This window comes from Oreochromis niloticus, linkage group LG7 (assembly GCF_001858045.2).
Source record: "Oreochromis niloticus isolate F11D_XX linkage group LG7, O_niloticus_UMD_NMBU, whole genome shotgun sequence".
In the NCBI taxonomy this organism is placed as follows: Eukaryota; Metazoa; Chordata; class Actinopteri; order Cichliformes; family Cichlidae; genus Oreochromis; species Oreochromis niloticus.
Window position 1 is genome coordinate 15,700,098 of NC_031972.2, and position 129,046 is coordinate 15,829,143.

The 129,046-nt window shown below is 40.4% G+C and overlaps 4 protein-coding genes and 1 long non-coding RNA gene across 9 annotated transcripts; 4 read left to right on the forward strand and 1 right to left on the reverse strand.

The window, feature by feature from the left end:
* Window positions 1-5,751: 5,751 nt before the first annotated feature.
* map1b (microtubule-associated protein 1B) lies at window positions 5,752-24,990 on the forward strand. Its single transcript, XM_005454540.3, has 7 exons — window positions 5,752-6,192; window positions 7,927-8,028; window positions 14,848-14,930; window positions 15,642-15,782; window positions 15,998-21,146; window positions 21,278-21,516; window positions 22,678-24,990. The coding sequence occupies exons 1-7, from the start codon at window positions 6,009-6,011 to the stop codon at window positions 22,831-22,833; spliced, it is 6,054 nt and encodes a 2,017-aa protein (XP_005454597.1). The 5' UTR covers window positions 5,752-6,008; the 3' UTR covers window positions 22,834-24,990.
* On the reverse strand, window positions 12,158-29,808 carry LOC112847319 (uncharacterized). The gene is made up of 4 exons (XR_003220799.1): window positions 29,757-29,808; window positions 29,519-29,575; window positions 28,922-29,010; window positions 12,158-13,140 (listed from the first exon to the last, which is right to left on the reverse strand). It is a non-coding gene; the product is annotated as an uncharacterized LOC112847319 (long non-coding RNA).
* Window positions 29,809-31,149: 1,341 nt separating this feature from the next.
* Window positions 31,150-34,255, forward strand: ptcd2 (pentatricopeptide repeat domain 2). Of its 2 annotated transcripts, none has more exons than XM_019360639.2 (10): window positions 31,150-31,308; window positions 31,683-31,775; window positions 31,883-31,990; window positions 32,087-32,204; window positions 32,308-32,386; window positions 32,494-32,585; window positions 32,683-32,796; window positions 32,892-32,966; window positions 33,053-33,166; window positions 33,466-34,255. In XM_019360639.2, exons 3-10 carry the CDS (start codon window positions 31,962-31,964, stop codon window positions 33,685-33,687), a joined length of 843 nt encoding a protein of 280 aa, XP_019216184.1. In that variant the 5' UTR covers window positions 31,150-31,308; window positions 31,683-31,775; window positions 31,883-31,961; the 3' UTR covers window positions 33,688-34,255. The 2 variants fall into 2 exon arrangements, with proteins under 2 accessions (XP_019216184.1, XP_005454598.1); XM_005454541.3 differs by having other exon boundaries at window positions 31,861-31,990; window positions 33,466-34,253.
* A 681-nt stretch (window positions 34,256-34,936) lies between these two features.
* On the forward strand, window positions 34,937-42,512 carry cacfd1 (calcium channel flower domain containing 1). Its single transcript, XM_003449644.5, has 5 exons — window positions 34,937-35,558; window positions 37,845-37,917; window positions 38,475-38,600; window positions 38,757-38,864; window positions 39,264-42,512. Exons 1-5 carry the CDS (start codon window positions 35,450-35,452, stop codon window positions 39,352-39,354), a joined length of 507 nt encoding a protein of 168 aa, XP_003449692.1. The 5' UTR covers window positions 34,937-35,449; the 3' UTR covers window positions 39,355-42,512.
* A 6,326-nt stretch (window positions 42,513-48,838) lies between these two features.
* On the forward strand, window positions 48,839-99,140 carry si:dkey-34e4.1 (carboxyl-terminal PDZ ligand of neuronal nitric oxide synthase protein). 4 transcript variants are annotated; one of them, XR_001224821.3, is made up of 12 exons: window positions 48,839-49,878; window positions 51,591-51,662; window positions 75,269-75,361; window positions 75,468-75,526; window positions 76,904-77,012; window positions 77,650-77,791; window positions 79,136-79,308; window positions 83,586-83,747; window positions 84,714-84,918; window positions 85,696-86,026; window positions 93,093-93,344; window positions 97,152-97,290. XR_001224821.3 is itself a non-coding variant. In XM_013274075.3 (12 exons), the coding sequence occupies exons 2-12, from the start codon at window positions 49,774-49,776 to the stop codon at window positions 97,714-97,716; spliced, it is 2,016 nt and encodes a 671-aa protein (XP_013129529.1). In that variant the 5' UTR covers window positions 48,843-49,463; window positions 49,560-49,773; the 3' UTR covers window positions 97,717-99,140. The 4 variants fall into 4 exon arrangements, 3 of the variants coding, with proteins under 3 accessions (XP_013129529.1, XP_025764998.1, XP_005454599.1); XM_013274075.3 differs by lacking the exon at window positions 93,093-93,344 and having other exon boundaries at window positions 48,843-49,463; window positions 49,560-49,878; window positions 97,152-99,140; XM_025909213.1 differs by lacking the exon at window positions 93,093-93,344 and having other exon boundaries at window positions 48,843-49,878; window positions 97,152-99,140.
* The last annotated feature ends 29,906 nt before the right edge of the window (window positions 99,141-129,046 follow it).

The window sequence follows — 129,046 nt, forward strand, 5'->3', positions numbered from 1 at the left end:
TGTACACACACACACACACACACACAGGTCTCTGTGATACACTGGTGTTGTCAGCTCAGCAGGGTGTAGACTAGCCCAGAGAAATGCCACAGACACACCAGGCATGGCGTGAGGGACTCCTCAGTGATGGAGTGTGGTCTGTGCACCTGTTTACTGGAAGACCTATTTTCATTATTAATGCCGTGTGGGCTGCAGAAAATGCATTTCATGTGCTTTTTCCCTTTATAGATATATACTAACTGCTTCCCTTACACATAGGGGTATATAACTGAACACATACAGTAACTGAGGCTCTAGTTACTTTACAGCAAGTCCTGCATTCATTTATCATATAAGATATATTTGATTTTTGCATGAATTTGCAATGGGATTTAACCTTTGTAGTTCCAACACTTCTCCATAAACAAGCATTGCATTCTGACCTTTCTCAAGGTGAACAGTTTTGTTCTTGACAAACACACAGCGCCTGCTGGCTACATCACCACAGGGGCCTTGGCAAGATGACTTAGGGGGACGCACAAATGATGTGTGCTCATTTGCAACTGTTCACTGTGCAAATGTTGTGCCGTGATTTCAGAGGACTTGTAAATAACTTAAACTAGTAACGAGAATCTATATTAATATTAATGTTGTAATAAAACCTCCCATCCACATATGTGCCATTGTGGGCATTTGGTGCCAACTCTGCACAGGAGGAGCCAGCGAGTGCAGCCACTGAAAAGATGTTTTACCCACACACACACTCTCTATTAATGTCTTAATTGTGGCCCCAGATGGCGGAGGACAGATGGCAGTCCCAATGCCAAGAAATCTTGAAAATGAAAAACCTCATGAAGAGATGTTATAACAATGTTTTAAAAGTCTTTTCAATATATATGTAATTTAATTAGTTTCTTACTTAAACTAAGTCTACATATTTAACTGGAGTTAAAGCAAGTGCTAGAAAAATATTAATGAAGGTTCTGTTTTATTCAGGTAAAGTATAATGAAGCCGATGTTACCTTCTTTTTTTTAATCAAAAAGGGTGCTGTGACATAAATTAACTAAAAGTACTGGATTATGGATTTTTCTGTGCCGCTCTCAATAAAAAATTCCCTTCCTAAATCTCACACTGTCATCAGAACGACATCGTGCTCAGAAGGGTTTAACAGCTTTGTAAGCTAACAAAGTAGAGAACATAGTAAACACTTTAATGAAAACAAAACAACATAATAATTATGATCGTACCGGCCTGGCTGTATTGCTGTCAACCTGTAATACTGATACCCAACAGACTCTATATGTCACTTCAGAGACAGACAAACTGACAAAAGGCGGCGTGCCAAATAAAGGACATTTAGCCATATTTTCTGTGTTTCAAGCTTTACATTTATAATTAAGGTACCACTGATAGAGGGAAATCTTCTGTGTTTCATCACCAAATATAGGGCTTTTACAGTGTTTTAACAGCAGCTTTGAAAGATTTAATGGTGACTTTTTTCAGTCTATTTTATTTATTTTGTATTTGAATATGAACAATCTGAACTTTGAATTTAATTCAGTCCGAACAGATTTTGCTTCCTGTTCATTTCTTTGTGGAACAGAGCTAGAAATATTTCCTTCTGGCACACATTTTTTTTTCAATGTGTATTTTTAAGTTGTTGCTTTTTTAAACATATACCCAATTTAGTCTGTTAGTGTGTCTTATTAGACTACTGTTCTTGCCATTTACTAGGACCAAAAGAAAACAGGAAAATGGCATGACCGCAGCTGATAACCTTTCATTTACTGTGTTTCATGAAGGTCAGCTAAGTCATTTAGTGCCTCAGAATGAAATTAATACAGTACGTCTCGATTGCTGGTAGAAGAGTGAGATATAAGAACTTCTCTGGCAGAAACCACTGGCCATATAATAGAAGTATAAATGCAGCTTGATTTTGAGTTTCAGTGCTACCTGGTTTCATAGTAAAGAGATATTGTGCATCATCAGCATAGAAAATAGTTACTAAATATGTGCCCCAGTAATATATTTAAAGTGGAAAATAAAGAGAAACAAAAATGGACTTTTGGTTGACACAAAAGCTGGCAGAGTGAGATGGAAAAAATTTCCTTAATAGAATTAAGTGATCAAACTGTATCAAATGCAAAGTAGAAGAAAAAATATATGAAGCACTCCTACAGCGCAAACCTCCACCAAGATAGCTCATTCACTGGGCAGTATTTACTTTCAAGGGAAAGGTACTGTATTTTGTATATATTCATGTTGTTTTCTGTGTTCTTTTTAAACAAATTTTAGAAGAGTGTTCTCCTCTTTGTTGTGATCACTATTGTGGTTGATTTGTGCTGTTTGATATGTTTGATTGTGTTGTTTTATGTTTATCTGTTTTATATTATTGTGAAGCACTTTGTGGTTTTTATCCTGTGAAGAGTGCTATATAAAGTTAAATTATATGTGTTACTCAAAAAGTAATTATTATAAATATCACACAGAAGATTTTTCTTTAAAGTAATTTAGTGTGTTACTTTATTACTTGAAAGATAAGGTAATTTATAATACTGCTCATTACATTACTTTCATGTTACTCTATAAAATAGCTGAAACACACTGTCTACTAATTGCCATTTAACAATGTAAACCCGGGGCTACAGTCCCACAGACCAACACAAATCCCTATCCGAATGAAAACACACATATGATCTTTTTCATAGTATTTATGTATGACCAGAAAGCTGAAAGTGCAAAGAAAGAATGAAAATCAGCACAAAGAGAGTTTAAAGCGATGGCCACAGTGATTCTGCTTTAGAAACATGAAAAGGTAGAAACAGAGGCTGCAGCCTGGCTGTGCCTCAATTTGTCACCCGTTGAAGTTCAGGGTCTGGCTGCTGGGCTGGGGTCAGCATTCTCTCAGCTTGCACTAGGTTCTTAGCTAGCTTAGCATTAGTATGCTGTCTGACTAGCTAAGCAGGTGCTCCATAAATACCTCGGAGTAAACAGAGATAATAAACTGGACTGGATAAAAAAAAAACATAGTCTATAGGAAGGTGCAGAGTCGTCTGCATTTCTGAGGTAACTGAGGTCTTTTTACATCTATCGGACAATGTTCAGGATTTTCTGAGTCTGTTGTGGCCAGTGGTATCGTCTATGTTGTTGCATGCTGGGGCAGCAGGCTGAGGGTCGCAGATGCCAATAGACTCAATAAACTGATCCACAAGGCCAGTAATGTTGTAGGGATGGAGCTGGACTCCCTCAAGGTGGTGTCAGAGAGGCGGATGTTGTCCAAGATAAGGACAATGCTGGACAACACCTCCCACCCACTCCGTGACATGCTGGCCGGTCACAGGAGCACGTTCAGTGAGACACTGAGATTACACAACTGCACCACTGAACAACAGGGAAATCTTTCCTGCCTGTGGCTCTCTCCCTGTAGAACTCCTCCATCTAATGCACAGCACACAGTGAAATAGTTACACCCTTTTGCACATGCTCTACAATGAAAATAACAAAGTTTTACAGTTTAGAGTAAAATGTCAGTCATACATATCTATTTTGCAATATTATGGATATTTATAATTAAGCTATTTTTATATGTTAGAGTAAATTAAATTTAGTAACTTTGCAATGTACTTGATTAATCCCAAAGGAAATTATGTGGTTAGAGTGGCTCCAAGACAATAAGAACAGTAACAGACTGAAATCAATTAAATAATACAACAGTTCAAATTTTATTTGTATATGTGATGAATAAAATTGTGTTATTTAATTGATTTCAGTCTGTTACTGTTCTTATTGTCTTGGAGCCACTGTAACCACATAATTTCCTTTGGGATTAATAAAGTATTCTGATTAAGCAGGTGACTTGTTTTAAAAAGCTATAAAATTATGTAACATTTAACAGACCAAATTTCAAAACCAGATAAGTAACAATATGAAAGAAACATGCAGTATAAATGGCTGGAAGCTGGTAAGTTTGATAAAACCTACACCACCCTCTGTTGTCTGATAGCCACTGTATGCATCTTTTGTTCCTTTCCAGAATACATTTCTTTGGTTTCCAGTGAATTCAACAGCTTATTTCACTTATTTTTTTTAAGTAACATCCAACAAAATGGGGCTTTTGTAAGACTCATGTGAGTACTTGGGTTTTAAATCATTCAAATCTTTCAATGTTCATTTTTACATTTTTTAATGGCTTGTACATACACACACACACACACACACACACACACACACACACACACACACACACACACACACACACACACACCAATCATACATTCCTGTCTATCAAATTGCCATTGGCTCTCTATTCATCACCATCCCCCTCAATCCACACACACACACACACACACACACACACACACACACATCCATTTCGTCCTTGTCTGTATCTGGGAGACTTCTGGGGGCACCGTGTTGTATTTTTAATGGCATCCTTCTTTCCCAGCTGTGTATGATGAATGTTTGATATGACCTCCAATGGCATTTGGAGAATAGAACCAAACCCAACCCACCACGCCACAAAGCCTCTGAAATATTCACATCCAGGAGCTGCTGAGTGGATTCCTGCCCCTGGTAGCATTTTTAAGTCAATAACACACCTGCAGTGGCCCCATTAGGCTTGCCAGAGGGAAATCCAGAATGAAAGTCAGGATATGTGCGCACATGTATATGTGTATCTGTCTGACTCGTTTTTTGGTCTACAGCTCCTTTTCTGTCTCATTTTTTCCTTGCAATGCTCAAATGTAGTTTTAAAGTTGTTTGCGTTCACAGAGGCCAAAGTTTAGCAAGCAGGATTATTCTCCTGGGGAAACAGAGCATCTTTTATGTTCATATTAAAAGACAGAACTGTTTATTATTCACTGTCAACTGCATTTAATGTCTAGACACACCACACACACACACACACACACACACACTTGCAAAGAAAATATGACAGACTGGAATCCTGTGATCTCAACTCTTTTCATTTGCTTTCTGTTAGTAGTTTTCTGACTTAACCCACCCTAATATCTGATACTGCTTTCACATGAAGACTTGTGTTTTGTGAGATGTAAGATTCCAAGAATCAAAGAATTTTCCTCGAGTGACTCCCTTGAAACTTTTCATTAGACTCTATGGGAGATCAAAGAGGGACCGTGAACAGATGTATAAAGGATATTTGTAGGATTAGATGCCAAACACTTTTTTTTTTTGTTTGAAGTGATTTGATGTGTCTGGACATATAATACTTAGCCCTGCAACAGACTGCCGACCTGTTGGTGTGTACTACACCTCTCACCCAGTGACAGTCTCCCCAGCAATCATAAAGTGAAGTGGTTATCAAAATGCATGGATGGATGGATGGGAGGATAGAAGGATAGCTACCATGGCTTCAGTCAATCTCTCAGGGGTTTTCTGCCCTGATCTTTGAGTACAGCCCTTGCAATTTGCATTCATTCTCTTTGAATATCATAGTTTTTGCATGTAAAATATATAATAATTAAATAAAAAATAATTAAATGACTAAAAAAATGAAATCTCGGTTTAAAGTAAATAAAAAGTCTGTTTAAAAACTGAATCTCAAAAAGCACATCAGAATGGTCTATAAAGATTTTCACTGCGCTAACAGAACTACAACTCGTTTACTACAACCTAACATCAGAAACTGAACTCAGAGGGGTGAAACATCAGTGCTCTAAGTATTTTTTAACAGGAATAACAAGTAGTGAGGAGTCCAGCACCGATGGAAACAATGAAAAGCATAAAATCTCAGTGACTTCCGGATGCGTTTGATTCGTTGCGGATGACATCAGCTGTGGAGTGAGTATGCGAAAAAAAACTCCGGCGCCCTCGTCTCTCCCCGGTTACCGAATGTGACACTGTGTCTGCTGGTATAAAAAGCAAGGGCCACTCCTATCAAGGTTGCACTTGCATGTCTGGAGACCACTCCAAAGCTCTGCAGCGAATAAAGGGAGGAGGCTGGGATCCGCGAACGAGAGACAGCGACAGAGCGGGGGCGTAAAAAAGAGAAGATAGACAGCAGGAGAGGATGGCAACCCTGGTAGAATCTGCAGACATGGAGACTTTAGGCGGCCAGAGCAACACCGGGGCGTCGCTGACATCCTCGAGCCCCTCGCAGCACTTTAATGACAGCAAATTCTACCTGCTGGTTGTTATCGGAGAGATCGTAACGGAGGAGCATCTGAAGTGTGCCATTGCGGACATAGAGAAAGGTAAGATGGGGCTTTGTGAAAGGGGGTGTAGGCCAGAGAGCTCCGCTTGACGTGTTCAAAACAACTGGAACGGAGACGGACAGACTGGAAGTTTGGCAGCATAAAGTCCCATAATCTGTGCGGGTTTTTTTTTAAAAAAATTTAATTTTTTATTTTTTTTGGAGCTGTAGTTATTTGCAGTGCTTTGCTTTGTGCACGGTGGTGAGGAATTACGCGTGTCAACGAGTAATGAACACAATCTGAGTGTTATTTGTTGGGCAGCTGTTTGAAGTAGACTGCGGTGGGGCTGTCTGTCAGCCCCTCCCAGTAACATCACTGTGAGCTAGAGGAAAATAATCACTACATCTTCGCCCTCGGGTATTTTACCCACCATCAACCGCGTTCAGGGGCAGTTCTGTATCATTTCTTTTCTGTCACATAATATCAGTGGGTTCAGTTGTTGCCAGCCACAACACACGTGGACCTGGTCCTGTTATGAAGCTGACGAGCAATGATTCAGCATCCAGCTCGGATTGTGCGTCAGTGCAGTGAAGCGAATCGCGTCTCTGAGGGTCTCTCGCAGCACCTTGCTTTTGTGTCACAGTTCACGGCCTGAAGGAGGAAACGAGTTTTCTCTCGGTTTGTGTCGTGAAGTTGACAGTTTGCGTTTCGAGACTGCTACAGTACGCGTCCTTGAATTGCAATCAACGAATTTCCCCCTTCATCCCCGTGGCAATATTTCTCCATCACTACCCTCCTGCATCCAGCTTTCTCTCTCATCCCACACACCGGCTTGTGGGCGTGGCTCGGTCCGCACTGCGGTCCCTACGGAAAGCCAGGAGGACCCATCTTCAAAGTGAAGCGGGGCGTTTTTAGAAAGGCTACAGCTGCGGTAGAGGCCTGCCTCACTGGCCATAGTGCACTGTTTGTAAGGAGGGGTACAATGGCGCAGTATCTGCGTGGGCGTAAAATTAAGATGGGTTCATATTATCTATACCCTGCTCACTTCTAGATTTTCCATGCACTATCAGAGTAAAAGCACAGAGTAGGTGTGGCTCTTTGTTAAACGTTAAATCTGCTGATGCTGTATAGAGATGTACCAAACAAAAAATGATTAAATAATTTTGTTTTAATTAAAAAAAATAAGAGTTTACTTTTGACATGATTCTGTTGGGGCCGCAATCATCTCTCTCTCTCTCTCTCTCTCTGTCTCTGTGTGTGTGTGTGTGTGTGTGTGTGTGTGTGTATTGTCAAGTTTACACTTGACCTTGGGTGGGAAAAAAATTCAATACATACATTTATGCTGTCCCCTTCATAGTGTCTTTGAATTTAAAAAAAATCTTATTTAATGGTGTTTCTCATTTTAACTTATGCTCTCATTTATTTTTTAAAGTTTAGGCCCTGTTGCTAAAATAAGTGTTTTCAGCCCATCGTCTGTTGTTCACCTCAGAGTAACACTGATTCACTGCTGCTATCAAATAACTTCACGGAAGCCTTCATTAGGCCTTGGCTTTGCAAAATTATAGAGAGGATGACACCGCAATGAGTCAGCACAACAGAGGTCGTCCCTGTGTCTGGCACCGTGGCCAAACAGAAACAGGGATATAGATATTTCCTATTATAGATTTCATTCCTCTTGCCAAATTAAAAGTCAATCCTTGTTCGTGCCAAGATTTTCCTGTAAATTTTAGGAAGAGAATTCACGAGGGAAGGTGACTTTTCAGTTTTGTTTGTGCTTGTGTGCTTGTGTTGCAGGGATCCGCTCGTGGGACGCCAACTTAATTGACTGCAACCTGGACCAGGAACTCAAGCTGTTTGTGTCCAGACACTCGGCTCGCTTCTCTGCAGATGTCAGAGGTAAACTGGAAATTTAAGCCACAACATTTCACACCGATTAATGTCTTGAGATTTTTCTAACAGCTTCCATTGTGTCGTAAACAGAAACCAAAGACATACGCTTTTGCAGTCGTGTGAGAAATAATACGCTTAATGTATTAAAAGTAAAAACAATCACTATATAGAAGACCCCCTTTTTATTTTAATTTATTTCAATCACGATCTACCCCTGTCATAAAATATGTTGTGAAGCACAGTACATGAGTATTTACAGTTTCATAGCTGCATTTCTCAGCAGTGTCCATCATTACATCTAAGTCAGCTATATCTTCCTCGTGGTATACTAAACACGTAAGCTTTATTACCTACCACAGGATAGAACCTGTCAGCATTTTCTTACAAGGCACTTTTACCTTTGTGTCATTTGCAAAGTGAATGAGTCTGTATGAAGATGAAACACATTCAGTGTGGCAGGACATGTGGTCTATCAGTAGGCAACATGGCCTTGACAGTCCCCAGCAGTTAAAGCTTCTGCTCCACATTGAACACGACCAGCTTCATATGTGGTTAGATGTTTAATAGATTGATCGAGCTGATAAATGTGGCTGCAAACTAAATCAGCAGGTCGATTCTAATGCATTAATATCCCTGTATCAAATCTCAGAAATGAAATGCAGTCAGTTGAGAGGCAGGATTCATCTGAAATGACATTTAACAGCACTCCAGCTTCGCACTCCCTTTCATCCCGTGTTCCCATCCTCCACTCTTGCCATTTCCTCCAGTGTGCTGTTGCCTTGCAACTAGATGCACAGTTGATTTGGGAGTAATTAGCAATGTAGAATCCCTAGTGGCGGTGTCTGTCCATGAAAATAAAGAAGGGAGGGGAACGGGGAGGACTTGGGGAGCAAGAGGGTGAGGAGAAGGGCTTTTAAAGAAAGACAATGACACAGGCGGGTGGGGTGGTGAGAGGAGAGGAAATAATGGAGTAAGAACAGGCTGAAGAGAGATTGGGGTGATAAATAAGCAAGGTCACACAGAGAGAAATGCAGGAGGATGAAGAGAGAGCTTTGAGAGTCAATGTCTTGGCAGGCAAAAAATCAATAATGTTATTTTCTCATATTCTCTTTCTTTCCTTTTGGCAACTCTTTTTTTTATCTTTTTAAATTTTTGATTTCAGCTTGATATGAACTGCACAATTTGACGGGCTTGTAGGGTTTTATGTAAAATGTCATGATTCTTTTTAATTCATAGATATATATTTTAAACTTTTGAATCATCATATTGTTAAAAACATTTTTTAAAAAGATTTACAAAATAAAACTATTTAAAAATAATAATGACATCTCTTCTATCACCTGGTGCACTGTGCTTAGTACTGGTGCTTCTAGAGCAAGAGGGTTCCTGGTTCGAACCCGCTGGCTGATTGGGTTCCTTCTACTGTGTGTGAGGTTTGTGTGTTCTCCTGGAGCCTGCATGAGTTCACTCCAGGTACTCTGGCTTCCTCTCAGAGTCCAAAGACATGCACGCTAGGTTAATCGGTGATTTTAAATTGTCCGTAGGTGTCTGTCTCTGTGTTAGCCCATGCTAAGTGATCTAAGACTAGTGGTCTCTGGAGGGTGTTACCTGTGAACTCTTCTATAGGCTCCTGGTTTTCTTCCTGTTAAAGGGAGTTTTTACTTCCTATTGTCACCAAGTGCTTGCTCATAGCGGCTCATCTGACTGGTGGGGTTTTCTCTGGTATTATTGTAGTGCTTTGTATTGCCTTGGGGCAACTGTTGTTGTGATTTGTTGTTATATAAATTAAACTGAATTGAATTGGAGGGATGTGGTACTTTCCCATATCAGGAGCAGCAGCTAGAAGCTGCATTGGTAATGGGCTGCAAAGCAGCTTGCAGTTGCACATTATGGGCATGCTATAGCAGCTTAAATACACTTCTTACATGAGATTTGTCCATTGGAGTCATAGAAGTTGAGCCATCAGTAGAGGTGGGCTGGCACTGAGATGAATTCATCTGCTCCAATTGCAGCTGACCGTGACCTTCTGGTCTCCCTGTGCCTGAATTAAAACTATGCTTGATATAACTTTATTAATTATAAATTAGGATTTAACAGGAAATAACACAGAAGCTGAATGAAACATAAAAGGTTAAAAAAAATAGTTAATCCTTGCTAACAGAGACAGAAGTTGTATCAGGCATCTTGTCAGAAATGAATCAGCATCAGTTCTCAGGAGGGCTGTCTAGTGAGTTGAGCTTGTGAGTTGATTTTCAGTGGGACTTACCTTTAGCTCTAATAAAGAAAAATCAATTAAACATCTTTATATGCTGCATTCTTGAGTTTTCTCTTTAGCTGGTAAGGTGGTTTCATTCATCTCATTGCTTAGAGATTATTCTTTAGAGGAAAACCAGCGGGTGAAATCCGGCTCAGGAGGGCAAATGCAATTACCTGTCTGCTTGATGAACGACGAACCATCAATCACGTGGCGCACAGAATGCCTGGACCTCACATTAACAAGGAAAAGAGAGGAAGAAGAGCAGGCTAAATGGGAGACCACCTGCCTTTCCTTTATAGACATATGACATTTCTGTTTACTTATAGATTTCCCATCACTCTGCTATCAGTGCAGACAGCAGTGAAGCCTCAAAAGACATGTCTAAACCGCAAATCCATGAAGAATCCTCGCTAATGAGATTCTTGAAGAGAAGACTGCAATTTATGATTGATGTTATTTAAAAACTGTGTTGACTTTTATTCATTTGTCAGAGAAAAAAATATTCCTAATGGTCTGTTTTCTCTTCATTCCTGACTCCAGCTGCAGATCAGCAGTTTTATTCACCTGCATCATAAAAAGCCACACATCCCCTAATATTATAAGAACTACAATAGAAAAAAAAATAATAATTGTAATAATAACTGCCTTTTATCTGTCAGCTTGTCATTCAATTGCATGGGCTATTTCCTAAAGTAATGACTATGAAGATGTTAAAAGCTGAATGCTGGCAGTGAGAATCAATATGGTGACACAGGTGATCGACTGCTTTTTGAGTTAATAGCTGGGTCATTGCCATTAGCTCCATTACCAGACATGTTATATATGCTTGGTTGGAGACAAATCCAAAAGTCACAGTAAAAATTTTGCCCCAGTCTTTTACTGGACGTTACTGTTTTGGTATGAAATACACTTGCTGACACACACAATACTGGGGATCTAGAGGAGCAGATTCAGTCCTTGTCTTTATATGTGCGGTTTGCTTTAAGGCAAAAGGAAGGAGGCGCTGAATTTAGTTGTTCCACTGATCTATTTTTGGTGGGGTGCCATCCTCATTGATGTTCCCGTCTGGCTCGGTCAGTTGCAGACAGGGCAAAACCAACCGGTCGTCCTCTTCCTATTCAGCCAGAAGGAGAATGTTTAGCGATGCATGTCACATTACCTCGCCTCCCGCTGAGACAGAGCCGCACTGGGTTTTAAGGATTTTCATATCGATCAAAGTAATTGTCAGGGTCAAACAAGCTCCTGTGCACAATCTGTCACTTTTTGATGAGTTAAATCAGACACATGGCGGCGGTGATGGATAGCTGTTTTTTGCTGTGAGGACTGCTGTGCTGTACTTTCTATTTCATCACATAAAAGGCCAGTAAGCAGGGCGTAACCCATGAAGAGAGACAAAGACAAAAGAGATGCGTCTCTTTTGCATTAGCGGTTACAGATATGGCTTTGTGTACAGCAGCACGAGCAGAATTAAAAATAGACTTTAGGGATTGATTGTTCTCTCATTTCACAGATCGCTGAAAGTGTTTCCACAGTTGATCTTAGAGGAGCACCGGTCATCGGTTTTAGACCACTGCCTCCTCAGAATGGGTTTTAGTGAAGGTTTTTCCACCCCCTGAGTAGCGGGGGTTTTATGATGGTTGTAGTCGACAGACACAAATCTTCAACATGCCGGTAAAATGCGGGTGCAAAGGAAAACTGTTTTTCACGAGGCCCATCGGTTTGACAGAAATCACCAACAGCTTGTTCGCATCTCAAGGGTGAATGTACCAACACTAGAAATAAAAGAAACAAATAAAGCTGATGCATTCATTGCCTGCTCACTGGGAAAAAATGACACACATTTAAGGCGTTTAATACATTCTGTTGGAAAATATCCAATATGCACCTTTTGTCGTTTAAGGTTCTGTCATGAAATTGAATTTACACAAAATCTCTAAATTACAATCATGCTCGGAGCATTCATTATTTTATTTTATTTTTTTCCATCCACACTCCAAAAACAGAACTGACAAATGCCTGGGAGGGAACAAAACCTCGAACCATTATTTCAGTTTTTACTGAACTCCCGAGATTATTAGACCCCAGCAGTCATTTACTGTGTAGGAAACACAGCAGAGAATGAGAGTGTTTTCTATAAGGCACGATAACTCTCTGGGGTGAAGCAGTAGAGTTAATGGCTGTGCATTCCTTCATGAGAATCTGCTGCTGTATGAAATATGTATGGAGGAATCAGCCGAGCAGTCAGCTGCTGGAGTATTGCATCGCCAGGGACAAGCCACACTCAGTCTTCAACACCGTGCTTCTGAATTTACAGTCTGGATCCAAGCACTTCACACAAAGCAGATTCTCATCCTTTGTCTTTCCATTATAGCAGCAACATTTTTTGTTTGTTTGTTTTGACTGAAATAAATGAATAAAAATAAGATCTGTGTCTTAGTTTGATATCTGTTGGTGACAGTGAGGGGAAACAAAGAGTCTGTGGGGTTGACTGAGTGAAGCCTGACATGTAGGGATGGATAATGAAGCTAAAGATACCATGTTCATGTCTCATCCGCTGGAGCAGAGGACAGCCAAACCCCCCTCACACACACACAGTGGGGTCACAGTCATAATCAATCAACCAAAACCTAGAAGATTGATCATGGGCCTGTCACAACACTGTTCGTTTTCTGTCTAATCACTCCGTCTCATGAGAGAGGAAATATTACCTTTCTCAAACTGCTGCAGATTCAAATAGTTTTAGTGGCCATTGTCAGAGTTCAAATTGTTACTGGGTGTTAGAGTGAGGCAGATGATAACCCAGCCATGTCGGTGCTGTCTGTCATCTCACAGAGGCCGAGTCTGACTGGAGTTGTGTAGCACTGTAAAAGATAAAAAATGGCTAGTCACTAATTGTCAAATAATTGGGACACATTTCAATTTTTTGTAACAAAACTAATGAAACATGTGCTTTAACCTTGCAGTATGTAAATATTTGTTGGTTGAATAAAAGTAGCCAGTTTAAAGCATCATCTTTATATTTGGGAAAATTTCATAGATGTTTTTTTAAATAGATATTTGATCAGTTATTACAGGCAGAAACTAATTGGCAGAATAATCAGTAATGTTAATAATAATTTTTTTGTGTGTCTTTAGTGTATAACACTGTTACAAATAACTCAGGGCTGTTATAGGAACTGGGAGTTCAAACGCACTGTAACTTCCAAAAGAAGTCGAATAAAGCACAACGTAAAAAGAAAAAAAAAGCTGCAAGAGCTTACAAAACATAAATAAATAGATAAATAAAATAATAAAACACAATATAAGTATTTGTGGGGAGACAAAAAATGTGACGGAACAGCTGCAGAACTGACAAGCTAAAAGTAAACAGCTAATAGGAAACATGTATCTACAGTGTAAAATGAGTCATGTGATTAAAACAAACAACAAATTTATGTAAATGTCTGGCCACTTAAATTTCCTGCATGAACAGTGAAGAACAAGGCGATAAAACGTGTAATAGAAATATGTATATTTCATGAAAAATCAGTCATTGCTGTTAATATATGAATATTAACAGGATAGTGTTATGATTAATTCACACAGATCAAAGGGAAATTAATGAACAGATGAACAGATTCATGTGTCACTTACATAAGCTGACTGGTAAACTCGTCTCTTACAACACAGGTTAACGAAGGAGGATTTCAGCTTTAAAACAAGTTTTAATGTCGAGGAGCAGGATTCAAAATGAAGCGCTTTCCTCTGCAGACACCATTAACGTTCACACAGCCACACTGCAGCTGCCACCGTCTGATAAATTTGCAGAGTGCTGATGTGTCCTTATAAGAACCAGAGGAGTGGAGATTCATTACTGCTTTGTAATCGGTTTTATCTTATTATTATGACAATAATCATGCTAATGATAAAATATTAAGGCAAAAAGGTGAATAGTGTATGCTCCCCATCTTTTTATGAAGGTTACACAGACTGAAATTCGATTTAGCAGAGTAGACATGAAACACTTCAGATCTATGTTGCACTGCTGGTTGTTTGGCTTACTTAACACTGTATTTTTGCAAAAAATGGTCAAATAAATGATAAAGTACAGCAGCACTGACTGTATGAAAATAATCAAAGTCAATTTTTAATTGAAATAAGTGAGGTGCAGCGATTGTGTTTTCAGAGTGGAAATTGTTGCGGTTTAAATTATTCAAATAATTAATTTGCTATAAATTAATAAGAAACATGGGCAAAAAATATTTGATTTTTACAATTATTAAATGATAAATCCAGTTATTTCCTTGAATAATCAGCTAATTGGTTTGGTTGGCAAATTAGTAAATGCTTTCCTTCTTTTATTGTGTCTTTTATACAGTAAAGCAGGATATCATCATTACTGAGAGGCTGTATCTGATACACTTTGAAAAATAATAAAAACAGTTTTCTGTTGGTCAGCTACTCTGTAGATTGATTATGCCTCTTGGTTCTATCTAATTATATTCACAGCAGGGTTTATATATAACTCATAGCATGAGTTTATATTTAATTATTTATTTTACTATATCTATTTTCTGTTTTCTTTTCAGGCCAGAGAATTCTTCACCATAAAAGTAATATCCTGGAGACCGTTGTGCTCATCAACCCTTCAGATGAAGCAGTCAGTACCGAGGTAAAACATTTTTCCTACTAGAAATTATAGCTTCTTCCCATTATTCTCCTATCAGCATTTACAAAACATTTAAATCTTAAAACAGGTAATTATTCAGCCTGGTGTGTATGCTGATGTTGACTAAGAACCAAAAACAGGGGGGGTGTAATAAGAAATCTAAGAACCTGGACTGATGCGTCCTTTATTGCCGGAACAGCAAGCACAGATTTTGGATTTTGCTAAACTTTAAGGAGAATAAAAATATAAGAGGGTCAGGAATTGCGCCTTCTCGTTGTTTCCTTCACTCCCTCCCTGTTTGCAGTCATACTCTGCACTTATAATATCACAGAGCACAGCAGGAGTGATTTGGCCAGCCGCCCAGAGCAACTGATAGTGCTGAAGTAGAAAAAAAGAACATCAGAAATAGTGAAGGACAGCGAGATAGAGTGATGACAGTACAATAGATAGTAAGAGAACAATTAAGCTAATTAGCTAATGGAAATAAGTGACTTGAAGCTGGTGATATTTCTAGTGCATTTATCATTGAGCTAAATGCGTAAGTATTGAGCTTCTTTATTTCCTTTTGCTTGAATATAATTATTTTGAGGAGAGGGACTGCAGCTGCAGTAAATAGTCACCACATAAGTGCTTTTCTCCAAGTTTATATACCTTACTATCTACTGTTTAACAAATCAATGCACAGACAACGTATATTTTTTTTCTCCTTTCTAGGTGCGTTTGATGATCTCTGACACTGCCAGACACAAACTTTTGGTCTTGTCAGGACAATGCTCTGAAAACACCGGGGAGCTGATCCTTCAGTCTGGATTGTTCTCATTTTTCAATTTCATAGACATATTCACTGACCAAGAGGTGAGCAAACATGGGGAGGGTTCTTCTTATGACATACAACATATGCTACATTGTACCAACACATTTGCATATTGGTTATTGAAAGGTAAAAAAAGAATGAGAAGAAAATGTGTAGTGGTCTATCCATATATACTTACAGACACATAGTGAACCGGAAATCATTGTACGGGCATTACTGATTCCATTAAAAGTCACTCATTTTTTCTCATGGCCAGATTGGTGAATTGCTCAGCACCATTCACCCAGCAAACAAAGCCAACCTCACTCTCTCCTGCCCCGAACAAGGCGAATGGAAAAATTCCAACTTGGACAAACACAATCTGCAGGACTTCATTAACATTAAACTAAACTCCACTCTCATCCTTCCTGAAATGGAGGGCCTCTCAGAGTTCACAGAGTACCTATCTGAATCTGTAGAGATCCCAACTCCTTTTGACATGTTAGAACCACCAACCTCAGGTGGATTCCTCAAGCTCTCCAAACCATGCTGCTACATTTTCCCCGGAGGTCGCGGTGACTCCGCTCTCTTTGCTGTCAACGGCTTCAACATGCTAATCAATGGAGGTTCAGACAGAAAGTCGTGTTTTTGGAAGCTGGTGAGACATCTAGACCGGGTGGACTCCATTCTCCTGACCCACATCGGTGACGACAATCTTCCGGGCATCAATAGCATGCTGCTGAGGAAGATTGCAGAGCTCGAGGAGGAACAGTCGCAGGGTTCAACAGCAAACAGCGACTGGGTGAAGAACATGATTTCTCCAGACATTGGCATTGTGTTTGTGAATCTTCCCGAAAACCTGGACAATCCTGAACCCAATTACAGAGTGCGCAGAAATGTTGAGGAGGCAGCTTTCACTCAGCAGTTTCTTAACAAGCTAAATTTAAGGACCGAGCCTTTGCAAAGGCCTGTAGGAAACGCTATAGAACCGATCATACTTTTTCAGAAAATGGGCGTAGGCAAGCTTGAGATGTATGTGCTTAATCCATCAAAGAACAGCAAGGAGATGCAGCACTTCATAAAACAGTGGACAGGAAGTGAAAAGGACACCACTTCCATCCTGCTCCCGAATGGAAAAGAATCAGAGTTCCCTCTCTCTCACATGATTTCCATTGCCTCACTCATTGTGTGGCACCCTGCAAATCCCTCAGATAAGGTTGTGCGTGTTCTCTTTCCCGGAAATGCCACCCAGCAACATATTTTTGAAGGTTTAGAAAAGCTTAAGCACCTGGACTTCTTGAAGCAGCCCGTTTATACTCAAAAAGCAGTGTCTGTTAACATGCCGTCGACACCAACACTGAAGCAAGCCAAGATGAAACACCGAACAGACAGCAAAGAGAGCCTCAAGTCTACCCCAAAGCCTTCACCAATCAAAAACATCAGGAAGGATTCAACTGAGGAAACACCAGAAAAGGCAAAGGCTGATGCAGAATCAGCTCGTGAAAAAACACAAAAGATGGAGAAAAAAGAAAAGGTCCCACTGAAAAAGGGAAAGGCACCTGAGAAAGAATCAAAGGCAAAGGCAGAGCAAGCTGCCCAAAATGAAACGCCAGAAAAAAAGAAACCAAAAGCTGAAAAAGAGAAAATTGTTAAAAAGGAGGCCAAAGCTTCTGTGGAAAAGAAAAAGGAGGTTAAAAAAGAAGTGGCAAAAAAAGATGAAACCCCCAAACAAGAAAGCAAAAAAGATGAAAAAGTGAAGAAAGAGGATGCAAAGAAAGGTCTAAAAAAGGATATCAGAAGAGACTCGCCTATGAAAGAGAAGAAAGAAGAAAAGAAAGAGCAAAAGAAAGATGCCAAAAGGCCATTAAAAGATATAAAAAAGGCATCTGCTGCAGGTGAAGAAAAGAATCTCAAACCAAAGCCTCTAAAAAAAGATGACGCTTCAAAGAAAGACTCAGGAGGTCCATCAAAGTTAAAAGACAAAGGAAAGGCAAAGGTAGCAAAGAAGGAGACAAAAGAGGATACCACCAAAGTGGAAGCTAGTGCTCCTCCAGTGACAGTGGATCCAGAAGAAGAAAGATCTCTGATGTCCTCACCAGAGGACCTCACTAAGGACTTTGAAGAGCTCAGAGCTGAAGAGTTGATGGAGGACGATGCAACAGTTGAACAAAATGTGGAAAAGGAGACTGTGATGATACACCATGAAGAAGTGATTCAAACCAAAGAGTCGCCTGAGACATTAGAGTCCGTTGATGAAGGTATAACCACAACTGAGGTGGAAGGAGAAAGTGGAGAGACTCCAGATGAACAAGTACTCAAGGGAAAAATCAATGGAAGTGTATCAGAGAAGTTTGATGATGAGGGCACTGTCATGGAGGAGACGTCTGAGGGAGGGGATTATGAAGAGAAAGGAGAGACTGAAGAAATATATGAACCACAGAAAGCAGAATTGGTTAAAAATAATCTTCCTCCCTCTGTGGAAGAACACCAAGAGAAACATGCTGAAATGAAACAAGTTAGTGCTGAAAACAATGTAGAAAATGAGTTCATTAGTCAAAAGGAAACAGAGAATCAAAATCTGTTTGTATCTGCTTCACCTAAAGTGTCCTCACCAGTGTCTCCAGCTGCATCTATCCATGATGAAATGGTTCCAGTTGGCTTTGAGAGTTCAACAGCCTCTGATGAAGAGAACAGAGACGAACCTCCTGAAGATTACACTGTCACATCTGGCCACACCCAGTCCACCATTGAAATCTCTAGTGTGCCTACTCCGATGGATGAGATGATGACTCCCAGGGACATTATGAGCGATGAAGCCACCAATGACGAGAATGAGTCTCCATCACGGGATGTTGGCAGGTTTGGGACATCAGCATCTGCAGAGTGTGACAGAAAGAAGCTCTCTCAACTTCAGGATATTCCATGTTTAGATCGGTCTCGGAGTGATGCCACTGAAGGTCGGGACTACAACCATTCTGCTTCTACAATATCTCCGCCTTCATCTCTAGAAGAAGATAAATTCTCTAAGGATTTTCTCTCTGCAGGAAAAGCCGAATCCTTTGCCGCGGCTCAATATGATGCTGATTCATCTAAACTCAGTTCAGTATCCACAACAGTACCTTTTGTGCGATCTCCCTCAGTTGACAATAAGGATATATCTGATTCACCATCAGTGTTTGCTCCTCCAATAGAATTATCCACCACACTGGCAGGATACACCAGAGCAACAGCAGATTCCTCCATTAGCCCAGATGATAAGACATTAGAAGGTGCTAATTCGCCTCAGTCATCTGGTCACACCCCTTACTATCAGTCACCTGTAGACGAAAAAGCAGGAGCTCTGCCAACTGCATCAGAAGAAAGAAAAGAACAGGGTCCAGTAATTGTGGAGGTTACAAGTGATAAAGAAGATTCCTCCAACAGAGTTACCCCAGAGCCTCATGAACAGGAACTAGAAAGTTCCTCCCCGGTAGAGAGGGTAGCATCCTCACCAAAGAGCTCGCCAACACCTGAACTTGATTCTCCAACAAAGAAGGAAAAGTCCCCCTTTGATATAGATCCTAAGAAAACAGGAGAAAACAATCATTCAGTCTTTTTTTCAGCACCACTGACCAAACATGAATCAGACATCAACCCTTTCACAGCATTCAAAGAAGAGAGTAAAATGTCAATTTCAGAGGGCACTACATCAGATAAATCTGGAACTCCTCTGGAGGAAGTAGTAGCAGAGGACACTTTCTCACATTTAGCTTCAGCATCCACAGCTTCCCTGGCCACCAGCTCCTTGCCAGAACCAACCACGGACTCTCCTTCCCTACATGCCGAAGTGGGCTCTCCTCACTCAACTGAAGTAGACGACTCTTTGTCCGTCTCTGTGGTTCAGACCCCAACCACTTTCCATGAGGCAGAGGGATCTCCATCCAAGGATGATAGCCCAAGGCCAATGTCAATCTCCCCAGACATCTCTCCCAAAACAAAAAGCAGGACACAGATGCAGGATACAAAATCCCCAGAGCACTCTACCATGTCAATAGAGTTTGGTCAGGAATCCCCTGACCACTCCTTAGCCCTGGACTTTAGCAAGCAGTCCCCAGAGCACCCATCAGTGGGCAGCAGCTCACGTGCTACAGAAAATGGCCCAACTGAGGTTGACTACAGTCCTTCAGATGTAACTGACATAAGAGCATCTGGAGACCCAACCCCTGCAGTGGAAAATCCGTCACTTTTTGAAGAGAATGATTCAGTTCGTGCCACTTCTGCAACCCCATCAGATGCATCTCAGTCTACTCCCTCTGCAACAACACCATGCCAAATGACAGAGATGACACGTGCTGTGGTTGAGCAAACAGATAAGTCTCCAGTCACCCCCAAAGCAACCTCACTCATCCACTCCCCCCATTCCAGTGAGCCATCCCCTGTGCTTGGCGGTTCAGCAGGTAAAGAAAGCAGCAGCCCCATTTCACCATCTGTGGAGGATATAGCTGATAAATCTGACACATACCAAGAATATGACAAGTCACCCTCACCCCCAAAAGCTACTTCACCATCCTCTTCTTTCACTCTTTCAAAAGAGGAGACACTTTTCCAGGCACAGGAAACTAATCCCTTTAAATGTGAGGATTATACACTTGAGAAAAAATCCCCTGTGAGCCCTAAACTTCCTTCCCCATCACATCTGCCACTCTCTTGTGATCAGTATAATTCTGCCTGTGGCTCCAAAGACCCAGACTCCACTAAGAGGAGCCCCTGTGCTCCATCTAAGACAGATGTGGACCTCTGCCTAGTTACTTCATGTGAATACCGTCACCCCAAAACAGAACTCTCCCCATCTTTCATCAACCCTAACCCTCTGGAGTATTTCATCAATGAAGAGAATGCCTTGGACGATGAGAAACCTCTGGCCAAGTCAGGAGGAGGACCTCCACCACCAGGAGGTAAGCTCTACACCAGGCAATGTGAGGAGACACCGCCAACATCCATCAGTGAATCTGCTCCCTCCCAGACAGATTCAGATGTTCCACCAGGGACAGAAGAGTGCCCCTCAATTACAGCGGATGCAAACATTGACTCTGAAGATGACTCTGAGACTCTGCCTACTGACAGAACCCTCACCTACAGGCATGCTGATCCTCCTCCCGTTGCACTCAGGGACCCTGCTCCATCTTCAGGTCACCATGACGTCTGCATGGTGGATCCAGAGGCCCTCAAGGCTGAAGAAAACCTCCACAATGCTAACACAGAAGGAGGCGAAAAGCCCAACAAGAAAAAACTTTCCAAAAAATCTTCATCACCATCTAGAAAGGTCGGTCTATCAAAAGTGAAGGACTCAAAGACGGCCTCTCCAAAGAAGGGTGTCGGAGAAGGGAAAGATGCCAAAAATGCAACCAATACCTCTGCCTCCAGAGGGGTAAAGAGCACCACATCAGGTGAGTACTTATATACATGTATATACAGTGTATCACATATCAGTTTTTGATATCTATTTGCTGCACAGTATCTTTTGTTTTTATTTATTATTTTCTAAATGTCATCTGAGGGAAATTTACATTTTTTTCAGGTACAGGAAGTGGAAAGGTATCAGGTGGGACATCTCTACCAAACTGTCCTCCTATGTACATGGATTTGGTTTACATCCCTAATCACTGCAGTGCCAAAAATGTGGATGCTGAGTTCTTTAAGCGTGTGCGGTCCTCTTACTATGTAGTAAGTGGCAATGACCAGGCAGCTCAGGAACCCAGTCGGGCTGTCCTTGATGCTTTGCTAGAAGGAAAAGCCCAGTGGGGAAACAATATGCAAGTAAGTATCAAGTATTAACATAATGTAATAATGCAATACAGTGGTCCAAGAGGTCAAATGGACTGCAACTTAAGAAAACACCAGGAAAGAGAAAAATGCTGCAAAAGCGCAGCAAACAACAGACACTGAATAAAATGCAATGGAAATGAAAAAAAAAAACACAACAGAAGTTGAATAAATCGTAACAGAAGTAGAAAAAAAATAAAATCTCACAAAACACAATGGAGGTGTGTCTGGGGATAGTAATGTCACAGACCAGCACATGTGACAGAAACCAAAACATGCAAAGGACTGCACTGAGACATGATTAACAGAAGCACAGGGTTCCTCAGTGTTGCAAAAGACAGGTGTATTTTCTGTGATTCATATAATACTGTTAATACATTGTTTGCTATTAGCCATTTACTGTTATCCTGTCACTTCACTTCCCCAGCTGTTCCATGCATGCTGATATCCCAGTGGTGGTGTTTTTTTTCTATATTGATAATAAATTTGGTCCAGGAGCAACGTTGTAACTGACCAATGACGATGTCTGAGCATTCAGCTAGTATTATCCAAGAAATTAGTTCATGTTTTTAAAAGTATCACTAGCAGAGCAGCATGACTAACCTAAATTTGGATAACAGCAAACTTAACTTGATAATTTAATTAATATATCATATAAATTAAAAAAAAAGAAAACACTTAAAATGCTTACCATTTGTCCCAGAAGAGAGTTTTGTGTAAACAAATGCATTTTTCCTCATATTGCAAAGCTATGACATTACAACAATGTGATTCATCAGTTGCAATGCAGATCCTGGACCAACATCAACACAGTGCTATCAGATACACCTTGTTGAACCACATTATTGTTTCCCCGTCAACACTTCTGTTTTGTATCATGATTTTTAAATTTTTTTCAGCTTTTGCAGCATTTTTTTTTTCTATTTCTATTGTGTTTTATTCAACGTCCATTGTGTTTTATGTGCTTTTGCAGCGTCTTTCTATTTGCTGGTGTTTTCTTAAGTTGTACTTCATCTGACCTCTCAGGGCAACCATACAATAAAGCAAAAATTCAAAATATCTCTGCTTCCAATAAAGTTAATTGATATGATTATTTAGATTCAAGATGCCATTTCTGTTTCTTGAGTTTAAAAGTCTCTTTGTCGCCCGTGTTAGGTCACCCTCATTCCAACCCATGACACTGATGTGATGAGAGAGTGGTACCAGGAGACTCATGACAAGCAACAGGAGTTGAACATCATGGTACTGGCCAGCAGCAGCACTGTCGTCATGCAGGACGAATCCTTCCCAGCTTGTAAGATAGAAATGTAGGCCTGTTCCTCAACAGATCGGGGAGGGTCCCAATTTTAAGTAAGAAAACCAATCCATGTAGCATAAAACCTAAGCAGACACCTAAACACAGAATGAAATAAATATCGGCAACAAGGACTGATTACCAAACTGTCCTCCTATGTACTAACAGTAATACAGATCAGCTCTGAAGGAGTCCATGTAAAGGGTGATGTTTCATGCAGGTAGAGTACCGGGGGAGATAAGAAACCAAATAAACCAGCCAAGCTATGATTGTTCAGTTATGCTGAGTCTAGTAATGTTCAAAAAAATGTATCAAGATGTATCGAGTTTCCTCTGCATCCCTACATCATATGTGAGAAAGCTTTCAATCAGCCTAACCACTTTCAGCAAACACAACTACTTTACATCTGGTATGTTTTGAAAAAGAAAATGTCTGTTATCCACACCAAAGGATAAAAATAACATGTTTTCTGTTCCTGCCTTAGGGAATCAAAGTGAATGTATAAGAAGTGGCACAGATCTTGCAGATTAGACAGGTGGCTTTAAGCAACGGAAGTCAATCCTAAGAATGATGTTAAAAGGTTATAGAGTTGAACGATAGCAAATATGATTCAACTTGAATGGACACTAAACACTGAGTAACATAATGATGTCTAACTTATTCATTACGAGCAAATCAGATTGCTCCACCGTTATGAAAATGTTCTCTGCGTTTTTTGTTTTTTTGAGCTGGCTGGATTTTAATTGATTTAGCATCTGTTTTTGTCTGGTTTACGCTGCTGTCTGTGTATAAGTAAGTTTATTACGTTTAAATTTCAGTTAGCGTGCTTGATTGTCCAGGCAGCCTTTTACACTGTGCAACAGGAAGTTGCTTCATGGCGCTCTCCCCTGTCTTTGTCACATCTGCATAATCTACAAAGAGGAATGCCTTTTATTTCAGCTTGCTGATTTATTTACAGATTTTAAGTTCTTTCTAGAAAAGAATATCCAATCTTGTTTCTTATGAACGTTTTGTATGTAATCAGTGCGCAATGGGGGGAGCTAGCCTTTTCCCACTGGAAAGCTGGTGAAGCAGGATATTTTCATAAACCTTAAAATGTCTTGTTTTTCTAAAGCATTGTACTATAATTATAAATAGCTTTGTGGCAGATGAAGTGGTTGGAAGACATGCATGAGTTATGATAAATTAGTACTTTTTTCTTTTTTTTCATGGGGGTTTTGCTCAAATTTGCTTTAAGACCAACAGGGCTACGTAGGCTAAATAAAGACATTTGAGGAGCATTTTAGGGTTTTTGCAAATTGTGCCATGACGCATGTATTCTACACTCCAAGGAATTGCCAGTGGCACAGTGTTGATATAAACATGATACTGAATGCAGCACATTGTAGATTTTCTAGGTGGAGGGTTCAGCATAAGGAGGCTGAAAAATTAGTCATGAATGAGAAAGGAATCAACTTCTGGTAGAAGCTTTTTTTCTCGTGGAGGGGCAGCACACAGAGGTGAAAGTGAGTGACTCGTGTGTTTTAGATGAAAGTATGTAAAACCAAGACTAGACACTTTAAACACAAACACGACACATAACAAACTAACAGTACAGAGACAACACATCAACTTTGACAGGCCAGCTTCTGGAGAAACACTTACCAATTCAAACAGGCTTTTCATATTTGGGGCTATTCACTCGACACACAAACGGCACGAGACATGAGTCGAGCGATGCCAGGTGTTCATGATACCACAATAAAGCAGTTTTCCTGCAGGAGAACCTGAAGCTAACACTACAACCGTACTGTCAAGCAAACAGCAACCTGCAAACTTTGAACTGACACTTCTCTTTTCTCTCTCTTCTTTCTCTGCACTTTCTCTTTTTTCTCTCTCTGTCTCTTTATCTGCCTTGTCTCCTGATCTTTCTCCCAGGAGAACTTTAATAATGTTTGTCTGCAGCTGTGTGGTATAGGTGTCTTGTGATCTTTGCATCGTCTCTGCCCTTTTTCCCGGAACTCATGTGTAACTTATAGGACTTAGTTTCAAGTAAAAATACTCCTTAGTGCTTTCTGATGTTTGTGTGCAATATTTCCTCTACCCATATGGTGAATCTAATGTAAGAGGAACCACTACTAAGGAACAAACATTAAAAAAAAACAACCACAATAAAATCTGTTGAAAAAATAAGACTTTTGGTATGTTTTTTTTTGTTTTTCGTACACCAGAAGAAAGTCAGATCCTTTGACAACCACTCATGTTTGTACAAATTCATTAGGTAGATGAAGTCATGTCTGCTCTTACCAGACATTTACTACTTAATAATGGGACATAGACATAGACTTAATTAATCCTAAACTGGGGACACTGTTGTTGTTACAGCAGCAGGAATGAGTCAGGATGAATTACAGCTGTATTAAAAAAAGAAAAATGAATAAACATGAAAAATAGTGTACAAATAAAAAAACCAAAAGACCATACACGAGTGGTTTGTGCTATTTGGAAATGGTTGCTATATACAGTAAAATACCCTCAGAGATTTTTTTCATATGTACATAAAGTGCAGTGGGGGTGATAATATATACACGTGTATTGTATATTATGGTATGTTTGTGCTAAATGAGCTGCTCTAGTCCTCCACAGTCTCATGCAGGCAATGAGAGTGTTGTCCATAATGGACATCCTCCTCACACCCACCTCCTCTATGGAGTCTAGGGGACTGTCCAGGACAGAGCTGCTAACAGAGCTACACATTGATAAAACTATGCTGGACCTTCAGAACTCCCTTAATTCTTCATGGCATAGACTCAACAAGGTTCTGGAAACATTCCTCCTGAGATTTTGGTCCATATTATCATGATAGCATCACATAGCTGCTGCAAACTTATTGGCTGCACATCAGTGATGCAAAAATTACACATCCCAAAAGTACACTAGTGGATTGAGATCTGGAGACTGTGCAGAGAGACAAATTGAGTACAGTAAAGTTTCACTGTCATGTTCCAGCAAACAGTTCCAGATGATCTGATCTTCTTATCATGTGTTATTGAGCTGGAAGCAGCCATCAGAAGATGGGTACACATTATCATAACAAAGGTTTGGGCATGGTACGCAACAATAGTCAGGTAGGCAGTTGTGTTTAAATAATTAAACAATACTCAACTGGTACTAAGGCCAAGAAAATATCCCTCAAACCATTATACCATGAGCAGCCTACCACCAGTAGCCTAAGCCAGGATGGAGCCATGTTTTTATTTTTCTATGCTAAATTCTGAATTTACCATTGGTTCACCACTTTTGGTGAACCAATGTGAACTGTAGCCTTAGTTTCCTGTTCTTAGCTAACAGAAGTGGCAACCGGTGCAGTCTTCTGCTTCTGTAGCTCATCTGCTTGAAGTTTCAAGGTGCTGTGTGTTCAGCAATGCTCTTCTGCATGCCATTGGTTATTTCTTTTGTTTACTGTTGCCTTTCTACATATACATATTTTCATGCACTGAATTGCTGCCATGTGATTGGGTATTAGATATTTGCATTAACAATTGGCTAAACAGGTATATCTAATACAGTGTCCAGTGAGTCTATTTTACAGGGTATAGAGCGCTAGTTTCAGTGAAAAGTCTGTGTCACCAAGGTAATTATAAGATTTCTTTGAGGACCACGGACCTCTGAAAATTCCTGCCAAGGCAACAAAAACTACAGTTAGCCTCATAATGTTACTAAAGGAAAAGTTTCAGAAAAAGTAGGAACACTGAGGATTTTTTTTTTTTACATTTACATTTTTTGCAAGTGAGCAAACTTTACATACTAATATAACCTACTTTATACAGTGATCTCTATTTATTTTTAAATCAAATGCCCAGTATGCCTTGGTTTAGCCAACCAAACTAAGAGCACCTGTATTTGTATCTGTTGGTACTATATCTATAATTAGAAATCTGTCACTGGCTACATAGAAACTCCTCGACACTATCTGTTCATTTTCAGTCATGTGGCAGGGATTGTTGGCTGTAAAGTGAAATTGTGGCCGAAGGGAAATTACTTCGTTTAGCCTCCTTGCCAACAAATGTCCCTGAAAGTCAGAATTGAGGAGAGATTTATGTTCCCACAGAGATTTACAGAGTGGACTGGAAGCTCCATTTAGGTAGTCTAAGGGGATGTGATGAGGCTAAAATAACTAAGAGTGAGTGCTTTAATACAATCTGTAGGGGTATTAATATAATCTTGTAAATGTGTTTTAAGCTTTGGTTTATATACTGCCAATAGATTCTATACTTCATATTTTCATGCTTTTTTTTTGTATTACTGATATGATTTGATGACCAGATTAATCTACATGACATTTTATTACATTCAAAATGAATTATGCTAGTTTTTCTTACCGTCACATGTCATATTTTTCCAAAGTTGTGTTAGATGTTTGTTACCAATTAGTAAACATTATCATGCTAATGTGCCAAATAAAAAAAATGAGCATGGTTAGCCCATACATTTTGTGGATTAGCATTGGTATTATTCAGCTCAAAGCACAGCCGTGACCAAAAGGCTTGAAGATACAAGTCATTAGCTACTTTTGATCGATCACTTTGTTGAAACAATACATGCATAATTAATGAGAATCTGTCAAACTGTAAAAGAAATATGTACTTAAAAACTAATTAACTAATTGTGCACAGTAAAAGTTTTTGATGGATAAAAAAGTATAACGTTAGTGTAAAATTGTCTGAAATGCATTCTAGTTATTCTGACATTGGCATCTCATTTCCAGCGAAGCAATACAAAAACATGAATTACATAATTAATGCATAATATGCATATGCTTTGTTGTTTGTTGGAAGATACTTAAACAGATGCTAACAAACCAATGCCACTCCAAAGAAAAAGTGAAGGAAATTAAACGGTGTGTGGCCCACAGCGGATTTAAAGATAAAAACAAAAATATATGGATAGATTGATAGCTACACAGAGAACAAGAAATGTGTCACAAGAATATGGAAAATGAAAAAGTAAAAGGTAGAAAGGAGATGCAGCATGAACTAAACACAAGAGCCTTTCAGATCTGATGCCCCAGAGGTACTGGCTGAGAAAGAACAGATCACCAAGAAGGAACACAGCAGATCAAGTTGATAGGAAACATCTTCACCATTCAGAGTCATTTTGTTGTGCAGTGGGAGACCACAGCTTCATATGTTTGATGTCTCAGAGCAAGTGAACACTGAGCTTGCAAGCCAAGCTTTCAGGGCTTTTAGCTAATATACAGCACTCTAGTAAACTGAAAGCCTTTTTTCTTTTTTAATGTATGCATATTTCCTTAAACCTACTAATTTATAAGTTATGCAAATAAGGGAGAATCCCTACTGTTTCTTCAAACTCTAAGCACAGCCATGCGCCCTTAAGATCAGCCTGCAATCAGTGTAATCATAAGGTATTCTACAGATGAAGAAAAGCTGTTTAACTGTGGCTTTATACGTCTAACACAACCAGTCTCTCACAGTAATCATTGCCAGCTGTTTTTCTTTTTTTTTCTGTTCCAAAACTGTCTCAGTGGGGACATTTATTAATGATGATGGGGCACCCCAGGCAATTTCCAAAACTAAAGGGAAGTGCACGCAGGGATAAATCAAAGAAGATGTAAGTGCTGTGATCTGTCAGCTGAACCTGGCCATTTGTCAAGGGAAATCAGAGTCTGAGTGCTAAAATAGAACCCCTACAAACAGTGCTGTGCTCCCTGTCGATTATTGCATCATTCCAGCAACTTTGCACAAGCTGCCATCACACTGATCACTCACCCTGTGGCTATAGATAAGCAACACAGGTTTTAAAGTATGTGAAAACAGCCATATGCTGTTATAAAAACAGAAAGAGGGAGAGAAGGAGAGGGAGAGAAGGAGAAACCCATAGAGACACATGCACCTTGCAGGAAACCATAAATTATCCAAGGCCCCGTGTCTGATTGGCTGAGCAAGCAATCTGAGCTGGATGGGCTGAGTTCATGTTGCCAAGGCAACTGTGGGGGATCCTCCCAGTCCCAGCCCTATTTTCTCTGTGCAAGACTATCCATCTTAGGAGTTCATTTAAGAAAATACCTTAATTATAGGAATGAATTTTTCAAAACTTTAAACTTACACTGCTTTGCGAAATGGTTTCAGACTGAAAAATTGCTTCATCTATGGCTGCCCACTGCCTTCAGGGAGAAACCACCTAAACATTCAAACCTGTAGGAAATGAGAAAAAAGACAGTGGAAAAACTGCTGCATACTGTGTTCCATTTAGGAATTGCTTTGCTGCTAATAAACAATTTGTATATTTTTCTTTTACTGTAGTAGTCTGTCTGAATTTTAACATTTTTGACATTTTTCTTACAACCCTGCCATGACCAAGATAAAAAAAAAAAACGCATGCAAAGGCATGATTATGTAATACCATGCGGGTCAATAGGTACACTAACTAGCAGCAGAGTTTGGCACTTACTGCATGTTAAAGTAATGTTCCTTTAAAGTAATTATAGGAATTCATTCATAGCCCATATTGTCTTTTTTTTCTGTATGACATGAAATTGGCATACAATTTTGGATTGATTTTGGATTTTATAATGTAAATTATGGATCTATTACACAAATTGTATTATCTTATCTTATCTTGTCTTATTATAAGTGCAAAATATGATTTGGCGTGATATAGGTGTTTGCTCATTAGAGAACATTGTGTTAGTTTTTGATTCACCTTTTAAAAATATAGACATAGAGGAGCCCAAAGTGACAAGGGGATCTGAAATGATAGCTTGAAACAGAAGAAAACATTTTTCAGAGGAGGTGAATTTATCTTAGCACTGTAAATGTCAAACAGGCCCGGAAATGACTTAAATATAAATATAAATGCATTGTTTGTTCAATAACAAATATTACCCCAAAGACTGCTAGTAAACTTCTACCGCTCCACCATCGAGAGCCTTCTGACTTACTGCTGCACACTCTGGTTCAACTGCTGCACCGCGGAGGATAAGTGGAAACTGCAGCGGGTGGTGAGGGCAGCAGAGCGTGCAATCGGCACTTCACTAACCCCCCTCAGAGACATCTATACAGGCAGACATCAGCAGAAAGCCAGCATCATCATCAAAGACCCCCCGCACCCTGGACACTCACTTTTCCCCCCTTCCCTCTGGTAAACGTTACAGGTCCATCAGGTCAAAGACAAACAGACTCAACAGAAGTTTTTACCCACAGGCTGTCAAACATGCCCTACCTCCACCCTGATTGGAGGATAACTGCACTGCCAACACTCATGGACATTACACCTTATTTATAAATCGTATTTCTATTTATACTTCAATGCAACCAACACCCCTGCCTCTTTAAACTGTATTTATTATAACCTTATTTAGTACAGTTGGAACAGCACCCCCCCCCCCCCCATTCAATGTGTAATATCACCCCCCACACACACTCAATGTGCAACATCACTGATCACACTGCACCTCTCAATGCACCTGCTAGTTAGATGGCATGTATGTGTATGTATATAGATGTAAGTGTGTATGTGGAAATATGTGTGTGTATGTATGTACCAATGCATATATGTATATATACATATATCTATGTATGTGCATGTATACTTGCAGGTGTATGTATAACTTCTACATATCTTTCTCGTGTAAATTTAAATTTGTCTGTTATTGTGTAAATACTTACGCTATTGTGTACTTCACACACATGGAGAAATGCCAAACTGCCTTTCATTGTTCTTGTAACAGTGACAATAAAAAGCTATTCTATTCTATTACAGTAAACAGCAATATAGTAACAAAGAATAATACCATATGAGTGTAAGCTCATATCTGACTTTCTTAGTCCCTGCATTTTACATTATTAAAATGTGTATATTATACCTCACTGTGTGGGTACAGTACAAACACTGTAGCTGCTCCAAGCAATGACGCCAAACCAGAAATGTTCTGTAGCACAACAGCACCACCTGCTGGTTAACAGATAAACACATTTTCCTGTTTGATGCCGTTTTGTTGAGTAATAAAATTTCGCGTGGCCTTTCTGGAAACCACGATTCAAAGAATATAGTTAAAGCTTCGTTTTAAATGACGATCACATTATTTCTGATGTATAATGAAAAATCTGTTCTCCTTCGACCTGCTTAAAAAAACTGAGCCGGGTCATTAAGCGGTGCCATTTTGGATCATACCAACTGGAAATACCACATTACGGAATTAAAAATAATAACTAATTATATTTTTCAGATTAAATAAAATATTGACATTTTTAAGTGTTTTATTTTAATATGGCTTAATTCCCAGGGCGGAAATTGTTTTGTTTTTTTTAATTTAAAACCTTGCTTTATTATTACCAATAACATCCCCTTTGATTTCATTGCCATGGTACAGCCTGTGGGAGATATGGCGCTGGGCAGACTTGGTAAATGTTGTCGGTCGTTATTATATGAGCCCTCTAAAGGAGTTTTTTACGGTGTTTTACAGATAGGCTGGATTGAAGGCTGCATAGGAGGTAAGACAAACAAAAGTCGCCAACAAATGTTGTCACTCTTTAAAAGGTAGTATGAAAACTGCGTGGTTTGCATAGCGGGGGCAGCTAGCACCCTGTAAAGCAGGCACACGTGAATTAAAGCAAGGTACAGCTGCTAATGGGGATACTGAACTTGAAATAAAGTCCACCAGAATTTGGATTTAAAAGCTTAACTGTTGCCACTGTTGTTCTCTTTGGCTATGTGAGTATTGTGCAAGTTATTCTATGCAAGGCTACCTTATCACAGGGACTCGTGAGGGCTTTCTTCTCGTATAGTTGTTATTTTTGCCCGTATATAATTGCCATGTAGTGGTAACTGATTATGGATTCAACCACGCATTTTAACCACCCTACAGCTAAAAGGCATCTGTTGTCGGAAGATGTTATCAAGCTACAAGACTTCCAGCAAAGGAAGCTGGCAGTGGCTCACCATGTCAGTGGATCGGAAGGTGAAGTAGTTATTCTTGTCACTGGCACAGTTCTGCAAATTTATGTCGTATAAAACTTACTTTTTGTGTAAACCTAACTTTACAGGGAATTATATTAACCTATTCAGTCAGAAGCTGCAAAGGAATGAGCTGATATTGCGGGATGAGTTGAAGCTTCTCCTTCACCTGTGCCAGTCAGCAGATGACATGCAGATAGCCAGAGATGCCATCTACAGGTAAGCGTGCAGCATTCACTTACAGGGATTTTTGTTAATGACCAAAAAACAACCCAGCCAAACCTCACTCACCCATTGCTGGCTTGCTCTCATAAGGTATCACACAGAGAACCGTAACTTGTTGTATGGAGACTTCAAATTTGGTCCTCTCTTCATGAGACTGTGCTATGAGTTGGGTCTGGAGAGCATGGCTTTTGCTACAATCACGGATAAGGTGAACTGTACAACATCCAGACTTCAGTTTTACAACAATAACTAGACTGGGCATATACTTCAGTGTTTGACTAATAACATTTTATTTTGTCCTGTCTGAACAGAGCATGAAAGGATTTTTCCACGACACCACCTCCTTTAATATAGCGATAGACATGTTGTTCATGAAAGGCTCCTTTGAAAGTAAGTGACAGGTTAACTCTCCTGTGGTTTTTTTTTTTGGGGGGGGGGGGTTTCTCCCACAGTGATTATGATATTTATATAATAATGCAAACTTTTAACTATTGCAGATGCTTTGGAGGTTCTAAGAACCATGAGGAGCCAAGGCATACCATTCAACAAAGACACTCTCACGTTAGCAGCTGGTACCTGCTATAAGCTGGTAATGTTTCAGATATTTTAATCTTTTATTTTCATTTAACATTACAACCTTATTTATTCTTATATTTGGACTGATGCCCTGTTTTTGTGTTGGTCAGAATACGGCAGAGACCTACCGGATCTGCATCGCGCTCATAGAAGAGGAACAGACCAGAGGGCAGTTCATCCCGAGGCATACTTACTGCTTCGCTGTAGCACTAGCACTTCGAAGAGTGAGTTTTACATTCAGTACCTCTTATGCTTGAAGAGAGATGTAGCACATATTTAAAGCATCATTTATTTTATTTTCTGTGTGTGTGTTTTCCAGGGTGACCTAGAAAAGGCTCAGTCATTATTTTCACAAATTATGAGCACCGACAGCAGATTATGCCAAAATTTTAAGGTAAAGGTGCAGCATGTAAAATGTAATGTGCATTACTTCTTGCATTAGTTCTTCCTGTCATTCTGTGTAATTTGTTTGTTCTTTAGGTACTAATATTAACAATGTCTGGAGCGTTGGCAGAGGCTATTTCTATACTTTCTGCAGCCATGTTGCCAGAAAGTCCATCTTTTGTAAAAAAGCCAGAGTTTTCTCAGGAGGTGGTAAGTGAAACACAGCTACAGCTACTTAAAACTAGCACAGCTGCCAGGAGATTGGTTAGGGTTACATAACTGTTGTTAGTGTAAATGCTTATGTACAAGATGAGTGGTGCATTTAAAGTTCTACACTTTTTTTTTTCTGCGATAAACATTGGAAAAATCTATTCCAAAGGAATTTTGATGTATCCTTGTGCTGTTATTATTAATCTGAGCTACTCTGAGGAAATGTTACTCACATTGTTGATTCAAGCTTCAGAGAAAAATCATCTGCCCGAGAGTTGACTTGGTGTCATCCCTTTCAGGTGGATTTGCTACGTTTGCGGAGTCAGGGCAGGCCACACATGATAAAAATGGAGCAGGTAGTGACTCAACTTGAAAGAGACGGTCAGGTGACTCAGCAGACGCTCGATGACATGCTGTGTCGCACGCCCACAGGGAAGAGGAAACCAGCGCCAATAGGACTGGAGAGGAGAACTAGCCGGAGAACTCTAAAGCCTCTACAGTCCACTTTACTGTCAGAGTGAGGCCAGAGTGGGCCATTTAAACACTCTGACATTTCCCAGAGTTGACTTTGATGCTATAAAAGCACTCATATGATATTTAAGGGCCCTGAACAGCAGCCTATTAAAACGTGCTTGTCCTCGCCAATGCAGATACAACAGCCCATAGCATTGCACCTAAAGAAGCAAAATTGCCAAGAGGAAAGTTTATTTTTCTACTACATCAGCATCATTGACAGAGCCTATGCCATCTTCAATAAAGAACACTTTAATATTTTATGTTAAATGTGTTTAAAATAAATTCACAGTACCTGTGCAAACTCTCAGACTAATGAATTATTATGTGAAGGCACAAAGCAACACTGTTGTGAAAAGGTAGGTTGCCATCTTTAATGCTGAGTCATTTGACAGTTAATGCATATGACTCAGGACTATCGTTAGCTACCAAGAAATCAGAAACGGGGACAGGTTTATTTGTAAGGCTCGTTTGGAGGTCATAAGTGGGTTTTTTGTTTTGTTTGTTGGGGGAGAAGTGTGTTATGTGTATGCATGAGTGATCAAAGACAGATTTATTAAAAATCTAAAGTCTTGGGCTGTTTCTGGAATCAAATGATTTTGCTTTCTCATACTTTCTGAAGAGGACACTTGCAATTGTAAAGAGCAAACACTTGATATGTTGTGAGTTTTTCCCGTAGTCAACACTAGATGTTTCCCACATCTTTAGTGTGGTTTAAAGGTTTAGTAGTGTCTCTTGGATTTCTATTTGAATGAAAAAAAGTGGGCCAGACCCTTGAGTCTAAAGACATTTAATTACACATTTAAAAAATCCCTGAGATATCTTATGAGAAAAAGAAGTTCAATGTTAATGGTACATCTCAGTGTTTCTACATGGCCTGTACTATAAAGAATGAAAGAAATGTGTTACAGAAACATTTATGTTTAAAAAAAAAAAAACAAATTTCTATTTAGTAGATATTGAAAAAGAAATTGAAAGAGCTTTTCTGTAATTTAAATATGTAATTTAGCGTAGTATGAATGGTAATGCGAGAGGTCTTAAATGGTACTAAACAGCTGGTCTTGAGTGTACACTCTCAGCACCTAATGCCACACCTTAAAAATAACAGATTACTTTAGTAGAAAATTATTAAAATGCCAACAGATGGATGTGAAATGCTAGTATTTCTACTGTAACAAGCATACATAAAGTACAAATGCCAACCAAACCCGCCCGTAGGAATTCGCCCGGATGTAAACAAACCGTGACGTACATCGGAACCTTCCCACAATGCACCGCTTACGTCTATTGAGCACGTAATAAGGCGAAAGACTGAGCTGCTAAATTAACGTGAACATAGCGGGTGAACAGTTAGTAAACAGCAGAAAGACAGCGTGTTTGTTTATTCGTTTATGTGACTGATTTTGAAGTTGAAGCCATATGAGGCGGTGCGGCGACATCCTCGCCTAGCGGCCGCTGGTGGCGGTGCTTTTTAGCGTTAGCTTGCCGGTTCGCTGGGACTGCCTGTGTAGAAGCTCCTCGTAACATCGGGCAGCTGACCCCAACTGGAGCAGACAAAGGAAAGAAAATAATTTATTTTAAAAAAGACGTATAAACTGAAAAAGATATAAAACTATTCGAAAGGACCGCGAGGTCGGAGTAAGATAGTTAGGAATTAGTTTGCTGGGTATTGTTACATTAATTTATATTTTCATATTTGGGTGTTGGGTGGTCTGATATTTGTAAATACTGGCTTTGGTTAGCTTTAGCGAACGTAGCTAGAAAAACACAATGAGTACCGAAGAGACGGCAGCGCCTACAAAATCCGCTCCGGATGATGATGGAATGACATGGTGGTACAGATGGCTCTGCAAAATAGCTGGGGTTTTGGGAGGAATATGTAAGTAGTTGTCAAAGTCTTATGTCACTTCTGGAGTAAATAACGTTACGTCCACAGAAACCCAAATCCTGCCATGACCACACGCTTAGCTTTAGTTAATACCACAGACTGTGCACTAGGACCACTGCTGCTGCTGTGTGCCAGGTCACGACATTTACTTATTTTGTGTGACAGCTATGTGAATAATCTTTACGCCGTAATTGATACTGTGTGTGTGACCTCCTCAGTATCCAGATGAGGGGCAGCTGCAGAGTGACATGGCATGGCATTTTCATAACGAAAAATCTGTTTTAGATTGTGAATATGCCGCAATTTAACTGCACAGCCACTAAACGAAAGCTTTGTCACTGCTTTGTCCCCCTCGCTGCAGCAGCAGCCGCTCCTGGGCACCGCCTGTTTGTTTTTTGTTTTTTCATGCCACAGCAGCTTGTTCTGCCAAAACGAACCGCGATGTACACGCACATACTCAGGTATTCCCCTCAGGAGTTTCATGTGAGGCTTTTTATTTATTTATTTATTCAAATGTAACTGCTGGAGCTGCAGTTTTTGCAGTATCCCTGCAGCCAACCTTCCTCTCCCTGTATCCATCTCTCCTTCACAGTGACACCAGAGTCACAGTGGCTGTATCACATTAACAGCTCCATATTCAGTGGCTTCTGTATTATTAAGGAAGCTGGATGGTCTGAAGGTGCAGTGGATGAGTTTCAGCATGAAGCTGCTCTGTGGTGTTGTTTGGTTTAGTTACCACAGTGGTGAAAACTGCAAGACTTGAATACTCTCGACACCACCCTAAAAATACAACTCTGTGCAGACATGAATTGGTATTCTGAACTCAAGGGTTTTTACGATTTTGTGCAAGATGTTTTTTTACATTTCAAAAATATCTTTAACTGGAATGTGTTTGTTTATGATTAATTGATACAGCAAATGCTAATAAAATATACATAAACTTTTAGGATGGAAGTAAATTACAATTTAAGATTTATAAAATTATCTAAAACAAAATTTTACAGCTTTATCATTTTTATTTGTAACATTAACTATTGGCAAATAACCTTTTGGATTTCTGTTTTGGGGGGTTTCTTGTTTTGTTTTTTTGCCAGCTCTTTTTTCCCCGTTTCTGCAAAATCCAATCCTCAATACTATTTAATACTTAATACAATATTTACCATCAGATTTAGAAGCAGTGAGATTTTTTTTTCAGATATATCATTGTTTTTAATAGCTGTGGAGTTCACATGTGAAATGAAGTTATGGAAGTAATTTCAATGTAGTGGATACATGCAAGCACACACAGCAGACTGAAGATATAATAATAGCCAACCCCAAAACTTTACCTGTTCTGTTCTACATGGATATCATGTATCTAGATAGCACTTCTTGTGTTTATAGTTGACTGCATTACATTAGTGTGAATCAAACTGGCAGTAATTTACACCATTAGTTTATTTTCTGTGTTAATTGCTTTATTTCACACACATCCGTGATGTGTGAGGTGCCAAGTTGGCTACATTAGAGCCTGCCAGAAATCCCCACATGTAGGAAGTAGACATGACTTCTTTACACAGCTTTTGAACTCACCATCACCAGCCGTCTGTTTTCTACTGAGCTTTTGGTCTGTCTCATTTTTCTGCTGTACACATATTTAGTTTTTTACATACAATAGTGGACCTTCTGCTCCTTAGCAGTGGAAAATCTTCCTCACACTGTGTAGATGTTGTCTATCATAATCACTGTGGGAGAAATGCTGCGAGCGAAAGGATTGAAAGGTTTCAAACAAATGATAGCCAAAAAGAGGAACGCAGCCTCAGTTATGATGCAGTTATTATTAAAACACTCTGAAACTAATTCTCTTGTACATAAAAAAGGCAGTCTGCTTTGATTTTTGACCTGACTTCTGTCAAATTTGTTCTGTGTAATTAATCTCTGGGCCAGGCCTTGTTTCATAATCGCCCTTTCATCGAGATAGGCGTGCTGTATTTGAACGGTTTATTTGATTTTCGTTTATTTGTTTCAGAACAAACGCAGAGCACAGTTGTAGCGCTCATGAGAGCTCTTCTGTGTTTGTTGTCCTTTTGCATTCGTATGTTCCATATTTTCCACGTCACTAAGCAGCTTACACATGACAACTTTCCCATTTTTCGACACAGAAGTGGCTGAACTGTATTAACAGCTTCAGCCGGATGTATGGGACGGATTATTTTCTCTATCATGCAATGATCTGCTGTCTGTGGTATCATAATAACAGCCCTTTGCTTTGTGTTTTGTCCTGTCCAAATCATGCAGCCTGTGCCATCTCAGGAGTGTGGAACTGTGTCACTGTGAACCCTCTAAACATTGCTGCTGGAGTGTGGATGGTGTAAGTCCCATTACTGTCGCACTTTTGTAATATTCACATGCCACACAGGTAGATAGTTTAAAGGACAGTTCAGAGGTGAAAAAGCAGTAAACATAATACCAAATGACCTCTTTTCAGGCAACACTGTGTGTTGGTTATGTAGCACATTCAAAGACAATCAGAAAGTTGCCTTTTCTGGTCCAGTTTGTGTAAAGTAATGATTAAAGACACCAAATTAATGAGCCTTTCAGCACACTATACATTGATATTGAGCAGAAGTCTCATATAGCCACCTAACCACACCTACTTCTTTAATAAAGGAGGTATGAAGAGTAACTTGGAGCATCTTGTGCCAAAGTGCCTTAATAATTCTTGATTTTAGGTATGATTTTTAAGTTGTAAGCAGATTAAGTGGTAACTATATCTCCAATCTAGCTAGCCGTCTCACAGTGAGAACTTGTTGTTGTTTCCGTGACAGTACAATACGCCCTTTCCAACTAGCTGCTGTTTTTAGTGAAAGGGAAGGGTAAAGAATGATCTCCTTGCCGTGCTTACGTATCCTCTCCTTCCTTCTCAAGGTTGAACGCCTTCGTGTTGTTCCTCTGTGAAGTCCCATTTTGTTGTCAGTTCATCGAGTTTGCTAATGCGGTCGCAGCTCGTGCAGACAAACTCAAACCCTGGCAGAAGGCCTTCTTCTATTGTGGGTGAGGATGATGTATGCCACTGGAGACAGAAATGAACTATATGGGGGAAAAATGTTTAAAAAAACATTTGGAACTTGGGTTTTCTGATAGTTATGCACATAGCACATAATCTTGGAAATGTACTTAATCAGATTTACTGACATTGCCTATTCTCAGGATGGCTCTGTTTCCTGTATTCTTGAGTTTCTCCTTTACAACCTTGTTTGGGAACGCCATCGCCTTTGCTACAGGAGTTCTGTACGGCCTCGCTTCTTTAGGCAAAAAGTAAGAAAGACGATACAATGCATCTGAAAAATCTACACAGTACAGACTGTGCAATAATGTGTTTTTTGATATCTCACCCACATTATATCTCATTGAAACAGGCTCTCACATTAAGCACAGTGTGTGTCATTATAACAAGTTAACATGTTTTTTATCTCAAGTTTAAATGCTCTTAACAGTTCTAATGTGATTTATGTGGTTTCTTTTGTTGTTGCTTATTCACGTAAAGTAACTTTTCACTTTTCAAGGTGAGCTGTCCATTAACCTTGCGGTTAACAGTGTCATCTATTCCTGTCATTCTTTCTTTCTTTTTTTCTGCCCCACACTTCCCTGAACTTAATATTTTATTATTACCATCATTCTCCCGCACCCCTGTCTTTCCTTTCCCTCCTCTTCCAGGGGAGATGCAGTGACTTACGCCAGACTGCAGCATCAGAAACAGGGGGACGAAGAGAGGATGACAGGAACGACAAACGGGGCTCCAGAGTGAGGCCTTTTCACCAGCTATTGTTTCTTTCCCTCCTCCTCTGTTCTTACACTTGGGATTTTTCTCCTGTCCTCTATCCATCCTACCTCTTTCTCCACACCCCTTTCTTTACTTAAATGTTACATTCTTGTTGCGCTCACCTGTACAACTGATTCAGCCTGTTATTTGGTACTTGCCCTATAAACGGGATTCATGATTGTGACCTGATCACTTATATTTAAAACTTAGTTTTTATGTTTTGTTGTGTTTTGCTGGTGTCAGTCATACACCCTTTATCTTTCTTTCTTTCTTTTTTAAATTGACATCCTTGTCGCCCATAAAGCCTTTCAGGAAATTTGATCAGAAATTAATGTGATTGTAAATTGTACATATTTGACTTCAGGTTATTCACTTTGACTTTAAGGCTGCAGTTCAGAGTTGTGTGTCAGAGGAATTTGCCTCTGTGCTTTCTTTGTGTGTGAGTGTGCCTCCCTGCTGTGGCACCATGTCTCAATGCAATTTAACAACCGTGTGGCCAGAGTGGGTATACTTTTGTTTTGGCACAGCGTGGTACACAGGGTCAGCAGTACAACACATCAGCGGGTTTAAAAAAAAAAAGTTATTACACTTTAATAATGCACAATGTCCCGAGGTAAAGAAGCGCATGTATCACGAACAGGAATTGTAGCAAACAGAGCTGCCCTCACAGAGCTGGGAGAGTGGAATTATTGTCTGGAAGAACGTGACTCTTTTCTCAGCTGTCCTCAGATCAGGCTCGTCACATTTGGGATTCTCTTCAGCTGCAGGAGGCTACGTGTGCAGCTGTGAGGCACGATGTGCATCACACATGTGTCAGCTCACTCTTCGGTAATACTCAGAATCAGTTGGGGAGGGAAGCCTTCTCAAGTTGCGGATGAGCCACAGCTCATCTAGAGAGACACAGGTTTATTTTCTGTATCCTCTGAAGGCTGAGACCGAATCTACTAAAGAACTTCGAGCTATGTTTACTAACATGTTGCACCGGCGCAAACTGGGTTTGGTGTTAAAAACAAAAAAAATAACTCTGTCAATATTCACAATGACACTGCAGCGACAAGATTGCGTTTAAGAGGTGCAAACCTTTGCGACTGTCCCTGTTGCGTATGTATTTCTGGAAGTTTTCTTTCTCAACGCACAAAATACAAGGAGGAGAATATTTAAATCACACGATACACAGTTTACTGCTACCTGCGGCAATATTTAATGCAGAAAAAACACTAACCACGCTTATAGATACTCCCTGAGGATTACACTCACGCACTAATTTGCCCCACTTAGTAAGTCTGGACGATAAAAAGCGATTGCAGGGATAGGCGCTGTCACTCCAGAATGTATTATTGTATTTGAGTCATGAAATGTTAAGGACTGTGTATCGTCTTCTGACGATAATTAACATTCCTCTTTGGTTTGACTGAGTTAACGACATATGATTTGCGTATAATATTTTTGTATGTGGCTGTGTTTTGATTTCATGACCTTTTATCAACAACCTAGAAATTTCTAGACCAGGAATGTCAAAGTCATTTTACGTCATGGGCCACATGTGACCTGTTTTTATCTTAAGTGGGGTGGACCTGAAACTCCCTGTTCTGTCAGTGTAAAGACATTTTACTACACATTTAAAAATCCCTCAAATGCAGAAAAGTGCAGATTTTTCTACATGATCAAAAAATGTTGTTGTAGTATATGAAAGAAACGCATGAGCACAAATAAATGTGTGAAATTACAGAAAAAAAATGTTCTAGTAGCTCTGCTGTAATTACAAAACTGAAGGATTGTGCTGATTCTAATGTGGACTCACTGTAGAAAAAAAATTCTGCATTAAATAGTGAAAAAACACGATCTTTTCTGTGATTTAATTGTTTATCTATTACTTAATTACTTTAGGCTAGTATGGATGGCAATCAGGGAGGTCCTTATGTGTAGAAAAAGCTCTAAAGCTCATGAAAATGCAGTTAAGAGTCCAATATCAAAGCCATTCTGTGGGCCAGATTGGAGTCTTTGCCGGACTGATTCTGGCCCCTTAGCCTTATGTTTGACACCCTCGGTCTAAGCACTTAATCTCTGTCAACCAAAACCTTTTATAAATCTCTGGCCAGTGATTTCGGTAGCATAGCTTCTGAGCACACACAGGTCTAAACTGCAGCTTGACGTCATATTTGAGGGATATTTTTAACATTGGAGAATGTATCTGGTGCATCCAAAGATAGAGACCTTTTATCTTTATTTTTGTTTTGTGCTTTTTATACATTAACTTTTCAGTTGGCTTAAGCTCAGTTGAGGTATTTGTGTAGCTTTCACTTGAATGGCAAAACCTGCTTGTGCTGCTAACGTTCAAGAGACCAGTCGCCAACTTGTGGCACGTAGATTTTGTGAAACGTCATGAAACGAGGAGCAAAACTGTGCACTCATTTGGGAATCTTTGTGTAGCTGGGGTTTTTTTTCCCGCATTAGAATCCGTTAATAAGTATCTGCTGATTTCTTTGTGTCTGACATACTGCTCTCTTATGCTCTACCAAAACCCATCCACAGTTTAATGAAGGGAAGTGTCTTGATTCAGGGACTAATTGGTCTGTATCCCACACAGTCACCACAGCAATGGTTTCACTCAAATGAGGTATGCAGTGCTCACCAGTGTACCGTGTGTGCGGTTTGTTTTTGGGCCTTGCCATTGTTGTTCTAGCAGTAATAATGATGGAATAAGTGTTTACACATACCTCTTACAGCTGTTTCTACCTTAAGTCTTGACTGAGTGAATTATTCATACCATCACCATCAGCTCTCAGGTATCATAGTTAACAGTGCACAGCACACAAAACCAGCCTGTGCGTAGGTCATAGTCGAAGCCTGACTCTACGATTTTACTGTTTCACCCGAGCCAACGGGAAAAGCATTTTGTCATGCAATTAACACGCACACAAAACAGCCTTCACACACATCCAATCTAGTGATATGCTAAAGTCTAACACTATAAAAGCGCTCCACTACTGTTTTAACACTGCTTTCTCTGTCCACGGCCATCCACAACAAAACTAATTGCTGCAGATGTAGAGTGTATCTTGTGCTGTAAGGGATATGTGAATAATGTGTGTTGTGAATCCTGATCATGTTACAAATTAGTGAATAAAACAAAATTGCTACTACTGCGTGGTGTTGGCTTCTTCTGTACCTTTTTGTATCACTCTCAGGCTTGTATTTCTTCTATCATGATGATCAGGTCAAAGTTTACATTTTTATGTTAATGTCAGAGCCCATCTAATTTGTAACTGCAGCTATGTCCTCTGTCATTTCAAATGTTTCGTGTATAAGGACATAATAAAAAATAAACGGCTTTTTACCAAATCCTCTTATTAGGTACATACTGTACATTACTTACTTACTCAAAAATGACGGCCTAACATCTCCACTTTGGTCTCATCTGTCCAGAGGACTTCCAGAAATCTTGCAGTTTATTCAAATGCAGCTTTACAAACTTAAGTTGTGTTGCCATCTTCTTTTTTAAGAGAAGAGGCTTTCTCCTTCTTGTTTAGTTGCTCTCAACTTCTACTGTCAAATGTTTTCACATATAACATCCTAACTAAAGAGTTGGAGATGTAGCTCTTGGGTTTTTGTGGACTAATGCACAGTTTGACCTTGGGGCAATCATCCACTCGTGGGAAGATTGGAAACTGTGTTGAATGCTTTCCACTTGGATAATCTTTCTGACTGTAGAATGACACGCTACAAATTATTTCTAAATGACTGTATAACCCCACCCAGATTGACTGGCATCGACAAGATCTTTGCTGATGTCAACAAGCTGCCAAAACTTCTGTTTTTTAATGGAGATGCACACACCTCCTGAGCTTCTCTATAAAAAGTGGGAGTGATTCCTTAGAAAGCAGTAAGGATGTGTTTAGTATTCTTTTTTTTTTTTTGTGGGGAGGATGGGGCGGGGTCCGGGAACCACCACCCCCTCCGACCGTCACGCTGGACCCCCCGACCGGCTCTAGAGGCGAGCCTGCGGGCCGGAGGAACGGACCGCCCGAAGGCCCCGGCGAAGGTGCCGGGCCCGGCGGCGGCCCTCCGATGGCAGGCCATGTTTGCCAGTCGATCGATGTTTAGTATTCATACGCTGCTTCTTAGTTTTGGTTTGGTTTCTGTTTAATAAATAGTGATGTGGTGTAATATATCATGCTTTTGTCATTCATCCGAGGTTGTCTTTACCGAATTTTAAGACCCGTAGGGGTCCTGGTTAGATTTATAACTGTTAAAAGGGACTTTACCTGACAATGTAAAGTGCCTTAAGGCAACTGTTGTTGTGAATTAGCGCCTTATGAATAAAACTGAATTAAATTGAATAGCTGCTGTTCTCATATGCAAAAACTTAGAACTGGAAGTGTTTATTTTAATTTATTTTGTTTATTTGCCAATAATGATTACTCTGTTAAAAAGTTGTACACCTGGGAAAAGTAAATATGATATGTCACAGTCACGCATGGTTCTTTTCAGTTCTTTTTCAAATGTTATTTCCATTTACTGCAGCTAGGTAGAACCTTTTCCTCTTTAAATTATTCAGCTGTGGTTGAATCTGGGCAGAACATCCTGCTCCTTCTGAAAGCTTCAAAAGACAAAGCATCTCTCTGTCTGAAGTGTGGAGTTAGGCAAGAAGATGAATACTGATGAAAGACTAAATTTTATAAAAAGATTTTATAAAAAGATTTCTGTTATACGCTGTTTTGGGTTTTGGGGGGGCAATTTTGCTAAGTGTTAGAATATTTTTGGGCACTTTGATTGTGTTTTCTTAATAAAACAATTTCCCACTGACATTTTAAGATCCTTTCAGACAAATAAGCCTTACTTTGAATAATAATCTTGGAAAAAATGGCCCCTTTATGTTTTGAAAAACCAAATGAAAGCAAGTAAAATTGTTTCTTTTTCGTGAGGTCCTCTGTGCCATTTTTTTTTAGACTGCACAAACTGTGTTTGTGACAACTGTATATTGCATTTAATTCAATTTCAGTTTTATTTATACAGCACCAAATCACAACAGTCACCTCAAGGTGCTTGTAAGGTAGGGTAAGGTAATGATTCTGCAATAATACAGAGAAAACCCCCAAAACCAGACAACCCCCTTTGAGTTCCCACTTGGTGACAGTGGGAAGGAAAAACTCCCTTTTAACAGGAAGAAACCTCTGGCAGAACCAGGCTCAGGGAGGGGCAGGACAAAAGACACACTGTGGAAATGCAGATGATTCATAGAAAAGTTTCAGTGTCACATAGATGTTACTGAAAGATATTACTGTTATCATTAAAAAGAGATTTCAGTGTTATCTCTTATACTTCTGCTTTTTGTATTGTTACAAGCAAAAATATTTGGGCTTTTTTAAAAAAAAAATAAAAAATTATAATGCTATGTGTCATCCAACCCGATCAAACAGCTGTGTTTGCAACTGTGGTTGATCTTGAGTGGTGGCCCTTTACAGTGGCAAGCTTTTGATATTTCTTATGCCCTGTCAACATGAATCAGTGTCTGCAGGTGAATGGAAACTGAAACCAAGTATTTTTTTTGCTGTCATGTAAGACAAATCTAAATCACGTATACTTTAAAATTTAAAAGCAGTGATCAAAGAAAAATGAAATGCTTCACATCTCAGTGTCACACCACAGAAATTAAGGATACTCTACAGTTCCCTGTTTTTTACATTTTGCTTTTTTACATTAAATCATCTACTTTAATACTTTTGTTAAATCCCTTTAATTAAGGCTGAACTTCAACCACATCTTGACCGTTAGATTAGAAAAAACAGGGGCAAAATTTCAAAAAAGTATGGACCTAACCATATACATACATACAATGATGCTTCAGTGCAAACCTGCTCCCATCATAGGCCTGTTTATGTCTTGTGTAATTATGTCTCCACATGTTTTCATTATCTGAACTCTGTGATTCGTCACGGTCTGAGTCTTCTGTGTGGTTTGTGTTTAATAACAGCTGTTAAAGTCAGATGACTAGACAAGGAGCTACCTGATGTGTTCTGCAGATTAGATAAGTGTGAAATAACACTAATACAGCCAGATGCAGATCAGCTGCACTGCAAGTGGATAAGATCAAACAGGAATGTTTCCATTAGTCTATTACATCATTAATTGTGAGACCTTATCATATTCACAATGACCAGATACTAAGATTACAGAAGAGCAGTCAGTGGAGAGAGATATTTACAAAGCAAATAGAAATGACCTAAAGCACAGCTTGTAGCTCAGGTGGTAAACATGGAAGCTCATTTAACTGCAGGTTTGGTTGTGGTGACGTTTCTCTTGTTTTCCTGAGCATCTTGAATGGCAGTTCACCTGTGTCCCCTATGTCAGTCAGCCTATTCTCCGATCCCATCATTTAGCCTGATATATTCAAATAAGTTCAACATTATTTTAAAAAAGGAGAAAAAAAATTAAGAGGTTTATGGGATCAATAACATCATGGGATTCCTGCTGGATGCGTGGCAACCAATTAGCAATGATACAGACATACACCACTTAAAGTCTACTAAAAATGTATGTGTTTATCCATTTCAGGGTCATTGGGGAGGTTGGACGAGACTGGATACACCCTGGACAGGTCACCAGTTTGCCACAGGGCTAACGCAGAGAGATAAACAGCCATTCCCACACATCCATGAGCAATTTAGAAATAACCTATAATAATCTAATATAATAATCTTACCCCACTAACTATATGTGTTTGGAAACAAGCTGGAGTACTCAGAGAGCAGACATGGGAGAAACATGCAAGCACCACCAGAAGGTGGATTCAAACCCAAGGACTTCTTGCTGTGAAGCAACAGTGCTAACAACCACACCACCCAGTAAATTTAGTAAACTTTTTTCTTTTAATATAATTTGGCTTTTTAATTTAATTTGGTTGATGATCCTATAATTAATGTTTTAAAATAAAAACCCAGGCGTATGACAAGATGACTGCCAAGTGGCGAGACTTGAAGGGTTTTATCAGCTGTGGCTTCACATTTGTCACACAGACCTGAGAGAAGCAATGCTCATCTCATCTAATGCTCAGCCAGAAAGAAAAGACACATGTTTGACGTTATCAGTCAGAGCACACTGACCATCCTGCTCATTTTAATCTGACGTTTTGGGAATGCATCTTGTCTCACACAGACAGACTGATAGGCTGCGTAATAACCTGCAAAAGTATTAAAAAGCCACCACTCCGATAGCTGCTGCAGCCGTAACTTCTCTGTGTAACTGGATGTCGTTACCATAATAGCAAAAATATGATACTTTTAATTACACACTGTGTAGAGAGAGGAACATGATAGATGTTCACACGTGATGAGCTGTAATGGAGAAAGGGCTAGTTTTAGTTGTGTTTAGTTTCAAGGTGTTCTATAAATGACTGTCAATGACAACAAGGGCTACCTAAAACTGTAAAAGTATATTAAATTAAATTATTTAAAAGGAACGCACAGCTCAAAACACATACAGCACCATGACTGCCAGTTTAACTTATAAGAACCAGAGAAAAGTGTGAATTACAATCAAAAGGATTTAGCTGCTAGCAGGTTATGCAGTTTCCCCCCCAAAAAAATTACCAGCTTAACCACATCCTCTATGGATTCTTTGCTTGGATTCCCCCCCATCTGTAGCACTGACCTTACATCTAGGTTTAATAGATGCTTAATGCCTGTTTGATGAATCAGGTTAATTCTACCCATCTGTCACCAATTAATTAAAATGGCATTATGTGAGAAAAAAAGTCTTGTGTGTCTGCCCAAGACTTTCTTCTCTCACTTTTAAGCTCTTGCCCTTTAAGTGCCGATTTAGTGGGATTTAGTTGTGTCACCTGGCTTCCACTTTCTCACATTCATGCATATTCATTCATTCATTCATTTGATTTACAGGGATTAGTCTCTATAGGTCTATGGCTCTGCTGTCTCTGGAGAACAAGGCGACAAGTTCAAGAAAAAGAAGTTTACTTTTTCTTGAAAAACAGCTGGAAAAAAGGCAAAGTTACCTTTAAAATTCAGTAACTTATAGTAAACGGCCAGCAGAGGGCGCTAGAACATAATTTCATTGACATCTGGAGTATTTAACTTAGTTTTTAACACAGTAATTAATTATGTAATAGATTAGCGGCTACTACTAGTACTACAAAAGGATGACTCTCTTTGTTATTGATGCTTTAAATACTGAACATGATGTTCCTCTTACAGACTGCTCACTGGGCTTAACGTTAATACCGACAGCTGATAAGAGCGTCCTGAGAATTAACCCTCTATTCACTGTTTCTCTCATCACGAAACCAAAAACTGATTTCCGGTATTTGCCAAAAACAAAACAAAAAACCAAAACAAAAACCAACTGACATATTTAAACAAGTGTAAATTACTTGATGGGTTATAATCTGTGAAAGATATTTTAAATCAATTTTTCAGGAATGATATGAAGCAGGGGCGAGTCTAGGTTCAAACTTTTAGGGGGCCTCAGCTCCCACTCATAATGTCACACATGCACTGCCTCTTTATTAATATTAATGTAATATGCTGTTTCCAAATGTAATCAGTCCTTTTCACGTTTGCAAACCTCAATTCAATTCATTGACATTAAAAATGTTTTTTTAAAGAGTCGCCTGGCCAAGAGGGCATCAGAGATTGCAACAAATATAACATTGCTGTTCTATAATGTGGCCAAAAAGGACTGGCTTGATTATAATGCAGGTGCAATAATACAGCCATACATTGTGTAAAATGACATGCCACTGTGCAACCATCAAAAACTATCTGCCAGCCAGGCAAAGGGGGCTCACTGAGCTCTTCTTATAGGAACAGACTCACAGAGGCTCTGGTTAGAAAACTCAAAGGGCTGATGAAAACGGACATATGTGATCAGTGTGAATCCCAGCCATTTGATCAGCAGCATGAGCTGATCAGACCTGAAAGGTGTCTTTAATGTGGAGAAAAACAGCCCAGGGCTCATGGCTCAACAGAGCCACTGGACGATGAAATAAGAAATAAGCGCATATATGGCATGAGGGTTTTTTTTCTTTCTTTCTTTTTTGTGGGTGAGCGGGGGCAAATGAGTGGTCTGATAGTTTTCCTAATAAAAGTAAGCTTGTATTAGTTATACTTTTAACTGAGGTTTAATTCAATGCATACTATTGCTTGATATTTAACAGAACTTTTGTGCAAGTGGATCTATTCTATAGCCTACATCAAGTGTGTCAAACATAAGGCCCAGGGACCAAAATCTGCTCAGCAAAGACTGAAATCTGGCCCACTGGATGACTTTGGAAAATGTGAAGGAGGGCATACATTTTGGACTTTTAGGTAAGCTTTAAAAGCCAAGCCATCCATACTACACCAGAGTAATTAAGCAATAAATAGACATGTTTTTTAATGCTTACAATATAAATTTCGTTTATTTTAACAAAGGGTTCACAGTAAGTTCCTTGAAATTTAGTCCCGAAGACTCGTGCCGACAGATTTCTTTCATTTACTACATTAGCATTTCTTTATCATGTAGAAGACACCCGCTGCGGATGTTATCAGTCAAATCCAATGGGCGCTGAGAAGCGGGTGTAGAAAAACTGAGCAATACAGATCAAATCTCACTTTCCCCCCCTTAAGATATCTCAGGCATTAAACACATAACTTCTTCACACTGACAGAACGGGCAGACTCGCTGGTTCGACCCACTTAAGATCAAAATGGGCTGCGCGTGGCCGACGCTGTTGAGTAAGTGTGATCGATGCTAGTCCAGATGTGATTAGCAGCTAATTACAGTTTTATTTCTGCAGCAGACCCAACTTCGGTTTCCAAAGGTTTCTAAGGTTCATGTCCCTAGGGGAGGACCAACTTAGTCGTCAGCCTTCCTCCCAGCTCCTGGGTTGCGTCATGCTTGGGAACTTCACTCCAATGAGGGACCTGCTTTGTGCTTTGTGGAGAGAGAGGGAGAGAGGTGGAGAGAGAGAGAGAGAGAGAGAGAGGGAGAGAGCAGCGTTGCCACCAACAGGACGGGATTCAAAAAAAAAAAAAAAGGAAAAAGCACAGCCAGAAGGCAACATCACCTGCAGAGCGAAACAACGCTGGATTTCCCCGGTGGGAAACAAACATCCGTGCTGTTTTCCTATATATCAGAGGCTTACTGCGTGTAGAAGAATTCGCTCAAGTGTCTTTTCGGTTTTTTTGTCTCAGGAAAAAAAAAGAAAGAGGCGCGCAGTTTTGTCCTTCTTGAGGACCCGGGACCTTGTTGAAGCTCGGAGCGGGGACGATGGACCGCGTTTCCGCCGGGAATTCTCTCTCCGAGCCGGGCCCTGCGCACACATGGGGACTGTAGCGCTTCCAGTCCGGTTTGTTTAGCGGCTGAACCGTGTTTACTGTGCCGGGAAAGGAGGTCGGGAAAGCCGCGATGCCCGCCAGGAACAGGTACAACCTGGTGGATGATGTGGCGGACTCGAGGGTGCCGCTCCACAACGAGGAGGCTTACCAGCACGGGATATATTTCCAAGCCAAGGTGAAGTCCGGAGAGAGCCCGAACCTCTTTAATATGCAGTGTTTTCAGAGTTGCATGAGCCTGCTGTGTGCTGCTGGAGCGGCAGGTGCACTGGGCTGAAGTTTGAACACATGGTAGCTTTGCCTTCAGGTCACACATTTATTAGTGCACGCATACATCGAAAGTCGAAAATGTTAAAGACAGGACTCAGAGCCGATGTGGGATGACTCAATCGTCTAAAAGCAGATAACGATAGATGATCATTTTTTGATGCTTTGAGTGCATTTGGGGGCTTTTCCCAACTTGCTGAATTATTAAGGTGATCGCGAAGAAACCAGACGGTATTCAGCTTTAATGATTGCTTTTATAGTGGAGCAGCTCGTGATTGCTTTCATCATTGGTTGCTTTTTTTTTTTTTTTAGATTATTTCCCATAATAGCAGTAATGGTTTGCAATAGATGTGAACAGATAATTAAAACAAAATCTGTTTCCTAGATGTGGAAGTGATGTTAGATCATGCTGTTTTTGTCAGATCAACAGTGTAGGACTTCAAAAGTTTCGGTTTCCGTTTATGTGAAACGGGAAAAGAAGCTGAAAATAGCAAATATCTGGCACTTTGCACAAAGTCATATTGATGGACTAATCGCTGTGTGAGTCATAGGCACATGCGTCTTTAACTGTATTTTGGGTCTGTTTGTTGTTCCGTTTGATCAGCAAACCGAAAGGGTTAAAGAAAGGGAGTGTTTCTGGTCCAAAGTTCATTCACATGGGTGCTTGTATCTTGTATCTCACTGGGCCTGCTCAGCAGCAGGGTGATGTCACTGTTCCTTTCTTTCGCTGAATGTCCCGTAACTCCACAGCACAAACTTGATATTTACTGTGACTATACAACACTTTTCAGTCAGATAAAAACAGTAAAATATAAAAGATGAATCCTCCCCATTCTGTTACACACACCCCAAAAAAACAAACAAAAAGAAAACATATGCATGATGCATTTCTAAATTCAAACACCGTGAGCTGCAGAATGTACACAAGAAAATGAGTCATTAAATTAAAAAAAGGAAAATCCTATTAACTAAGTAAACAATAAATTAAGGCCAGTGTTGCTGAAGCTCTCAGACAGTTTACTGTAAAATGATGGAGACATCAAAGGCGTCATTGTCCCCAGAGCCCCTTCATTACACAGGCGTGGATTCAAATCTATGCAAGCCACAAAGAGCTCATTAAAAAGGCATAGCTTTGCTTTGTTTGGTTTTTTTTCCTGTCATACATTAAACACATTTTGTCTTAAATAGAGACACCCTGGTTGACACTTTGCAAAGAAAATCTGTGATTGGCCGTGTTAGCTGATCTCTCCGGTAGTGAAAACCTGCTCCAGCTACTGATGTCCTGGGGATGAGGAGTATCACATGTTACAGGCTCGGTGAAGATGGCTTTTTTCCTTTATTGAAGTTAACAGTCTAAGTGAGCCCTAATTTTGGTGCCGTTTGATCACAGCCCCCCTCTCTTACTTGTCTTCGGGAGGCTGTTTATCTTCCAAGGATGAAAATGGAAAAAGAAACTGCACGTTTAATCTTGTGAAGGCAGAATGGCTTTGGGAGTAGAAGCACAAGGGATTGGATACACTGATCTCAGTTTGTGCCTAAGGAATATTAATCGTGCAGTTGTTTTCCATGGGATAATACCTGACGCTGATGCTTTGTGTATGTATGTGTGTGTGTTTATTTCAGTACGTGGGTAGTCTTGACGTGCCCAGGCCCAACAGTCGGATGGAGATCGTGGCAGCCATGAGGAGAATCAGGGTAAGATCCAAAAACAGTGTCATCCTATGTTTAAGCCTCGAAGCAAAGACACACACACACAGACTCACACACTCATCAGTGTGTGAGTCCAGCGGTGAGTGGGCCTTGATGGAGGACAGAAACTATCTTTACAATAACAGGAGAATTGCACACACAGTAGAAAAAAAAAAGAGCATGCTGCTGTCAGAAGGTATTTGTTCTGAGGAGGCAGTGACGCATGTGCTGCCTGGACAGCATGTCATGGCTTCTGACGTGGGAAAACAATGCAAGGATGAAAAAGTAAGAGGGCTGAGGTGGATTGTGTGGCTCTCTTTGCTGTGTCTCTTTGCCCCTTTGAAAAATGGGGAGCTTGAGGGGACGCATTGTATACATGCATGTTGTGACTGCCTTTGAACAAACTCAGTCTGTGGCTTTTGATTTTTGCATTCTGTTGAGTGGATAGTTTTTGTTTTTTTTCCTCAAATCAGCGTTATAGTATAAGATGATGACCCCCCCCCCCCCCCCCCCCCCTCTCCGTCCCCCTCCTAGCTATAAAATCATATCATTGTTACTATCATCTTTCCCCCAGAAGGCCGGCAGTTTCATCAGGAAGCTAACACAAAGCCAAATCAGGCAACCAGGCTGGTCCTGTAATCTAAGTGTGACTCACTAGATGTGCTTGGTTCAAACATGACAAAGCTCTTAGCCGAGTGTGTGTGAGCTACTAAAAAGTCATAATGTGCATTTACCCCCCTGAAAAATGCACAAGATTTAAGGCAACTCATGCAAACATCTTTTGGGGGTTTTCTTTTTACCCTTTTTGGGTGAATTTAAAACACTCCAATAGTGTGAACTTCAAATTTGTATAAACATTTGTACAACCGCATTTGTATAAACATAATGCAAACCTACATCTGGAAAAAGCAGGGTTGCTCTATAAACCTGCGAAAGCTGTTGGAGGGTGAAGATAACACATCTCTAAATTTACCACAATTCCAGCAAACCTGTAAATCAATAAAGGTGTAGAGTAAACATGATCATAAGGGTGATACAGCACAGGCTGCAGGTACAGGCAAGGAGGGAAGATGCTGCTGGTTGCTACAAGAAAAAGATCATCTTGTACATTTCAAAAATGTACAACACAGTGAGATCTGTTTACTATGTATTTGTGATGCTCCCATTTAAAAATACACAATTTGCCATTAGTGCTTATTCATGTTCATGTCTAAGAGTGTGCTCTCATTCGGATGCATACATGTTGGGGTTGTGCATATCTGTATATTCACTTCCCTTCAGAGCCAAAGAAAGCTGCTAAAGCTGCAACTGTCAGTGTATTTTACAGAAATATGACGTAATAGGAAATTATTGAAGCTCTGATTTGTGTCAAATAGTCTCCTGATGACTGTAAATATGAGAGTCTGGCTCTTGAACAATTTGGTATAATTTTTATATCTTTTTTCATGTGTTCACAACTACGTGCATCAACATGCATGGAAGCCAACCAAGGCACAGGGAAAGCATGCAAACTCCCCACAGAGAGGACCCAGCTGAACACGGGACCCTCATAGTGTGAGGCAACAGTGCTCACCACGTTACCACTGTACCACCCTATTTACCTGACATACCTAACACCTAACATAGTTTTCACGCCGTCTCCATCTGACAACAAACACTCTCTGCATGTATACAGGCTGTCCGCGATGCTGCCTTTGCACTAACCCCATTAGTGCAAAGCCAACAATCATATAACCCTCTATGAGCAAGCACTTTGGCGACAGTGGGAAGGAAAAACTCCCTTTTGACAGGAAGAAACCTCCAGGCTCAGGGAGGGGCAGCCATCTGCTGCGACCACTTGGGGTGAGAGAAGGAAGACAGAATAAAAGGCATGCTGTGGAAGAGAGCCAGAGATTAATAACAAGTATGATTCAGTGCAGAGAGGTCTATTAACACACAGTGACTGAAGAAGAAATACTTAAGACAATATAAAAATGCAGTTTAAAAATAATTTTGCTTTATTGTCACAAGACATGGATTACCTGTTTATACTCTGCCCAGCTGCTATGTTGCCAGCAGTGGAGAAACTATGCAACATCACCACTTCTTAACTCTATAAATTTGCATGTAACGGCTGTTATAGATGCCAATACTGATATATCACCAAATAGCTAATATTGGCCAATATATGGGCGCTAACGATATATCAGTCGGGTCTAAGCTCAACAGCATAATCCAGCATCCACAACAGTTGTAGAGGAACCGAGTTGTGTGACGTACAGATGGTTGCCTGCTCACCAGACCTTCTAGAGAAAGCCACCATTTTTAATCCAACTTGTTTCCTTTATGTAGATTTTGTCAGCAAAAACTAAGCAGCAACCTAAAAGAATAAAGTCAACACAGACGTGCCAAATACTCCTGGAGTTTATGTTTTAGGCCTGTTTTCCAAGTGAAATGTAACTAGCGCTGTATAGATGTATTTTGAGTAGCCTTCCTGATTTTCACTTCATCCTTTTTTACAAAAGCAAAGAGCCTCGTCTTTAATTTAATGCGCGACCGTTTGGCTGAGGCACTGAGCAGAGACTTCGCGGAGCAAAGCATGATTAAAGAGAGTGAGGAATGAACTGATGGCAGCGGGAGAAAGACTTGGGAGGAGGAAGTCCTGGAATCTAGCAGGGTTGTGCGGTGGCTGGCAGAGCCGTAGTCGTTTCATATCCCTCGGCTAATCTCTTTAGTCTCAGTGGATGTGAGAAAGCAGGCGCAAACATGAGAAGAGAGAGAGGAAGGGCAGACAGCGCAGACCATCATCTTTGTATAAACAGTGGATCTGGGTTTGACAGAACGCAGGAGTCGTGCTAGTTTTTGGGGGTTGTTTTTTTTTTTTACAAACTCACACACCTGCCATTCCCACGGAGAGAAAGTGAATAGACACAATTTTGTATCCTGTGGATCTTTTCAGAGTCGCTTTTTTTGTTAGACGTCCTCCCATTATGGCTGACTGGTCATACTGTGTTGGTTTTCTCTGAATTTGCTTCATTCAGTGTGACCAGTGACATAGAAAGTTTGCGAGTCTGTGTGTGTGTGTGAGGTTGAGTGCTCTATAATAGTAAGACCTCTTGTATTCTAACAACCTCCACAATCGATTAACGAGACAGAATAACAAAGGCTGGTGTTGCTGCATCCACACGGAAAGATTCGCTGTCTTCCACGGCTCACTGCCTCAGAAAAAGGGCGTGTGTATGTAATGGAATTTCTTTGGGAGACAACATGTGCTATTTACAGGATGCCACAGTCTCTCTACAAAGAAAAACAAGTTTGAGGCTATTCTCTCTCATTTTCCCCCGACCCGCCTCACCCCCCCCTCTCCACTGCTGTTTTCTTTCCATACCCTCACTCTTCCCCTACCAAAATAGACTGCCTCGATTTAGCCCATCTCTGGCTATCTACTCAGTGCTGACAGGAATAGATTTTAGGCTGAGGGCAGGCTATGCATGCTTCTCTTTGAATTTTGATCGGCCCTAATGGGATTTTAAGCCTGCCGCACGTGTCCATCAGGATGCATCTTCCTTTCCCAGACCGCCAAGAGTCAGGTTTCTACATCTTTTCTTTCTCTCTGCATTTGTCTCTGCGTCTGTCTGGATCATCTCATGAGAAGAGCCCCTGTCTGCCATGCGAGAAGAAAGGATACCTTTTTTTTTCCAGGTTCCTTCTGTTTTAGTTTGGCTTCGCTGATTCTGTTAGTCTTCTGAGAGCTTGCTGAACTGTCATGATTGTGTCAGATGCAGATATTGGGCTGTCGAGGGGGATGAACCTGTCACGGGGTACAGCAGAACTTTTTACACAAGTTAGTTTTACTTTGTCGAGTTTTGTTTATCATGCCTATTTTATACTCAGACTGAACTCCGACTGCAGGTAGAACAACTGTTTTGTTTTGGTTCTTTTGACATGACAGTAACTGATTGTTTAGTAAGTAAATATTGGTGTGCAGTACTGGCATTACTTCTTCCAGTTTCTCCCAGCAGCCCAGGATTTTGTCAACAATTATCAAGCTGCAACTTCAGGGTTTGACAAAAGGAAACCCCAAAAACCGCAGTACCTCCAAACACCACTTGAGGCTGGCTTCAAATATGAATCTAATCCTACAGACTTCCATTGAGCTCATTTACACCTTCATAAGAAAAGCATGTGCTTAACATACATACTGCACTTCCATGGCCACTAACTGAGATCTGTCTACTATGCTACACCTAAGTCTGAGTCATTTAACTGGAAGTCTGCAAGTTTTTTTTGGTGTTTTGTACCTTTTTGGAATATTTCTAAGACAATATTAGAACAAGTAATATGAACTCATCTGCAGTTGATTGCAAAAGGACGGTTGCGAAAGTTATCTAGGACGCATTAGCATTTGTGCTAGAATTTGTGATATTTTGTATGATAGCAAGAAAAGGCTAGCTAGTATTTGTTAACTATCAACTCCACTCAAATAATTTCTCTGGAGCCCTTTGTAGACATTAATACTTCAAAACACCAGAACCAGAAGATTTGGCTATCTTTTATATACAGTCTATGTCAAAAACCATCAAGTCATCAGACACATTTAAGGAATCTGCAGTCTAAAGCACGTGCGTTTGTTTTTAACCATCTTCTTTAATTCTTCTTGTTCATTCACTCAGTTGTCATACAACATGCTGCATCACTGTGATAGTGGTCAGCTTATTTGGCAGTGGCACAAATAATTTAGAGAATAACCGAAATATTAGTATTCATTTCCTTCCAGTCTGTTTCCATCGTCCATTAATTCTTAAAGGTCAAATTTTGGCAACTAGCCATTACAAATGTTTTCCCGTGCCTGAAGGCTCCTAAACATACCACTTAGTCATAGCACCTTGACTTTGCATGAGTGTGACGTTCATAAATGAGGCATTTCGCTCAAAGCCTTTAGTAGACTCAAAGTTAGATTAAAACACTTCAGATAATCAAATAACATGGCCAGGTATGATTGAACTGCACTCAGGACTCAACATGAACAGTTCCTGAGGTACAGTTTTCCAAAACAGCTACACACCCTGCATGTCCCAGAAAGCCTGGGGAGAAATGAAAGCACAGCTTAATTCCAGGCAGTTGTAGATCTACAGCAAAGTGGGGGTGGTTGGTCACCACATGTGTGAATGGGGGGGATACTCTGTTTCCAGAGAGGCATGGACAATAATGAGAGGTTATTGTTTTTTTTACTTTGTATTCATGCTAGCTTAATGGCAGATGTACAAGAGCATAGTCGGTGACCTATATGTGTAGTGGATTAGACGTGATCTCAGCTTTGAAAGGGTACACTCATCTTTTGTTTACCCGGGGTGAACAGTGGTACCGTCTTCTTGATTAACAGTAAAAAGTTACAATTCGTGACCTGCTGTGTTTGAGCCTGGTAACACTAAAAAGTGGCACAGAAGAATTTTAGCTATAGAAAATCTATATTTTGTAAAGCTGATGTCACCAAGTTTGAGTCACTGTGCAATTAATCTAGCAGACAGTACCGATACCTTTGTAATGCCAAAGTTCTTAGTAATGCACGTGCTACTAAATATATTTTAAATCAATCAAATGAACACATTCCAACAAAATTTTTAAATATACTCAAACTGACAGGATGAATGCTATTCTTTTCTGCAGCATCTGGTTATTTTGATGTGACAAGTTGTCTTTATCCTTTGTAAAAAGTTGTATTCAGTACTGCAGTTTGCAAAAACTAATAGCCGAATTTTAGGAAGCTGAAAAACAAGGCAGAATGTGGAGCAGAGGAAGATGGAAGGTGTAGGGTGAGATAGAGGCAGATGGCCTAATGTGGTGACCCCTAAAGGCAGCAGCCAAAAGAATATGGAGAGGAAGAAGATAGGCTATTACGATATAACTACACCCAAGGTTACCACCATATGATTGTGTTGTCTACTGTAAATAGTCACTGTAGATACACTAGTTGGATAACTGTGTGCATGTGTGTGCCAAAGGTGCACTTTAGTATGTTAAGAAATGGCACTACAGCCCTTGTATTTGTAGTACTACGGAAAAATACATGGACTGCCTACTAGAATATCTGTTCTTGTGACACCCCCAGTAAACAGGACTCATAGGGATAGCGTGTGAATCACTGAAATAAAGCTTGCAAGCTGAGAGACTAATTTGTTTCTAAATTGTCACAACCAAAGTTTTTTATTCTGAAGGTTATTTGTACCTTTGATCCTTGTCTTATGTAACCATCATTCAGAATGAACCAAAGCTGACCCTGATGTGAAGCATTCATCCAGATTTGCTTTGTCTCCTTACAAAATCCGCCGATTGTATAATTCAGTGGAATTCGGTTGACTTTGTAGTAAAAATTCAACAGTTTGAAGTGCTCATGAGAGCAGCTTCACTGTAACGTGCGCTGGAAGTGAATTCACGGAAACTTTATTCCACATCAAAATATGCAACACAAGCGAGCACTATATATTATGTAATATTTGATTTTGTCTGATAGTGTGTGTGGGGTAGATAAATATCCTAAAGGGACAACAAGTCTTTCTTCACATGGTTGGACAGACGGCTAGTAAGTGGTCCCTGTCTCCAGTACCAGCTTCACATGCACAGACACACAAGTTTCTCCTTTCATCATCATCCCTAAGGCTATGCTGTTTCTTTCAGCGCCGCAATTAGTCAGGTCTTGTATACTCTGATGTCACTACACTCACCCGAAGCAACGGAAAAGACATTTCTAAAACCATGAACTCAATCCTCCTGCAGAGCCTGAAGGCACAGTTTTCCATAGGCATTCGCTGTCCATTAGACTCTGTACCTCAACACACAGTTCAGGTTTTATTATATTCACCAGTTAAACTTATTTGGAGTGTGTTTTTAAGTATTTTTAGATACAAAATGATTTACATTATGGTGGTATGGTCTCTGAAAGTGTATAGCCAGAACCTGAGCAGTCCTGTAGCCTGCCTATTTCCACTGTTAATGCTGCAACAAAGCCTGCCGTAGCTAATCTCGAGTACAAACACAACTAAAGTCAACGAACCAGCAAGTGGATATGCTTCTGTGTATTGTTAGAACACATATGCCAGGTTCCTGCCAGAAAAGTTGTTAGACACCAGTTCCAGGTGGATAGGACAGTACAAATGACCAAATTACCCCCTCTGCTAAAACACTCATTGTGCTGAGATAGACAGAACAGCCAGTCTGCATATGTGCAACTCTCCAAGGAGGATGAACACCATCTGATAGGTACAGTCGTAACATTTGTCTTGTTCTTCACTGCCTTTTTTAAACTGTATTTCATAATGAAAAAATGGTTACCTGCAGTGGCTCAGTGACATGTAGTGACTGCTGTTGCTGTTCAAGGTTGAGCTCAGTTTAAATACTTGATACAGTGCTGTGCCCCTGTGTCACACTTACATGTAGATCATCAAACATATTTTAATATTAGATTTATTAAGGGAAAAAAGTTATCCAAACCTACCTGGCCCTGTATGAAAAAGTAATTGTCCCCTAAACCTAATAACTGGTAGTGTCACCCTTGGCAGCAAGGACTGCAATCAAGCCTGACTGGCAATGAGTCTTTCACAACTCTGTAGAGAAAGCTTGGCCCACTCTTTTTCGCAGAATTGTTTTAATTCAGCCACATTGGAGTATTTTTAAGGATGAATGGCCTGCTTAAGGTCATGCCAAAGTATCTCAATTGGTTTTCCATCCCAATCTTGACTAGGCAAACAACAGTTTTTAACAGGAACAATATGCTAATTCAGTGCTATAGGAATTCAATTTTATGGCGTATTTTCCAATTATGTCCAAAAAAAGTTTAAATAAGGCACAGCTCAACTACAGTTAAGTTGTGAAATGATTTAAAGGAGCACTGAGAGAAGCAGGATGTGCCAGTCTAACTTGTGTCATTGCCAAGAGTTTAAATATTCATGTAAATGTGTTATTTCAGTCTTATTTAACAAACTAACAAGCATTCCACAAACCTGCTTTTCTTCCTCGATGTGGAGGAGAGTGCAGTTAAGACTGAGAAGTGTGTATTGATGTTTTTAAAGATGAGTCAGAAACCTTGTGGAACGAACTGTGAATGTGCTGTTTTCTATATTCAGATTAATCAGACCAAGAAGCAGCACTCTATGTTTTCTATAATGTGCCGGCAGTTTTTAAAGACACACAAGGTTAAAAGTCTTTTTTTCATAGTCACAACAAAAAAAGTCGATTTTACCACATATTTCCGTTTGTCATATTACTTAAAATATACGTGTCATGTTTGGAAGTTGTGCCTCTTTGCCTGGGAGCATTCTTCCTTAGCATGAGTAGGCAGATAAAACTGGGCCTATCGTACTTTGGTATCGTTTGTTGGATAATGATTGAGGAAAGTGCTGCAGGCTTTCAAGCTGGCAGGATAGGCTGCCCTACTTCTAAATGTGATTTGGAGTCGCGTGCGCGTTTGTGTGGGTGTGCGTGCCTGCACATTTATTTCACTTCTCTCATTTTCTTCCAAAGCGCTACATATAAAGCCTGAAGGTCTCAATCTTCCATTCCCCCCATTCAGCTCCCCAAGACCCTGATCTTCTTTTTGTTTTACTACCGTACTACTCTCCCTCTCATCATTCCTCTCCTGTCTCAGGTGTGCCGTGGTTCAAATATGCACAAAGCAGTTAAGGTTTAAGCTCAGGTTGATGCAAACGTACTGATGACAAAACCTGCATCAGTTGGTTACACTTTACTCTTGCTCCTTTAACAGCTTCCTACTGCTTACTTGGGATGTCTTGATACCTTTAATGTAGCAAATTTATGATTTCCATATTTGGAGGCACAGCTAAAGCATGGCTAATTTCCAGTTTGAATTGAACTCGTCAACTCAGGTGAACCAACACTCCTCCTGACATGAATGTGGTTCAGTGTTCTCATCAGTCAGTCAAGCAATAAATTATTTCCTTCCTTCCTTATCTCATCTCACCTCATCTTAGTCACCATCTCTTTCCTTCCCAAAGCTGAGCTGTGACAGACGTGGTCTTTTAACCTCTGTCTGTGACAGTGATATTAAACTTGTATTTATATGGATTTATAGGACTGGCTTGTAATTAGGGCTGGGCCATATCATACCGTTCATGGTAATACCGATATAATGTTAGGCAATGTTAAGAAAATGAAATATCGCGATAGAATATGGGTAAAACGCGCATGCGCAGTGCCTTTGTTTTCATATGCACATGGCGGAAAAAGCATGGCGGCGACGGAGAGTGAGAAAGGCGAAAGCGGATCGTTGAATGAAACAGATGAACCAGAAATGGTTTGTAAAAATGGTGCAACTTCAGTGGTTTGGAACTGGTTTGGCTTTCGTCCATCACACCAAAGCACAATTTTTGGTAGAGCACGCAAGCGGGAAATAAGGCAAACTTAAAATCAATCCTTTGATTTTCTGAAAAATCGACAGTGCCCCTTATAATCCGGTGCGCCTTATGTATGAATTCTGGTTGTGCTTACTGACCTCGAACTGATTTTATGTGGTACTGTCAAAAAATGTTTTAGTACAAAGCTACGCTTGTGTGTGTATAACCTCTTAAGTTTTGTAGATATTATACATGGTTATGCTCAGGATATGCCGGCCAGTTTCCACTGGAAATGCCTTTTGGTTAAACTGTCAGCAAAGAATTTACATTTGCACTGTTACATTTTTAGCTTTAATGCACATAAAAAACAGCTGCTGTTGTTTAAGTGAAAATAAATTGATGGGGTTTTTTTGCACTAATAAAGTTGTGGAGTTGTAAAGTATTTTGTCTCGAATCAATTATATCGTCAGTTATATCGTTATCGCAAATTTTCAAATATATATCGTGATAAATATTTTTGGCCATTTTGCCCTGCCCTACTTGCAATTAATATATACCTTGTTTTAAGGTGCATTTAAACCTGTTATACAAATCTAATTGAAATAAAAGCTGTGCATTTTCAAAAGGCAGTCCCAAATTGATGTGTATTATGGCCTGATACATAGAAAGCACATTCGAGTGCTTAATTGAAGGTAAAGGCACATTATTTTTAGCCTCATTCACCCAATCACAAAGCACTTTATTCTGTGTCTAACATTCACTAACACACTCACATGGGTGGAAACTTAGGGTTCAACATCTTTCCCAAGGATAATTCACATGTAAACATGTAGACTGGAGCTAGGGATTAAACTAGCAACCTTCCAATGACTAGACGACCCACCACGGCTGCTCCACAGTATTATGAGCTCTAGTAGATGTTTCTTCTTTGTGGACAGGCTGTGATCACCTGACCAGTGATACTGCGACTCTGAGGCTTACTTCTCTTTGTGGATATATGAGCAGATCTTACATGAGCTATCACGACTGCTTTCCAGACCCTAGCCAGTATAAACTTAGTATAAAGGTGGAATTTGCACATTACACTAGAAAATGTCATCAGCTTAAATTGAAATCTATAAATTCGGAGCTAACCTGACACTGATGATGGACACCGCAACCAGTAGCTGTAAGATATTCCACACCTTAAACTTAACCACCTTATTGCAAATGCACTCCTTTGTCCATTGTAGCCTTGGAATAACACACAAATATTATGTTTGTTATTATTTACACAACAATTCATTAATAATAGATAAAACTTTAAATTTCCAGTATCATGTCATTTGCTGAGCAATACTATTTACCTTTGAAAATGTAATAATCATGTGAATATAATATTATGTGTATGGCGATATTTGTTCAGCTGTTTGAAATAACCTGCCCATTCAAAAAGAGTAACAAGCTAGGTTCTGAACGTAGCTTTATTGACATCTGGATCCACGTACAGGATTGATGTAAAGAGGATAAAGCATGGGAGGAGCGTGTGCAGGCAAGACGTTGTGGTGCCACTGCTTTCTGATTTGAGTGTATGCTTGGCATCAGCTGGTAGAATCAACCTGCAGCACAAGAGAAATTATAAAATGATGTATTAAACTGCCAATCAGATTTAATAACTTAATAACTGAAGGTGCCAGATTGCCATTACTTATTGTTCCCACTCGCTTGTACCTCTGACAGCACCCACAACCAGTGAACAAACTGAAGCCAATCTAGCATAATTCTCCAGTTACTGTATCGCACATTGGCAGAGCCAGAAAACCAGCGTCTGTCATACTCAAACAATGATGTTCAGTGGGAGATTTTGTATTAACGTAAATATCTTTGAGGCACACAACCTAACATATATATATATTATATATGTATGTTAGGTTGTAGCAAACATATATCAAATTGTTCAAATACTTTGGAGCACCAAACCTCTCAATCACAGCTTTTTTTCATGTTCACTTCAAATAAAACGTTTGTTTGGCATAAGGTGAGTGCAACATTTCTTTTTTAATTATTAATTATTGTTAATATCTTGCTCTTTTCAACAGTGCATCTTTTATTCTCTCTCTTTCCCCTTGCCTCCGATCGGTCACAGCAGATCGCTGCCCCTTCCTGAGCCTCCAGCTGGTTGTGCTGCAGGCTTCTTCCTGTTAAAAGGGAGTTTTTTATTCCCACTGTTACCAAGAGCTTGCTCAGCACTTGTGATTGTTGGGGTTTCCTCTTTGTCATTGAACAGTTCACAAACTAGATAGACAAAGCTTGATTATAATCATAATCTGCCCAGCTTTGATGCATACTCTATTACATACAGTCCTGAGAGTGTTTTAAACAATAGTTTAAGTCCATCTACTGGATGATCTCACCATTTGTGAACTGTGAGTTTATCCAGTTTATCGTGTCAGCATGTATTATCCACACTTAACAGACAATAGCTGCCAATACCAATCTGTGATAGGCCAATATAGGCTCATACTTATCTATTAACAATATCTTTGTCTTACAAAGAACTGTGTTCCTGCCGCATAAGCAGTATAGGTTTTAACTGATAAAATAAAAACTGTCATATTTTTAGTAGTCTGACTGAAGACAGAAAGATCAAGGCTTTCATGTTTTGTGATTTCCTTTACAGATTTTATGTAACAAACCGCTGCAGTGAAAGTTGGAGAAACTGTTTGCTGCATTCATTGTTATCTTCACTAGCATCAAGCCATCAGGGCAGAAGAACTGAATGAATAATGAGGGAAGAGACAGCCCACAAGCTGTATAATGATATGCACTGGAGGCTTTAGCTTATTTTGGGAGCGGAATCTCAATTTCCTAAACTCTGAACTCTTTCATGTTTTCTTGTGCTTCCTTTGAATAATTTGATCCCAGCTGAATTTCTGTGTAATCTTTGACTGGTCTGGTTTCTCACTTTCTCTGCCTGTCTTTGGTGGCTTTGATAAAGCCTAAGCTCCTTAGATCTTGTTCTTTTTTCATGTCTATTTGTCTCTATTTCCTGTCACCATCACCTAGATTAGGTACATCAGACAAGTGCAAGAACATGTTGTAGCTTTCCAGAATTATCCTGACTCCATTATACCAGCTAGCAATTTCATTCTGCTGACCATCTGTAAAAGAACTTTGGACACAGTCGAATCTAATGTCAGTCATATCACCAACCTCTGTCTCTGTTGAAGAGCCGGCTATCTGTGAAAATCTAATTAGATTCCCACTGCAGCCATTGGGGAGCACTTGTGCTCAAACTGAAAAATCCCATGAGTATTAGATGGATTGCCATGAAACTTGTCTCCAGAGAATAAATCCTTTACTTCTACTGCCACGTTAAACCCAATAAACTTTATATGGAATGCGTCTGCAGTTACTGATTGTCTTTAAAAAACAAGCACAAACATGAATTCACCCAGAAGGCCATCAGTCAGTAATTTACTTCATTTAGCACCACGATCAGGTACAAATGTAATTTTTCCTTTATGGTGGTTGCTCCATCACGTCCCCCAAAGAGCCAATTAGCAGCTGAAACTAGAAACCAATCATTTTTATGCATTCATGCACAAGAACGGTAGAGGGTCTGTTCTGTTTTGGGGAATTTCACTGGCAAATGTCTAAATGTGGTATTTATGAATACTTCAGTTAATATGTTAGCTCTCTTTTACTGTTTTTTACATAGGGGACTTGCTTCTTTAAGGAGCTAAACTGAACTCATATTGCCCCAGATTAGAGCTTGGCAATTGGATATATGGGCTGTTTGCAATCAGCTGAGTTCATCAGTGTAAAAATAATGTAGTTCTTCTGAATCTGGTGATGTATGGTTAAGTAATGTAGAACAGAGCACCAGTGTGGAAATCTCAATTCTTGTCTCTGAACAAGTTATCTCAGGGCTTATGCTAAGCAAGCTAGTTACTTGTTGCTCCTTCTCCAGTGAGCCCACTAGAGCCTGACTGATATATTGGCAAATACTGATTATATGTCAATATACTGATATTCGCATTTATAATGCTGATAAAAAATAAAAAAGAGAAGTGAAGACATGTCAGAAACACCCTTCAGCTATTTTATGACACTTGCATAGTTTGTCCAGCAGAGGGCGCTCAAGAACACAAACACCTCTAAACACCACCATACATCACAGATTGGGAGGTTGAGTGTTTAAACCCCACCGTTTAAATCCCAAAATTGGTGATGTATTCTTTTACACAACAAACAAATGTGTATGAGTGTGTGCAGCGGGGGTCGGGGTACACACACACTTTTCTGCAGAAAAGCTGTAGACCTTCTGGGTAATAAGTGAAAAGGACAGTACAGGAATAGTCCTGGTTATCAGACTGCACACTGCTCATCTCCACTAAGTCCTTTGATTCTGCACAAAAGGCATTCAGTGTATTTGATCTCTTTGATTGTGTCCAATCTTCTGCAGTGTATTACTAATGAAGGACCTCAAAGACTCAGGGCCGCGAAATGAAGACACCAAATAAGATACCTGATTAATGTAATGAAATGAATGCAGGCCAGATTCAGTCTCTTCTTTCTCTGTGACTCCACTTGACCCCTGCTGTTTGAGTTTGTAGTTACATTCCAGGTATTGTTTGAATCGTACAATGATTTAAACAGTTCACTTAAATATTAATACATAAAGTGTTAACCCTGTCTTGTAGAAGGATGCAGTCGGGTTGGAATGAAATTTGCAGACAGCACTAAGTACAAAGGAGCTGACTGTCATCAATCAATGCCATGTGGTGGCACACTTTGCACTGCCTTCTGTTGTCAGACAAGTTGTTGCTGGTGTAGTGGGCTGCATGAGAAGCTGTCTCAGTCATAGATTTAAGCTACTCACGTCTGAGCTTCATGAAAGCTCTCACACTCTCTTAAAGCCTCCTCAAGGGGACTTTTTGGGGGATGTTTGCATGTAAGGCACAGATGGCGGGCAACCCTGATTCACACCCCATGTTTGCCTCCCTAAAACAGGGTTAGCATGTGATTAAGCACTGACCTCAAACCTTGCATTGTTCTAGTAAATGGTTCATCACCTACATAATAATTGCGCCATGTGTCCATTTTCCTTGGTTTCCTGCAATCAAGCTCCACCTTCATAGAGCCTTTGCTCTCTTCACATATGTGATGCATATCAATTACAGCATGGCTACTAGTAATTATAACTTAAGTGAAGCTTACATAGTACATTAGTTATTTATTTTATTTGTAGATTAAATTCTTTAGTGTTTCCCCAACACCCAAGATGATTTGTTTTTAGCCCAACAAAGAGACGGCACACAGAGAACAACTACTGAAATGATTAGTATCCATTCATCCATCCATTCTCTTCCGTTTATCCAATTAAGGTTCACAGGGGGGCTGGAGTCTATCCCAGCTGCCATAGGGCGAGAGGCGGGGTCGCCAGTCTGTCGAAGGGTTTGAAATGAAATGCTTAACAGATTGACAAAAAAATGTTTTACCAGCTATTTTGACAATCAGTTATCAGTTATATCTTAAGATGCTTTATATTGTGAGGTACAGACAATAACAGAGAGAACACGCCATATGAGCAAGCACTTGGAAACTGTGGGAAGGAAAAACTCTCTTTTAACAGGAAGAAGGACTCAGGGACGTGCAGCCAGCAGACATGAATGGCTGGGGGGAGACAGGAAAAACTACACACTGTGGAAGAGAGCCAGAGATTAATAGTGACTAATTATTAAATGCAAAGTGATGTGTAAACACACAGATTTCTAGAGGGGGAAATCAGAGCTTTTTTCAAAAAATCTAAAAATATCAAAACTTTTTTTTTTCTGGGTCTCAGCTTCAGGTATCAGATATTACATACACAAGTGTTTATTAGTCAGCCTATAGTACTGTACAAGCTCTGTTACAGTATGGATGTAGATCGCTGATGGTTGCCCCCCCTGCACTGGGTGCTAAGGGGATTTTATGGCTTGTGATCTGACAGCGTTCATCCCAGTAATCCTATTACTCTGACTGCTGCTTTGCCAGACTACTGCTTTGGACAGAGTCACACTCAGCATCTCTGTATCAGCCAGATGCCTTCGTTTACCCCCTTTCTGTATGATGCCCTGTTGCCCCAGTGGCTCCACCTGTCATTTCAGACACAGTTTGGTTTCAGTTTTCATTGGTGCTTTTTTTAACAGAAACAGCCAGGCCTAGATGGCGTCTTTATTGTAATATAAACCCCTGGCTAAATCGATCCTGAGTGGTATCCAGACAGCCGTGCGCTTTATAAATGATACAGAAGGCTATTATTTGCATCACTGTTGTCAACCATACCGAGCAGGTAAAATTATCCAACAGATTCAGCTGTTCAGATTCATCATTAGGGCCAGATTTCCTTTCCTTGAGAACTGTGTTTATCTATCAAGAATTAATCATTTTTACCCACACTCTTTGGAATAAGTCTGATTATGACCTTCAAAACACCAACAAGTGTTCATATTATCACATTTAATGTAGATTTTTCCCATAATTTTAACGAAACTGCACAAGTTTCAGACACTGCCACTGTTTCTTAATGCACCACTAGGTACTGAGATGCGTGTTGGTACAGTTCGCCCTTGCTTCCATCTTTCCAGATGTCAGGACATGCCTGATTAATTCCTCTGTTTTACACAACGTGTTAAAGCGCACCTGAAACACAAAGAAGTGTGTAACTCACTCTTTCAAGATAAGGGTTTTTCTAAGTTGTGAAATAACATGAATAACAGCCTCAGCTCCTCGTTCACCTTCAGCCTGTTTCTCATTGAGTGCAAGTGCTTGGCATGCTCAGGTTGTTCCTTTGTATTTCCTCCCTTCCCATGTGACTAACCCCGAGTAGCTACCGTCAGCGCCCTGGGACTGGCTGTCCTTTCACCGTGCCTGTCAGTGACTCACTCAAGCGTGCGCCCATTCTGACTCCAAGGGCGCCAACGCTCGAGGAGTGCCTGCCTTGGCCCGCACTGGGGCTTAGCTGCTTCTTCTGACAAGTCTGCCTCAAGTGTAGTTGAATCCTCTCCAAAGGTACTCACATCTCACGTCACGCTCGCTGCTTACAATCCGTGGAAGGTTTTCATCTTGACCTTGCCGCTTTCGTTTTAAACGGAACGACATGATGGCGATCAATCCATGCGCTCCGTTGTATTCGCTTCCCAGACTTTCATTCTTTTCCTCTCCCCCCTGCACAGATGCATGAGCATGAGCTGTGATGGTCAATTCTGTCTGTCAGTCACTGTAAACAGACTTGCAGTGTAAGTAATGAAAGCCATTTATCTAGAAAGGTAACAGCTGGAGCTCCCAGATGGAGCTGGTGGAGAGTCGGGACCAGCTGTGGATGCCTGTGTTCCCCGTAGAAGATTGTCACCCAAAATAAACATGCTGAGGTCAGGTTAAAGAAGAGTAAATGATGGTGAAGCAGCGTAAACAAAGCCCTTCGATCAACACTGTGCCACGTTCTACTAAAGAGAAAAAGCTGCAGTTATTTAACAGCCGCCCGTCTTGCGTGTAAGCTCGCTGTCATGGAGGAGCCCCCATTTAGCAGGCTGTTAAGTATTCTGTTTTCTGTTAACACCCGCTCTCTCGGGAAATGACTGCTGCTGCTCACTGGGGGCTGCAAACAGGAGTAATATCATTACACAGTAGAGAGCAGTCAGCACGCGCATTATTTCTTTTCATTTTGTCCCCTCAATTTTTCCACACACACATACATATATATATAGATATATATGTAACATAGCCAGGGTAAAGAAAAATAAAACTCCCCTCCATTTCTGATCCAGGCCAAGGTCGTCTTCTGGGGTAATTGCACCGACACACACATTCCTGCTGACTAACGATGAGACGTGCCAGGAGGTTTGGGCATCTCTGCCATCGTGAGAGTCACTCTGTCCTCCCTGTCTGGCCTCAGGAGTGACTGGCAGCAGCGATTAAAGCTCCACTTTCTGTTAAACTAATGCAGCAAAGTCCATTTTCTTCATTTTTAATTGAATTTCGTTTTTCCCCCAGTAATTTGATTTCCCACCCCTCTTCCACAAAAATCTTTATTTTCATGTTAAATGTTCAGCTGTTGGGGTAGCTAGTGTGTCTTCCTGCCTCAGTTCTGCTCCCAACAGTCATCTCTTTGTACCCTGAATCCAGGAAAAAAGCAGTGAAATTCCTTGGAACTCCCCAAATCTGGGGAATTATAATGAAGGCGTTGCTAGGTTGCAATCTATAGGGCCTATTGTGGATTCCTGTATGGATTCAATGGTACAACGGGGAGCATGAGTGACCCACAATGCACCTCGCATTCCACTGCTTTTCAGGATTGCTGAAAGCAGGGAGGGGTTGTGAGTGGGAGGCGGGGGGTGCGCCCTTCTCATTCCATGATTTTTGTTTGCCCAACCTAAAACCCTCCTCATTCATTCATTCTTAAAATGTCCATTAACATCGAGCAGGAGGGGGGAAAAATGTCCTTTTCCAACCTCTCATTTTAATCTTCTCAGAAGCCAGAGTTTGAAACATGAATCGAGTAATGTTAACTGTAGGACTCGGCAGCCTTTCATTTAGAGGTTGCTGGCAGGTACCATTCAGGACCCGAAGGTTTATTTACAGTATCTGCAGTGTAATTACTTCCACATAATGACTGGGAGCTCTGTTCTTTGCTCTGCAGCCTCTCAAGAAAAAAGGGATATCAGTCACATCTTGGTCTCTTTTTCATATTTATATATGTACAGTAAGAATACTAAGAATAGAAAGATTACTGACCACATTCAGGGTGAAAATGGGCATTACGTGTATACAAACACTATCTGAATTCTCCCATAATCACCATACAGGGTTAATTTAGGTAGCAGAGGTTTATAATATTATGTTTCTGATATCTGTATTTAAGGTAATCTAATGGTTTAGTGGAGATTTTCTTCTGCCATAGCTGCGTGTTGTTCCATAAAAAAAGAGATGCTTAGTTGGTGTAATGCTTATCGTGTTTGCTTAGCATGTAGCATGGTAACGTTTGCTCATTAACACTGAACTAAAGGTGCAGCTGATTGGCCTGGACAGTTAAAGAATAGCTAGTCAAAGTCTAGCAGACATTTCAGTGATAAAACATAGCGTCACAGTGACGCTCGAGGGAAAATTAGGAAAGGCAACAGGATTTGTCTTCCGGACATGAATGTCAGAACTGCTGTAATCCATCCACTAGCTACTGAGATATTTCAGTCTGGGACAAAGTCGTGTACTAACATTGCAGGCCTTAAAAGAACATAAATAGATAGTCTTAAAGATTAAAGCTATTTTCCAAAGTTTAGTATCATTGTGAGGGCATTGCAGTTTATCAAATAAAGAATCTTAAGTATCTGATCTGGCTGCGGCTCTCATTACCTTGGAACTATTAAATATTTAATTACTCACAAATTGAAAATGCTCTGTAACCTTTTTTTTTTGTCTTGGCTTGCTTACACTTTCCTAATAAAAAGTGATTGATCTCTCTCCTTTGGTTTAATCTTCCTCTATGTTTCTCTGTTGTAAAATAGCTGGCTCAAAACAAAATATAACAGTGATCTGAAATGTTCTACTGAGAGCGAGTTTTCCCTTCCTCGTTTTGTGCACATAGCAGCTTCCATCACTATTCTGTCTGACACTTTCATAATAGATTGCAGAGAGGAAACGCTGACTGAATTTGTTACGCTGTCTGGGAAGACTGATGAGTCTGAAGGCTTAAATGCTCACATCCAGGCTGAGAAAGGTCTGAAGTAAATGCTCTCAGTATGTTCGCCTTGAGCTTTTACATTGCTGTAGTACTGCAACACTCACTGTCAGCATTGCAACTAAAGTTTTATGGTTAAAACCTAAGTCTTTGAAGGGAGATTTTTAGCTCATGTGCCTTTGCATGTCTCTTCAGTCCTCATTAGTCATGCACCTTTCATTACATTTCAGATCTTATTCCTCTCACGTGAGCCTGTAAATCTGGTTACCTAAATTTCTCTAACCTAATTCAGAAAGTTTCAGCATCCGTAGCAGCGCGCTAAAGTGAACTAAGCTCTTCTCTGGAATATGCTGAGGGTTTTCAGAGCTGACATACACTACGGCTTAGTGCATCTTGTGTCATGAGCTTTTAATTGTTTGTTCTGCTGTCAATACTGGGAAAACCATAATAATGCAAGTGCATTAAAAGCCTTAATATTTCAAAACACTTTGCACTTAAGCAAAGGAAATATAAAAATTTCATAATTTGGATGAAGTTGCAAAATCCCACTTTGCTTCACCGTAATGCTGGCATAAACTGTGAATTATAAATGAGCTGCGTGAGTGTTCTCACATCCTTGTGCAAGTACAGTATAAAGGTAGTGTTGTGTCTCCTGTCTTTGCTGGTGTTTATTAGACCTGTAGACCTGATATTTTTGTTCTATTTTGTATTCCTCTGTCTTACATTAGATTGGTGCTGCAGATTTTTGTTAGGCTTTGGAACCCCCAAAACCCCAAAGTTAGTTTTGTTAGTGTTAGTACTTAGGTAATTCAATTTTCAATTCAATTCAATGTTATTTATATAGCGCCAAATCACCGCAGCAGTTGCCTAAAAGAACTTCATATTGTATGGTAAAGACCCTACAGTAACACACAGAAAAACAGAGTAATCAAATGACCCTGCTTGAGCAAGCAATGGGAACAGTGGGAAGGAAAAACTCACTTTTAACAGGAAGAAACCTCTGGCAAAACTGGGCTCAGGGAGGGGCTGCGATCATGACCGGTTGGGGGTGAGGGGAGGAAGGCAGGACAAAAAACACTGGTAGAGTGTCAGAGATTAATAATAACTAATAGCTCGCAAGCTAAAGTATTTTAGTCATTGTCATAGCAGTTGTGTTGTTTAGGTTTTAATTTCTGGTTTATGACCAGACACTAGCCTCATGATGCTAAACTGTGATGCTAGTATGCTGCATGCTAGTATTTAGCTCAAAGCACCACCATGACCTTGACAGCCCTCTTTTTTTGGCTCTCTGTTTTTTGTATTCCTCAGTCTTACATTAGAAGTGTGTTGCAGATAATCTGTTAGGCCTTGGAACCCCAAAAATCTGACAGAAGTTAATTCTGTTATTTTCAGGACTTACTTTTAGCTTGCAAGCTAATTGATTTAATCGTTGTCATAGTAGTTGTATTGTGTATTCTGTATATATATTATCTCACTGATAGTAATTTTTTTATACAGTTTGGTTCTCAAAAAAAAGAGAAAAGATTTAAGTTCTGGTTAATGACCAAACACTAGCCTTGTGATGCTACAATATAACAGAGAACACCAAGCATGCATGCTAGTTTTTTCTCGTGTTGTAAATTTGGCCTGTAGAGTCTATTATTTCTCCATCTGCCTGTCACTTTGTTGCTGGAACGAGTGAATTCCCCCAATGAGGGACAATAAAGAATATTTATATTCTATTCTAGTATTTAGCTGAAAGCACTGCTATGGCTGTGACAGTACTCTTTTTTTTAATCCTGGCTAGCATTTCTCTCTGTCTCTGCAGTGCATTTCTCTGTCCTCTTCCACTTTAAAGACCTATTCTCTGTTTAATCAGCTCTCTCAGGACTCCTTTCTGTATAATTAGAGACTGAAACTTTAATCACCATGGATCCAGGGCTGAGAGAGCGGGGCAAATAGACACAAGCAGAAAATTATCACGAAAGACATTACATAAACATAGAAACAGGTGACAAAAATGACTTCATCGAGTCACAACAGTTATTTACTCTCAGTCTGTGGAGACATTCTGAGTGTGAATATATATAAGGTTAAAATACAACACAGATGTGTCTCAGAATCGTATCTAGTAGGTCTTGAATTCATAATGCTCAGCTAATTGCTATTTACTGCCATTGTGTAGCTGAATTAAAAGGTCACAATTTCCGGGGGGTCCTTACATAACGACAGTTGTCTCTTAACCTCCTTTCCGGCTGTCTCTTTGTATCTGCTCACCTCTCCTCCTATGTTCTCTCTTCCATTTTATAGGCTTCTTACCCTTCTTTGTCTCTATACTTTTATTCACATTTATTTTGCATGCGAACATCTTATATTCTCTTCTCTTCCATTCTTTTTACTCATTCATCAAGCTGAAGTCTAATCACATTTGCGATATAATGTAGAAAATTTACTTTTGTCAGACAAATTTTTTGCTGAGATTTAGAAGAAAATATATAAATCTGACTGCATTTGGACACCTGAGTGTTTGCCACTATTTTATAATTATATTAAATCTAATGACATTTGTGAAAACATTGGGACAGAGTTTTCCAAATCTAAACTTTTCATCAGTTTTACAGATATACAGAAGAAAGAAAAGAGAGTCCAAATTTTAAAGCCACTTAATCTGTTCTGTGCATTCTGGTTTTTCAGTGCGTTTTTCATTTCAGTGAGACGTCATATGCAGCTTTCCAATTTGCCACAATTAAATGTTTATTTCCATTGTTGTGATTTTTAAAAAAAATGTCGCAATAGTGTTGTCTTGACTCGTTGATAAGAAACTCAGGTAATGAGGTACTTTGCAGTGTTTTCCTCATAAGCATTATATTTTGCTTGAAATTGTTGGCTTTGCTTTGTGAAATAAACTTTTTACCACAGGCTAAAATGTTTACAGTGACTAATGCTAAATAAAGTTCTTAAACTAATGTAATACAACTAATGTTATAGCTTGTAGTAACTTTAGTAGGCTACTCACCAATCAAGCTAACATTTTAAAGCTGTGTCCCGCTAACAAACTAGAATGCTAATATTTTACATGCACAGTCTATAACAAACCATGTCAGCACTTTAAAATGATCTTTTAATATTGTCAATTACATTTTAATAAAGTTTAAGTACATGAGATTATTTTTTAGCCTTATTGAATTGGGTATTGAGGTAGTAGCAAACAATTGGTACCACAAAAGTGACCACAGCACTTTGCAGGTTTAACACATATTTAGTTGAATTTTTTGGAATTGTGTGAAAAATGTATAACTGAGGAAAAAAGTGGGTTTTTTTGTACTTCGGTTTTGATAAAACTAGATAAGCAACTTCAATGATGCTGGAAGGCTTTTTTTATATTAACATGGAGGAAGGTGAGCTGTTGAAGTTGTTTAAGTTGAGCTGAGTTGAGTTTTCTACGCTAATCACAGTCATGTTGTAGATAGTTAGGTCTCAACAAAACGGGCCATTTTCCCACTGCAGCTGAATTTCATCTCATATTGCAGGCATATGTTACCAAATACAGTCCACAAAATATAGGCATTTTGTGACATGATAGATGGATGTGGCCTGCGGCCTCACTGTAGGCCATTATAGCTGGTAGCTTACAAGAGTTACTTCTTATTTATAACTGATCTGAGTCGACAGGCCAGACTTGCTAACTTCCTCGGCAGAGTGCCTGGCCAGCTGATGAGGTGGAAATGTGTTAGTCACTCGGTGCAGACACAGCTGTTGTGTACTTCTCAGCTAACAGGATGGAGACAAACCCATACCCAAGGCCTTGTACTTAAATGTTGTTTAATTTAGTAGAATAGTTTGTGTTCCAAGAAGAAATGTGGTTCAGCTCTGCAAGGCCACAGTCTTTATAACACGATACTCGATGTACTCGACTTGCATTGCAGCTGAGGTGCTGTTTTGTCTGTCTCTGAGTGCTTTGGCGAAGTTTTTTTTTCTTGGCTCCAAATGTTTATCAGGCTTGATCAGAATTCTTATTGCAAACTGCCAAGCCATTAAAAATGCTGATAAATTAAAGTGCACTGCCGATTTTGTTTTAATGCTGAGAGATTGTCCTCTTAATGCTGCCACCCTGCCAAAGCAAGTCATCTCTCACTGCAGTGAAGAACTGGAGTTGTTGGTATATGTGTCCAATACGACTGTATAACAAGTATGAAACACAATGTCAGAGTGAATTTTAAGTGAATTACATCAACCAAAATCCCTTTAATCACATTCAGTGTTGGGTTTGAGCACGTGATTGACTGATTAGATAGATGCGTCAATGAGCAGCTGAACAGGTGTACCTAAAAAAGTGACTGGCGAATGTAGTTTCTAAGCATTTTTGCAAAGGTATCTGATTCATCCTGCACGTGTCTTCAGATAATCATCTGCAAGCAAACAGATGGAACGAGGAAACTGCTATAAAAGATATATTTTCTATGATCATTCACTATTGTGCCGTCTAATTCTTACTTAGTTAAAGCTGCACTACTGCAGCAGTCACATTTTTATCCTGCAGAAAAGATAAGATGCTGTTTATGTATGCATGATTAATATTCCGATCTACTTTTTTTCATTTACTTTCCCAGTACGAATTCAAGGCCAAGAACATCAAGAAGAAAAAGGTCAGCATCGTGGTGTCTGTGGACGGGGTCAAGGTGATGCTAAGGAAGAAACAGAAGGCAAGCTACATGAATCCAAAATGACCGTTTTCTCCTGGATTCAGAAAGGAACCACCACCACGAGTATATTAGAACTGAGATATAAGCTCTTTTTTTTCATTCACAGAGAAAGGAATGGACATGGGATGAGAGCAAAATGCTGATCATGCACGATCCAATATACAGGTCAGTGCACCTCTCAAAACAAGTTCATATCTTCGTATATAAACAAGCAATAAAATCTCATCTTCCCTTTTTTGGTTATAGACTCAGAGGATAAAACTGTCTGATATTCAGCACAGTCTGTTCTTTGCTCTCTGCATCTTGATGTATGCTTCACCCAAAGTAATTGCTTTGAGTAGACTACAGATTATACAGTGTACCCCTCTAAGTGGATATTTTGTCCTTTATCGCGGGCCCAGTGGATGTAGCTTTTGCATGCTTTACATGTCCTCACGTGTACATTACTATACATAATGGGCGGCTATATATGGAAAACGAGGCTACATTCATAATACATAGGGGACAGCTTATGCATGCACTGTAGTTAGTGAAGCATGTTTCTGTCATTGTTTAATTTTTTTTTTGTCAAGCAGTCACCAGTTGACAGGTGAAGATGTCACCTGCTCCCAAGCGATTTAACTCTAACGTGTCAAAATTGTACTGCATATCAGATGCTAGTAGGAGTAAGGTTTGTGTGCAGTCAGAGATTTGTGTGCAAGTTGTTGTAAATTATGGATAAATCTGTGGGAGGATCTCATTTGGCAGAACCACACCTCACCAAGGGTCTTAGTGATGTTCAATGTAATTATCCTTGCTGCGTGTGTAAGTGTGCTTTTTGAGCAGTAGGTCGTTATAATTTGTTTGCCTGCTTCCCAGTGGAGACATTTGACAGTAGAGGAAGCAGATGAAACATTGACCTGTGCCAGTTTACTGCACTGGTAGTAGTGTAGTATCAACCATGACATAATGTCTGTACAGTATAAGCCACGGTGGTGTAGTACAGTAGCAGCTGTCATTGAAAAAGCACTTTGAGCACAGTTTTCCCCTTTTACTTGATTCTGAAGAAGCTGAATTATTTGTGCTTGATTAATGGCTCCACAACCTCATGATATAGGATTTTTAAGACCGATAACAAAGCCAATGTTCTGCGATCACGTTACAGCCACTAAAACTTTTTTTTCTTTTAGAATAAAAAATCCCTTTCAGTTGTCATGTGTAGTTATTTATTAATTTATTTATTAACTTATTTATGCTCTGCCTGGCTCTGCTGATTGTTTGTGGCGCTCCAAACACACGTTGCCAGTGGGGAAGTTGCAAAGTGCCCTCTGGTGGACAAACTATGCAACATCAACACAGACAAAGTGGTTGAACGGTGTTTCTCCTGTCTCTTTTTCAGCCATTATAAACGCCAATACTGAATTATTTGCAGATAAGCAAAAGGCAAATATCCTGGCGCTGCTAAATCAGTGGGGCTCTACTAATTTATTTGCTATTAGACACAAATGCCTAACATTAAAAGGCAAGAGAGAGTTTTTTTTAAATCAGCTGTCGTGTTTTCAGGATTTTCTACGTATCACATGACTCCCAGGACTTAAAGATCTTCAGCTACATTGCAAGAGATGGCTCCAGTAATTCCTTCAGATGCAACGTCTTCAAGTCAAAGAAGAAGGTACAGTTTGAATGGCTCACACGCCTTCTAACCAGACTCATGAAAAGCTTATTATGGATCTCCGCTATGACCACTATGATAGTTACAGCTATTTGAAGTTAGGGCCAGCAGAGCTTGGTTATAAGGGCATAGCCGCCTTTAGAGGCAGAAGAAAGAAAACACTGTGCAGAAGACGTCAGGTCTGGTAGTTTAGTATTCTGTGATTTTCACTTTGCTGTTTCATTCAAGAATATTTCATTCTGATGATATCAGCTCTGTTATTTGATATTTGGTTTTAAATTTGATTTAAGATTCAATTTGTGGTGGCTTATTTAATATTCGGTGGCTTACCAGATCCACAGCATGCTGTGAATACAGAACAGATGCGCTCAAGGACAAAGATTTCGGCTGCATATTTGAGACGAGGATCTCTTTACCTTTCCCCATTTTAGGTACTTTTTATATGTCTGCAGTTTTTTGCAGGTTACTGCTGCCCTTGTATTCACATCAGTCATGAAAATTGACTGATAAAGTGTCAAAATTACTAATAGTTCATATTTAAAACTCATATTAGGCTGATCACTTTAACTGACTCACTGTGCTGTACTTCTGCTCTAAGCATTCATTTCTATCACAATGTTCCTCTTTTCTGTGGCAGACACAGGCCATGCGTATCGTGCGAACAGTAGGTCAGGCGTTTGAGGTGTGCCACAAGCTCAGCCTGCAGCACGCTGAGCAGGACGCTGACGGCCAGGCTGACGGAGAAAGTGACAAGTCAACAGAGGAGCCCAGCAACCACGGTGATTTACTATTTTTTGCGATCCACAATTCTATCCGTTCTAATTCAGCTTACTATCTACACGTTTATTTATTTGTTTATTATAATAAATATGACATTAAAATGGAGCAGCACTGTTACCTCACAGCAAGATGTACCTGGGCTCAAATGGCCATGGACACTGTTTGCGTGGGTTATCTCAGAGCACTCCGGCTTCCTCCCAAGACATGCAGTTAGTGGGGTTAGGTTAATTGATTATTCTAAATAGGGCTACAGGTGAGTACTAATAGTTGTCTCTCTCTCTCTGTGTTAGCCCTGCACCAGATTGGCGACCTGTCCAGGGTGTACCCCGCGACTCGCCCTATCCTACCTGATCTAAATGCTATAATATACAGTTGGTGCATTGTTGTTATTTTTTAAAACTTCCATAAAAATATCAAGAGAAAACTGAAAATATTATTACGGTTTTACTTAAGGTTACACTTGATTGAGATGGATGGAGATGTTGACATATACATAAAAGTAGAGGAAGGTGGGGAAAGTCATCAGTTTGGCAAGTTTCTGGTCACAAACCAAAGCTGGGTGACATGAAAAGCTATACTAAAGGAAAAGTCAGGAGATTGCCAGCATATTTAGTATTAGTACTTTTCTGGACACGTGTCTGTTTGTGTGTTTTGTGGACTACAGTGTATGTTTTTAAAGACTTAGGACTTTAAAGAACATAGATTGTTTTTTAAAAGCAAGCTTAAAAACAAGAAAAGAAACCATTCCACGTTACATTGGGTGAGCAATGGAAAAGTGAGTATTTATGAGCCACACTGGTCACTTAAGTTTGACTTTGCCTTTCTTCAGTCTGATTACATGCTTTTTCATGGCATAAATTGAACTGTCAAACCTCACCAGCCGATTCATTTAGAACAGTGATTGAATGGTAACAGGCACGTGATTGGTTACACCGGGATGTAAATGAATCTAAGGAACAACATTAAGATAATTTGTAGTGTTTCAGTGTTTTCCGAGGCCTCGTGCTGAGTACAGTTTGTGTAGGATGGGGAAGCAGTGGGAAAGATTCCCATGATTACAGCTTTCAGGTTACTGGAGAAAAAAAAACTGGGTGATTGCCAGTGTTTCATGTAATGAGGGTAATTTTCAAAGTGACTGAAAGGTTATCTGACATCAGAGAGCTATTCATGATGGGCAGGTATGTGTGTGCTTGAAATAGCTTTATTATAGAGTTATATAAATTAGGGCCGTGTTTGTTTGATTGGCCCTTGTTCAGTAAATTACTCTTTAAGTTGGACATGTGAGAGAATATATAACATGAACAAGATGTGGAGATGATCCATTTTTGTGTATTCCTCCACAGGTCGCACACTGACGGGAGCAGAGCGAGGGGAAGATGAGCAGGACAGCAAACACGAGGGACGAGGAGGAGGAGAAGATCCTGCAGCTGGCAGCTCTCTGTGTGAGAAGGCAGTGAGCGAAATTCTCCAGAGCTTGGCTGAACTCAACGTCGTCAAGCCTGGACAGACCATCATGGTAAGATACTGTAAGACAAAGCTGGAACAGGTTTGACATACATACAGAAACATGTTGTTTTATTCATGAAGCACAAGATATTTCATGTAATACACATCAGTTATTTCCAATCATTTGTATTTTATGATATATTTCCCTTTCTGAAGAGCCACTTTGTATTCCACTCAGTAATCAGCAGATTGCATACATTCATTTGATTACTGTAGAGAGGCAGTTTTTTTTGTTTTATTGGACCTAGGTCAGGTGTGCATGGGAGCCAGTCGATGGTATCAGTTGCTTCATCCTCCAGAAACGTGCATATTTTTGCCACATAAAGCCAGGCATTGTCAGATGGAGCCCAGAACTCATTGCACCAACACACGGTCTGATGATGGATCCAAGGGTTTCATCCCAATACCTAATGACAGTCAGGGTGACTTTCTACAGCGCTGTCCAGCTCTACTAGAGTAATTACCTGTCTCCAGGAATCTCCTCCATGCTATTGAGACTGTGCTGGGGGACAGCAAACCTTGTTGCAATGGCACGTATTGATGTGCCATCCTGGAGGAGTTAGACTCATGCTACCAGTAGTGACCCATTTCAATGGCCTCCACCTACAAAAACATTTCTGTTTTGGGGGGTGTCCCACTGTTCCCCATTGATAATTTCATTAACACCAAAGCAGCTGAAACTGATCAACAACCCCCTAACTCACCTGATCCATATCCCACAAATTAACTGACTTGATGCTGTACTCTGATTAAAAATTCCCCCTTTAATTTAATGCTACAATGACTAAGAAGCTAAAAAACAAACTGCCTTAATTGGCATCATTCATAAGCACAACCTCAGTTATAACAAAAGTCTGTTTGTTTCGAAAAATCACACAAATTGTCAGAAGCAGCACAGCCAGGTCTTACTTACGGAGAGTACAGGGACTATCTCCCAAGCACTTCTATGAAAGCGTACTAACTCTTTCACTATGCCAATATTTTTATTATACTTGACATGCAAAATTCCCTTACAAGGGCAGTTTCACATTCACAAACTTGTACTATAAATGCCCGTGTTTTATATGGGAGTATATATTTCCACCACATTTGCCACGTGGAAGTTCCCGTTTTATTTCTGACACTGGCTGTAGGAGTGAGGCAGGAGCTTTCACACTGTAATGATGACTTTCATTTTGCACCAAACGGCTTCTACCTTTGTAGCTGCAGGGCATCATCTCTGATTCATTGCTTTGGCTCTGGTGGTGTTTTGATACTATAATCTAGGCATATCACTGCCAAATGGCTCATTGAACTAAGCAAGTACAGTATAGTGCTTTCTCATCTACTGCAGTACCTGACCACATCACTGACTGCAGCTCTTCATGACTAATAAAGGATGCTATTTGGCAGCCTATTGTAGACATAAAATAACCTGATAACTCCTACATGAGGTGGGAAAAAATAGATTTTGGTTAGATTGTGTTTAAAATGTGGCAGAGCTTGAATCCCTGTGAAATTAAAAGCTGATGATGATCTTTCTTTAAGGTTTTGAGAGTAATAGGAGGAAGATTCAAAGGCTTTGGTGTGTTAGGACGTCTTCCTTTTGGATTTGTCACCAGGGCCAAGTGTGGCAGGCACAGTTGTTACCATGCTACTAATAGAGGGAGAGTTCAATAGGAGCGAGGAACCTGAATATTTTTGCTGGCTGGGTAAGAGGGACACTTAATCCCAAAAACCCAGCGTGTTCCCTTTGATTTTCTGAGAAACGCCACCGTAATCCCATTGAGGGGTTCAACATCTGCACCATGAAGATAAGCAAGAAGGGAATAAGAGAGAGTGAGCAACAGGGAAAAAAAAAAATAAATGAGGGAAGGAATAATGAGAGATTTTGATATCAGAAATAAAGACTGTAGTAAAGATGACAGAGGGGCTGGCTGTATTTGAATGCCAGGATGATAACACTCACCACAAGGGTTTGGAAAGAAATGAACAGGAATGCCCCTGACACCATCTGAAGTGTTAAATCAGCTTGCTTTTTTGAGTATATATTTTGTTAGACAACTACTAACACTGATTTTCATTGATTGGAAGCTTTTTCATAACTTTTTTTAAGCTAATAATGTAAGTTTAAAATGTTATTACCTTAAAAAAAGTCTTACTTAACTAGAATTCTTAAGTAAGTGAAGAGTCCAACATTTTTGCCCAATAGGTTGTATATAAAAGATGGACATGGCCACTGTGATGTCACCTACTGATTTGTAGACTACCATTTTACTTATAGTTCGTCATCTTATGCCTCAGTCACACAGACCTAGAGACAAGTCAGGGACCCTCTGAGAACCTCTGGTCACTGGGGAAAAATGTGTATTCCCCAACTGGTTTGAGAGTGGTTGCTGGCTATTGCTGTGAAATTGCTTATAAAGGGGGCACTGGATTAAAAAGCTCTTTGTGGTTGCTAACACTTTGTTGCCTGTAGTTCATGTGAAAGAAAGCTTGTCTGCAGGCGGTAGTACAACCCATGCTGTTTGACACAAACCTCTTCAGAGTAAAAGTTGTGCCGCACCCCTGCAGCTTTTACTTTCAAGGCATATGTTTTCCATTTCCAGTTTGTGTTGCACTTTTACCAGTATCTGCTCGAAGAGCAGTTAGCAAGGGTTTGAAGACATGCAAACTTACATCCAAACCGTGGGTAACTGCAGAAAACAGCTCCCAGCCAAAGATATCACAGATAATTTTTCAGTGCAGCACTTTGTACCTCTTTGAAACCAATTTTATCTACCAAGTACCAACAGCTTCCAGCAACTGTTTGCCTACTGTGTTATGAAATACACGTTTGACTAGTGACCTGTGGAAGGCGGGGGATGTGTCACTGACTGGTTGTAGGCCTATGCAAAATGGAGTTTTAGCAATCAGTTTCACAGAGTCTGCCATCAACCTCTTACTCGTTGATATGTTTTCTCTGTGAGTCTGAAACTAGGGCCTTCTGTCGCCATCTTGCTTTTTGGTTTGCTTGTTTGTTTTTCAAGCCAGACATGCCTCTGTTTGAACAAAAGAGTAGCAAAGGTGATGCACTCTAGCTCTAGCTAGCTAGCTTGCTTAGCACAGTGTGTCCTGTGTTAACTATGATGCTACACCCCATTCTAATTTTAATTAGCCAAAAAACAGGCTGTAAACAAAATGTATTTTTTGTTGTACATTTTGTTGGTTACTGGTTACTAAGGTGCGGGCCATAGCCTATCCCAGTGGTGGCTTGAAGCATGTGACATAGTTTTTATTAATTCCCATCAACTTCAAAAATACCAAGTATGTTAGAGACTAAAATGGAAAGCTCTTGTGTAAAATGAACAAAATGGTGTGTTCATAAAGTTATGATCACTATAGTTTGTTGCTCATAGTTGATTAAAAATGTGGTAAAGCAGACTTGCTGTGTCAGTGTCAGAACCTGTGAGAGTAACTGTTTTTACTTACCTTTCTACCTTACTGTGGCTTACAAATTAAATTACATAAATTAAATCAAATAGATTTTTGATTAGATTGATACATTAGAGCTAAAACCTCACCTTTAATGTAATGCCAGTGAGCTGCCTCTCATAAAAATCTGCCTTAACTTGAAAGTACATTACAGTGTTCTGCCTGCCCTCTAGTGGTGAGATGTGGCCTTTACATTTTCTTTTCATTTCATTTCATTTTAGTAATAACAAGTGGTGTAATTATACACATATAAATCTTGTGTTTTATATGTTTTCTATGTATGTTCTGTCATGAAACTATCATCACACATACAGACACATACAAAACCTCCATTTCTTGATGACTGCCAATACCCAAGATGCAGAAACCCACAACCTATCTGCCCTTCTTACTGTGCAAGGCAGAAGGGGAAGTGAAAAGCTACTTAAGGAATGCCCTATATCTCCAGGAAATTTTTATGCTACCAGAGATCATCTGGAAAATCATTAAAAATTTGTTACAGGACAGATGGAGGCAGGATGGAAGGAAACGAGAAGATGATATGGTAATGAGTATATAGCTTATAGAAGTGGCGTTACAGCAGGGGCCCCTCGGGAGCTCAGTGGATGACTATCTTGGTCTTGGGGACTCAGAACAGGGAGGTTTGTATCCCGCTAGTATGGTAATTGCATTAATCTGTCCAAGGTCTATAAATAGGTCATGTTATGTAGCTAGGACATGCAGCTAGCAGCACCATGGGTTCTGAAGGCTCAAACCTCATACCTTCATCCCAAGCCAGCCTGTTTTCATCAATAAGTGTGTTTTTTTCTCTCCGTGTTGTTTGTCTGGGGTTAGGACTTCAATCGAAGGTCCCTCTTCACTGTGACATCCCAAGGCGTTACTCCCAGCAGCCCTTGCTCTCCTTCTATTACTCCGCTGGCATCACAGCACTACCTGCAGCTTCTTCAGCAGCAACTGCAGCAGCAGCAGCAGCACACACAGGTGGCTGTTGCTCAGGTAAGAATCATATACACACAGTCTTACAGGGTGTACAGCATTAGACACAGACACAAAAATCCCATTATGCCCACAGTACAGAGTACTTTTTAATCCTGTGCTGTACATGTAATAGAAATACAGATTTGAGGCTTTAAGATGAGATTCACTGTAACTGGACTTAGCTGCACGTCAGATATTAATTGGTAAATGTCTCTACTCACATTTCATAAATAACTAACATTTTTAACATCATCTTTATTATCCTCTTCTGCCAGGAGGATTTCAAATGATTAGTGGCACTTTGAAGATGATATTTCATTACTCAGAATTAAAATCAATGATTTTTGCTATTGCCAGTAACTTTTTAGGTTGATCCTGGCTCATGCTGTGAATTTGTCTAATGGCAAAAATGACTAAACTTCCTTTGGCCTATTTAGCAACGTCAATGCAACAATTTTATTGTGATTTCAGATGTAAAATTCCTCATACATGGATAATGCACAGAAATAAGGTAGACTTTTCTCTGCTTCAGGCCAGAACACACTCAGAATTTGCATAATGGGAAAACAGCAACAAACAGATTATTACCTGTGCTTCTCTGTGTTTCTCATATTAATGTTGTCCCACTAGAGGGCAGCACTGACACAGTAATTTAAGGACCGTTATTGCAGCTTAATATCTCACTGCCTGGGCTGAAATATAGACAAGCAAATGATGATAACAAAGATTTGAATGCAGTAAGTCTTCTGCACCAACCACTTAGTCAGTCTTAGACCCAAACAGCCAGAATGTCAGCACTTCTCATTGCAGTCTAGTTATAATAAATATAGAAAGTAACGTAAATCTACTTTTGTCTTCGTAAAATTCTGGAGCTTACACCGTGTGCGAGGTATAAGAACACTGTTTACGTTTCCATTTTGCACGCTCAGGACAGAAATGGTCCCGCTCAAACAAAACACACCTCAGCCTTTGTTCTCTCTCCAGGTACAGCTGCTGAAAGATCAGATGGCAGCAGAGACCGCCGCTCGTATCGAGGCTCAGGCCCGCGTCCACCAGCTGCTGCTGCAGAACAGGGATTTGCTCCAACACCTGACCCTGCTCGTGCAGCAGCTGAAAGAGCTGGAGGCCCGCGCCCTGAAAGCAACACACCCAGGGCAGCCGCAACAGGAGCTGCAAGCTAATGGACACGGTAGGCGACTGGAGGGGTGACTGCTGAGAACAGCATGTTGCCTTTTGAGTAATTTGTTGTCAGGTCAGGTCGTCTGTGTGCTGCGGTCTTGATTGCTCACTCCTTTTTTTTTCGGCCTGTGGATGAAAGTCACGACACAAGCCACGCTCGCTCACCGATTTCCCGCGCCTGCCAGCATTGTTGTCTCTGCTTGTGGTGACGGAAGATGAAATTTCAGCATAAACTGTCAAGCAATTCAGCCTGGAGAAATTTAACCAAAGTGAACAGGAGTCTTTGTCTGCCAACCCGACAGATGAGATTTTACGTTGAAAGGACTGCTGCGCTTTTATACAGGCTTGAAAATTAAGATCGAGAACCATGCATCAACCCCATACTGTGTTATTCCCCCCCCCCCACGCACTGCCGTGTAACGCACAGTGGCATAAATCATACTGTGTGCAGTGGATTAAAAACACTTCCCCTCAGCAATATCTTACTTCTCAGTGAGAAGGTGATGAAAACAGCCTTTATTCTTTGTTCTTTTTCAGCTAAAGAATGGCCAAACTAACTATGAATAACCACCAGGCAGAGCTGTGTGTCTCCATACTAGTCTAGGAAATCTTGCTGACTTCAGGTGTGGCTGGCCTGAGATCAGTGCACAAGCAGATCCTTTTCTATAATGAGAGTTATAAATCTTAACAAAGGCACCAAACTATTCTAAAAAGTCTGCATGCTGGTTACAGGTGACTCGTGTCATTATACCTCTTGTTGATTCGTCTCCGGTTATGTTTGTCTCAGATGGCCAGCAGTCATCAGGTGGCTCAATGTCAGCATCAGCAAAGTCCCTGTCCTTAAATCTGAAGAATCACTACAGTCAGACCCTGGACCAGCTCATCACCTCCACGCCCTCATGGCCGCTCGAAACCTCGCCCCTGTCGCCCACCCAGTTGGGCTGTGCTGAGTCCTACCTCAACCTGCTTAACATGGAGAGCGGCGTCAAACCACCAGCCTCAGCCAACAATGACCTGGACCCCTTCATCAGAGCAAATGGCGCCGTGGAAGACAAGGAGATCTCCGGCAATGAGATTGTCCCGTTCACATCCCGAAACTCTGCCAGCCTGGATGAAAAGTAAGACTGCTGTCTTCATTTTTATTGTAAAGAAAAAGATAATATTGGGTGGCTGGAGTGAAGCAATTACATATATATTAAAGGAAATTTCTGTTTTGCGGTAACACTATTACGAACAACAAATTCGGCTTATCCCAGCATTGGGAAATTGTTCATATCACTTCCTCAAATACACAAGAGTGAGAATTCTTTTATACAAGAATTCAGAGAGTGGAGGACATCACATGCAGTTGCCTGAGGGGGGAATTTGGTATATGAAAATTCCTTGGCTATCTAGCTTAGGCAAAGCCCTGCCACTAACAGTTCAGAGTCTGTGCCTTCACAGCAGTGTGACCAACATAGCACTGTTTGTTGGTAATAAGAGCAGCAATGTATCCACCAGATAGTGGTGGGGCGTGGAGAGTTTTGCTCATCCATCTCACATGTCCATGATGACAGAAGAGAAATACGGCTTGTATAGTCAATCAGTCGCTTTACATATCAGGAGATAAGAACAAAAATTATGTGGCTCTTAAAATGACGTAAAATTCAACCTCAGATGAACAACTACAGATGCCATATTGCACTGTGTAATTATTTAATTAGTAAAAGCTCAAATGCACATGCTGTGCATAAAATTTTATCTACACCTTCATTGCTTCTAAAGGAGTTAAGAGGGTAATTAGGAGCCAGGTGCTGCTAATCAAATGCACTTAATTTATTCATCATCAGCAAGTGTGAGCAGCTCTCTAAAAGCAAACGTTTTGGCAGTTTTGCTGGTCTCGAGCATTCAAGTGTGTGTTAACGAAATGGCGAGGAGAAAGGACATTAGCACTGATCTGAAAGAGGCAATTGTTGCTGTCATCAATCTGGGAAGGGTTATAAAGCCATTTCCACACAAGTTGTCCATCATCCTACAGTGAGAACGATGATTTAAGAGTGGAAAATATTCAAGACGCTTGCCAGTCTTCCCAGGAGCAAATTTACCCCAAGGTCAGACTGTGCAATTCTCAGAGAAACTACAAAAAAACCCAAGAGCTACATCTCAGACTCTGCAGGCCTCAGTTGGCATGTTAAATGTTAAAGTTCATGATTGTACAATTAGAAAAACACTGGAAAAGTATGACTTGTTTGGACGGGTTGGCAAGAAAAAGCCTCTCTTTTCTAAAAAGAATGCATAAGCATGGCTTAGGTTTGCAAAGTTGCACCTAAACAAATGTTGAGAATTCTGCAAAAATCTCCTTTGGTTTAATGCACAGTGGCACATTTGGTGAAAAACAAACCAAACTGGAACTCATTCCAACTGTCAAGCACGGTGGAAGAGTGGTGAGGATTTAGGCTTAGTGTGCAGCCACAGGACCTTTCCACCTTGCACCATTAACTCTGTATACCAGTATTCTAGAGTTAAATATGAAGGATGTGGAGTATTATAACAAACTGAGAAGTAATAACAAGCAGAACTTTGTTTCAAAGAAGTTGATTGGATTGGTAACCTTTAAAGATGCTAGCAGGTGGGTTTTGCTAACTTTGGACTGAACAGCATTTGTCGTTTCTCCTGTTAAGTTAAACTAAGGAGTATAGATTGATATTTAGCACACATATCCTCGTCTAACTTGCTGAACATTTCCCGCGAACGTTAAGCTCCTTTAATGGCCATGCATGCTGCTTATGTCAGTTTGTGTTTGGGGTAACCAGGCTACGCAGCGACATACACATCCGCTAGTTTTCAGTGTTATTAGCGGGGAACAGCTCGACTCAGCAGAAAACGCCTCCAGCTAATCAAAGTGTGACTGCAGTCAGGGGATTACAGAACACGGGGGAGAGAAGGTTTCGGGTTAGACAAACAAAGAGGGGATTGGAGTTGTTCGTGAGAGGGAATGAGATTTAAGAGAAACACACGAAACTCCATCAGCTCTAAACTCTGGCCTCGTGTTTCTGTTTCATGAGATAAACTCATGTTGAGAAGCCATTAAACCACACATTGAGAGAATAAGGACAGTAAATGTGATCATTTTCTTGCAATAATTCATTATTAATGTGTTTTGCTTTTCAGGGTTCCTCGAGGCTCCATTTCTCGCCTGCACATTTTATATTGTGAATTGCTTTTACTACTTTACCTTTGACTCGGCATCTAAATTCTCTGGCATGCCGCCCATTGATACCTGTGCACACACACGCACACACACACACACACACACACACACACACACGCCTTGAAACATATATAGAACTACTGTGTATAATCACTTTTTAATGAGGTTTAAATCCTTTTAAAACCCTTCCTATTCTAAACTTTTACTACAAAAGATCAAGGAGAGCTCTCAGTCAGGATAAACTCTTTTGGTAATTTCCTTTTTATCCAGTTTCCTTTCATTCACACACTTAAACTGGCTCTACAGAGCATCTTTAAGATGATTTCAAAACAGTGAAGGAGGAAAATGGGAAGTTGACCTGGCAGATTGCTTGTGCTTATCCAGACTCATAGCCTGTGGTTTCTTACAGCACAGAGTCCCAGCCAGTCCCCACTCACATCCGTTCACAACCTGAAACTCTACCCTGCTACTATCTTTTTTTTTCTTTTTTTTGCATAAGCAAAAGAAAAAACAAAGGTTAACCTCAGACGTCTTCCAAAGAGAAGCGTCCTGTTACTGTACATTTCCATCTGAATATTGAATTCTTCTGGGAGTGTGCGGCTCGCATGCGAGGCCCTCTCCCTCCCGCTGTTTCACTACCCCACCACATTTTCTATTTTAAAAGACGAAGTAGCTCAGGAACGTACCACCAAAGTGACTTTTCCCTGGCTGCCACCCTCCTCCTCCTCCTCCTCCTCCTGTATTGGCTTGTGTTTGCGTCCTCTCCTGAGTGACATCATCTTTATGTAAATAGCAATCTTGAAATTTACACAAACGACATAATAAAGTGATGAAAGTCAGGGTTACAGCTGAGCAGAAGAAAATAAAATACACAACAAACAGTTTTGACCTTTTTTGCTGTTTAGATTAGGTGATGTGATGAAGCTTATGTACCCCAGCCAGATCTTGTAAATTTGCTACAGCATAGGAAAAATAGAGGGGAGGTGGGGGCGGCAGTGGAAAAATGGAAACTTCATCTCCTTTGTGTTATTGTGTGTGTCCCCTCCACCCGTTTGCCAAACTCCTTTGCATTACCTTTGACGCAGTGAGACTCCTCCTGTGTCTGCCCTCCCCCACCCGCTGCATAGCAAATTTTATTGCTTCCATTTGCTTTTGTTTTCTGGATTTCCCCAGCGAATCAATGTTTACAGCCTGAGTGGCCCAATTTTATGTTCTGCGAACAACTAGACAGGTCCTCCGGTGCCATCTTCTCCCTCGCATCTCTTCTTTACCCCCCTCCCCGCCCTCCCTTGCTCCCATATCTAGCACTGGTCAAGCAGAGCGAAAGTATCTATTGGCACTGTTAATGCAAAATCGCCACACATTATCCTACAAATGCATATGTGTGTTCTTCAGCTCGCCAGCTGTCCCCGGTGCTGTGCGTCGCCGCTTATAGCATTCGGTGTATAGCCAGCCGTGTAGTGAGTCAACCTTTACACAACACGAGTGGGATCAAAACAGGATGTTATAGTAGGCTTAAAATACACTTTGTTGCCACAACTTTGAGCTGAGTAAGAGGATGACTAAAGTCAGCGGAGACTCCCGAGTGCACGGACGTTTGTACAAAATGTTGAGTCAATCCATACGTTAGTGAGATATTTCTACCTGGACCAAAGTGGTAGACAGACCAAAGATTGACATCCCTTGAGCCACAATGCTGCTAAAAGCTGCAGTCTGCCCACACAGAGCTCAGACAGAAACATATAGTAGCCAGCTTATATTCACAAGTGAGTCATACTTTCCCGTGGCATACACTGCACTGTATACACTGCATTCTCTTCCACTCTCTCCGACAGGACTGCATGTTGCATAATCACATTTCCTGACCTGTCTCATGATATTCCTTTCTCCTCCATCCTTTCTTCATTTTGCTGCTTCATCACATCATGGTCTCTGTGTCCGAGCTGCACTATCAGACCTCGCCGGCTGATAATTTGATTGCACGAATGCGATGGGAGCGTACTGGATAATGGTTTTAGGCATTTGAGCAGAACCCATACTGTCCGCTGAATTTACATGCTGTTTTTCACAAACAGTTACTGTAATGTTTTTTGACAGTTTTTCAGCAAGATTCATCCGTGCCTTCAGACTCAGATTGGGCTGAATGTGATGTCTGCAAAGCTGGAAAGTTTGTAAGAATGAGCTTTGGCAGGCACTCTAATTGGCAGGTTTCTGCTTTTCAGAAAAATTAGTAGAAGTTTGAAGTTTTGCAGACTTTCACATTCGTCCACCTACAAACTTAAACGTCCCACACGGACAACTCACCAACACCCTCGGCTGGGGTTAAGTGTTAGTTTCTGTAGAAAAACAAGATGCTTTTCCAAAGGCCCAGAGTTTTCTTCTTTCTCTTCTTGATTGATTGCTTTGTTCCTTTTTATTTAATGGTTAAAAAAATGAGTCATATATACTTCAGTTGTAAATAAATGTTTTAAAAAGCCTTTGCTCCTCTCTCCGCTCTGTTCGTTTATTTTCATGTGAGATTTATTAGTTCAAGAACAGACAGTGAAAAGGCTGCCACACATCTTTGGTAGTAAAATAATTCAGTGAAAAGGCACTGGTACTCCATGTTTCCATCTACTAACCATTTCTCAAGTAATAGACTTGTCTGTGAAAAGTTTTTTATTAAGAAGATATTTTGTTTTTGTGATATTTTTGAGTTCTGGAAGGAAAATTAATCACTACTTTGCAGATTTATCATGTGCCACCAAGTAGCAATGCACCAATCCAATCTAATAGAGTCCAGTCGTGAGCTCAGTTCAGTCCTGACTCGAAAAACTGGATTGGATTGGATGTCAGAGCCGGCACGTTTCAGTTCAAACCATGCATCATTAGCTGCTAGCAGGATCGCTAACGTAGCATGTAGAAAGCTAGCTGCAAAGCAACAGCAGCTTGGAGATATTTCACTGTAGTTACACCAGCAGCTTTTGTTTTCTCTGTTTGCAAGTTTTTAATTTAACCACAAATTGTTTTCAGGCGAGGTAATGTAGGTGAATATGCTATGAATGACATTTATGCATGCCTAAAGTAGTTGACTTGCATTGCTGTTGTAAGGTAATTGATAGGCCTCAAGGTTTTGTGTTCAGTCCAATTATTACAGTTTACAATACATGAAAAAATGCAGTAACTTACAGTGTTAGGATAACCATCACTGTGAATGACAGTAATCCTTTCAGTTTTAAGTAAATTCCAAAAATGTTCAAGTGCTGTGAAAATGTAAATAAACAAACAAAAGTCTGTAAAATGGTATTAGCGCTTTTTGAATTTGACAAAGGCAAAAAAGGCTGGAAAAGTAAGTAGCACTACAAAGAAACAGCTGTTGGGGGGAATAACTAGGTTAACAGGTCAGTAACATGGTTTTTACAGGCAGTGGTTTCACTGGTCTGCAAAAACCTGGTGCTACAAATTGTGGGAAAGTTCAGAATAATGTAGAATTGTGAAGAATTTGAAAATAGCATCATCAGTAGTACATAACATTGTCAAAACACTCAGAAAATCTGGAGAAATCTCTGTGCGTAAGGAAGAAGGATAAAAATCAATACTGGAGTTCCATGATCTTCTGGCCGTCAGGAAGCAAGGCATTAAAAACAGGCGTGATTCTGTCTTTTAAGTCACTCCATGGGCTCAAGAACACTTCCAAAAGTTTTTGTCTGTAAACACAGTTCATTTTTCCATCCACAAATAGAGGTTAAAGCTCTAACATGTAACAAAATGCCCATATGTGAACATGGTCCAGAAATCCAGCTGTCTTCTCTGAACCAACGGTCATTTCAAATGGACTAAATTAAAGTGTAAAATTGTTCTGTGGTTAGACAAGCTGAAATTGTTTTTGGAAAACATGGACACTGCATTCTCTGGAGTAAAGAATAGAAACTGCATCTCTGGTTGTATCGGGGTGCATTATTGCCTGCATAATTTGCAGATTGCACATCTCAAAAGCATCATGACTGCTGAAAGGTGCAAACAGGTTTTGCAAGGGAGGCATTTCATATTTTAGAAAGACAATCCTAAACGGCTTACTGCAGCTATTAAACAGCACAGCTTTGGAGTTGAAAAGTCCAGGTGCTGCCCTGCCTGCTGTCCTGAGTTTTTACTAGGTTAAAACATTTGGTCCATTATGAAATAGAAAATTATGACAAAGAAGAACCAGGACTGTTGAGCAGCTAGATTTATATAAAAGAATGGGACAACATCCCTCTCCCAAAAGTCCACCACCTGGTCTCTTCAGTTCCCAGATGTTTATGGACTATTGTTAAAAGAAGTCAGGATACTACACAATGGTGAATATGGCCCCTTCCCAACTTCCCAGCTTTTTTTAGAAGGTGTGTTGCTACTATCTTTTGTTTTAATTGGTGCATTTTCTCATTTTAAACATTGGTTATGTTTTCTACATTATATTGCAAATAAAATATGGGTTTGTAAGATTTGCATACCTTTGCTTTGTGTGTCTATTTACATTTTACACAGCACTCCAAATTTTTGGGAATTGAGGTCATGCAGTGCTTTGCAATGCTACCTTTGGATTTCAGGTCAGCTAAAGGTGACTTTTGTAAAATGCGTATTTGCCACAAAGCATTTTGAATGTGCTATCTCTCTGATTTTCACCTCTTGCTGGCATTTGCAGCTGTATTCAGCGCCACGCACCAAGTCAGACTGATGGAAAAACCTTTGCTCTAGTCAGGAAAGTGCATGTTTCCACCTTATGTAACACTGAAGTTATTACTGAATTGTTGAAGTTGAGTTTAGAATGGGGGAAAATACTTCCACACCCAGCTGCTCAACCGAATACCTACATTCCTGTCTGCCACTGTGTGGTATTAGATGTTACCACGGAGGGTACCGATGATCGAAATGTTCAAATCCAAAACCTGTGAAATCACTGGTGTGAGCTTTTATTCCTTCCACATGCATAGCTCCCCGACTCTCTGTCGTCTAATTGTTGCCTCTCTTTGGTACAGGTGTGAGGACCCGCTCCTGCTCATCCTCTTCTTCCTCTAACCATCCCTCATTTCCTAATGAGATATCATCAGCCACTGCCTTAAAACCCCCCAGCTCATGCCTTTCATCGCCCTGTCCCCATCCCCATCCCTCTCATCGTTTACTGCACCAACCTGCTTCTCCCTGGGAGCCCGGGGAGCTCTCTGCCACTGCCTAAGCCCCCTTCCTCTCTTCCTCTTCCTCCTCTTCTCTGCCCCTTCTCCTCCCTCTATGTGAGTATTACTCATGGTAACCAGCATGTGGAGCATGTGTCTGTGGCACAAGCATGAGGCTGTGCATGCAGTGGATGAACAGTGTGGGTGTTCGCTGGCTCGTGCGTAGGTCTCACCAGTGATTTCTCTGCTAATGACTGCGTAACCTCTATTTACATTCAAATGTGCTTCTGCAAATTTAGAAGCCGCATTAGCATTGAGGTAATCAATGAGTCACAAATGTTTTATGCACAGCACTTCTGTCTCTGTTTTCCACCTTTTGTTGGATTGTTTTGTCTCTCCCGGTTTTGCCGGAAGAGAGGAAACGTTCTTGTCAAGACGTGGTATTATTTTATCTGTGGAGGTTTGGCCTGAGCTGTAAAACTGTCAGAGCAGGGCTGGAGGAGCGGCACATCTTTATGTACCTGTCTTAGACTCGATGTGTTAGAGTCGGCTCTGTGAGATATTTTAGAGTGTGAGTGTGTGTTTTTGTCACATGCATGTTTTGATTTACCGAGAGAATCTGAGAAGACCATCCACCGCCATAAAGCACCAGAAGTCTCACGTACTGTTCTGCTGCATGTTTGACAAGCAGCTATTAAAGAAACCATCATAAATTTTGTAATTAATAAAGTTCAGTCAGGACCACTACAGTCAAAACAGAACTGTATTTAAGTCACCGTTAATTTACATTAATCAGCATTTATGAAACGTGGAAAGGCCAACGGGGAGCATTCCTCCCATAGCAGCAGCAAGACCTGCAGCACAGATCCGAGTGGCAGTCACTGACCAATATGACATTTATTAAGTCACACACAGCACTAAGGGAGGAGCTGGGGTGGAATCCAAAGCAGCTGGCAGATGCACAACAACTAAACTAGCTTTAATATCACACCCTATATGAGATTCCAGTTGGATGAGTAGAAGATTGCTGAGGAGTCATTTGCTGCTGGCTAGCATTGAGATCAGCCGGGAATTGTGACTATGCTTGTCTTTGTGCCCTGCCTCAATTTAGAAGTAGTGGAAGTAGCAGTTTTCCAGCTGCATTGTCACAAAAAGATAAATCCACAGTGAAATCAGCTGAATCTAATTGCTGATCAAATGATACACCAGAATTAAGGACTCATATTCTCTTTTGAACTGTATTTGTACTGTCATTACAGGTCCTTTCATAATAATCACTTTACTTTGTACAACTTTATAGGATAATGAGCACTGGAAAACTTGATCACTGTGGGCCACTGTGGGCCATTTCACTGTCAAAAGTCTGACCCCAGTCCTTAGCTCGTCTTGTATTCTGTACACCTGACAGGGACTAACTGAGGATTGGATTTTTAAAGTTCAGTGACCTATTTTCAGTATTTCCTCGCCAAAGCATTTACTGTTTAATCACTAATACTCTGCAGCTCTACATAATATGGAATGAAAGCTGTTATGGCATTCATACATAATAATATATAAAAAATTACCTCTTCAGACTCAAGATGTGAAGGATAATACATGTTTTATACAACAGCAACAGCTGGTTGTAAGCTAACGTCATGCCAGCTAAAGTTAGACTGATGTATGTTACAAATCACGCTTTCGCTCTGATAAACAACTTGATTACATTCTCATAATGTATGAGAGCTTATTTGCTAAATGTCAAAGTTTCACTCACAACAGAAGGGTTAGCAGACTGACATTCTACACTCACTGCAAAGAAACGGTGGTCACCATAGCTGGGATTGTGCACTTGAATTGGGAAGGGTAAAGAAATCTACTGACATCTAGTGGTGAGGTTTTACACACTGTAACTTTAAAATACAGACATGGTGTGGGCAGAGTATTTATTTAAAATGTCAATATTATAAGTTGTAATGTTAGATACATTAACATTAGCTTAAGCATTTATTGAAGCAATAATTTAATTTAATTTAGCCAATCAGCACTATAGCTGACTTAACTTTGGATGTTGTTGAATGTCAATTGTTTTAATTGGTTCGCTAAAGTATTGGAACTTTGGCGAATTGGTTGACGAATTGGTTGGTCATCTACCTCGAGTACTAAGTACTTCCATACCAGCCTTCTTATTAATGAGCGTGGCAGAGCCATTACAGCAGCTGTACTAGTCACAATCTTCCAAGTGTAGTTTATCCTGTGCTTGTGTGTGTTCTTGTTGTATTTCTTTAGCAAGTGAGGATAAACTAAAACACCTTCTGGCATATTCCATCTCGTTCAGTTCCAGAAGACTTACAGCTTCAGTACAAAGGCCTGCTACAGTACTTAAGGCAAAAACACAAAAGTACTGTCACATTTTCAGAATTTTGGTATTGAAAGATATCAGTAGTATCGGTTCTTTTGACAACCCTAATCCCAGTTGTATGTCCTGGTCTTCCAGAGTAGTGCTAAATCAAAATAGTGACAGAAAGTAGAGGAAAAGAAAATAGCCTGATGCTCAATCCAGCTGGAATCCAAGCCACAACTTGGCAGCACTTTAAAAATAACACCATTTAAACCTGCTGCAGAATCAAACCGGTAGCTGAGCAGATTGTGCGTGAACAGTGAACCTACCACCCCAAAACCAAGCTAAATATGAGTAAGAATCAAGTGGATTCATTTGCCTTTAGGGCTCACTATGTGTGCTACTTTGAGTATAAACATGAATGTCTTCACCAAAAATTTCTTAACATCATTTCATGGAAAACCACAACTGTTAACCTGCTAACCTCATTAAAACTCAGCCTGTGGCCACCATTGATGCAGGTGCCACATTTTGCGTCAGTCCATAAAAACAGTTTCCAATACATTTAACTGAAAATAAAAAAGTTACCACATGCTGTCCTTTGAGGAAAAGTCGAGGGATCCTAAAGCAGTCGGCTCCATTCTCAGGGAACCACGACCTTTGAAACAAACTATAATGCCGGCCCTTTCATTGCTACATTTTTCTTCAACTGCATTGCAATCCCCACAGCTACACTGGCTAACTAATGATACCCCCCTGTGCCTTTGGAGTCAGTGGAGTTCAGGTTGACTTTTACCTTCCTGCGCTACGTTGTGCTGCTCCGTTTGTTAGTGTAGGAAATGGCGGATAATTATCTCAGGAGATGTTTTCCCCATCATTACATGTTTGCCATTACTGTAGCTGTCATCATCATCCTCGTGTGGAGACGGTAAATACATCATTAGGTCACATAAGTTCATTACTCAGCCCAGGATTCAACCACGGACCGGATTTCTCGGGGGAACGAAGTTAGCAGCCACAGTTATAATGTAAATGGGAGGAGTCGGGGAGGAAGTGAGGCTTGTTATCGGGTGTTTGTCAGGAATCATTTTCCAAGAGAACGCCTATAATTGAGTGTGGTTGTGAGCACTGGTGCTTGTCATGATGTTATGGTGGTAAAATCCGAGTGAGCAATGTAGCTATTTCTGGCTTGCGTGATGGGGGAAAGCCTGCAGCTTTTTCCTCGCCTCTTTACGCTTCCCCTCCCGCAGTCTTTGGCTCTTTTTCTTCCCCCGTCCCTCCGTTTCCCCAGCAGAGAAGCTGTGGGACGTAGATAAGTTCCTAGACAGCCGGAACAACAGGGAGCCAGAAACAGAGTCACTGTGTCGTGTAGTAGCAGCTTACACCACAGTGCACTCAGGTTAATGGAGTATAATGTGACTGATGGAGCAAAACTGGCTCGAGGTGCATTCTTCTACTAGTAATGTAGAAAATGATGCTGAATATAAATAAGCAAAAAAATAAAAAAACAATAGAAAATGTGCTCATGAATCTACTGTGAATTTCTCAACATGGTAGCCGATTGAAGGCTTCACTAACCGGTGCCTCTGTTTTCTCACCGACAGGTGCAAGCAGATAATCCCCAAACTCGACCCTCCTCCACCTTCCATGAACCGCAAGAGAGCTAGCAGGACATTGTCTCCAGGGTCAGAGGTCGCAGCTGCGCCCACGCCCGCAGAGGTCACCTCTAACGACACGGCCCCCAGCCGCAGCAGCAGCGTCTCGTTCCCTGACATCACCCCCAGCTCGCTGTCATCCGGCGACTTCCACTCCCTGAGCAACGGCGAGAGCAGCTCCTGCTCCGCCAGCGAGGATTCGGGCGTGCGCTCCGAAACCAAGTCCCTGCTGTCGCCCCTGCGTGACGACGACGACTTGTTCGGGGACCGTGGGACGTTTTTAACAGCCTCCAGTGGCTGTAACAGTCCCCTGGAGGAGAGGGGGGAAACCGTTCTCTCAGCCGCTGAGTCGTATGCCACTGAAGCCCCCACCCTCACTTCACAGTCGGACACTTGCGGCCACCCGCTGCCCTTCTCCTCCCCGATGAATGATACCTGCCTTCACATCAGCTTTTCTGAGGATGAGCTGCTGGAGAGCAGCCAAGAAGACCCTAACGTCCCTCAGCGGAGCTAGGAGCTATTGCTCCCCTGGAAAACTTCCATCATCTTCTGCAATCAGCTTTTAATCTAATATTTACTATCAGACCCTCCTATGTTTGCACTGGGCTCTATTTCAGGGCCTTTAATCGTTCCACCCACTTGTGACACAGTACAGGCACACAGTAGCTGATACCAGTTCCTGGAAAGTACAGATAATTGTACAGATAATTAGCCTGTGGACAGATTTAGTATTTTTGTAATAAAACAATGAGCTAATTTACTTTTTAGTGACTAGAATGTTTAGCAGAATACATGTAGCACCTCTTGCACTGTTAAAGTCAATTTAGCGTAGAATTCAAAGCCAACGAGGGAACACGTTTTATTTTTGCTAGTAGTCGACGTTAAAAGGTTATTTTGTATGATGGTTCACTGTGGTACAAACTAAAGAGCGGCGATACACGATGACCATGCAAATGCTGGTAATTTTGATGTTGGGAGAAGCCTCGATTTCTGCAGGAGCACCCGACGGGGGATGGTGGGCGGAAAGAAAAGAACAAGAAAGTCAGTAAAAATGGAAAATGATGTGTTGCGGTCTGCGCACAGCTGTGTAGGGCTGTGCATTATGTTTTTGTACTCTCAGAGGTTAGTGGGTTTTAGAATGGTTTTTTTTCTTACTTGTATTTCGTGGGCCTTAAAGCACTGCTGGGAAAATGAGTGGAATGTCTGCAGGTATTCCGTCTATTCAATTGATTTGTTTTGGATGCAATCCTTTAAAACCAAAGGGGATTTTTGAATTAAAAGCATTTTCTTTTTGTGAAACTCGACATGAAGCTAATGACCGTGAAAGTAATGGATTGCGCCCGTCTGAGTGGGGAGTCTGTTACAAGATACTGAATGGGAAGATAATTGGGGAATCAGAGAGGACCTTGGAGAAAGACAGCTTGGCAGATGGATTTTCTCTTCTTTGCCTCTATCTTTGTCAAATCTTGAATACCCAACAAATCTGCTTTCGCTTTCAGGGTGAATTAACCTAAGCGGTGGGAACATTGTTGGCATTCGATCGAGAGAAAAGGACCTCGAGTAGTTTAAAGTGAATCAAACTGCACTCTCATCCCAACAGTTTAGTTATAAAAGAAATAACTGTATGAAGTTGAAATGAAAATGCCAAAATGTACCACCATAGATCAAACCAGATTGAAAAATTCAATAAACTGAGTTACTTTGAATGTCTGACATTTTATAAATAAAATGATAAAATGTTGAAGAAAATGCTAGCGATAATAATCGGAACAATGGACGATGAAAAGCAGGATCTGTTTAACTTCACGTTAAGGTTTCTGTTGCCTTGTTAAAGGTGTCGAATAAAGTGCCACCTTCTGCAAGTAGAAGTGAATATAAATGGAGATGAGGGGTAAAGCACACAAGGTCACATGGGGGAAGTGTAAAGTTGCAGGTGTACAGGGAAAACACAGAAATGAGGCTTTTCCCAACATTACATGTGGCAGGGAGCTCAACAGCAATAACATGTGGATGAAAAAATAATAAAGAGAAACAGCTGGAAAAAAAAACTTTGTTTCTGGCTATTTGTGGATCACCTGAAAAGAACTAAAGTCTTAGACCCTTACTTTCTGTTACCTTCTGCACACAGGACACCTAGGGAGAAGAGTGCTATGGAAGGAGGGGGTTCAAAGAAAACTGTGCTTACTTTACTGCTTACATTTCCTGTCGTTGCACATATTTGAATCTGCTGCTGATCTTTGTTCACACGCCTTTTCATTCAGTGTAATTTCCTGTAACCGCTGTACAGTCAACATCATTTGAAGCACAGCCAGAGCTGAAGGCACTTTGAGAAGATTACAGTGCAAATAGTAACGCAGCGGTGTAAGATATCAGCGCACAGGTGCGGCTCTGAGGAACTACTGTAGCAGCTCACGGCTGGATTCCAATTGGACTCCTTGCTTTGAATGGAAAGCAGAACAGACAAATCGTCCGCTCTTCTGGCCTGTTTGGCTATGCATTCATTATATCTCATTACAGTCCCTTTTGACATTAAGAATTCATGCCTCTCAAATTCTTTACCACACACTTAACATTTTCAAGGCTTGCCGACACTTCCTGTCCCTTTCTCCAAGGCGTTGTGCTCCCAAGGTGTCCTTTTGAAGGTGAGCTTTTTCTTCTTTCTAGTCCATGAGCCTGCAAACTTCACTTCTGCAGCGTGCCCTGTCGCTTCAGGGTGCAAACATCTGACTGACAGGTTTATTAGCCTTCAGGGCCTCAGTGCAATGCAGTTGTAACAAAGAAGGCAATGCTGTTATTTCCCTGTGCACCTCTCTGATCTAAGGATTCCAAAACCACTTCTGCTACAGTCTGGAGATAAGAAATGAGCTGTGTATGGTCCCTGCGTGCCTTCATTCTCACCTTCAACATGGAATTCCCCTGCTGGATAATCAATAATGCAGGATGCTTGTGCAGCTTGTCCCTCCTCTCTCTCCTATTTCTCTCCAGAGAGGTGGTTTCCATCCTGTTCAGTGAGCCCATTCAATACAAGACTGCATCTGATCTGCGATCAATCTAACATAGCCCTTAGAAGCTGGAAGGCAGCTTCACGCCAAAGCCTCGGCTCCTCAGTTTTACATAGCCGTTTAAAGTAGATGTCCATCGTCCTTTATATGCCCATTAATGCTGCTGAAAAGTCATTAGTCTGTGTATGGACAGGAGCGAGGTCAGTGATAAAAGCTGTGTGTGTGTGTGTGTGTGTGTGTGTGTGTGTGTGTGTGTGTGTGTGTGTGTGAGATGCTGGTGATCACAGGCACAGAGACCGACTCATTATGCAAAGCCTGCTGCTTTTAACAGCTGCCAGTAGAAACAAAGATAAAGAAACAAATCAGATCTTGTTACCTTTTTTTTTTTAAGCAATCATCCAAGAATGACGAAGCCCAGCAGTTTAATTCTGACATCAACACAACAGGGATGTGAAGATTGCATTCAGTGCATTTTAATTAATCTAATGTTTAAATGTTCAGCCGAATTTAGTATTTACAGGGCAGAAGGCTCAAAAAAGTAAACAGAGAAGATAGAGGGTGTGATAGTGTCATCTCTCTTTAAATGCAAATTTGTAAGTCCTTGCTGGATACCATCAGTTTTTCTCGGGTCATAATTATGTAGCAAACACATTAGCAAGAAGTTCAAAGCAGAGGGCAGGATAGAAGTTTTCAGGGTAAAAGTTTTTTCCTTTTAAAGGTTTCAGTGACTCCATTTTTATATACAGAGGATGTGAAAAGTGTCTCGCTTCCACTTTCTTCTCTGTCATTAATATTTATAGTGAAATCACTAAACTCGTGCACAAAGAAGGCTGTAGTCACGTGACTCAGCACCTTTCAGACGAAGTGAGGGAAAAAATGTCTGTATTCCATCCATCCATCCATCCATCCTCATCCGCTTTATCCGAGGTCGGGTCGCGGGGGCAGCAGCCTAAGCAGAGAAGCCCAGACCTCCCTCTCCCCAGCCACCTCCTCCAGCTCATCCGGGGGAACACCAAGGCGTTCCCAGGCCAGCCGAGAGATATAATCTCTCCAGTGCGTCCTGGGTCTGCCCCGGGGCCTCCTCCCGGTGGGACATGCCCGGAACACCTCGCCCAGGAGGCGCCCAGGGGGCATCCTTGTCAAATGCCCGAACCACCTCAACTGGCTCCTTTCGATGTGGAGGAGCAGCGGCTCTACTCTGAGCCCCTCCCGGATGGCCGAACTTCTCACCCTATCTCTAAGGGAGAGGCCAGCCACCCTTCGGAGGAAGCTCATTTCTGCCGCTTGTATCCGCGATCTCGTTCTTTCGGTCACTACCCACAGCTCGTGGCCATAGGTGAGGGTCGGGACCTCTCCGTGAATCGCTACCTTATCGTGGTGGAGGGGTTTGTGTGTCACAGGGATCCCAGGGGCTATGTTGTCTGGGGGCTTTTGCCCCCTGGTAGGGTCTCCCATGGCAAATTGGTCCTGGGTGAGGGACCAGACAAAGAGCGATTCAGAAGACCCGTATGAAAAGAACATCGAGGGAACAGTTTACCCTGCCCGGGATAGGGTTACCGGGGCCCCGCCCTGGAGCCAGGCCCGGGGAGGGTGCCCGAGGGCGAGCGTCTGGTGGCCAGGCCTTAGTCCATGGGGCCCGGCCGGGCACAGCCCGAAGAGGAGACATGGGCCCATCCTCCCGCAGGCCCACCACCCGCAGGAGGCGCCATAGGGGTCGGGTGCAATGTGTGTCGGGCGGCGGCCAGGAGCGGAGGCCCTGGCGGACCGATCCCCAGCTGCCAAGACTGGCAATAGGGACATGGAATGTCTGTATTTAAATTGCTTTTTTTTAATCTGTTACAAAATTACTTTGGCCTGGTATGAATGACCATGGGGGAGTTCTCTATCAGTAGGAAAAGCTGTAAAATATATGAAAATACAGTTAAAAGTCCAAAATCTATGCCTTCCTTTACATTTTCCAAAGTTGTCCAGTGGGCCATTGGAGTGTTTACCAGGCCTATTCTGGCCCCCGGGGCCTTATGTTTGACACCCATGGTTTAGATATTGCTCTGTAGTGTTTCCTCATAATAAGCTGAAGTTTAACATACTGATTCAACAAAAAATATTTTTAAAGCATAAACACTAGCTGTGCATTCAATTGCAGAGAAGAGTTATATGGGAATGACTTTGGTTGGCTTCACCATCTACACCACAAAGCACATCTAAAAGAAAATAACTTGATAGATTTCTACACTGGTTGGAGTGTAGCTGTGCCAGGGTATTGTTTTCAGGTAAACATACCATGGCAATGCAAACCAAACCAGTGTAATATGTACACATACACACATGCAGCAAGCAGAATTCACCTGCTTGCTGCATACATGCTACTACTGCACATTCAACTAATGTATATATTATATATATAAAGTCCTTCCTCTACCCCCCCCCCCTCATTTTTGCACAAGTCGAGGAGCGTGTCAGGTTACATTTCACTGTGTGTTTTACTTGTATAACTATGCATGTGACAAATAAAGAACCTTGAACCTTGAACATCCCTGCCTTTTATCACATCCTGATAACATTTGTGAAAGATGATTACTTCCAAGGTCGGCTGCAGATTTGGCCCTTGGGGATAAATAAAGTCTCTCTGATTCTGATTCTGATGACTTTTGCTCTTATATTTTTGAAGAGATGCTTTCAGACAGAAGTGATTGTCTCGCCCTTTCAGTTTTTTTGGGTCCTTGGATGGGTCCTTCTTTTAATTTCTTTAGTGAAATACTTTGTGAAATTTACCCTTATCATGTTTTTGACGAATGAGTCAAGTTTGAGGTGCCCGTCATTACCAAGTGCAACTGAATCAGGTATCACACTTTGTTCTGTAACCTTTTTTTGATTGTCCGGTTATACTGTTGTTCTATAGTGTCGAATATTTTAATACTGCGCTGGTTTAAGTGAAACAGGAAACAGGGGCATGGTGTGCTGCTTGTCTTCCCCTGCCCTTGTGACCTCTTTTACAGCATTTTTGAAAACATAACTGATGCAAATTCTCAGTCCTGCATACAAGTTTGTGATTGGTTTTCTGGAGGCTTGTTTATATCACAACTTCAGTTCAGTTCAGTTTTATATATACAGTGCCACTTCACAGAAACATGCTTTATATTGTATGGTAAAGACCCTACAATATTCAAGAGAAATTGAATTGAAATTTACTGTGAACAAGCACTTGGTGGTGCTGGCAGTGGCAGTGGGAAGAAAAAACTCCATTTTAACAGGAAGAAAGCTTTGGCAGAACCAGACTCAGGGAGGGGAAGCCATCTGTCACTGGTTGCGGGTGGCCTGCTTGCCTGCAGTTTCAATTGCACCAAATCATAGCAGTCCTCTGAAGGCTCTTTATACTGTAAGGTAAAGACCCTAAAATAATACAGAGAAAACCCCAACAATCAGACAACCTCCTACAAGTAAGCACTTGGTGACAGTGGGAAGGATAACCTCCGTCTTAACAGGAAGAAAACTCTGCTAGAACCAGGCTTAGGGAGCAGCAGCCATCTGCTTGGTTTGTTGGCTGGTTGGCTGTGAGGGGAGGAAAGAACAACAGCAGGAAACGGGCCCCCTAGAAAGTTTTGAGAAGCAGTTGTACCCAAACCTTTATTTTTTTATTATAATAACTAGCATGTCAGTCTTGGGTTGTGGCGGGGATAATAACAACAGTCTAGGCTGACCTGGAGAAATACTGGGAAAAATGTTAACAGCTAAGAGACAGGAAGGCCAGCCGCTGGTGGTTCAGGCTCATCTGATCCAGCCCTAACTATGACCTTTATCAAAGGTCAAAGTTTCAAGCCTAATCTTAAAAGTAACTTAATATGTATGCATTGTATAAGGCAGGGGTGGGGGAACTCCAGGCCTCAAGAGCCTGTGTAACTAAGGGCTGGCTAAATTACCTCCTCAACATATCTTGAAGTTCTCCAGAGGCCTGGTAATGAACTAATCATTTGATTCAGGTGTGTTGACCCAGGGTGATATCTAAAACCTGGCCCTTGAGGCCTGGAATTCCCCACCCTTGGTATAAGGGTTATATTTTTAGTAATATATAGGTTACACCAGGTCTCTATATCTATTGCCTGTTGTCCAATAAAATTGCTTGTTTAGAACTAATGTATATTAACTATAAGGAAAAACAGACATGGTTAAAAAGTCAAAGCCTAAAAAAACTGTGCTTTCTTACCCTGGCACTATAGGTCTGATATATTTCTACGTCAAATTTGCCTTTGTAGAGCCGATCACAGCAAGCAAACAACAGGATGCAGTGAGAGAGCACTGACGCTGAATTTCAAAGAGGATTTGACTTTTGACTGTCCCACAGCATATGAATAAAGTACCCAGCTGCCCACAGCCAATGCAGCAGAGATCAGGAGAGGCTGAGTCAAATATGGTGAATCCAAAGTTCCCCCTATACGCTGAAGAGCTGACTTCACAGTGAGGGAGAGGCTGAGTGTTGAATGTCTTGGCTTTTTCCTAAATAGATATGTGACTGTAATGGATGTAGTGATCACGAATAAGTTAAAATGTCATGAAATTCAATCCAGACAAGCACAAGAATGATATCTGTGGTCTTGTTTATATCAACATGTGTGCTTTCACATAAAGCCCAAACCAGACACAGTGGAGCACTCCTCTCTGGTCCTTTGTAGCCGGAGTCTTCTTTCACTATGTCATGGCTTTATTAGGAAGATAGACATTTCAGATATGTAAACAGGCAGACAGATGGAGCTGGGAACAAGAGAAAAATTGGTAGGACTGTGGAGAGACACAAGCTGTTGGACTGTCCACCTTTTGAAATGTGTGTTGATGGTCTTACACCTTAATGCTGGTAAAATCCCTGTTATCTTTTTTTGGTGTTATTTTTACAATGAGAGAGCCATACGCGGGAGTTTAGAAAATGCAGATTTTATTCATTTATTTTTTTTGTCTCTTGGTTGTCTGGAGGTGTGTAGCACAGCTTACATTTTCTGTTTGTCATTTCTTTTTATCAGCTTTGAGCACATGAATGTTAAGCAGGCAAAAACTGCTGCTGTGTGCTGCTTGAAGAGCCTGTGCAGAATATCAGAGCAAAAGCTTTAGGTGAGCTTTTTGTACAGCTAGACCCTGGAGGCGATAAAATACTCACTAGTTTCAAATCATTTCCTTTAACAGATGTTTTTTTTTCTTCCTTTTTTTGGGTAATGAGGTCAAGTAGAGGAGAAGTAATACCTATCACACTTGCAGCATGCTCAGAAAAGGTCAGCTATAGTCTGAAAGCCAAGCAGCCCTTGTTATTTGCACTCCTGAGAGCTGATAAAGCCAGGCCCTTTTGCAAAGCTAAATATAAGTTACGATGACCACTACTTGGAAGTGATGTTTGATTTTAAGTTAACAAAGGTTGTCCAAACAAAGGAAGCTAGATGATGAGTGTTCTGCAGGAGCTGTTGCTTGGTAAATCAGGAAAACTGCACCTGCAACATAGCAGCAATCCAGTCCACTCAGTTACTGTCACTGTTGGAGAGTAGGTTAATGCTTTGCAAATTACTCATACTGTCTGTCTTACTGGAAAATAGTACTGTGTTCATGTTTTTACGATAAATATCAAGCAGTCAGTTCGCTTTGCTATAGCAGATACTGGAAACACATCCTGGGCCACCTCTTATGCTCAGACTTAAATTTTCAGATCATCAGACACATTTGAATATTAGATAGAGGTAACTCGAGTAAATACAAAATGCCGTTTTTAAATAGTCACTTATTTATTTAAGTCCAAAAGGTCACAAAAGAACCTAAATAATGCCAGGCCTCACTTGTCTCAGTTAAGGTCAGACTTGGTTATTCAGCAATAAGAAAAAGACTGAACAAAAATGGCGTCTATGGGAGAGTCCCAAGGAGAAAACCACAGCTGACCAAAAAGAAAAGAAATGTTCTTCTAACACTTGTCAAAAAAATACTTTGATGACTCCCAAGACTTTTGACTCTTCGGGACAACAGTTGTACTTTTTGGTTTGAGTCCACTTACATCTGTGGAAACTAACACACCATTAACACAGCATTTCATAAAAAGAGTCCAAACCCACACAGCAAAATTGGTATGGCCCGGATCTGGCCCACACAATGTGCTTACACATGGCCCACATACCGCAAAGAATGACGGCCCTTTGGTGGCCCAGATCTGGTTTGCCAGAGGTGGCCTACACATGGGCCAGCACAAGGCCAGTAGCAGACTCACTGGTGGCCCTGTGCTGGCCCAGAACAGTTTCAGCTCTGGCCCCAGATGTCAGCCTAATGTGTACCTTAATCAAGCCATGTAAAAGCAACATGTGCCGTGAAAGTAACATGATGAAACTCTGTTCAGACAGTGACTGGACTGATTCTTATACAGCACTTTCCTACTCTCCCTGATTACTCAGAGTGCTCTATATAACACACCACATTCACCCAATCACACACTTTCTCTAAACTGAGTGCTTCCTAACTACATTCATACACATTCACACTCTTGACATGCAGACTGGAGGAGCCAGGGATCGAACCACTAACCGTCCAATCAGTAGATGACCTGCTCTACTTCCTGAGCTACAGCCACCCAATGGTAAACATGAGCAAACCCTCACGAGGTTTTGGATAAAGTGTACACTCACAAACCTGTCAAACCTGCATTTGAAACGTTGGATACCATAGCAGACCTGGGCCAGACCTGTCTGCTATGTGGGAATTGGTGGTGGTAGTACAATGGTCTGGGGTTGATTTGCTGCTTCATGAGCTGAATGTTTTCCCATCTGCTCTGTACCAGAAAACCCTGAAGGAGAATCTCTGGCCATCAGTTCATGCCATTAAGTTCAAGACAATGATCTGAAACACACCAGCAAGTCCACCTCTGAATGTCTCAACAACCCAAAATGAAGGTTTTGGAGTCGCCTAGTCAAAGTCTAGACTTTGTAGGCATGACCTTAAACAGACTGTTCATGCAGTCCTTCCATTGTGGCTCAATTAAAACAATTTTGCAAATAGGAGTGGGCCAAAATTCCTCCACAGTGATGTGAAGGAATTTCGCCGGTTATCACAAACGCTTGATTGCAGTTCTTGCTGCCAAGTGTGAAACAACTAGTTGTTAGGTTTAGGGGGCAATTACTTTATGACACAGGGCCAGGTAGGTTTGGATATTTTCCCCTTTTAATAAATTAAAAAATAATTTATCATTTAAAATTCATCATTTAAAACATGTATTTTGTTTAATGATCTGAAACATGTAAGTATGGCAAATATGTAAAAGACTAAGAAATCAGGACAGCACTGTCAGGTCATCGTTATTGTCTGTAGCATTGTACTGTCATGAGTATTATCAGTATAATCCAAACACTGATGTGATACATGGACCAAAAAATGTACAGATGAAAACTAGAGAGAATATTTGCATTTATACTGTGTGACTAACAATGAAAGAAATATTTTGCTGAAATCAAAACATCCAGAGGGACTTTCAGGAATACAATAATTAATGGTTTGCACAGAGAGTAAGGAATATACGATTACAGCATAATATTATCTCTGGCAGTTTTGCCTGCGGTTTTTCCTGGCTGCTGCAGACGATGGGTAAGAGCCTGACATCTTTTCAGCAAACATCGGGGGGAAGACAAAAGCAGCAACAAAGATTAGGCTACTGCATGTTATGGAAGAATTAAAAACAGGGTCTGAGGTTTGGCACCCGGTGGCCATTGTGAGCTTGTGGTGAAGTTCTGAATGATGCCGTATATTTTTCTGTGCATGCTTAAAAAGAAGGGCCAACAGCCATGTGCTTACTGTACTGTATCACCGAGAGAAGCTGTTAGACTCAGATCATTTTTCGTTTCTGTTTTCATAACTTTTTAAACCTTCACAAGATGAACTTTAGGACTTTAATTAATCCTCTCAGCTCACAGCATAGCAGGAGGAGAAATAACCTGCTTTCGCCGGATGATTAAACATTCCACGGCCACCAAGCTTTAATTAACAGTGCTCATCTGCAAACTACCTACATGTAGTCTATAAGATCTATATCCTTGGCTTTCCCCATGCTGTTATGCATCGCAATCAGCACGCTTTGAAAACCTACAGGCTTTACAGAGTGAAGACGGCAACTTCCTGCTGCATGCATCATTTCTCATATTTAAAGTAATATGTCAACAGCAGCCGTTTTGACATTTCGTGCTGGGGTGAACTTAGGTGTAGTTACTGACATGAATTATGGTCCCATTTTTATTTAGTAAGTCACAGCCACATTACAGTGAGCCAATGTGCACAACACCAGCTTCCTGGTCCAGTCTAAAATGAAATGGTCCGTGTCCATTTTTCAGCTAGTAGCATTACCTGAATATCCCTCTCACTCCCAGTGAATTACCACAGTGCTTTTAGTATATGCATCAGTGATTCACCATTCATTGCAGTCTATTTTTAGACTTGGCTATAGCTTTCTAGCCTGCATTTTGTATTGTGCCTTGTAAATTAGCTGAACCCAGTAAACCCCAGTTTACACCATGCTTTTAGATCCTTATTTTCTGATCTGTGACACAGACATGTGGAGCTAAGGCTGAAAGCAAGATTATTAGTTTAGCATCTAGGTCATAAACTGAAGTAAATACATTAATGCAATTTGTTCTGTTTAATTCAGTTCAATTTGGTTTATATATAGCACCAAATCACAACAACAGTCACCTCAGTGTGCTTTATATTGTGAAGTTTAGACTTTAAAATAATACAGAGAAAAGCCCAACAGTCAGACTACCCCCTTGAGCAAGCAATAGTGGCAAGAGTGGGAATAACAAACTCCTTTTTAACAGGAAGAAACCTCAGGGAGGGCAGAGCAGCCATCTGCCGTGACCGGGTGGGGGAGATTTCATTAAAGTTAGTAGGAAGCCATGAATGTCCATGCATTATGTAGACGTTGTCATCTCTATAATACTGTTCAGTTTCTGTGGTTACAAACCCAATAAATAACAAAGGCCTGTGCATGAGGGGTCCATTCAGTGTACAAGGATTAACGTAAATCACATTGTTAATAATTTGGCATGATCTTTTCCATTCTTTAAACCAATAATTAGATTAATTGTCACAGCCACAAAGTCATATTCAGTGTAGTAAAATGTGGTTTATAGTTCTGCCAGTCTACATATATATCATTAGTAAGGACTAAGAGCTATGCTAACCCGATTTCACAGATTAGCTCTCCCATCTCTGGAGAAGCATTAGCTGCAAAAAGTATCAGCCTAAATGTGCAAATGCAATCTTGGGGATTTTGCGCAACAGAACGCACCAAGTCTTTCGTCCATGTTTATTATTAGTACATTATCATGCACACCCACGGAAGTAAAGTAATCTCCACCCCAATTTCATGATGGCTTCAGCACAGTTTCACTTCTTCTTTGTAAACTCCAGAGTTCAAAGAATTTTCTCAAGAAGGCCCCTTCTGTCTGTCTGCTGTCTTGTAAATTCTTCCAAGCACTGAAGCATTTAATCATCTTCATCGTCCATCTTCAAAAGTGTTCACTAGAGGATGTGACCGACGTTACTATTAAAACGATGCTGTACTTATGCAGTGGTACTTAAGATCGCAAGACTCTGAGTTTGTTGTGTTTTAGAATGACTTCATTATTCAGTGTCGTCACTAAGGCTACAAATCTTTAATGCACCAGCATGTGAGAGTAAGGGAGAGAACACCACAAATACCAGAGAAGAGCAAGCTCAGAGTGACCTGTGTCTGACCCTGTATGCAGGGCGGTGACTCTTAGCTATCAAAACAGCGATTGTTAGAGATGGAAAGAGTATAGCTTTGGCCAGCCCATGCATGCTTGTTTAATAAATGCTAAATAAGACCACAGTTTGTTAAATGTGCCATCATTTTTCTTTGTATTTTTTGTTTGGGGGGTCATGTGACTACTTTTGTGTCAGATCAAACAGTTTATCCTGCACTTATAATGCGCCCAAATCCTTGATGCATGAGTCCCTGCACTGAAGGGCTAATGGATGCACTTTAGAGCTACGCTATCAGGGAAGCAGACACATTTTTCACCTTTTCACATTTTTTCCTCCTCCTGTTCTTTCAGTTAGACTAAATCGATAAAATGACGTTATGATGTTTAGTATCATTTGTTATCACATCATATCCAAATATCTGTAACATTTAAATTTATTAGAAAGTTTCATTTGTCATATATCCACTTATAGTGTCCAGTGGTAAGATATACTATTCAAGCACTGAAATTTCCATTAGTTGCCCCCTCCGCAGCCTTCCTTCTTTTCTTTTTTTTCATTGCTTGCCTCAGTGTTGTTAATGTGTTTCAGACTTCTTCTCATGGTTACCAAAACAGTAGAGTACTCAAATGAATTCTAGCGAGCAGACCCTCATTGATTTTCCAGCAGAGAACAATCATTTCATTAAGTTCCACCGTGTTTATCTGTGTGTGTGTGTGTGTGTGTGTGTGTGCGTGTGTGTGTGTGTGTGTGTCTGTGTGTGTGTGTGTGTGTGTGTGACCTTGTTCGCAATCTGCCCTCTGGACAAAAATGCTTAGCTCAGTCTTCATACGCATGGACAGTAGGAGAGAATGACTCACTGTTTGTTGCACAGAAAATTGTGTGTTGATAAAGTGTTTTCACTTGCACTCACAAGTGTCCCCTGCCTAGAACAGCTGAGGCAGATTGCCACACCAAGCTCCAAAATGAAGAAGTAACATGTAATCAATTGTGTCTCTGGATTTCAAAGTGTTGCGATATTTAGCTGTCCGATGCAGAGCTAAGAAAAGTGCATCAACTACGTTTTTATTTTTTATACTGTATATGTAAATGAATACAAATGGACTCAAGTAAAGTGAATGGATTACAGTAAAGCAAAACTGAAATGAAACTTTATGTGTAAGTTCAGTAAGGAAGATCTGTAATCAGTAATCTGCCTGCTCATCACCCTCCTGGGTGTTCGGCTGCTTTTCTGTTCTTTACATGACTACCGCATTCCCACGCTGTTAATCTCAATACTAATATCATTTCTCTTGTCCAATCATCTTCTCGCCCACCTACTTTGATCCAATCAGCCTCTGCTTTGCATGGTTCGTATATTTAGTGACATGTAGAAATCGTCACTTGTTAGTTTGTTCTCAAATCAGGGACTTTGAAGGAATGCTGGACTGTTTTTTTTTTTCCATTTTAATTAACCAATACCCATCATTTATCATTTAAATCATTTATCTGTCCCATATTACAGGCACTGTTTCATTTGGATGATAAGAAACCAAGAAACCACAAATAATCTTTCAAAAAGAAAGTATCTTGGAAAAGTATTTTATATGTGAAGCACAGCACTGATTATATATGTTGAAACATGTGTATTCTTTATTTTTTACCTTTTATTTAATCTTCTCCTTTATACTAAAGTGAGAAACAGTAAGTCAGTTCTCCTGTAGGCTATGCCTAAAATTGTTAATTTACACGTAGTAAATTCAAAACTTTTTTGAAAAAAGTCATTACAGCAAACTAGTGCTGTCAGCGTTAATCTCGTTAAAATGACGTTAACGCCATAACTGCATTAACGTGGCAAACCTCCATTAGCGAGTTAATGCGGATCACCCCATGCGAGGGGCTGCATGGCGCTAATGCGTTAACAAGCTAACCGCGCTAACACATTGACGCCATGCAGCCATCGCACGGGGGCGATCCGCGTTAACTCGCTAACGAAGGTTTGCTACAGCAAACCCATGTTAACAGCAATCAGAGGTTAATATAGATTAATGGGACTCATAGGTCTCTAAAAGTTGTAATTTATAGCATATACTGAAAGGTTCCTAAACTTAACCCAAGCTGTTCTGTGAAAACTCTGTATTTTAAGAGCCATTAATAATGTTCTGGCAACACAATTATGCCCATCTGAAAAGGTAATCAGATCATAGAATGCCTTCTTTATTACCATTGGCAAACAACATATTTAATATGGAGAACTAGCATAGCGGTAAATATCCACACAGCTAAATTATATGCATGCTAATGCTAATAAAAGCTTTTTCTATACATCTTCAATTTCCAGACAGACACTGACCAAATATCAGAGAATCTGGCATGGCTTTAAAGTGCTGTGTTTTAAATGTTGCAGGTTTACAGCAACCGTACCACACTATGCAAAATTATGAGTCAGCACTTTGAGCTCTTAGGCCTGCCCATCTGCCTCTTTGTTCATTATATGAGATACTTGTCGCTGCATGTGTGTGTGTGTGTGTGTGTGTGTGTGTGTGAGTGAGAGAGAGAGAGAGAGAGAGAGAGAGAGAAAGAGTCATAATGTAAGTGACACAGAGCAGCCAGTTAGTTGGTATAAGCTCACTCAGCTGTTTCAGCTCGCTCTAAATCTGTTTTCACACTCAATTTGTCACATGAAGAGGGGAGATGAGATTTGAGACTGCCTTCACAAAAGGGAATCCTTTTTAAGGGAACATCGAGCAGGGGGGAAAAAGACAACCGAAGCTCCCAGCTGTAATTTACTCCAACCTTTTGTACACTCCTGTAATTCCTCTGATTGTGGTTTTAAATCTGCAAAATAAACTGGAATCTGTGCATTTATTTCACCAAAAAGATGTTTTTATTTTATAAACTCCACCCTTTCCACCAGTCACACTGGTGGAAAAAAAAGAGATAACAAAAAAAATCAATTCCTTCTTTATGGAGATGAATCAGATTATTCACACTATAGTGACAAATTGATTGGAGCCGTGCTGAAGCAGCATGTGCACCACTCACCGGAGAGACACGGAACGGAAAAACATCCCGTCTCATTTGCTGCGCTCAATCTCATACTTGTCATGAAGGAAAAATGTGCAGGCAAGGACGCAACCCCCCCCCCACACACACACACACGAAGTACACATATGATGCCATAAACTCAGACCTGAATCAGGGATAAATCTGACTGATTTATGTTTTTAATATGTCTCCCTCTCTTGCTTTATAGCACATACATTGCAGTGCCATTCGTTCACCATCCTCACGTCAAACTGCACAGCAGCAGGTAATTTTGTTATAGTGGTATCTTAAAGCAAATATGAGTCTCCGGTTTGGCATTGCAGCTCCATTTGCCGACCCAGAGGCATCATCAACCCATCAAATAGATGGCTGTGTTTCGTCCATGACCTTGAAGAGTAATTTACCTCCTCATTCATAAAAATTGCCATCCTGTCTCATTCTAACCTCGTTCTAGCTTTTTCCTTTCTCCCACTCCTTCCTCCCCCTCTCTATAAGTGCATCTTCAGCACACCTGTTTGCATTTCCCCACCTGGGATTTCTTTGATGGATCGAGCTCTAATTGAAGCCAGCAGATGAAACCTAAATGGCAGAACATGAGGACTTAATCTGTTCAATCTGATCAACTCACAGAGGTATTCCACTCACAGATACAGCTCAGAAGAGTGCACAGAAGACGAAATACCTCAAGAAATCCTTTAATGTCACGTGAGGAATGTTTGATGTGGACTTGGATACACAGTGGTGGAATACCAAAGCAAAGCATTCACAGGCAGACCTCATTTTCCGTCTGACTTACAGATATCCGATTTACAGGAAAACAACCATATTTGCAATTCTGATAGGAATTTGGAAGATTTCCCAGTTACAGTTATATATATAAAAAAAACTTCAAGAAGTCCTGTCGCATTCTTTCCAAGATCTTCGGACTGTCCACACTCCCAATATACACAGTCTGTGTTCCAATTCTGGTGAATAAAATTCTGGGGTTTGTTTGTATTTTGCACTAACTAATGAGGTGCTAATTAGTGTACTTACACTAAATAACAGGCATCTGAGTGTGTGATGCTAGCTAGCATGCAGTGCTCTCTTCTAAATAAGGTCTCTCCCGTACACGGTAACAGCCACAAAGCTTTCGTTTAAGGATAGCCAAAACAGTAGTCCATGAAATAATGAGTAACATCAGGATGGCTACATCTATCATTCCTAAGCCACATGGCTAATTCTTTCTCGTTCTTCCAGATATTAATCACGGATCAGACCGTCAGACATGTTCAACAGTGAAAACTCTGGCACAAAAAAACAGTCATATCTGAGTCTGAGACTGAGTCAGTCTCTGCAAACAAGCGTCTCATCTTCATTGTGAATCTCACTGGATCCCTCTCTTCAAGCGTAGGCTCTACGTATCAGATCAAGACATTAAGGACACCGTGCTGCCCCACAGCAGGTAAATTATAGAACGTGTAGATGTAACTTAAATTAAATCTGCACAATTCAACTTTGAAGCAGTTACTAGCCTTTTCACTGTAGATGCGTGTGTTCTTCATATCACTAAAGCATACCACTCAAAATCTTGGACATTGTGTAAATAACAGATGCTCGCCACCTCCTCATCACTTTTTTCTAGGAGTGAAGCAAAAATAGAAAACTGACATGAAATGAATTTGAAGAAAGCTCCAAAATAAAAGTCCAGAAGATTAAAAGAGACATTAAAAACTAAAAAGATGAAATGAATTGCACACTGAACACACAGAGAAGGAGAGCGACGATACCGCCGCTCATTCGACTTAAAGATTTATCAGCAATGATAGTAGATAAAACCCCTGTTGTTGGTCTCTGTGTGCCTTTCCTATTGTCTTATCTCTGAGGATACTGTCGCATCTCTCACATCAAAAATGAGCCACAAGAGAACCTTCTCTTATCCTCCTCCTCATCCTCCCCTGTATGAATTCAAGAAAGGAAGAGATACCAGTGCCTGCATGTGTGTACACTTGGCAGAGGAACATGTAAGAAAAAGAATAGCTACGTGTGCGACAGCTAAGCCTTCTTTATCAACTGAAGCAATGAAAAACATTGTGCTTTAATTGGTTTTTTGGTGTTTTGGTGTGTTGTCCCAGTGATCAGCAGAGTCATATATATGTAAATGAGTCTACAAATTTGTCTTCAGAGAGTGAGAAACAGGAACGAAAGTACAGCTGTGGGTTTTTGTGTTAGAGGGCATTCATCCTATATGCACCTCTGTTTGCAAGCAATGAAAATGCATCCCTGTGTTAAAAGACTTGCGTGTTCAGTCGTGAAGAGGAGTTGCAGAATACTAAAGACGCCAGACACTGGGACGTCAACGTCAGGCACAGATTTAATTGTCAGCCTGTGATTGTTTGGAATAAGAGAGTGAGCCTGGAGCTGTATCTGGAGCAGCATGAGTGACAGTTTCCACCCAGTCTTTTCCTGTGTGAAGACAGTCAGACGTCCAAGCCCACTTATAGATTATATATTGCATTCAGCTAATATCAGCGTATGCATGCCTATTGATGGTAACTAGAAATATTCATGCTGATAAAAGCTTCAGTTTACTGATGTCGCTTCTAGCTATGACCAGTGGCTGACTCTGTGCTACTCTCAATGTGTCATACGTAATCATCTCTTTTTTGCTTCTATAAATCCACACTCTTGTTACATCCACACCACCTCATGCAGTTGGTCACTATAGAGGCAACGGGACGGGAACAGATGCTTCGATTTGTTCTGCATTCTAAGGGTCCCTGTTAAGTCGAGCAAAGTTTTCATTAACATACATTTACATTTTTCCATCTATGAAGAGCAGTGTTTTTAAGACATCAGACACAGAATACTAAACGTGGGCGAGTGGGAGGAATAAGAGGCTAAGAATAGAGGTGACAAGGACAAAGAGAAATTTATCAGTGACAAGTGGGCTGCAGAAATTATTACTACACATTTAAAAGTGGAAAAAATCCATCTATCCCTCAAGTTTCTTTTCCCTTCAATAATACATTTGTATCTCCGTGTGGAGGCAAGGAAAGCCCTTCGGCTACTTCCTCACTAGAGTGACTGACAGATGTGGTGACTGGGAATCCTTGCAAACACAGACTGCACCTGCCCACCTACCGTCCCCAGGGAAACAGCAGGTTTGCAGTTCCCCTCGTGTGTATACATTTTCAGGTGCGCATCACGCAAACAAATATAACAGTGTGTCTCCAGCTGCGTCGCCACATGCAACTAAACGAAAAGAAATTGATGTTTCTTATATCCAATGATCCAGACAATGAGTGACATTTAACAGGAAAGATGTGGTTATTGCACGGATGCATTAAACAATCCTAATCCAATATCTGACAGGATGCTGTGACACAGACACATAATGAATAATTGACATCATTTCCTCCGATCCTCCTAAGGTCACAGAAAGCCACCAAAGGCCAGGGATGCTGAAGAGAAGCAAGTGATTTGCATGAATTTCGTCTCGTGTGGCTTGTTGTGTACAGGTGAGAATAATAATTTGATCATCCTATGTAAGTGTGCCCTGCGTGCACCGGCAGACTCACACTACACCATCAAAACATTGTAAGTAAAGCTGGAAGACACATGATACAGAGCTGCATGTATTCATTCAATTAGTAATCTATGTTTCCATCAGGGGGACTTCCTCTGCATATACACAGCAGCTCACTTAACATCTGCTGATGAGGCTTTTTCATGTAAAGGCCACGGCCAGTGACTAATGCTTGTAACCCAAAATGTCTGCAGCTCGTTACTCCCAACCTTCACTGCTGTCCAGAAAGTACTGCTAATATTATGCTTCATTTATTAACATGATGGCAGGCAGTGTTTTAATCCACACACCTTTCTGCTCTAAATACGCTGAATGTGTATTGATCCAACAGCCTTCAGCAAAGGAAACATTTTCACCTGTTCAAGTAACATTTGCTAAAAAGTATAATGGCTGGCTGATTTAGGACATTATTTCTTTACCCAGGACTAAAATCTTGCTCCACTCAGCTATATCTTTAAGCAGCTAATGCTAAGATTAGCATGTCCACTTACTCATGATAAAAATGTGATGGAATAATTATCCTGACATATTACGATTGCAACTTGGAGCAAAGCATGAAGTACAACTCGAATCATTGTGAATGGCATTTGATAGAAAACTGTCTGGACAAAAAAAACCTTGGAAAAATAAAACAACAAGGGACAGTCATAGACTGTATAGATGGTTACGTCCACAGTGTCTATCTCTCTTTAGTGTCTATCTCTCTCTTTTCTTTGCAAACTCCTTTGACTACGATGACCTGGATGACTGAGAACCTTCACAGACATATCTCTCTTTATCTTTCTCGTTTCTTGAGCTAGAAATGACAAATGACATGAGGGTGGAGTGCTGAGTTATAAGTTAAAGCTAGCAAACTTGGTAGACAAATTATGCATGGGTGTGTTGGCCGGACACAGATAGACCTACTTAATTAGTGGCAAAAGCGACTGACAGACATCTGGGAAGTCTCGGCAAGTAAGAGAATTGAATTAAAAATGCTCCAAAACAGGGCAATGCTTAAGTTATGTTCATGAGGCTCCGCTTAGTGATTCACATTAGCTGACATAACTGCCTATCACACAGCAAGTGGCCAAACGTCTTAAGAGTTGTTTGAGGAGTGGAGGACAAGTTTGGCTTCAGAATATTGTACAACTTGAATAAATAAATGACTAAAATAAGACAAAAACAGTACCAATAATAATAATTCAGTTATCAGTTTAAGTTTGTATTTAGGAGAAATAAGAAACGATGAAAAATTAGATTTGTCCATTGTCCTTTGACCATTAAAGTAATGACACTCGCCCTCATCTCAATTTCAGATAAGCCTTGAATTAGAATATTTTAAGGAACTTTGAGTAGCACCATCTGCCCCATTAAACACTGCTACTCTTGGTGACCCCAACCTGAGAGCTAAGAGTTGTTAAAAAAAAAAAAGGAGAGAAAGAAAGAAAGAAAGAAAGAAAGAAAGAAAGAAAGGAGGAAGATTTTCTGGCTCCCTACCAAGGACTTAGTGTTTGTGAGTTTCTGTGTTTGTTTGTGCGTTTGAGTGTGCCTCCTTCAGTGATAAGGTAACACTGTAATAGGCACACAGAAAGCAGTCAGAGTTTACTCGGGATCTGCAGTGAGTCAGCTAAGCACTGGTTCTTCAGGATAAACTCAAGTAAATTACAAAGACCCATTTCTTTCCCTCAATTCATTGAATACACATAGTGCAGTACTGTGTGTTAATGTTTCTGCTGACATTTGTTTTTTACAAACCTAAATGTCAAAACCCGCCACACTGAAGAAAGCATACTGAGACCTTACATTGTATTTTCTCAGCTTAGCACACGGAAAACACATATTTAAGTGTGCAAATGTTAGCATTCGCACTCACACGCTCACATGGCCATTAAGTCGACATCAGTGATCACAGACCACCGGGCTGTAATTACTATGTCCTTTTGTCTGCCTTGTTGCAGATGGGGGCTTGGGCTTTTATTGACACTTGAGTAGATAAAAGAGGCTTGGACACCTGCACCTAATCGAATAGCACAGTATTATGATAAATCCACACTTTGAAGGCTTAATATTGATTTTTTCTTGACTCTGTCTTATAGGTGTTGATTTAATTCTGTGTAATATTGTGAGATGGAAGTTAAAATTAAAGCAGAAAAGCTTACAACTTAGCTGATAATAGGTTTATCACATGTATTATCAATAAACTGCAAATATTCATACTTCTTGGAGGATAAACTGTTAATAAGAACTTCCGCACTCACAGATCATTATATTGTTTATTTAATATACCATTGCATTAAGAAAAAATATAATAAAACTAAATGAGTTTAGGCCCCATAAAAGAGATCTATGGAATCGCTGGCAACTGTCTGTCGCTAGGGAAAAAGCAAGTGTTTGCCAGCTGGTTGCTGGAGGTTGCTTGCTAATGCTCGGTGAAAGATTAGTTTTCGGCTAACACTTGCAAGCTAATCACTAATTGGTAGTGGAATTAAAAAGTGCAACACAGAAAAAAGTTTCATCCTTTGAAACGTGGCATAACTTTTAGTTTAAAGGTGAATGTTCTGCATTTCTGGTTTGCATCATCTGAAACTTTTTTGAATTTTCACTATAGCGAGTGTTTGCAGCTGACTGTGTGAACTAGGTCACCGCACAACCCGCTAGTGTCCAAAGCAATCGTAGGGATGTTTTTAGTACGGCAACCACTTGGCAACCACCGGTTTCATCCAGAAACAGCCAACAAACTTCAGGGACCACTTATTGATTGGTCCATTTAACGGTGCTTGCGAGGGGTCAAATAACCGACCTCTAGGCCCATGTGTCTGAAACCTTAGCGATCAGCTTCACTAAAATATCTCAGCAAGAAATAGCACCTGCCATCACATCTGGTAAGGTCTCACCATTGTTAAAAACTGCAAATGATCATATAATTTAGTTTTGTCCTTTTTCTTTGACTTTCTTTCTTTTTTGCAAAAATGTACTGGCTAGTTTGACAAATCTTGTTATGATCTGACTTTCTGACTAGACAGAAAGAAGAGGCTTTATTATGGAAACCACGAATGAAAAAGGTTAGGAAATACTCAATTTAATCTTTATCAATTTACTTATTATGTTTTAGTATTGTGTATGGTTTTACATATTATATTAAAGTCCTGAATAACTACCTTTCCAAAATATATGGCGTAGCAAACGAAATTCATGTAAGTAAGCTACCTAAGTGCAGTGCTGTACTTTCACTCTCAGATAATTTATGCTACAAAGTACGAGGGTAGCGATAAGAGAGCATAGAAATCCAGAGAAAGAAAGAAGGAATGGAGCAACAGAGAGGTTTATGGATTAGCGTCAAAACAAAGTAGCACTCTGGGGAAAAAAAACAAAAAAACTGAAGCACATTCAAGATGACTAGCCCGCAGTAAAGTATGTGCAGCTGTGAGAGAATTTGTAGAAGAGTGATGAGAAGGTGACTGACAGCCCGCCAATTAATACATGAATGTATTCGTGAGTAGCGAGGGGTTTTTTTTCTATCTCCCTGTGACGACTGAGATTAAACACATGTATGAAAACATTACAATTCAGAAGTCGAAGCAGCCTTCATCTTTAATCCGTAGAATATTAATCAATCCATTCATTTTAATTCTGGTTTGGGGATGTGGGATCACCGTGTTCAGACAAAAGGACGCTGACGACTATTCTACAAACATCTTTGTGCTATAGCCATTCACATACGCTCGACACAGCTGGAAGAGAAAAGACATTCAGACTATGTTTTGTTTATTTCACAGGGGGTCAGAAATACTTGGCAGAGAGCAATTTTTTTCCCCTCTCCTTAGCTGAAGGAGGATTTTGACTTTTTCATGTTTAGACTTTTCATCCTTCAACTGCTAATGGCTTTTGAAAGCAGAAACAGCTCTGTCAGTGGCTCAGCAATTATGAAATGATGGCTTCAGCTGTGATTTCATAGCAAATTACTGCAGGACATCAGTATTCAGACACTTTAATGCGCCTGTCTCTGCGATTGCTCAGATTTGGCTCCTACGTTATGCATATATCGGTGTAATCAGTTGCCGCAGGAAGCGTAAAGGTGTAAGAGATGTTTCTTTTATTTGATTTTGTAGCTGATGAACAAGTGCAGCACCTAATAACATTTGCTCGACAGAGTTCCTCAGTTTCCTTTGTTATCATGATTTCCATCTGCAAAGTCATTTGTCTGATTGGCTGTGCGGTCTTTTAATCAGGCAAGGGAGGGAGAAGCAAAGAAGTAAATAAAAGGTTGTCCCGTCCTGCAGTAACAGTGCCCTTGACGTCTTTCTCCCTGAGGCCTGAGTGAGGGCAGTCCACCCCAACGAAACCCCTGCACCTGTTCATCCTCGGCTACATGCAGACACACACACTGTCAATTGATCTTTAGCCGAGAGTCTCCTTTGAATTGATTTGAATAATGATTAGGGCTTTTTGCAAGGTTTCTACTCCTTTTTTACATTTTAAGGACTGATAAAGAGCTGCAGTTTAGCTTAGTCTGCAAAAAGAGGTCGCAGCTTTTCACACTTTTTTCACACTTTAAATGTGAATAACATTTAAATGTTAAAAAATGTCCCCCCCCCCGCAATATTTCTGAACTGATCAGGCGTGACTCACTAAAATGAATAAAAGATGCTTAATTATGATGTGTGCCATAAGAGGTTGCTTCTGTCATAGACATTCGTTGTCATTTAGACGTAGGGTCTCTGAGTTAGAAGTTTTTTTGCAAGTCTTTAGGAAGATAAACATCACAACATGTCCACAATCCAACACTTTGGTAGGTGACCTCAGGAAAAGTGCTTGATGCTTTAGCAGTTCTTGTTTGCACATCACTATCACTGGAGTTGTGCTCTCTCAAGCATGAGCCCCAATTTGTGAAGTGAGTGGCTTGTTCAAGGACGCTTGATTTGAGCTTTATATTTAAGAGTCCCTGCTTTTGTGTTTGGCTTGATTATTTCCTGGGCATATCTGTCTATTCCCTTAAGAAAACACAAATAGTTGCTTTTTATTCCAGTCAACTACATAAAAATGCTTTTAACGAAACACAAGATAGACCTTGCCTCTTAAATGAAAACTGATAAATTAAGAATCTACAGCCTCACTTTCGTATTTCTAACCCTAAAGTTATAGTTTATGGATCCGTAAGCATGGAAAGATCCACTTCGGTCCGGGTAAATTTCATCATCGCAGGATGAACACGTGGCTCAGTGAAAACATGTGGGTACCCTCCACACATACACTAGAGTATTACACCAGTTAAACTGGAGTCCTGCAGATTTTTTTTATAGCAAACTTAAAGTAATATATCACTAATTACTCATCCATGCTGTCCCCTCTATCCACAGGCATGTCCACAAGCAAGACACTAGCACATGCCAATCCCAGAAGGATAGTCTATCCTGTGCTGTTTTTTTTCCTGTTTCTGTGACCAGTTTAACCAGTAAATGACAAGACTGCACTAGGACATTTGAACATTTTTAACAGATAAGGGCATGAACAGAACCTTTAGGGTTGTTCGTAGTGTCTGGCATTGGAGTGTTGGGATGTTTTAGAACAGTTGATGCCGTGTGGCTGGGACGTTGCTCTACTGGGGGAGGAAAACTTGTGCCTTCATTATAAACTCCATTATCATGTTTGACTGTGACTCACTCACTAAAGGTCCTGCTATGAGCTGCCATCCTCACTGAAATAAAAGATCATCTCCAAATTTGTTGCTTTATCATTACACTTTAACTACGTGAGGCTGAGAAATAATACTGGCAAAAGTAAAGGTAACACCAGTGAGATGCTATGTAATAACACGGAGTATGTTTAATTGTTAGGAAGAAGAAAATAAATACATTTTAAGACATTTGTCAATTCCAAAAGTGACATTTAGTTATGTTGCATTATCATTATTTGTTTCATTATGAAAGTACCATCACCTCAGCTCCAGTGGAAAGGCAATTTTCACATAGCACCCAACTGGAATGAGAGAGGCGCAATTATCATCTCACAAAAAATATGGAAAACATTGCTCTGGAGGACAATTCTCTTCCTCAGATTGGAAAATATTATTATTTGACACATTTAATTATGGTGTAAACATGCAGAATGAAGATGCATTTGTTCTGTTTATCAGATCTGCTGTGTCTGTGTTAGTTTCTAGTGGAAACTAGTCTCCGACTGACTTGCTTTCATAAGCCATGGCTGATGTGTGAATGCTTTAACATTTTTGGATGCATATAACTTTGAGGTAAGATGATAACTCTGCTGCCCTGTAGTTTGTGAGCTGTCTCTGAGGCTTCTTTTTACTTTGCAAAACTGAATTCAAAACAGATATCACAGTAAAGTTGCATACAACTTAAATTAATTTAAATAGATTAGTTATTTAGCGTGCCTCAAGGTGCTTTATATTGTAAGGTAAAGACCCTATAATAACACAGAGAAAACCCCAACAATCAGATGACCCCAATGAGCAAACCCTTTGTCGTCAATGGAAAGGAAAAACTCACTTTTGACTCCCTTAAAACTCCTTTTTTTTTTTACAGGAAAGTGCATCTATAGACAAAAGATGACATGTAACGCCTTTTATAGTGGCATAATGGTGATCGCCAGCTTTACATTTCACATCTTTTATGGATTGCACAGAGGTCATTGGGGTCACACTAGCTCAATTATTTAATTTCGAGGGGTCACGTGTCAAAACTGCTGAAAACAATCCCATATTACATCCTTCAGTTCAAGATTCAAAGAGTGATGGAGTCATTAAAGTCTGATTCAGTGTTAAATAACAGCCTCTCAGTCGCATATAAAGTGTGGTGCTCAGACATTTGTTTCTTCCTCCTCATCTCATCTCTCTGCGTTGCTCAATGAGTCTCCTCAGGGGACGACAGGCTGCTGACGTGTCCCTGCTGCCAACCACCATGCAGCCACCTAGCCTCCTAAACCCTGGCAATGATGCCAGTTTTGGCATCGTTCTGCTTGATATCACCACATGGCAGTTTAGGTTCGGGATGCTGTTTCTGCTGGCATTGGACTCTGTGTCATTGATAGACTCACCTCTGTTGTGCTTTGGCAACACGTTGCAGCACCCCCCCCCTCCCTGGTTTCTTTATTGCTCAAGTCAGCAAGACACGATGAATTAGTCAATATACAGGCAGCTGAGGCACAAGGTAAAGAAATATGGACGCGGGTCCAATATTCATGTTGCCAGATTGCTCTCTTCTCTCTCAATCACTGCATTAGAACATTAGAAGCAATAGGAGGGGATATCAGAAATGATTTATTTCAACTACACAAACTTAATTAATGGAATCGACAGAAACCTGTTCCTTTTACCTAACTGTTCAGACAAAACTAAATGTACATATCATTATGAATAACAAAGATCCCGACAAATACAGTACTGTTGAGAGTCTGGTATGTTGTCTCATTAGCTTGATCGTCTGCACCTGTATGTTTCCCCTGATTAGCTCTCTGTGTGTAGATACAATGCTGTCTTCCTTTTGTTTCCTGTCTGTTGAAGGTGTGCATATGTTTACGCCTGCTTTTGGGCCCTTTGGTCTTCTTGTTACAGTTTCATATTCTATTCCTGTTGTTGAAGCACTCTGTCTCTTGGTGGCTAACCAAGGCTACTTTCAGAATTACGTTGCCGTTGTATGATTGGAATGACTGTAGAGGTCAGTGGTTTGTCTGGTTGTAGAGTATGAGCCATAATCCGAGCCGGAGGCTGACTACAGCTCATAAGCCATGCTCCCAGTGACTCGTGTATTGTCTGTGTTGATTAAAGTGATAGTGTTTTCACATTGTTTCCGTTTAAACTGGCATTCAGACCATTTCATCTGCCTTGTAGACCTGAATTTGGGTCAGAAACTTTGGCATGCAGGAATCAATAGAAGCCAGGGGTTAGCTTTGCTAGGAAATCCCTTCAGTGCCTTGAGTCTTTTTTGATTTTCTGTCTTTAATAACAACAACAAAGACTCTGATAAGGTCAGGGTGCTATACCTGTCGGACTTCAAATAACTGTTAACAGCTAAAATGTGAATGCACTTTACAGAGGGATTTATCACTACGCAGTCAGGTCTTTCCCACAGGAGTAAGAGGCAAAAAGTAGAAATACTACTGGACTTCAGGAGGTCATCGATATTTATTCAAACAAATGCTAATCTCAGTGTGTCTGAAACAGCCAACAACCCCTTTGTCATAAAACACAGGTAAGCAAATCTACTTTAAAAAATACGACTTAAGCTTCTTTTTTAAAACTACTTTCCTTTCTTTATTCCTCGCTGTGGTCCACAGCAGCACAGGCTTTGGAAAAGGCCAAAACATGTTTAGATTTTCGTTACATCCTGCTGCAGAGCTGATGACTTTCTGTTCCTCGCAGCTTTATCTGCGCCTGTTCAGTAAACACAAAAATGAACCACTTACACACGGCGTAATCTCGCTCTCCCTCACATCTGAATGCAAACATTCACCTTGAATGTTTGCATTTTATCGAGTCAACAGTCTATTCGACAGTGTAGCATTAAGGATCCAATTGGACATGGAATTTCATACCTTCCTACGATAACAAAACGTCTTTATAAGGTCACAGTCTGCAGAATACCACAAACACCAACACTCCTATACACACAATGAGTTAAATATGAGGTGAGAGGGCAGCTATTTAAAGGTGTTTCTTACCACTGGCTCGTGTGTAGCAGGAAAACTGCTGATTCACAGTAACTCAGAAGGTTTGAGTAACAAAACTGAAGCCCTTCCGATCACACAAACATGGCCGAGTCTTCCTTTGAACGCAGCTGTGAGTCACGTTGTGAGAATTCCTCATCTAAACAGTGGGCTGACAAATTGGACATGCTGTATATGTGTGTGTGTGTGTGGACATATTTTCGTGGGGATTCAGCTTACTTTTCCTTTTACTGGAATAAGAAAGTGAACCATGCAGCCAACAGGTGACTGTACTGCTCCATTTCCAGTTATAATGTAAGCTTTCACAGCAACGGTGCAGTTTAAACTGACATAATGTCTTCCAGATGAAAAGTTCAAATGAATGATTGCAGTTATCGGCTGCTGTTTATGACCCGTAGTTCTTAGTGTGTGCATTTAAAAAGACAAAAATACTTGCTCACAGATTATTTTTCATGAATAAACATTAACAACTTAATAACATTAAAGACAGATGGCTGGATAAATGAACTAATCCTTTGGGGAATTGCATAAAGCAGCTGATTAGTAAAAAGTTCCACTACTGCTCAAAATATCTCATCACAAGTGGATTTCTCTGTTTTTACCTGGACAGTTTTACAACCGTTAATCGGGTCACATGACATAATGTCTGTTGGTATTGAAAAAGTGATGATTCTAAATTCCTCTGTGTTCCAGAATGGGGATGCATCAATAAAACAGCTAAGATGTAACATTATCAGAGGAAGCAGGTGTAATGTGCCATTACTTGCAGTTGCGTGTATGGAGGTTTATGTTCAGTGTCATTTCTCTGTCAGTCAGGAAACGTTGCACAAATGCCACAGGGCTGAATTTCATGAAATCTGATGGACAGGTGAAGCACGGGTAAATTAATTTGCTTTTAGCTTGAGTTGCTTATTAGTAGTGGTGAGGTGAGTGCTAATACTAATCTTATAAGACTATGCTTCATTCAAATGACTTGACAAATAACTGATATTGGCCTTACTTGGGTTCACAGCATACCTTCTAAATTTGAAGTAGACTGGATATACAGCTGTTAGGAGAAGCTACAGACTTTGTGTGAACTCAAACACAGTCCGTATATTATTATATATGTCAACAGTTCAAATATCCTCATTATTTATCAATCTATGATTTGGTTCATCGTTATTTTTCTTAAAATGAATGTTTTGTTTTGTTTTGTTTGTTTGTTTGTTTGGACGTCACCGTGACCTCATTTAAAAAAGACAGAGCATAACCTCGATCTGAGTTCAAATTCTGAAAACGAGATAACAGTGCAGGAGATTTTCACCAGCCTTAGACAGCAGCCTTCTCAAGAAGTCCAAAATTTTCTAGGCCTGTTTCTGGCCAAGCTTGGAACAAATCTGCAAATTTTCAGACAAACCTTTATTAATCTGACCCACAACAGCATGGCGTACACCTACAGACAGCATCAGGACCAGCTCCCTTCCCTGTGCTCGGCCTCCCAATAGGGCTGCGACACATTTGGAGATATCCCTTTATGCATGGAGACATTTTCAGTGAACTCAGACCTTTCTAAGCACAAAATAGATTGGTTTTGTTTCCTTTGTGCATTGATTCAACAAGGCCATTATTTTAAACTTTCCTAGGTGGCTCCAAGATGTCCACTGCTCTAATGCATTTTTCCTATGCTTCATTTTAGCTTTCCTGATTTCATTTTCCATTTTTATGCAGGCATCCTTTTTAAGATGTCTGTAATAGATCCATTTTGGTTCTAATTCTTAATAACTGTTTTACAGCAGCATCTTTTTTTCTCTGTTATTGCAACTGCATTATGTTTCACATCAGTTCTTACATAAAGGGCTGTGAAGGTGGTTAGTAGGGTTTGGTGGGGGTGGCTGGATAGGGAAAGCTGGGTGAGAGAAGGTTAAGTGATATGGCTGAAGAGATAAAAGGTGGAGGTGGAGGGGCGGGGGATAAATGGATGTGTTCTTTTTGGGGGGGTTGGTAGTAAGATTGAAGAGAAATAAGAGCATCAGAGAAGATAGAAGTTAAGGTCATGAAGGAAAGGCTAGGAGGGTAAAAGGTTATGAAAGTGGCAGGTGCAGTTAGAAGGAAAACTAAAAAGTGATACTGGATAGAGGAAGATGGCTGAGAGGGTGCAAGAAGAAATTGTCATCTTTTCAGCCTCTTTTGTTGCCTTTTGTATCTTGGCCTTCTGCTCGCTGGACAGTTGGGCAAGATTCTGGAAAGACAAAAAGCAAACATACATTCATTAATTAGTCTGCTGCAGACCGAACGTGACACAAGAACAAGCTGCTAATCCACCGAGTCATCGCTCCAATAACTTCAGAAATCTCTGTATGTGTTTGTGTCCATCTGTTCTTTTTCTTTCTCTACAGCCGGTCAACCAATCAGCTTCAGACTTGGCAGGTGTACCAGTGGGGTGTCGAATGTGAGGTTTCTGGATAAGGGCCAGTGACCAATGATGTCGTAGAATGAGATTTTACTCATCTAATAAAATCTAAAGATTTTAGAATTAGGACAGTGACCAGCATGAACTAAAACGATCACTTGGATGTTTGCAGCTCTTCTCTTTTTCTCTCTGCCGTCTTGCAGCAGTTCCTGAGCTCTCTTCAAGCTCACATCTTTTTCTTCAGGCTTGTGTTTCTTTGTGGATCATTTGATTTTGGGCATCAAGGAGGAATTTACTCAGGCAGCTGGGAGCGATTTCAGTGAGTGGCACCTGATTTGGTCAGGACTAAGCCTGATAGCCAGTCGTCTGAGTTACTTAAAGGTACAAACGTACAAGGAAAAATGAAGAAAAAAAATCAACTTCTACCACTGGATAAAGAACAAGCTTTAGTTAAATAAGCTCAATTTCTTTCTTTAATCCGTGAAATTTTTGTCCACTCATATTTTAAAAAATCAAAAACATAACAGTTAATATTTATACTTCATTTCTAAATCTACAAGATTTACATGTCTTACGAAAGTCCCCCTTTTGTATTTCTGTCATACATTGTAGTGTAAATGAGACAAATGAAATGTAAATATAACCAGAAGCAAAGGATTTGTAAATCATTTAACCGAGATACAGGCACAGGCCTCAGGGGATTGTATGAACAGACTCCATGTGTTAGCTCTTATAATTAAATATAATGAAAAGATATTTTTGTTAATGTGTGGAAACAGGTTTTTTTATTATTATTATTTTAAAGCTCAGTTTGTGACAATTTTCACTTATTGTTTTGACAACTTGAACCTTCATGAAAGAACTGGACCAAAGCAACGAGTACAGCCAGAAAGCTTTTGGATGAATTACCTTTGTAGCCTTTTCCATGTTATCTACAGGGCTGGGCTTTGCTACACAAAGTTTCTTTCTTTTCTTAAATACAGCTTCTGTATTTATACAAATACAGTTCTGTGAATTTTAAAATGCTTCTACAAATGTGCCAAAGAAGTTGATGTAATGTGATCTTTAGACAGGAACAATAATCTAAAGCACAGGGTTAAATCCCAGTCTACTTTCAGTCGACTTTTTTTGGATACTGTTCATTAAAAATCCACACTCAGTAAAAAGTAAACTTAAAAAAAAAAACCCATCTGAAATATAAATACTGAATGTGATGTTTACTTAATCATGTTTGCTCATCAGCAGCTGTGGTCACAATTACAGGATAATGCAAAATACAGTAATAACGACATCAGTATAGATGAGTAATAAAAGTGAAAATCATATTACTAACACTGGCAAATATGAGATAAAGGTAATACAATAGTTAGTCCAGTTGGCGCAGCCTTACAGATGGGGTAAGAAGCTCGGTCATTAGGGAGGAGCTCAGAGGAGAGCCTCTACTCCTCCACACTGAAAGAAGGCA

Excerpts from the sequence above, each read along its gene's own strand:
- cacfd1 (XM_003449644.5), top strand. The coding sequence starts at position 35,450 with ATGAGTACCGAAGAGACGGCAGCGCCTACAAAATCCGCTCCGGATGAT. Across the intron at positions 35,559-37,844 it reads TGGGGTTTTGGGAGGAATAT|CCTGTGCCATCTCAGGAGTG; the intron begins GTAAGTAGTTGT and ends CAAATCATGCAG. Across the intron at positions 38,601-38,756 it reads AAGGCCTTCTTCTATTGTGG|GATGGCTCTGTTTCCTGTAT; the intron begins GTGAGGATGATG and ends GCCTATTCTCAG.
- si:dkey-34e4.1 (XM_025909213.1), top strand. The coding sequence starts at position 49,774 with ATGCCCGCCAGGAACAGGTACAACCTGGTGGATGATGTGGCGGACTCG. Across the intron at positions 51,663-75,268 it reads CAGCCATGAGGAGAATCAGG|TACGAATTCAAGGCCAAGAA; the intron begins GTAAGATCCAAA and ends TTACTTTCCCAG. Across the intron at positions 77,792-79,135 it reads AGAGGAGCCCAGCAACCACG|GTCGCACACTGACGGGAGCA; the intron begins GTGATTTACTAT and ends ATTCCTCCACAG.
- map1b (XM_005454540.3), top strand. The coding sequence starts at position 6,009 with ATGGCAACCCTGGTAGAATCTGCAGACATGGAGACTTTAGGCGGCCAG. Across the intron at positions 14,931-15,641 it reads ATGAAGCAGTCAGTACCGAG|GTGCGTTTGATGATCTCTGA; the intron begins GTAAAACATTTT and ends TCTCCTTTCTAG. Across the intron at positions 21,147-21,277 it reads GGTAAAGAGCACCACATCAG|GTACAGGAAGTGGAAAGGTA; the intron begins GTGAGTACTTAT and ends CATTTTTTTCAG.
- ptcd2 (XM_005454541.3), top strand. The coding sequence starts at position 31,179 with ATGGTACAGCCTGTGGGAGATATGGCGCTGGGCAGACTTGGTAAATGT. Across the intron at positions 32,586-32,682 it reads CTGGTACCTGCTATAAGCTG|AATACGGCAGAGACCTACCG; the intron begins GTAATGTTTCAG and ends TGTGTTGGTCAG. Across the intron at positions 32,797-32,891 it reads TAGCACTAGCACTTCGAAGA|GGTGACCTAGAAAAGGCTCA; the intron begins GTGAGTTTTACA and ends TGTGTTTTCCAG.